The sequence below is a fragment of the Ornithodoros turicata genome, chromosome 7 (genome assembly GCF_037126465.1).
Source record: "Ornithodoros turicata isolate Travis chromosome 7, ASM3712646v1, whole genome shotgun sequence".
Classification (NCBI taxonomy): Eukaryota; Metazoa; Arthropoda; class Arachnida; order Ixodida; family Argasidae; genus Ornithodoros; species Ornithodoros turicata.
The window spans coordinates 11,490,903-11,635,081 of NC_088207.1; the positions used below are offsets into that span (position 1 = coordinate 11,490,903).

Here is a 144,179-nt window from a genome sequence, read left to right on the forward strand (position 1 = left end):
AAGCTATTAAAGCTGATTACCCGTCCCTTACCGCTTCCATCACAAAGTTGGAATCTACAACCTTAACTCTCGTGGAGGCTTTGGACATCGTTTGGGACGTGCAGGATTCTTTACAGAGGGCTCAAGGTGCATGTGCACCTACGATCTATTGTGGTCATGTAAAGTAGCACAGAAGCCTGGGCGTGCTGAGAGGGGGAAGGGGGCCGTACGCCCCCCCCCCCCCACCGCCGTCCTGGAGCTCCAAGGTTGCTTGTGAAAAAGTGCGTTCATTAGTCATAGGTCGTCATGATTGTTCTCAGATGTCATAATAGGGACGTCTAAACACCCAAACAGTACGCAACGTCCGTCTCCAGAAAAAGAGGTAGTGGTGGTGGCGTGTGTATGGGGGGGGGGGGTGCTTGCCCCCTTGGAAAAAATCCTGGAAACGTTCATGCACAGAAGTCATTTTTAACGCTGTTTTCTTTCTATAAAACTGTTCAGTAGGCCAGTAAAATGAACCAGGAGAAGCCGTTCACCCCACCAGGTCTGATAATTATCGCAGAAATTGAATTTCAAATACGCCGCAAAAAGCACCCGTGCGCAAGGGGGGTGGAGAGCAGTACCAGCCTGTGACCTTGCGTTGACGCTACACCGTTCGCGCTCGCTGATTGGTTCAGAGTATCGTCTGCTAGTCATCTGTTCAGGGATCTGAGGAAGCATTGCACATAGCAAGACTCCAGCGGGACAATGAAATCCTCCTAATCCAGTTCAGAAATGCTGAATGTTGCAGAAAATATTTGCACTCACTGTTCGATAAATTTTTCAGATATGATTCTGATAAGACCGAGTGCAAATGCGCAAAAGTCGTACCCATACCAGAAACAGGTTCCAAATGGGGGAGGTTATACAAACTAACGCCCCGTATCTTTACTTTGTTCCCGCTCCTGGAACACATATTTCAAACACACCTAGTCACCTATGGACCTGTTGCTCTAGGCCAGGTGGCGCGAGTGAGCAGCAACGTCAGGGTCTCAAATTATGCAACACGCGGTAGCTTAGCAGACGACGCGGCACTTTCAAATACACGGTCTCGAGTTGTTCGCACTTTTGAAGAAGCACCGCTTTTTCTGTGGATTTCCTACAGGTTTTGTTGCTTTCCTTGGCACCATATCGTTCGAAACACCATGCAAAATCCGCTGATGAAACTACCTACTGTTGGGATCCATGGCCGTTTGGGCCCGAAATGGCGCTGTGCAAACTTCACTGCGACAGCCTGATATAGAAGAGCACAACTTACTGTATGAAAATCAGCCAGCGGCTTTTGTGAAAGGTTGTCAATGACAACCCAATACTTTGCTGAAGTACCTAACAGGAGAGGGCAAATTGATGCTATATTTCTTGATTTCGCCAGGCCATTTGATAGGGTTTCACATGCCAACTGAGTTGAGGTTGAGAAAATTGCTCAATGTACGAGGGGTGTTGAAGTCAAACCGGGACTTCCTGTCTCCTGAGTGTACAAATGGCTCGCGCTACTTCTTTTTCGCCATTTTCACACGTGACAGGCCTCCACGTTCACCACGTGGTGGTCCAAGGTTTTTGCAAAACAGAAGACACGTGCTGGACAAGATGGCCGACAACGAGGTGACCGCGCACATCGAACAGCGAATTGTCATGAAGTTTCCCGTGAATGAAGGCGTAAAGTCATCTGAAATTCTCAGAAGACTTCAGGCTCAGTATATGGCCACGATACACTTAGCCGCAGCAAAGCGTTTGAATGGTGCAAATGGTTCCGAGACGGCCGTACATCAGTGCAGGGCTAACCCCGCCCAGCTCAGCCCAGCTAGAACCCAGAGCCCAGTGTCAGAGTTCCTGAGAACATCCAACTAGTGGAGCGCCTGATCCTCAAGGACAGACGGATAACATGTCTCGAACTGGCTTGAAAGACGGACCTTTCTGTGGGAACGTTGAACACTATCATTCATGAACACCTCCAGTTTGGGAAAGTTAGTGCCCGTCGGCAGGGCCTCATCACCAAGGGATTCCTCCTCCTACAGGACAATGCACGTCCGCATACCGCGCATCTCACGACACCCACCTTACAGGAACTTGGCTGGGAGTTGCTGCCACGTCCCCCTTACAGTCCAGAGGTCGCCCCCAGTGATTTCCATCTCTTCGGGCCACTGAAGGTGTTCCTTGGGGGCCGCCACTTCAGCTGCGACGATGAGGTCAAGTATGCGGTCCGATCATGGCTTCTACGCGCCGGTAAGGATTTCTACGCTGCTGGCATCCAAGCCCTCGTGAAACGCTGGGATAAGTGGATTAGTGCAGGTGGAGAATACGTTGAGAAATAAAACTAATTTCTCGCCTGTATGTTCATTTTACTTTTGCGAAAAATGAAAAGTCCCGGTTTGACCTGAACACCCCTCGTATTTAAAGGTACTGTAAAGTAGCACCGATCAAATGTCATTCAGTGTGGCTATTCGATAGTCCAAGCCACCAGGACAAAAACTGCGCAAGTTTCATTCCAATCGACGGTGCAATTAATTAGAAAATTACAATTTAAGATTACGGGCAACACTGTACTAGGTATTCGAAATGAATCCGTACTCCTGACACATACGGCGGCAACCACATTGCATGCGTATAACACTGGGCCCGACATAACAATCCACCACAATCCACCATAAACTCCGCTCCTGCAATCCACACAACGATCCACATCTGAGGATAAACGAACTGAAATGAAATGCTGAGCCGTTGAAAAAAATGTGTCAGACGTTCAAGAAGCCAGACAGCTTCGGGACTTGTTTGTTCACAGAGGTTCACAGTGAGCGTTTGTTCGTTCGAAAGAGGCCGCGAACAGAGCGAGCGCGCAGGCGCAGCAGAGAAGTAGGTTGAGCCTCCATCGAACAGCGGCGAGCGCTGGGATACTTCGCAAAAAACACTGTTAACAGGGGTTTCAGAATGCATAGGTAAACAGGAAAACTAATAATATGGTTACTAAAATAAGGAAGTTCCGATGGAATAGTGTGTAATACCAATTTTCAGTGTTGCCCGCTGTACAGGGGGTTGTTTGACACCAGGCGTCGCACCGCTCCACTACGCCGCATCTTTCATTGCAAATTAAAAATATTTGTAGCGCGTTGTCGGTCGTATGGTTCCGCATATGGTATTTAGAAGCAACAAAGTCTCTAGTCACATCACCGGCATATCATTCTTGTCTACTGCTTTACAGTAGCTTTAAAGGACAAATACATGCCAATGTATTGGGCCATGAAGCCAACGCGGCTGCAGAAAGTCTCCTAGGTAGTCTAGCCGGTGCCGGCTGTGCTGTCTGGGGTTTTTCCTGGGTTTTCCTCAGACGCTTTCAGACATATGTCGGCACAGTTCCCTTAGAAGTCGGCCCAGGACGCACATTCCCCCAGGGCGTGAGTCGTGACGTTGCCCACATACGTGAGGCCGACAACGGCAAGTCCTATCACCACCACCACCACCACCACCACCACTCCTAGGTAAGAAACTGTGACTGTCTTGCACTTCCATTCCGCATGTGGACAATCGAAAAAACGGGGGGAAAGACGATTCCGTGCCACTACGTCCAACGCGCCGTTTCGTCCATCGTGCTCTTACATCCAAAAACGAGTCGTTACATCCACCCTGCTGTTACATACAAAGGACCATTACATCCAACGAGACTTTACGTCCATTTCTGGCCGATACATCCATAAGTCCGTACATACAACGAGCCGTCACATCCAACGGAAAACCATACACAACGAGCTGTTAGGCCCATTGCGCCATTACATCCACAGAAATAGGAAAGTGTGGAACAGTGGTTCCAGTGCTAGGGCAAAGAACACAGGTGCCGCTGAATATAGACGCCTACTTCAAACCTAGATGCTAACGCTGTATCTCACAGGTATTTCTTTGAATAGGAAAAAACTAAATAAAAAGAAGTGACCTGTAATACGGATTGACATTGATTGGTTCATAGACAGCTGCTGATCTTAAGCAACGGACATTTGTGGCGCAACGCGCATATCAATAAAATGTTAGGTGTACAGCAGATGGCTTTTTGTATTGTTAACGGGAGGCAATTTGAAAATACAGAAAATTGCAATGCTGCGCTGCATTCTAGGAAGTCATCTTCGTCGCTGGTTTGTTGTTACTTTTATCTTTCGCTGCCTTCGCGCCATTCGTTGTCGTAAAGCCATGTTGGTGCTTGCTTACCCGGGTACCCGGGTTCGAATCCCGGTGCCGGCTGTGCTGTCTGGGGTTTTTCCTGGGTTTTCCTCAGACGCTTTCAGACATATGTCGGCACAGTTCCCCTAAAAGTTCCCCTACGTCGGCCCGTCACGAGTTCCCCTAGAAGTCGGCCCAGGACGCACATTTCCCCAGGGCGTCAGTTGTGACGTTGCCCACATACGTGAGGCCGACAACGGCAAGCCCTTTCACCATCACCACCACCACCACCACCGCTTACTTCATGCACAGTCCGTCCGTGCTGCCAGGATGTTTTGCCTGGGTTACCCCCACGATAGCACATGCCGGTACGGCTTCCTTGGAAGTCGGCCTAGGACGCGCGCTGCCCACTCCCATTAAATGACGCGTTGCGTTGGTCGTGACGAGCGGTCCGCCCTCAGCGAGGCCAACTACGGCAAGCAGAATATGATACACACCGCCAGCAGGATTTTTGGCCTAATGGGTATATTATTTCGTGAATATTTTGAGATTTGGGGATTTCAACTTGTGCACCGGTGGTTATGAGGTTGGCCAACCTCATAATTTAGAACCTGACCCAATTTATTATCTCACGACAGCAACTCTGTCCGTTACTTGTGAACATATCAAATCATAAAACAGCGCACCATGCAATCTACACTGATGGGACCAAAGTAAGCAATGGTGTGGCGGCCGTTGCCCTTGAAGGTGATTCTATTATGACGGCACGCCTGAACACGAACGCCACAGTTTTCACCGCAGAGCTTTACGCGATTCTCCTGGCTCTGCGGCACATTCAACAAAACGACCTTCAAAATTCAGTAATTTATTCCGATTCGCTAAGCTCTGTGCGTGCGCTGCTTTCATTCTATGACAGCAAGAATCACCTCGTCAAGCGAGTACGAGCGCTTGCGACCCAACTTTGTTCCCGAGGCTTTTCAATCTGTCTCTGCTGGGTCCCCAGCCACACTGGGATCCCGGGGAATGAACGAGCCGACCGTGAGGCTCGGCGAGCGTTGGCACAAGAGGAGTCAGCTCTAGGACTACCCTACCAAGACATCCTGCCAGTGTTAAAGAGAGCTGTCTGCACACAGTGGCAGCAGGAGTGGGACATGGAAGAAAATAACAAGCTACACCTCACACAGCCACACGTTTCCCCCCCGCATCGGACTGAACACATCAACAGATCATCCGAAGTTCTTTACGCGAGATTGAGGATTGGACACACATGGCTTACGCATCACCACCTACTCAGAGGTCAGGATCCGCCAGCTTGTGCGCACTGCGGTGACAGCTTGACTGTCTTGCACGTACTGGCATCCTGCCCTCACTTCGAACACCAACGCCAACAGTATTTCACCGCATTCTACAGATACCATGTCCCACTCCACCCAGCCCTTCTACTGGGTGACACTCCTCTTGTGCCGTTTGATAACGTCATTAAATTTCTGACCACATGTGGGTTTCTTAGTCAGATGTAGATGATAAGCATTGCTCCGCTTTTATCCAATATCACTGAACTCATGTAAATATCTCATTGTCACACTTTTGTCACACATTGTCACACTAGCTTGCTTGTTGTCGTCATCCTCTTCTCTCTCTTATCCTCGTCAATCTCATCGCTCATACCTGTAGATAGATTTTAACTACCACACACTCTCTCTCACATCATCTTTCCCATAATCATCTCCGACACGCTCACCATGGTTTTGGCGCTCTATGGCCTTTGTTGCCTTTGTGCCATTAAACACATCAATCAATCAATCAATCAAAAACAGCGCAATTTGACGGACTCTCACGAAAACGAACACACGAACAAACAACAAAAGCATTCTGAGGATACGCCGCGAAATATGTGTTACGGAGCGGCTGATTCCAAAACTGCATCGATGTCATATTAGTTTGGACACGACATATCCTGAAGCCGCTTGTCCAACAAGCAGTTACGAATGGACAGCGAAGCCTGTCCATTCATTTGACTGGGTACTGGGTATAGCAGGGCGTAACGTAACACAAGCTAACGCCAGCAAGTCGATCAGAGTACAAGTTAAGTCCTGTTAAATTACTAATCCTGTCAAAACAAGTTAAATTGTCACGATTCAACTTGTAACCTGTTGCGGACGTGGCGACGCTGTTTTAGCCAACGATGTTTTAGCCGCCTGCCGGTGAAGCAGTGGAGCGCCCCAACAAGTGAAGAAAGATCCGAGCGCAGCGCCGTTAGCTGCTCCCGAGCGGAGCTGTGAAACTGACCAAATCTAAGAAGGGTGGTTTTAGCATTGACTGGCGGATTTAAAGGAGAATGGTCTTGCTTCCGTGTTCTCATAAAATTATCCTTCTCCCATCTTTACACAATACGTGTCATCAGCGAGTGAAATAATTAAGAGACTGGCACCATTGCATAACGTGAGTCGGCATTACATCAGTGTAGCGTTTACCACATTACTCATTAGACCCGATATGTCTCATGCGTGTAGGCAAGATATGGGAGCGGAAACTTGTGGCATTTACATATTTCCTATGAAGTATGGTACGATTTGATGTTGTTTATGTCCACGGTGAGCAGAGTTCGAGAGGACGAACCAGCGATCCGGGAGAGGCAAAATATATATAAAAAAAAAAAACTTTCTTCCCATTTGTGCGCGTGCCATTGTGAACCGAAGGCAGGGCTTTGTGTGTTAATACGCAAAAAAGGGAAAACATAGGGGCAGAGAGCGAACGCGACCCAAATGCAATATACCGTTTCCCTATCTATGCTAATGTCAATTCAAGGTTAATTTCTATGCCTCTCTGTAGGTTCTGGACTCTGAATGGCGGTGCTGCCTAGGAGCTCTTCACCGGCAGCAGAACGTGCTCTACTACCATCCAAATAACGTATGCACTGAAGGGCCAACTACTGGAGATGGACGGCATTAATCACTTCAGTGTACAGATGACCAGTTACCCGCTAAAAACAACTCGTTGCGAGTTAATTTAACGTGTAATGTAACGAAGTTAATAACGAAGTCCTTCAGCGTGAAATGTAACTCGCAGTTACGGAGCTACATAAAAAACAACTAGTTACTTCCTGGTTACTTCGGACACAAAATAGCACTACACAGGTGCAGCGCGCGTGAGCAGTTGAGTTAGACATTGAATTGCCTGCGGAGGAGCACGACTTCCCCATACGCTTGAGCTGATCACGAGGTACCCCTCGTCGCACGACCCCATCCCACATAAACCATTTGACGTGGGTCCTTCGCCATAGATTCCGTAAACGTACACGAGCTTTAGGTTTAGAAATAGTTACATCCAGATTTACGACGCATGAGCTGCTCTCTATGAGAACATTATCACCTCGTTTTTTGTTCAAGAAGCAGACATCTGTCTCGAAAGATCTGACCCAGGGTAAACAAGCATTTTTAGCACTGAAGACATACAGCGTGTTGCGTGAAATGGGACCGTTTATGTACAGACAAGATACACAAACCAGATAAAGAACAAGAAAAGGGCACAACGACGCGACAAGTCACATCTCGAACAATCGCCACCCAGCCTATCAGGATAGACACCACCACCAGAGCGGAACGGCGCCAAATGTTGATACGGCTTCGATGTTAGTGTAGGGCGCATTTGGCCAGTGGAATCCGGTCGAAGGGTCCCGTTATGCCACCGGATCCAACCGGTTCCTGTGTCGCCGAAACTTTTATACCAAGACAGCAGCGTCACGTCGAACACCATCTGGAGAATGCACAGTCGCAATCTTGATACAGCGGTCGGCCTGTTTCATTCGGGCGGAGGAACCACATCTTGAGCTGACTAGGCGAACGTGATATGACTGGGTACAATCGAAGCAGAAGAGGGAATGACGATAACGGCTTTTAATGCAGTTTGTGTAGAGGATTAGGCATCCCCGGCTTCTTTTCGTGCGAATTCCACTCCAATGATACGTGAATTTACAAACATGCTGGGTACGTCCTCGTAAGGTTATTGTAAAAAAAAAAAAAAAAAAAAGCCTCGCCTTTGTCGGTCCAGGATAAGCGAAAAATGACCCGTACAGCAAGCCAACCTTGCATATAATTTGCTCTCGAGTCTGTATTAGTTTGGATATGGGCATTAAAGGGTTAATTATTACAAACGCTCCATCGGTTTAGGGCAGAATTGATGCAAAATCCGGACATTAATCTTTTTATTTTTTAAAAAGATTGCGTGTTAGCGCCGCGAAGCAACTCTGGCTATGAGCGGCGTACAGACGTGGACAGATGGAGAGTGGATAGCAGGCAGGAGTGGGGCACAGGGGGGTTAGTATGCGACCTGGGCCGACTTCAGGGGCAACATTCATCTGGAAAGTCTTCGGAAAACCCAGGGAACACCTAAAACAGAACTGACGATGCCGGGATTTGAAGCTGTGTCACCTCCCCCAGTCACGGCGTGGAAAGCGACCATTCTAACCACTATGCTACGGGAGCTGGTCGTCACTGAGTTGTATAGGACGTATCTTGAGTTCCGCGCTAACGATACTTTATACACTTTTGTAGGTATTTTAGTATGTTAAACACTGTGATGGGGGGACGTGGGAGGGGGTGCTCTGAACCCGCCCTATTTGTCTGTAAGTTTTTTTGTTTTGTTTTTCCAGTCTTTTGAACGCAACGTTACAATATTGTTTTATGTTTTATGTTTTATGTACAATAATGTTTTATTTACCACCATGTTCAGTTTCACAATGTTTTTTCCACAGCGACCCTTTCCCACGCGTCCAATATCCTCGACTCTGAGCTACGTTGGTATGTTTATTTAGATTATGTATTAGGAAAGGCAACCAGGAGACTAAATTTTTTACAACGTAGACTTAATAAGGGTCCACAAAACTTGCGATTATTATGCTATAATATGCTAGTGCAATCCATTTTAGATTACGTATCAACAATATGGTTTCCGTACTCTAAATCTGGACAAGTACTCATTGAAAAGCTTCAAAGAAAAGCCCTTCGATTCGTATTTTGCTTTTACAATCGGATATCCTCACCTGGACCTTTATACAAAAAAAGCTGATCCATTTTGATAAAAGGGTGAAGTTGCATAAATTTGAAATGTTTTGGCTGATAATCAATGGCAAACTGATTATAGATCCATATGAATACGGAACATTTTCAGGGTCAGGCCTATAGAAAAATCACGTACCACTCATAGTAGAACTATAAGACTAAGTAAATGTCGTACAGAAACATATGAGCATTCGTTCTTTGCTTACATGTGCCAACAATGGCATTTACTAGGTTATAATATTGTGTGTTGTGAAAACTTGGAGACAACGAAGGGTATATAGTCACCTCACAATAACAACAACAAATAAATCGTGACTATGACCTGGGGTGATTAGACAAGGACAGAAAGAACCAGACGGGAAGCCTGCGCACTCACACCTAAAGGAACGTTTTATTGTTGACACACTTAAATAGCAAAATTCCATGGCGTAGGCATATCACAAACACGTGAACCCTAGAAATCATTATCGAGAAACATTATCTCAGCTTGTTTGAGATCGATAGATGGTGCGCTTACACATACTTATCACCTGCTTTTTGTATCAAGTACCCTATCTCCCTATCCACTTAGTTTTGAAAAGAGCCTGTTATTGTGGTTCTTTTTAAATAGTAGTTCGCATCCGCAGTTTTTTGCAGTGAACTGGCAGATGACCAGACGGGGTGTTACATTTTGGGGCAGCAGCATGTTCTCTCAACCTCGTGTTTCGCCTATATAGATTTTGTTGCATGATATAGGGATACTGTAGACAACGTCTTATTCGATGATGATGATGATGATGATGATTGAAGTTTTGTGTTGCAAAAGCAACAAGGGCCATAGAGCGCCATGACTGTGGTGGTGAATGTAACAAATTAGGTTAAAAACAATGAGGTTTTAAATGATTAGGTTAAAAAATAAACATGTAAAATGTAGCACGACCATGACTCTATAACTTAAGAGATTGAAAATTATAGTGCACCTAGAAACCCAATATCCCTAAAAAAAAGTTAAAAGTTTTTAAAGGAGGTATATAAGAGGTTTATCACCCAGCAAAAAGGGCCGGATGTAGTGGCATGTGATCTCGATAAAATTCATGAATTCGATCATTATGAAAATAATGACGACGATGAGGTTCGTGTGATGGACAGCTGATCAGGATGTGTAGAACAGAGAGTTGCACGCCACTGCTCAGCTCAGACACTATAGGGTGCATCCTTCCTGCGTAGCAGAAAACCATGCGTCAAAAGTGTGTGTCCTATCCTGAATCGGCTCAAATACTTCGTGTGAACGGTTTTTGAAAGAGAAAGTGGATCTTCCTATATTACCTTTAATGCGATGTAGCTTGTTCATTTCCAGAGAATCCCCAAGAGCTCTAAATAGAACTCCGACCTGTCGTGGCTTCACTCTCACCATAATTCATCCTCTCATATTACCCACTGTGAAGTGAGGTATATAGGGTCCTGTGGCTAGCACGGGGAAACATCCCATGTCTTCATCACTTCTTCATTTATTGTTGTTGTTGTCCAGAGAATCCCAGTCTCGTTGCCATGCTGCGTTGATTTTCTTTTTGAGGCTCGATCTAAGGTCTGGATAAGGAACATCAAAAGGATTTGAAGTCTCCGTATTCGAACCTTTTAATTTCTTTAGCATTGTTTCGGCTACCTCTGATAACAAGGTTTCTTGGTACCCGCTCCTTCTCATTCTATCTAACTGCATGCGGAAGCTTTCATTGAGGGTACGCGTACATGATTTATCAAAGGCTGCCGTAAGTGCGGACATGATGATGGCCCTTTTCCTGAATCCTTGAGTGGCCTGAGTCGTGTGGAAGTGCAAAGTTGAAACTTGCTGTGACAGAATGGCGTAAATGCAGGCTAGCTGGTGGATAAATTCCATGATAGGCAAGTCTTCGTGTTTGTGGTTGTTTACGTGTTCTTGCCCATCGCTCAGGCTTGCCTATCATGAAACCTGCTGTGCTACGGAAATGGCGGGCTTCTTTATATTTTTACTTCTATGTATCCCCGAGGTTTCACAGAACACGGCCGGGCACTTTGAAGATTCCACCCTCGTTCTTGCAGGACGAATTCTGGATGCGACTCCTAGAGGTTGGCGCAGAAACACGGGAGATCGGGCTACCGGGAGGAGTTCTCCCAATTGTTCTGTGTAGCAAACAGATATAGCAAACAGATATAGAAAAGAAACTATATAGAAATATAGCAAATAGAAATTTCGAGGTTCGAGGATGTTTCGTCAGCCGTGCTAACCTTTGTACGGGGGATATTGTCTTTTTTTTTTTTTTTTCTGTCAAGCGTGTAACATAGGCCGTGCGAAGGTAAGGGCATCATTGGGGACCAAAAAAACAACGTCATGCTCGGAAAAGTGGGAACAAAGAAGGAGACTTGACTAACGGACTCCGAGGCGAACGGACGTCTCAGGACGAACGTCCTGACTGTACTTTGTAATTATCATCGTGTAAATAAACCTGTCGTGCAGTGACCAAGACGTTGCCCAATTCCATCGTCGAACACCACAACTGGCAGCGGCAGTGGGATCAACAGAAATAACAAAATAGCGAACCAACATCTCACCACCGTTTTACTGGAAGGGTACCTATTTTTTTAGCTTGGGTGAAAGGTCCAGCACAGGCGATCAGTCTCCCGGATGATCAGTTGTGAGTATACGCAGCCTTCCCGTCTGGTTCTTTCTGTCCTTGTCTCTCTGCTGCGTAAAACTTTGACTTACCAACTACCCTGTTTCGGTGTTGGTGGTGGTGGTGCCAAGGAAAGAGCTCGCCGTTGTCGACCTCACAGAGGTGGGCAACGCCACGACTAACGCTCTGCTGGAACGTGCGTCCTGGGCCGACTTCTAAGGGAACTGACTACCCCATTTATCTGCCTTTCTGTATCTGACTACCTTTCTAACTAACTGACTACCGTTTCTGTACCTCAATGACCATTGGTGCTTCTTTCATGTGTGTGTTTTTTTTCTTCGTTTTCGTTTTGAGCGATGTCGCGCACCCAGTGGGGGAGAGCTCAGTTGTTGTGCTTGTACATAACTACCCGGTTTCTCTATCTTAGTCATGTGCAAGCACAACAACTGAGCTGTCTTCCACTGGCTGCGCGACGCCGCTCAAAAGGAAGATGAAGAAAAAAAATACACATGAAATAGGCACCAATGATCATTGAGATACAGAGTATGACTCTATGACTCCGTACAGCGTCTGGAGCAAACCGGTAGACAAGAGGAACTCCAAGAACGTCAGAAGACATCGACGGCGTTGTACGTGGCTCTGACATATGGGCCAAGAATTGCAGCCAGGTTGTTTGTCTGTCTGCTACCAATACTCAACTGAGCACGTAGTTGCCGCCTCTCCGTTCCGTAGAGCCCACATTCTGTTAGGACGTGCTCAATGTTCGCCAGGACGCCACATTTGAAGCATAGGCTCCTGTCACAGTATCCGATCCGGTACTTGAATTGGAGAGTGAAGGTGACATTGAGACGAAGCCTGTGCAAGAGGGACGTAAAATAGAGTGGTAAACGGTCTGGAATGAAGAAAGACAAATATCACATAAGCCGCCTGTGTTGCGTCGCTTTTTCATGTGCCCACGCTCCGGTTAAAGGGGTCCAGCGGCATGGCCGAGTGAATAAGCCCATCCATCCACTTCAAGGCTGTGCTGTAGATTGAGACGTGCTGAGTTCGATTCCTAACGCCCACTATGTTGTCTGAGGTTTTGCCTGGATTTTCCGGCAGACTTTACAGACGGCTGTCGGCACAGTTCAACCTGAGGTCGGCCTGAGACGCATACAACCCTCTGTCACTCTTTCCTTTCTGCTGTCCTCGTCCTCTTCGCGTTTATCCGTCATGTTTGTCCTTTGTCCATCTATCCACATCAAGACGCTGTTCATAACCACAGTTGCTTCACAGCGCTAATACACTCTCTTCAGCCCTGTCGGAGACGCTTCTCAAAGAGAAGAAGGTCTGAGTAGGTGCATGGAAAAGTTATATCTTATTATATGCTGTAACAACAGCGCACTTTTAATTATGTACCCGGTACCTAGTACGACTTTTTTGTTTTTCTTTATTCCTTCATTATTTAGAGGAGAGTCTCTTCAGCCTTGCTGGCGACGCCTTTCAAAATGAGAAAGACCTGTCCAGGGACATCGAAATGCTATATCGTATAGTAATAATAATAATAATAATAACAATAATAATAATAATAATAATTTTTGTTAGTGCCCAAGAACGGCCGCTGAGGCCATGGTGTTGGCGCACACAGTACACATAACACACAGTGGATACAATACAGATATAAACGCACAAATAATTATGTACAGACATATATAATACATATACAGTGGGATACTAACAGAGGTACGTTACAAACATAACAGGCATACGTACTTACATATTTAGAGACAAATATACCACGCAGTACACGCGATGAAACATCAGCAACAAAACTACATAACATGCATACGTACTTACATATTTACAGACAAATATACCACGCAGTACACGCAATGAAACATCAGCAAAAAAAGAAACTACAATACATAGATTACGCGCAGCACATAAGTTGCGCAGCACATATATGCGGTAACAACAGCCCACTTAAGCTCTCACCCAACTCGCGGCCACTGGCCATTCTGTGACGCTTCAGTGGATCCCGGGACACGAAGGCCTTCTTGGTAACACCAGTGCAGACAGAATGGCGAGACTCGATCGCAACATCTACCACAGCTCTCCGTGCTACCCCTCTACCACTAACGACCTCTGCCTGTTCCCTGGACATTTGCCGTTGGCGCTGGGTCCGTACTCGGCAGTTCCAAGCGGACCCTTCCTCATATGATCATTTCGTACGTCTCATTGACCCCCCCTCCCCCTTGGAGGACTTTACTATTGCCTGTCGTTGCGATAGAGCCGAAGAGTCACTCCATCATCGTCGAATGAATGTTGTTGAAGGGTGCACGCACACCCTCACTCCTGTATAAAACGCGCCAGACGAACTCCCCCAATTGCACAACTTGTTGCGTGGAAGCCGACATTGAGCACCACCTATTATACTGCAACCTGTATGTCTCTCAATGACTCGTCCTCCAACGCCACTTGTGACAACTTAATTACCCCAACGTCCCTTTGGCCACTCTGCTCGACCCAGTCCTGCACAACCAGGGGGCGGTTACGACTACCCTCTTGAACTTTCTTCATGCCTCCGGCCTCTCTACCAGCCTTTAAGGGCCCCTTGTGCGTGCGCGCGTTTTTATCTCTTCCTTTTTGAAAGGAATAGCAAGTCGGCTTCCGCCTGACTAATCTTTCCTTTCCTCCCTTTTTTTTCCAATCAACATATCCCCCACCTTCTTATAACGACGTAAGCAGCTTTGTTCCCGATGATCAGCTGAACCTGACAGCTTCAGTCGCATGACTCCTTGACCGGGAGAGGGATGTTCCTTGTGGACCTAACAGCTTCGATGACTCAATTTCCTGTGCCTCCTCAGGGGCACGACTTGCAATAGACAGCCTCAAAACATCTGGCTTCCTGATGGTCGGTTCAAGGCTGAACTTTGGGCCTTTTCCCAAAACTTCCTTAGTGCCATCCGGAATAGGGGTGCTCCCCAGGTTGACAATCTGCTGCACTGCACCCTGCCATGTCTTGTGCCTCCTATAACATTTTCTGAGATAGGATAGCCAAGACTTTCACACCACGTCAGTGAATAAAGCTTGCCTAGCTTGACATAAAGTTGAAATCTTCCCGCGGCGACTACCGAGGGTTCTTTGGGTAAGGCGCAGGAGACACGAAGGCACTCCTGAACGAATCTGACATGCCTCCAACACTCTCGACGGATGATCTTACTCATGCGTCTGGTGACGGTGATATGAAGTCGAAGATTGGCTGAATTAACTTCTTCAGGCACACAATGGTAATCCAAAGCCAAGGCAATGAACGAGCCTTGCAAATGGCCATAGAAGACAGAAATTAGTAGTTCACAATGTTGTGTGGTGATCCACACGATGAAGGTTAGAAAGAAGAGGAAGCCACTTCACGAGTGTATAGCTTAGTTGGTACATGATCTACAAGGTGCGAAAGCAGCCAAACACAGAAGACAGACAGAGTGACGGGACGTCTGCTGACATTCAACTGGAAGTTTATTACGGTGGTATCGAATTTAAAAGGACAAAGCAAACACGCGAGAAACCAGAACCTTGCTCAGAAGGTAAGAGTGTCATGTTTCCAGATAACACATGTCATCCGTGAGGAAGGTTTACGTTTTTCGAGGTTCTGGTTTTTCACGTTTGTGTTGCGCAACCCAAAGGTGTGCGCGTTACGTGTAAATCTACTCCCAGTTCCCCATCTCATCATCGTATCTTTATGTGTGTGTGTATACTCCCAATTAGCATTCTTACAAAGCTGTCCGACCGAGATAAAGGTGACTGACCGACTGAGGATGGGTTTTGATATAGTATTATAAAACGTAATAATCGAGTTTGGTGGCTAATAAAGGGTGACTTGATTCCTTCAACGCTGTCAAGTGACCGTCACGTGGGCGAAAGCGCTGTCTTCGATCATAAATGATTGTCTACGAATCCAGTTGCGATATTTTTCACAGTGTCTCTGAACATATCATAACAAAACATGTGACAGCGTTATGCGAGCCTCGGTTTGGGTTCAGACCTTGTTGTTCGGGCGTGAATCGCTACTGTAGGTTGCAATCATTTACTTGGTTGTTTGACAACTGTTCAGGTTGCGAACAAGAAGCGCTTTCACTAAATCACAATTATTCAAGATTTGCTCTCTAGAGAACGCAAACTGCATACATTGTCAGCAAATTGAAACTATCGAACACATCCTACTGCATTGCTGTGCACATGCCGCGGTGCGGGAGAATTATCTTGGCTATTGCAGGAACTGTACGGTGGATGATGTCTTACATCCCAGAGGCTCTTTCACGGAAAGACACTCCAAAATTCGCAGTCTCGTCTGCTTTCTCCAGGAATCTGGCCTCTCTCAAAGACTATATGAGTAGTGCTCGGACTTCTCGCCAACTCTGCAGCGACTGTCCTAGATCTGAACTTTCGGCTGTCATCATTCCTTCACCTGTTATCACACCATCTCATCTCATCCTGGCATCAGTCGTGAAGCAGTTCACATACGTGAGGCCAACAACGGCAAGCCGGTTTTCGTCACCACCACCACAACTACACTCTTAAAAATGAACTTCACCGCACAGCACGCTGCAAGCCAACCATCATCTCGAATGATATCGTTATCTGCCCTGATTTGTTGAAAACTGGAGGTGAACGCCTTTTTTGCGACAATTATGAACAGCATAAGTGTCACAAAAAAAGGCGTGCGCCTCCCGTTTTCAACAAATCAGGGCAGATAACGATATAATTCGAGATGATTGTTGGCTAGGGGCGTGCCATGCGGTGAAGTTCATTTTTAAGAGTGTACTTACTAGTTTTTCTTTTTCAAGCTTCATACTTAGTGGTCCTTTTCAGAGAAACTCCACGAAATAAACTGACTAACCGCCGTACTCTCACTCAGCCCTGAGGGATCCCTGCGCTTCAAGAGACCCTTTCAGTCGCTCTGCCAAAGCTTTACACCCAGCTTCCCGGAGATGGGGGCTCGCCGTGACGTCACAACCGTTATCACTCCGCCCATTACGCCGGAATGAAAGTCGAGCCATCGCGGCAGGCACGAGGCGCTTAAGGCTCACCACTGCCCCGGAAGGCGGAATGAAAAGCTCGGGGAGATTACAAGGCGGTAGTGCAGGTCACACTGGCGGTAGTTCCGCTCCAAAATGGGGGGGGGGGGGCACTCGCCTTGGCGCCAGTACCCGTCGCCCGTACATGCCCGTCGTGAGACGTTAAATGATAAATGAGCGATTTAACGCTGGTTCCACCCAATGACAAAACTTCGCCATAATGTGGGCGTCTAATGGGAGACCGGGAAAAAATGTCCCTGTGGTGACACAACCAGGAGTGATCCAGCGGGATATCAATTAGGGTTTGACTGAGCCGTGCTAAACATACATGTTTAGCACTGCTTTTACACCCTTTTTGTAAGAGTGTATACACTTTTTATTATATATACACTCGCTTATAACACTCCCCTTTGGAGTGTACAATTACTCTGCAGTGGGGAGTTAAAGGGTTTCCTCACTCCCTGAAGGGAGTGGGGTGACTCTTTTTTTTTTTTGTGTGTGTGTGTAATTGTACTCTCCAAAAGGGAGTGATATTGTGGCAAGGAAAATGAGTTAAATACACCCTTCTTTTGGGCGCGTGGCGCGTGCTAAAAAAATGTTCACTCACTCGGGGTGTAAAGGTTGGATACAACATTCCATTACAGCCCTCTGCATCAAACATGTATGGGACAAAAGGTGGTCGTACCAGGTGCATCCAAAGGGGGGAAAAAAACGTCGGCAAAATGCCGGGCCGACGTGTGCGTCTGACTTAAAAGTCGTTGGGCCGTCCTTGCAAAAAAAGCTTGCGCCAAACTCGAGGATTGACATTGGCCTTACTCGGCCCGACTTAATACTGCCAACCGTGGGCCAATGTGGCAGACCGACCTATAAGACATGGGGCCAACACAGGACCAGTGTAAAACCAAGTCTCTGGGCAGTAGCAGGCCCTTTGTCGGCTAGATGGCGGCCCACCGATTAGCAGCAACGATGGGCCAACTATGCCCCAGCAAAAACAAATAAGGTTTGGGCCAAGTTTGGCAATAGCTAGGCCGGCCTACCTGGCATTGGTTAGTGCGTTATCGGCCAGCAAACTTGTTTCTTGATACGGATCTGTACCGTAGCGAATGACTTCCCAAGTGAAAAAACGTGCTTGGCCCAAGGTCGGCTGAGAGGAGTTGGCCAACTAAGCCAAACTTGGCCCAAGCTAAGACAACATGGTTGGGTCGAGCTTGGGGATTGATAGTGGCCTGAGACTGGCCATCCATTGGTCACCAACATAGGGCGAACCTTTCTGGCCAACCTGGCCAACGCTGACCCATATATGGCCCTATCACGGCCCAGTAAGAAATTTTGCGTGACAACGCTACCTCCCAGCGGGAAAAGCAATATTGGCGAGACACTGGGCCGACGTCTGCTTCCAACCTAAAAGTTGTCGGGCTAAGCTTGCAAAAAAAGCTTGGGCCAAGGTTGGGGATTAACAATGGCCTCACTCGGGCCGAGTTAGCCGGCACAAGCTCGGGCCAATGTAGAGGGCCGACCTGACAGATGTAGGGCCGATGTCTGGCCAATAAGGAACCAAGCTTGGGTACTGATTGGGTAAACGTGGGCCCTATAATGGCCCATGGAACAACACCTGTGCATGGGCCAACCACGGCCCGTTGCAAAACAATGCATGACCCAACTATTAAGCAGCGCGCCGCAACATGCAAGTTTGGCTGCCGGCCAAGAAGAAAAACAACGTCGGCAAAATGCCGTGCCGACGTGTGCTTCCCACCTAAAAGTCGTTGGGCCGTCCTTGTAAAAAAGGTTGGGCCAAGCTTGGCAACAGCTAGGCTGGCCTACTCGGCCTTGGTCGGTGCATGATCGGATAACAAGCTTGTCTGTCGACACGGATCTGTACCTTGGCCAATGACTTGCCAAGCATTGGCCAGCCTGCATTGTGTCAAGTTAGGCCAAAGCAGTCCTGTGGCGTCGCTCGTATTCATACTCAATTGTCTCGCGGCGTAGCGTAACGGCGTAGGGGGAGAATCGTAAAAGCTCGCAATATGCATGAGATCACTAGATCAAACAGGTCAGTATAAAGAAAAGAAATTGCATTTCTTTCCTGAGGAAGAACAGCAGATACTATACATAGGTTTGTCTCGCGAGCTTCCACAAATTCGAGAGTCCTGCTCGCGTGTGAGTCAAAATGAAGGGTGAGGTGTCTAAGTTTAATTTGATGCGTACACAAACAACACTGAAATGAGGAATTGCTTGTCGTATTAGCTCACCATGAAGATAATGTCTCTGTTTCTTACTGCTTTTGGTTTGAGACAATTACTTTCCAATCGAATGAGCCAATCGAAAGTTGAACTTGTGCAGTGCTACACCATTTCGCGTTTTCCTCTCCCTGAGGCAACATATACTGAGGCTGAACCAAGCTTGGCAAGAGCTTGGCTGGCCAACCGAGCCGTGCTTGGCAAGTGCTTGGCCAATGAGCTCTTTTCTTTGTACATATCTGCCCCCTGGCCGACGGCTTGCCAAACCTCGCTCTGCCTATCACCACTATGCAACATTGCGCCAACGTTGGCTGGCCGAAAGAGTCGTTGGCCAACTGTCATCCGACTTTTTGCCAATGGTCAAATCGTATTTTCTTTCTTTTTGTTTCGAGTAGTAGCTGCATTGTTTTCGGGTTTGTTTGCAGCCTAGGGCCGACATTGGCCCGTCTTTATTATGCCGAACTCTCAATAGCATGCCCGCAACACGTCGCACAACGTTCTCAGCCCAACGTCGTTCACCAACCACCACAGTGAGCGACATCAGACCGATGTTGGTCCAAGTTGCAGTGGCCGACTTAGTCGCTTGCCGACCAAAACCGACCACTGGCCGATGGTTGGCAGTCGTCAATTTCCACTTGGGCTGTACTTCATTATTTGTACATTAAATATACATGTCACAGCATGCCATATGGCACGATGTGGCATTCAGCTGATGCTGAATGCTGAATAAAGCCCCAATCCATTTTTGCAAGGGAAGTATTGTTTTATAACGTATAGATCGTACCATACCGTACCATCGACCCCTATCTTTCTCTGCGACGCTTGACGCCAAAAACAACGTGAGGAGCCCTCTGTGAGCACGTGATATTTTTCTGCGTGTAGTTTTTGTTCTGTGTTGGCGCCGCGAAGCAACTGTGGCTATGTGCGGCGTACAGACAGACGTGCACAGATAGAGACAAGACAGCAAGGAAGGAGTGGGGGACAGGGGGTTAGTATATGTCCTGGGACGACATCAGGGAGAACTGTGCCGACACTCGTCTCTGCATGTAGTGTAATATTCGTGCTTATCGTGTGTCGCCCTGAATGGAAAGGGATCCATATCAATGGGCGGGGGTGGGGTGACGCAAAGGGATCCCTCACTGGGTGACGCGGCGTCCCCTAGTGACGCGCACCGTATACCGTTGTAGTACACTGGAATGATAAAGTCGAAAGCCAATTTCAGGCGGGGTTAAAATCCGAGAGGGTTGGTGATACATCCCGAAATCGTTAAAACCCCAGTTCAGGGGAAGACAATAAAGGACAAACACGAGACGGCACACGCATTGACTGCCACACCAAAGATTTTGCTCGTGGAAACAATGAGCGCTTATAAAACACTCACCCCATCCTCCTGTCGGACAATTTGGAACTTTCAAAAGCTCCCGGCAAGGGAAATTTTGAAAGTTCCACGTTGTTCCGCAGGAGGAGGGGGTGAGAGAGTCGAGTGGTGGTGGTGATGGTGATGGTGAAAGGGATCGAGTCGAATGTTTATAGGTGGGCATTGTTTCCACGAATAAAATCTTTGGTTGGCAGTCAATGCGTGTGTTGTCTCGTGTTTGTCCTTTATTGTCTTCCCCCGCACTGGGGCTTTAACGAGTTTAGAAATAATTTGAGGGATTTCACGGGACCCAGAGCAAGTTTGTTTGGCAGTGTTTAGGTGTTGGATAAAATCGGGTTTTAGCCGAAAAAGCTGACTCTATGCGAAAATAGGTCCGCCGTTTGACGTGTATAGCGTTTACTGGGTAGGTGAGCCAGTAATATTAAACTAACAAATATAAAGAAAACAATAAAATACTAAATACGAAACCAAACGAAATACGAAATTGTTTTATGGTCACTCAGAACAAAGACACATTTGGCAACGTGGAACCGTCCTGTGACATCATCCGTGCGTAAACTTATTCAATATTTAATTTTAACGTTTAGAATCAGCTGTTGTGTCTGCAACAATATTTTTTTTTCATATACATGGGTAAAAGTGGAGGTTGTACACCGTCAAGCAAGGCAAGTAAACTCAATGTGGAATATGCTGGCCACAAGAAGACAACGCAGCAGGTTTGACGACGGTTGGCTGCACAGTAGTGTTTTAACATTTAACGGAAAAAGTGTGAACGCAAATAAAGGAAAAAGAAAAGTGTCTCGTGTAAACTATAGGATTTTTGTGCTTTATTTCGTTTCATCAGGATCGATGCCCATATTTGTCTTCTGCAAAAATAAAATCGAGTATTACAAAAATGCAATAAGGCAGTATAGTATTAAAGGGAGGTCGCATCCGTTTCAGTCGATTTCGAAACTACAGAGTGTCATTTTATTCTTCTTGTACCATTGACCACGGTTTCAAAACCCCCACGCGAAATCTGCTTAGTCTGACTGTTATTCGATGGAATACATGACAAGAGCAGACGCCGGATGTTGAGAGTAACCCGGAATTCCCTCTCTGGGAAAACGAGAAAACGTCACTCCCTAAGAACCAATGATGGCTCGACGTTGAGAAAAGGAATGCCGCCTTGACAAGCTGCGTGACTATTTTTTTTTTTTTTTTGCCTGGTACAGTCTGCTAGCTGCGTGTGAGGAGAAGCCCGAGCAAGTACGCAGAATGACCATGTTTCAGCACTTTCAGGACTTTCATAACAGAATCCTTACGGTTCACTGTGACAGCTGAACCAATTTTTTCGGGTATACAATGGCGTGACTCGGCAACAAATATGTGATGATGATGATGATGATGAGTGTTTCTCCAAAGTTTAGGTGCCTTGCCCCGTCACATGTGAGTGAGATGTGAATCAAAGTGACGAATCACACAAACACATTACGCACGACAAGTGAGGCATACACTGTATTGGCATATACGCCGCTGATACAAAAGACGCTATGTGTGCCCAATGGCTGCAAAAAACTACAATTCAGTTTAGAAGATAAGTCCACAAGTTTTTTTTTAAATTCCGTGTCAGCACCGCGAAGCAACTGTGGCTATGAGCGGCGTACAGATGGAGAAAGAGGACACAAGGAGGGAGTGGGGGAAAGAGGGGGTTAATATGCGTCCTGGGCCGACTTCCAGGGGAACTGTGCCGACATTCGTCTGGAAAGTCTTCGGAAAACCCAGTGTTTACCTCAGACAGCACAGCCGGTGATAGGATTCGAACCCGTGTCACCTCCCAGTCTAAGGCGTGGAAAGCGATCATCCTTAACCACTGTGCCATGGGAGATGGTAAGTCCACAAGTGATAACCATGTCCCTACAGTGTAAGCTGTAACTTAATGAAATGCTCCCAGTTAGCTATAAAAGAAAAAAGAAAAAAGCCCAAAATGCAATATCATAACAAAAATATAAGAATATAGAAAGGCATGTAACAGCACGGACCACGATTACTGCGGGACATATCTGGGACATGCTGGTGATTGATTATGAGAAGAGTCTGAAGAATAGTCTGACAATTCTGACAATCAGAATAGTCTGACAATTCAGCGAAGCTTCATGACGCTTCGAATTTTTTACCTTTAAACTTGAAAATCGTAACGCTAAGCTTTGCTCGGCAACCGGAAACTGCTGAGACGAGCGTAACATGCCGAGCGATGTTTATCGTTCAATAGGCCTCCGTAAACAAGTCTGCAACAGAACAAGAGGCGAGTCCCAAGCGGCGACGCTTTCAGCTGTATCACTTGTTTGGTCCGGCAACATCATCTCGTGACGATAGCGCACAAACAGGACATTATCGATATGCTCTGAAGCGAACAAAGCAAGCCGATCGAGACGATTGTACCAGGGAAGATAAGGCGTCTAACCGGGGATCGAGTACGTTTTTTTACCTCAGTTTCAACCAGGCGTCGTTTGCCCGCGTGTGCGTTTTGCTGCCGAATCAGTGTGTTGGATACTTTACCCTGCTATGTAAGTTTCTGTTTTCGTCTCCTGCTCTGCTGAGTGACGACGAGGGTTGTAACACAGTTCTTCTTGCGCCATCTAATGAGATCCAGCATAGTACGTTGCTCCTTGTGTTAGCTGAAGCGTAATCTACTTATATTGTATGAATTACAAGTCAGATCTTTCGTATTCTCCACTCAGAAATGCTCCGAAAAACTACGGGTGATACGTCACATTATGTGTTCTTGCTTGACCTTGCTTGGTTTATGCGTGCATCATGATGATGATGATGATATTGGAGAGGAGGGGGATGTAGTGGTTCGAGCGATCTGCCTGCTTTTGCGAGGGTCCTCCCTGGTAGCGTGGTTTGGACCCGAAGAGATAACCAGCGAGCCGAAACAGGGTTAAAACAAAACAGATACCTGTTTAATTGCGAGAATAGATGGGTGAACCGCCAGAGTCCAGTCAGAGGGAAGGAAGACCCCATTTTCTCCAATGTCCTCCCCTTTTGTTGACATCGAACCCGAGCCCAGCATTCTGACGACCTCCGTCTTGGACGGACACGTGTGAGTCCCATTGGCAGTTTGAACACCACAGGAGGGCTCAATTTCAGGAACTCACCTTCGCAACTTGACACCAAGGTCCTGGCATGGTAGCGGGAACGAACAAAGAAGGCTGAAACAACTCCCACGCAGTTGTCTCACGTAACACTGCCTAGATGATGGAAGGCGCACTTATTTAACGACGTGAACAAACATGTCTGTCATTCGCACATTTTTTATATAGAGAAGACCGTGCTACACGTGCGAATAGGCTACTTGTAAACGTACGTTTCTGCAAACTGGGAACCATATGCGGAGAGTTTTCAATCTGCCGGAGGGGGCCGGGGCAGAATGCCCCCCCCCCCCCCCTTAATGCACAGAGGTCGGGCAGGGTGTCGGAAATTCCGTGTTGTGACGTTGAGAGGCAAAAGTTTTACAGGATTTCCATGATCACTCGCATGAAACACGCAATTCTTAGCATATCCCTCGAAAGCTCCATCTTGAGTGTCAGCTGGGTACACTTCCCGGAGGAGGCCTAGCCCCCCCCCCCTGAGAAAGTTCCGGGGGAGCTCAGGCCCCCAGCCCCCCCCCCCCTGATGATGGGGGTCCGCCCATTTGATCGAACGCCGTTTGATGGAAGGCGTTGGATCAAACGCCGCTTAGTCGAAAGCCGTTTGATCGAATGCCGGTGGATCGACGCCGTTTGTTCGAAAGACGTTTGTTCGAAGGGAGTTCAAAGATCGCAGCGTGCCCTTAGCGCCTCTTTTTCTGTAACTTTTGACTCGAGCATACGGAGCAGGTAATCAGTGTCCTGCGCTTTTTTGTTTGTTTCTTTGTTTGTTTCTCGCTTGTTTTATTTTTTTCTTGCTTGTTTTCTCTTTGTTTTTTTCTTCTTTGTTTTCAGCTAGAGAGGGGAGACCACTCGTTATTTGCAGACCTTTGTCATTCACGAACAGCACAGCCTTCTGGATTTTTACTCTCTCCCATCCGAAAGGAAAATAGAATAGAATTGAATTAAAGTGAATAGAACAATGCGGAAGTATCCGGCGAACCAATAGGACACATATTGAAGAAGATGGCCTCAGGTTGGGAGCAGCCAATAGTCTGTGCTTCTTCTGGGCACCCTTTTCATTGCCTGCGACAAATTTAAAGGGAACGATCCGGAATCTGGTAGTCATATATGCGCGAAAGGCACTCGAAGTCTGTGGATGCTAAGAAGGAAATTTCGCCGTGGTATAAAATAAATATATTAAATTTACAGCCATATAAAACCTTAGTTCAACCTTGTTTAGAGTATGCATCTGCAGTCTGAGATACCTACACATCCACGCTATAAAGAAAAATAATAATAAGAAAAGACAAAGTACAAAGATCTGCTCTCCGGCTTTTATTGTCTGGGTTTCGAAGGACTTTTTCGGTTACATGTATGTTGGAAGAACCAAATTTAGATTCACTTGCACATAGGCGCAAAGTAAATAAACTAAACAACAATAAATAAGCAATGGTCAGTTAACTACAAACATTAATAATACATTGTTAAAATTTGTCCAAGTTCGACGCGAATAAACAATTCAAAAATATCATTTATTTATTTGATTGATTTATTTGTCAAAAATGTTTATTATTTGACGATTAACATCAATTATTATTTGACAAAGTGTTGGGGGACTATGGGTGAAAGGCATGTATTCCATATTTAGTCACTCTCTGTCAGAGAGGAAAAAGCTATCAAGTTGTCGAACGGGATAGGGTGAACAACCCAGGCCCTCGGATCGCCTTCTGGATGTGGAAAAGTGGCATAGGATGAGGAATGTGCTTATGGGCAAGCGGATTACACAGAGCTAAATATTCCTCGGGATAACAGCATTTAGAACTGAAGCTTTCTTTCGTTGTTTTCCTCTTTTTTTTTTTTTCATCAATGCTTCAAGTGAACCAATAAAAAAATCGATCAAACGGTGTTCGATCAAATGGCTTTCGACCAAATGTCCCGCTTTCGATCAAACGGCTTTCGACCAAACGACGTTCGATCAAATGTCCCGGAACCCGAATGATGATCATGAGACTGGAGTATTTTTTGCATCTTTCTATGCAGATTGTCGATAATCTCTGAGAGGTGCGAGCCACGATAAGATACGCTAGAAGATAAGGTCTCTCTTTTTCGGTGCTGCTATGGGCACCGTGCGCTAGAGTTTTCTATCGACGGCAGCGGCCCCTTGAGGGGAAACGCGGCGTAATATATCTTGGACGCCTCAGTCACCTACCAGAGACCAACTACGCCAAACGTATCTTCCACCACGTGCGATACAAAGGAACAAAAACAGAATGGATTAAAAAAATGAACCGTATCGACTCAAAATATAGCCAGGGCACCAATCGGCATAAATCCAATACCATCATATCGTGGCATAGACAAGTAAATGAAGAAATGCGGAAAACAAAAAAACGAACATTGGAAAAGACAAACCCAGAAAAAGCAAAGTATGGATCTATACAACAAGTACAAGGATGAACCAGCCCCATATAACCAGTATAGAGGCGATCATCAAAGTGGCCTCCTGTTTCAGGCACGAACAGGCGCTCTCCTAACCCGCTCAAGGCTATCAAAATTATTCGACCACCAAGACGACACTTGTATCTTATGCGGGGAGGAGCGCGAGGACCTCGAGCACGTAATGCAACGATGCCCAGCGACACTGTCAACCCGTCTAGACCAAGAGACACCAACGGCACTTGGACTTAAAGCCCCACCAAATACAGAAGAAGCCAGCGACATCGCTGAAAGATGCAAGCGCCACCTGGCAAACTGGGAAAGGCGAACAAGGAGCGCCCTGCGCAATCGAATCGACCCCAGGCAACAAGCACTGCAAGCCTCCCCTTCGGATGGACGAACGGAAGCGGACCCGACGGATTCCAAAACCCGGAGAGCCCCGAAACATCCCAGAGGCAGCCCTGACTCCAGTCTGGACCGTTCCTGACGGCCCTGACCCAGCCTGTGGTATCCTAAGATACCTGCCCTGACTCAAAAGGGAATAGGCAACCCTAAACCTAAACCGTAATGCCCTGGTACCAGCCAGCAGCGTCTAGCAGTGCTGTGCTAGTTTCGCCGTTCGAAAAGAGCGATTTGAAGCTGCCTGCATAGAAAGTCAAAGGAGAAGACAAAATGGAAACTAATTCTATGTGGTAATCTGCCACGACAACCAAGTTACTGTGAAAGAGAGGCAACTTGCCGTAAAGTTTTCGTCCTTCTCGCTGTATCGTCCCGCCGATCACGTATTTGAGAGAGTGCTTTCACGGCAATCCACCCAACGTGCCGCTCAAATCCGTTGTTTCAAACTTAGAACTCATTCCTTGCATTTAGTATATTTGTCAATGACCAGTTGAGCATCACGATGCGGACTTATAGCACAGCAACTGACGTGAAAAAGTTGCGAAATACACCAACGAATGACCAATGAACATCGTGGAGCTTGGCTAAAATTAGTGTCTGCCATATGTCGTATAGTATTTATCTCTTTTACTCGGATCCTAATTTTGCGGCGTGTCGGCGAAGACTGGATTTGGACCTCGTCTTCCTTCAATATAAAGCTTGCATGCGAACACAGGGAGTTATTTGTCCTCCCCGAGCTGCGTTTCGCAAGCCGTCATCATTTTATGTAGGTGCATTCTGTCCCTATGATCTTATTATCGTTGCCAAATCTTGTGATCTCGGTTTACAAGTGGTTCCTTGCTCCTTCCTATTCGTCCGCGCACACACACGCAAACACACACAAAAGTAATCATGCGTTTGTCGAACACCAATTTCACTGTTTCTTCTTAATTATTGACATTTTTTTAATTTTTTAGCATAGTTTATGTTTTGTGTTTCTTTTGCGTGATATTTCTGGCTTCTTCTATGTTGCAATTTGCGACAATGTGTCTCATGCGCTATGTTCACCTATACTAAGGCCGCTGTGGTCGTTGTTTAGCACTAATAAAACATTATTATCATTACATATCCAGTTTCAAAGAAAACACGCCTTATTTCCCAGGTGAAAATCTGAACTGGAATCTGAAGTGGATCCATTTGCATGCCAAAGTGGTTTAAAGTGGAACAAATTGTTTCCGGTTTAGAGTGAAGTGGTTCCACTTGATTGCCAAGTGGTTTCCAACTGGCTTTACCCAGTCTCCAGTTGAACTGGATCTGCCTGCCATCTGGTTCGACTTGACTGCCAAATGGTTTCCAACTGGTATCATTCAGGCTCCAGCTGAACTGGATGTGCTTCCATCTGGTTCCACTTGACTGCCAAGTGGTTTCCGACTTGCCTGCCATCTAGTTCTAGAGTGCGAAGTGGATGTTGTATTCCACTTCGCTGGCAAGTGAACTTATCCCTGCTGGTCCACTGTAATTTTGACACCTGCCGTAGAAATATTTGCAAACCTTCATCGGGGTGAATTGAAAACGCTCTGCATTCCTTTCAGGTGCATACAGCAGATACGTGCACCGGGTCCATCGGGCGTTTTTGCAACATAAATGATAATCTCCATTTACATTCTATAATATATCAATTGTTTATGGCCCTACCGCAATTCGCCCGAGTTACTTTTTGTCGGTAAATATACCAGAAACATTCTCGCAGAGTACTGAAATCGAACTTTGGCGTAATTTTCACTTTAGTTTGAAACCGAAACTTTAACGGCCTCGTTGTCGACAAGTGGAGCAGACTGAGCGCCATCTGCATCAGTACGTGTTTTGAAATGCCGCGAGCGGTAGATGGGTGGTAGCAGTTCCCGTCTTTCAACTCTTCAAGACGGGCAAAAAACGTGAATGTCTTTGAATCTCTACAGTCAAGTGCTGCATTTTGCATAGTTTCTTTGTCTCTACAAATTCTGCACCAGCTAAATCACGAAAAACTACGAGCGACGCATGTGACTGCAATTACGATGGTGAGTAGTTTATGATTTGATATTTATGCACGTTTATCTGAATGTGTAGATCTACTCCATGATCTACTCACTGTTATATTTATACTGTTATTTAAAATAGCGCAAGTGCACGCTAGCTAGTGGGGGAACTCCAAGAGCCCCTGCGCATGCTTGTAACTGACTTTGTTATGTGTCTTGTCTTTTAGCTGGCAGTTCGTCATAAAAATGGAGGACGCTTGCAAGATATTATGAATCGTGCGGAATAAGGGCCAGCGCGACTGAAGTGAGAAACGCTGCGTGAGTGTTGCAGCAAAACATTTAGAATTTTATGCATGGCATTAGGTGTACTTTTGCAACATGTTTTTCTACGGGTTTTTTCAATGAAACTGAATTGTTATTATTATTGTTGTTGTTGTCTTTATTTATACTCATGCAGAAATACATGAATACTGGGGGCCTGGCAAAAATCAGCAAAGCTGCTACACAGTTCCCACAGAATTCCCAGTTCACTCTCAATTGGGTATGGACAGAAGCACTTTTTACTGGCTATCAGGCGGGTATAATGTTGTGAAGTGCACAAAATAGGATTGTAGATACTAAAGTAGGAATGTGGGGAACTTGGAGTTGACTATTCATCTCGAAGCAGTAACAGAGGACACGGACGACAAGTGAAAAAGCAGCAGTCCTATTCACTCATTGTTTCTGTCTTGTGTTGCAGCTTTGGGATGGACAGGATTGCTGACAGTTGGTGAGTCTAAGTCATCTTCAGGTGAAGTAGCATTGATGTTTATTAGTACCAATTCGTGACATGTATTTCTTTGAGATGCCAAAAAATCGGTTCAGTGCAGTCTACAGAATGCAAAAAAGAACGCCGCCGAAGCCCATGGGGCACCAAGAACTGATGTAAATTCGTCCATATTTTATATGCTCACGGTATATTTACGTTTGTTCATTTTGCATCTAGGTGGGAAGAAAAAAACACCACGACAGCGAAGACTTCTCCGAGTCAGACGTTTCGGACTCTGAATGTATTGTGTCAGCTGCTGAAGTAAAGAAGGCTAATGAACAGGCCACATACTGGCAGCAGCTTTGTGGAAAGAAAGAGGAGGAAATATCACATCTTCCTTCCTGGCTTCTGTACATATTCCAGGCTAGCAGCACAGGCTGGCTCTCCTGCAGAGCCGCAACAGCAGTTCAGAATAGAAACTGATGCTGAAACCTGGCTCGGCTTCAATAAACTACTTGCAAGTGGGTTCCGAAGGAACCTCGGAATCGACTCCTAGCTCTGAATCGATTCCTGGTTCCATAACCGCCTTGCAAGTGGATCCATTTGAAAATGGAAACGTGTTTCCAGCTGGAAAGCATTTCCTAGCTGGAATTCATTCCTAGCTGGAAATACATTCCAAGCTAGCAATCAATTCCTGGTTCCATAACCGACTTGCAAGCGGATCCACTTAGGGAATTTTTTCACCTGGGTTATATCCTGAAACAATCTTGATTGACTGATTGATTTTTATTACTATGACTGTGCATCAAATGCAGGCACAAAGGGCTAAAAGGGAATCCCCCGACTTGAGCGATGCAAGATTGGGAATAATTTGACTAAGGAACTTATCCTCACAGTGCATCATCACGTTAACGGATTATGCATAAGAAAGAAACGAAAACGTTTTTTTTTTTCGCTATCTTCGTAATGTATATTCCAATTTGTTGTTGACTGTATTATTGTGAATTCTTCAGTGCGAGATTTCCGTCCTCATAGCGCAGGTACTGGACGTAGCTAGTCTCTGATGTGTAGTCTATAGTTGATAGTCCCTTGCGGATAAATATGCACTTAACTTCACGTAAATACGGGCCACGAATACTACACGCTTGTCTGCGCTACACACTGTGTCACACATTGTGCATAGACACATAATGTTCCACGTGCAAAAGGCTTCCCCATCGCATACATTTTACGTGACAAACCACTTCCACACAAGTAGTCTCACGGGTTAATGAGTCCAAAGCCGATATATAAAATTCGGGAAAACACCCGTACGCACCAAAGCTACATACGCGAAAGCGCCGATACGGCGTCAGTACCAGACCGTTACGCGCGAAGTCGCCACGGGTGGCGCTGTCGATCAAGCTACCGCAGCGTCCTCTCGCTAGTGCACGGTGCCCATAGACGCTGGGACACCGCGGCCCAGATAAGATACGCTAGAAGATAAGGTCTCTCTTTTTCGGTGCTGCTATAGACGCTGGGACAACGCGGCCCACTCCAGGGCGGCCTTACGTCATGTGGTTGGCTTCTTTCAGGCGACAGGCCTAAAGGACTCATTATGACCCTAGCAGCTCTCTCGGACATTCCCACCATCACGATCACGTTCAGCATCGCCAACGCCGCTCCGATCATTCCCGTCATCTCTCATCGTCATCACTCATCATTGTCACCACTCATATTAGAGCCCCTAGCTATGGGGTAGCGTTCCATTCCTAGAGTGGAACACCTCCCCACTTCATCATCACAATATATATGTTATTGTTGTTTAGTTGCGATTTCCTAATAGGGTTTATTCACTGACGTCACCTCGCCGCCATACTGTAGGTCCCTCGAAGTTATGTTCCTGCATTCGTTCGCTGCCATATGCGTTTTGGATGACTATTAACGTCGGAAACATGGAAATTGCTTGGATATGCTACAAATCACACAGCACAATAACTTTTAAACACCAAATATACGAGTATGATATGGGAAAGGCCTCCGACTTTTCGGATTTATCCGATAGACTCCGATAAACTCCCTCCGATGTTTTTTTCCAAAACATTGGATTTATTCGATAAACTCCGATTTTTCCATCGCCCACGGTGCGGCCTTAAGGTTTTTCCCGTTTCCTTCTTCCTTTGTCCCCTTTCTTCCACACCTAGTTTTCGACTTCAAACTGATCCACAACCAAAAAAATGGGTCAGAAGTGGTAGCCTGCTTCATGGTCGCTGGATGCATGAATGGCCCAAAAGGAGGATGCTGCACACACTTGTCCTATCTGTTCTATGTATCCTCGACCCTAGTGACTGTACTTGACCCAGGGTACTGGGCTAGTTTGGCACAGAACAGTTCTGTGTTCGTCACAGCTGCTACTCATTTTGAGTCTGGGCACCATTCACAATTTGTGCAAATACGCTTGTTTGTACTTCAATAGCTCTGGGTATTAACACATCCGTGCGTTACATCGTGTGGTTCCAGTCACTTTTGCACACATTTCCTTGTATTGTCTCTGCGTTGATTGCTCCGCAATACTCCGAAATCGGCGCCGTTCATGTTTCAGACTTTTTAATCCTCCGAGAAACTCCGAATTTCCGAAAAGTTGAAAACTCCGATAAACACCCTCCGAATTTTCCAAAATGAAAACTCCGAAAACTCTGAACCCTAGATATGGGTAACGGCTTGGATGGGACCTACAATATGGCGGCCGAATGCAGCACATATGCCTGCTAGCGACAGTGGCGGTCTCCTGCGGATGACATCGTGTGAATAAACCCTATAGTGTACTAGTTTTGTTGCTGTAGTTTCTGCAATTTTGTTTCGCTAGTTATCACGGGACTAAAATGTTGCGACAAAAACTTCGATATTCTTCGTTCACCTCATCAAAAAATTATTCTTCCCTCTTCTGTAACAGTGTCATACTCCTCCGTAAGTTCTATCAATGCTTAAGTGTCACTGCAGAATCAAGTATCCCGCCTAAGGTCATTCCGCAAACACACACACAAAGACACGTGCCGTGCGCATAACACGTGAACACGTTGCAAACTCATGTTGTCAAGGGCCGTTCGCAATCTTCCTTCTTCTAGAAACCCCTCTTGACAAAGAGCGAGTGACGTCACAGCCCGATAATATCTAGGGTGCCGTCTGGGCTGTTCGTCTCGCCCTTCCCGCAAAGAAACCCGCACCAGTGCGACCTACGTTTCCATTTTTTATTTCTATTTCTATTCTATTCTATTCTACCACAGAATAACATTTTTTGCTAATGTATCAGAAGAGCCAGGAATATGGAAAATTCGCACTGCGGTTCTACGGGACCTCTTGCAAGAACTAACGCATACCATCTTATCGAGATTCTCAAGCAGCACAATGTACTGAAAGTCGAGTGCAATAGTTGTGAAATGACACGTGTCTTATCAATGTTATTTAGTGTCACACCTATTGCACTCGGCTTTCAGTACATCGTGCTGCTTGGACTGTTGCATCAGAACTTTCGCCGCAAATTGTTCTCTCCGTGGCACCGCGCAGGTCTTGACGGTCCTTTTTTTAATTTTTGCACGATGCCTCCTGAGATTCTGAAGTCTGTCTCGTAGCCCCATGAAAAAGAAATAAGAACGGCATACCAGTTGCTGCATAGCACAGATGAGAGTGGTTTCGCAATGCAATTGCTGTGGCCGCTTCCTGAATACGCCAGGAAGGCTACTGCAGACAAAGTAAACCGCTCGGCGATAACGACGAAATGACAGCACCGTCACTTCTTAGGAATAAAGTTACGCAGATATAAAGGAACCTTAGCAATATTGGAAGCAGATTCGTACTGCTGTTAGTACACTGGGCAGAGACTCGCGGCATAGCCGAGGAGGTTCAGGCGTCCCGCCCGTTGGTGGTATAGCCAAGGTCGTGCTCAAGACTGGGAGTTTGTGGGTTCGAATCGCCTACCACCCGCTGTGCTGTCTGAGGTTTCCCATGAGTGTTCCGAAGACTTTCTATACGAATGTCGGCACAGTTCCCCCTGAAGTCGGCCCAGGACGCACCCCCCCAATCCTCCACTCCTTCCTGCTGTCCTCTCTCCATCTACCCACATCTACACGCCGCTCATAGTGTCACGACTGTGTCGCTACCGTCGGCCCCGCACTACTGCCATCATCACCGTCGTCATCGTCGGGCACGTGATCCGGCTCGTGCACGAATGCGAACAAAAGTGGGGAGCACGGGAGCTGATGGTGCTCCTGGCTGACGTTCATTAAAATCCAGTTTCTGGACCTCTCTGTGTCTTCGATTTGGGGGAAGGTCAAGCACCAATAGCCACAGTTGCTTCGTGGTGCTAACGCGGAATAAAAAAAAACTCTGGGCAGACCTTTTTCACAAGTGCTTATGCGCATGCGCTGCGGCGCCGACAAGTTTGGGTACGCCGGAGAAGGTTATCTCCGTGTTCAGTACATGGCGTGTGATGGGGACGACTGGAATGGGGACTAGTGGGAACACCACGGCGAACTCCTGGGTCCCACTGCAAAACCGGTTTTGAATCGTCATGCTACCCACGTGGATTTGTTTGGCGCGCGCCGAGGGCTGTTCCCTTGGAGAACCGCAAGGAAACGACGAGAATGTGAAAAAGGTCCATCGAGAACGGCTCTCCTTCGCTTAAGAACCCTGTTATAGCGATCCCTGTTTGGACCTCCGTTGGTCCAAGTTCCATTTGGGTCATTATGAACGTCCAAAGGATTATACCAACGCTATTCGCCGGCGCTGTCTGATCCTCGTCCTGTTGCGCAGCGTTCACTTTCCAAGAAATATGCTCCCGTTGCGAAATGTCATCGTAGTCTCCATCAGACTGTCGCGTGTCGTCTCCATCAGATTGCAGCTATCTGGCGCCTCCTCCAGCATTTATCGCGCCGGGTAGTATAGTTGGCCCAAATATTCGTAGTAGAGGCTACGTGAATGAACAGTGACGCAGGTGACGCTTCTGCAGCCTCGTAAGTGTCTGGAAACACACCATGCATACGCTCTCGCTCAAAGCGAGAAATACACGTCTTTCTTGGAGGGAAGTCTGCAATCCTGTCTACTGTGTCCTCTGGATTGCTCCAGACGCTTTAGTTCTCTCTTGTACTTTCATTCTTCCTCCCTCATCTTCACATCATGTTCCACGTGCAGTGGGGTAGGGTACCGCACTACCGCGGTGAAACACCCCATCTCATCGTCATCATTTATTGTTGTTCTTGTAACTTGTTGTTGTTGCCTGTCTCCTGTGTAAAGTCGTCCAACTGATTTAAATAGCGCTCGACACACAGGTGGAGCTGGGAGAGGCGCCTTCGAATAGTGTGGATCCAAATGCAATTGATCTGTTGCCGGATATTTGTCCCCTATATATGAAGCGCAAGATCGATAAAATTGAAGAGTTTGCAAATTTTGACACTTTCGTGCGATTTTCTTTCGTTCATTTTATCGCAGGGCTTGCACTTTCAAAGCTTTATTTTATGCAAGTGGATCGCACGGTTCTCTGGGGCAGGCAGGATTCACGCATCACTGCTAGCGCTATGGGCTCAAAACATGGTTATTTTGTTTCGTATTAGAAACTAACTTCGCTGAAAGATTACAGTACAAGCAAATATGAATGCCGACAGAAAACGATACACGCTTCCAGGAATTTTCGAATTCTCCACGTGTAAGTGGCCTCATCGGGAGATCTGTCGTCTGTCTCCTAACAACAGCATTCGTCTCCGCTCGCCGCTCCACGTTGGAAGACTGCCAGCAGCTGTGGTGAGAGGGGAGTCGAACTTCCAGGAGAAACGTCCCCAGTCGTATGACAGATCGCGCCGCATTTTGACGTCACAGTTCTCAAAACTACAAATTGACTTTGTGACATTTCCGCGACACGTAGAAAAGTAATATTTTGCGGGAGAATGCAGTGTGCGGATTGCAACGCTATAAGTTCGTATTTCGTATATAAGTTCAGTTATTTTTGAAGACGCACCACGTATAGAGGTGACATACGTATAGTGGCACTTTAAAGAAACCACGATGACTGAGACGCGTGTTATAGATTGTAGAGGAGATGGTGTACATCTACATGTGTCCAGGATCCGCTTGCAGAGACGTTGAGGATATTCCTCAATGACGTCCTCGGTAGCTTAATCGAGCACGTGCTACTGTCCTCAAAACTGCTCGTGCGTAAAACACTGCCAAAGCTACTGAGGACACCACTCAGGAATCTCCTCACCGTCCGTGCCAGCCGTCCCTGATGAACAGTCTGAACGAACGACTGCGTCTCGCTGTGTTGGTGTCGTCCTTCTGTTTGTGCCCAGACTCCGACTTTTGAACCGTGGAGTTTGTCCACCAGATAGCCTGCATCTACGCCATGCTGTCTGATGAACGGTGATGGAATGTTCTGGGAAGCTTCTCAAACCGTGGTCTTACTCCAGTAGTCAGTGCATAGAACTGAGTAGCTGGTGCGGTGGTTTGTGACGGTCGTCGCCGCCCACGGATCGTTACAAGTAGTCAACATGAAGTTGTCCAGGAGCGTTATTCGGCACCGCGATATTCGTGTCTTGCAAAGAGAGCAGGTTCTTTGCGTTCCGTTTCCCCGACACCCACCTTGCACTGGCGTTTGGAAATCTTCAGACACCCACTCTAAAGAAAGGCGGATACCGACATCTTTAGCAGCGTGGAATCTTCGTCACTGGGATCCCTATTCAACGAAGAACTCTTTGAAGATGTCGTGACACATCGGTGTGGCATCATACACTATTTGTATACTGCAAGCTAGACTCTCGAGGAAATAACAACTATTTTGCCATATAGTCGTGTTCAACAGGAAAGGAAGTCTAGTCCGTCGAGTCTCAAAATATTACTGCGCGGGATGGACACAGAGAGGCCACCCTCCCTGCACGCGCCAGATGATATAATACATCATACTCACTCGTCTGAAGTATTGGCTGTTAAAGGAGTACAGAGGGTCATTCAAAATATTTTCAATTTAAGACATCTGACGGAAGTATATGCGTCAATTTGCAGCACAGAAGCTTTTGATGCATGTAGTCTTTCCTCAAAAAAAAAAAAAAAAAAGACGTACACAAACACAACCGCGATCGTTCACTCTCGTCTCGCCACGCGAGGTGTAACAAGGAGGAGAGGGAAAACCTTTGACGTCATAACATGGGCGCGGAAAGTCGAGGTCGGCGCCTTTTTTTTTTTTTTTGTGTGTGAGGGTTTTCTTCTTTTGTAGTCTGTAAACCTGTTCCCTCGGGGGGGGGGGGGGGGGTTAGGTATTGAACGGATGACCGTGGGCATGGTACGCGGGTTCGAATCCCCGCACCGGCTGCGCTGTATGAGGTTTTCCTTGGGCTTCCCGGCAGACTTTCTACCCAAATGTCGGCACACTTGCCCTGAAGTCGGCCCAGGACGCATAATAACCAACTGTCCCCTACTCCTTCCTGACTGTCCTTTCTCCCTCCGTCCACATCTGTACGCCGCTCATAGCCAAAGTTGCTTCGCGGCGCTAACGAGGGATTTAAAAAGAATACAAAAGGTCTATATCCTAGTTACAGACCTTATTAGCGTTCCAGAAACCCCACTCTTTGGAAAATAAAAGAACCTTGTTTTTTTTTTTTTTTTTGTATCATTGGAATGTTTACGCACGTAACGTCAAGCACCTGTCTGGGTCACCTTCCATGTCAACCTGGATGAGTCAGTTTGGGACAATACACGTGCTGACACACTGGCCAGTCACCTATTTGTGCACCATGGAAATCACTCATTATCCACAACTGTTGTCTGTAGGGACAGGAAAAAAAACAATGTCCAGCAGAGCCGTACCTGCGAGCGGGGGGGGGGGGGGGGGGGCGCCTAACGGCACGTCCTGTGAGGTGTGTCGGACTGTGTAAAGGAGGCGTCAAGCGAAGTAGAATTTACGATCTCGGCAGTGCAGACCAGCGTTTTCTGTTCTTTGCTTACAGAGCTTCTGACGGGCGGTGAAAGAGGGACTTTTTCCGTGCCCTAGACGGAAACTCACATTGGGAGGGCGCTGATGTCTAGTCTAGACATATTTCAGGCAATCGTAGAACCCCAAAACTTGGACTAATTTCCGTTCCAGACCAGAGGTGGGTGACGTCACGACTAACGCATTCGGGGAATGTGCTGTCCTGGGCCGACTTCTAAGGGAACTGTGCCGACACATGTTTGACAGCAACACAGAAAAAAAAAAAAAAACGTTTCCAGACAGCACAGCCGGCACTGGGATTCGAACCCGGGTCCTAGTCTCGACGTGACATTACCAGCACGCTAAACACAGCTATAACACAGCCACGCGAGCTAGTGTTTCTTTTTCTTTTTTTCACATGTTTATTATGGTTCATGGCGCTACGTACTAGAATGACACGAGTGAATGAATAACGATATTTGCATTATGTATGACTCATTAAAAACTGCTGCACATTAACAGAATACGGCGACAAAATGAGAGTAATGCGCGTTACAAAAGCGAACTCCACAACAACCCAAACGTCGCGAAACGTTACAAACACAAAACCCCACATGAACAAGGAAAAGCAAGCTTAGAATAATATAAGGACCCGCACTGCACAAGAAGTAGGAGCATGAAGACATCAGCAGGACTGACCGATAAGAAATCTACGGGGCCCGTTCGTGAGAGAGATTGATGACGTTCAGCCACGTGTGCGCAGTTTCATCAGAGGATGTAAACACTAAAAAGTGCGCTAACGGAAACACCATGCGACGGAATATGGGCCAGGAGCCGACCGGCGGCCCATTTGCGTCATATGTACGTCGCGCGACCCACAGTGCGTATAACCCCAACAGGAGCAGGATGTCCAAAGGCAAATCGCATCCTGGCCTGACAGGAAGGAAGCGTATAGTACGGGAATTTAAGTAGATGTCCTTTTTGAAGGCGCGCTGGAAAACGTCCCAAAAGAAGATGGCGTCTCGACAATTCAGAAAAGCGTGCTCAATGTTTTCCTCTTCCGGACAAAGACGACAGTTGAAATTATTCCGTGGCACCCACAACCTTCTGTCGCGCAGCCACGCACGAAGCGGTAGCGTTCCAGTGTGTAACCGATAGAAGAAAGTCTTCACCTTTGGACGCACCGGCATGCGCCGTATACACGCAAGAGAACATCACCACCAGGCTGGGGTGCAAACATCGTACGGTACATTGGGGGCGGAAAAAGCGAATCCAGAAGCGCGTGATAGAGGCGTTTCCGAGTCGGAACGAGGCTGCCACCTCTTTGTGGAAGCCCCAAACAACCAAAGGTTTCAGTTTTGGCTCTTGAGAACGAAAATAATAATGCACAGATATAGAGATAACATATAATTGAGTGCTTTCAATGTTACTAGGCCTTGATGTAAACAAATCAGTTGGGCCAGATGTGATTCCCTTGGTGTTCTTCAGAGGGCATGCGGAGTCATTGGCTAAATATTTAACTGTCATTTTTAGGCAGCCTCCTTCGACATGCAATATTCCAGACAAATGGCGCGTTGCACGTGTGGTTCCAATTTTCGAACAGGGAGATCGATCACTTATCAGTAATTACCGCCCCATATCGCTTACTTGTATCCCTTGTAAACTGTTGGAACACATATCCCAAGCAGCAAAATGTACTGAAAGTCGGGTGCAATAGGGGTGGACGGGTAGGTGGAAGGCCTTGAACAGACTCGTGAAGCTAAGGAACATCGATAAGACACATACCGTCCACCCCTATTGCACTCGACTTTCAGTACATTGTGCTGCTTCGGATAATATCAAACTATCTCTCATGCTTTCTTGAACAAAACAACATTCTTAGTCATTGTCCACACGGGTTCCGGCGGGGCTTATCTACAGTTGCACAGTGAGTATCAATAGTACACGAGTTTTCTATGGTTCTAGACAAGTCAGGACAGGTTGACGTCATCTTTTTAGATTATTCTAAAGCGTTCGACAAGGTACCACACGGAAAACTACTTGTTAAACTAAACAACCTCGGAGTGCCTTCTAACTTATTAAGGTGGATCCAATCATATTTAAGGCAGCGCGAGCAATATGTAGTAATTGGAAGCAATCGATCTAGACACTTGAATGTCACGTCCGGGATTCCACAGGGGTCGGTATTAGTTCCGCTCCTGTTTTTAGTCTATATAAACGACTTAGCGGAGTCCTTGGGTACCGATGTGTCAGTTCGTATGTTTGCAGACGATTGTGTAGTGTATTCCCCAGTATCTTCAAGTCACGATCAAAAACTCTTAAACTGTGCGTTATCTAAATTGAAAATTTGGTGTGATACATGGGACATGGTTATTAATTTGGAGAAAACTGTCTTTATGACTATTACAACCAAAAAACAACCCCTAAGGTATGAGTACACTATTAACAACAGTATTGTCTCCCAAGTGAATTATTACAGGTATCTTGGTGTTACAATAACAAGTGACTTGGAATGGACAAAGCACATAGAAGACTTATGTTCGTCAGCTCGTTGAAAACTGGGTGTCCTTAGAAGACTTCTCAAAAACACGAACGTGACTGTGAAACTAATGGCATTTAAAACGGTGATCCTTCCCACCCTTGACTACGCTAGTATTGTATGGGATCCCCATACGAAAGTTGACATTGAGAAAATTGAGAAAATCCAGAAATTAGGGTTGCGCTTTATTTATAACCGGTATGATAGGCTTGGTTCGATGACCGAGCTGATGACTAAGGCAAACCCTATACCGCTACAGCAACGTCGTAGACAAACTCGGTTGAGGGTTATGTAATCTCTTTATTTTCATCGCACAGGTTTAAATCGGAGCAATTACATATCGGAACTAAATACCAGAACAGGTAGACATTCTCATGGACATGCCATAACACCCATATTTGCGCGTACTAACAGATTCAAGTATTCTTTCTTTCCTCGGACCATTGAAGAGTGGAACCGATTACCATCTGAAGCCTTTTGTTCCGACAATGCCTTCTCATTAGCAGTGGAATGCTAGTGCACCTAATTAGAGCAAGTTATAGATATAGCATGTGAGTATCGCAGGAATGTCGCTTTTGTACGCCCTGGTCTCTGTCCTGTATTCACATCCTGCATGGGCCCTTCGGGTCTGCAATATCGTCGAAATAAATAAATAAATAAATAAAAAGTCGATGGTAACAGCTCGGTGTTTCATTTTGTACGTCTGCTAACTGGGCTTTTATCGATTTTATAGTGCACTACAAAACAGCTCGTACGCTTTTAACCTTGTCGTTTATTTTGCTTTTAGTTTTTGCATTGTTATTGCGGTTACGCAAGTAAATACTGGCGATCACGTGGCAGCAGCACCTGACAGTGCCACGTGACGCCGTGTGTGTAATTTCAAAGCAATATTGCATTATACGACCAACCACAGTGTAGGTCCGCGTGTCCTGTCACGTGACACTGTCAGGTGCCGCTGCCACGTGACCGCCAGAATTCACTCGCGTAACCACGGGAATAGCAATGCAAAAATAAAAGTGAAATAAACGAAAAGGTTAAAAAGCGTGACAAGCCGAGCTGTTTTGTAGCGCATAATAGTGTGTTTTAGGGCATCGTACCTTTGCGTATACGTGAGCGATAGCGTTGGTGGTTCTGCGCAATGCGCGAGGCTCTCTTTTTTGTTTTGCGCATGCGCAGAACCACCAACGCAACGTACGCTAAGGCGATAGCGGACGATGCACTAAAACTCTCTAACAAAAGTGATAAAAACCCCAGTGCAGGGGAATATAAGAATTAAGAGACGACGCAACACAGCACTAAACTGCAAAACAATAAAATTTAAGCCGAAACAAGATACCCCCAACTCCCCCATACAAACCACCACCAGACTCATTGCCTCATTTAGGCTTGTGCACCTGACGTCACGCCCAGCCTTTGAGCGCCTTGGAGTCACGTGACATGGGAAAACATGGGGATGCGTCAGAGGCGCGTGTTTTTAAAATCTCCCCTCATAATTGCACGCATACCGCTACAACTCACGACCAGCTCCCGTGGCATAGTGGTTAAAATGATCGCTTTCCACGCCGAGACTGGGAGGTGACACGGGTTCGAATCCTGTCACCGGCTGTGCTGTCTCAGGTTTTCCCTGTGCTTTCCGAAGACTTTCCAAACGAATGTCGGCACAGTTCCCCCTGAAGTCGGCCCAGGACATATACTAACCCCCTGTCCTCCACTCCATCCTGCTGTCCTCTCTCCATCTGTCAACGTCTGTACGCCGCTCATAGCCACAGCTGCTTCGCGACGCTAACACCGAATTAAAAAAAAAAAACTCACGGCATAGCCTCCCTACTGTTCCTCCCGTGTGGCAATGTCTTCTAATCTCACGTGACCACACGTGACGTCACTGCACAGGCCTCACGCACGCCAAGTAACAACGCCATATTCACTTACCGAAAAAAAAATTATCACATCCACTACCTCGCGGCCCCCCTCCCTTTCTTTCCACACAGGAATTCTTCAATACTATTCGATAGACACACAGACGCCACACTAATGCATTTTTCTCCCGCCCTTTTGATGAACAAAGCTTCCCGGTACAAGAGCACCTCAACTTTAATACATTCTAAAATGAATTCGTATTCTTGAAAAGAGGTTTACAAGAACCAGCACAACTTCTTAAATGTTCCACCATTGACTCATACCCCTTTTTCATGCGAACCCTTATGATACCCTTATGATATGAACCCTTATTAATACACCAATGGCCTGACCAATATGTTCGCCACCACATGACATATCGGGATGAGATACACAACCCCAAGCTTACAATCTACAAACGTCTCGCGATGTTTAACCAAACAACACCCAGCCCTATATCCCGATTTAGTTTTCCAATCAAGGACCTCAACCACAAACCCCCTCTTGAATGCCACCTCCACCCCCAACTGACCCGCCACCTTCCTCAGACGGTGCGAAGCCTTGTGAACATAAGTGACAACCCCGACGTTTCTCCTCACCCCCTCCTCTCCGGAGGTTTCTCACATCGCTGATGATATTCCCAACAACATCCCCCGAATGAGCCTCTAGATCCAAATACTGAATTCTACCAAACTGCTCACATTCCAGCGTGAAATCCAACCCCAAACCCCCTCCTCACGAAACACCAACAAAACACCCGCCTCATGAACCTCTAACTCCCCACAACCCAAAAACGTTATCAACGTATCGCGCGAAAAATTCAACCTCGAACCCCCCCTCACAGCAACCTACTCTGCACTGTGCACGACCCACCTTCGCTAAGACTACCCCCGCTGACGATACAACCGCACCCCCGAAACCTCCACCACAGTTGACTCTAAATACAATTCTAGCAACTTCAAAAATCCGCTATTGACATACCAACTGTGTTTTGAAAGCCCAACTAACTCTCAGAAACAGCTTCTTGAACACATTCACGAATAACGCTCCGAGGCAAATTATAAAATAAATCTGCAACATCCGATGAAAAAAAGAAGATAATAAAAAAAGAACCCCCCTCCTCCCCTTCCTTTCCACCAGTTTCAACTCTTCCAAGGAATTCGAAACTCTGTACGTGTTCACACAAAGTTGCACAACACCTTGCCAAGAATTTCGTTCTGTTGTATTGTGTCATCTCTTTTTATGTTCTCCTGCACAGGGTTTTTCTCGCTTTTATAAAATAAACGACTTCATAAACATGGTGTTTAAAAATGTTTAATGTTGGTTTTCAATACAAATTTAATAGCTTTTGAAACAGAATTTTGCCAAAAAATTACCTCCAACAATGGTCACCTAAATCTGCCGCATTTAAACGCGTTTCACAATGAGCCGATTCTTATTAGTTTTCTGAACCGACAATATGATCCCGTCCTTGAGACCTCATGCAGTTACTGTTCAGGTCTTCACTTGGACTTGGAGCCAGATAAAAAATCGCAAATTTGCCTCATTTATAAAATATGGTACATTTTGGGAACCTCGCTAGTCGTCTCCCAGTTCAGATACACGAAAGTAGTCTACATCACTGTGTTCGTCTCGAAATGCCCTTTCTTCGCATACCAAGTACATCGTATTGTGATTTGGGGACGCACCCAACAGTCTTTTTGTGAGGGGTGTCTAGCGAAAATGCGTAAATTCGACACCGCGAACCCCATATATTCCCAATCGTGACATCGTACATTTCACTCACAAACGTTCTTCATGACGACTCACCACAGCACATAAAAAAAAAAAAAAAAGAATGAAAGAACTGCTTCAAAGGTGGTCGAAGTTACGTTGGTAACGCAACGTCGTTAGCAACGTAACTTCGACCATCTCTGAAGCAATTTTTTTTTTATGTGCTGCTGGGGTCGTTGGATGTAGTTCCCAACTCAACCTAGATGCTAACATTTTCCTTTTGTTGTTCAGGTGCAAGTCTTACAGGTGTGCTCCCATACTTTTAGTTCGAAGAACCGTATCTTCAGCCGAAGCAAAGACAATGAATGAGACGGGGTAACAGCTCTTATTGTCCATAAACATCGACGCTGAAAAGATGCAGGGGACAACTGCAAAAATTGGCCATATGTCTAAACAACAATAGAAAAATACCAGCATCCAGGTTCAGTGCAGCGAATGATATCGCTTTTATGTTACTCGTTGAATGGCCTGCAGATCCTCCATTACCAATTTCTCCAATTTCAATATGTTTTGAAACAGCAATTTTAACAATTTTTAAATTCTCCAATTTCGACATAACGGAAGGGCGAATGATAGCACTCGGTCGGCTATGATGCGTTTCATCGGCTATCCGCAAGCGTGCCCCCGCATTTTTGGCCGCGCCTAAGGATGCGGGACCATTTTTTGCACCCACGCAACCAGGGACCATTTTTTTCCTACACGTCTGATTTGTACATTTGGAGAATGTTATGCGCGAATAATATTGCGTTTCGAGACTTCTTTCGAGAGAATGGCCTTTGTTGTGAAACGTTCTGGAACGTCATTCGTCTTTGGTGCGAGTTATTTAATCAGTGTTCCTCTTCGTTTTCTTTTTTTTTTCTTCATATCTCTGATTTTTATCAAAAACACCTAGTATGATCCAATAGTACTCCGACCACCACCCTTTCAGGTCTCTGCACTTCACCCCGTCCTCGTTATCTTATATTTGTCTTTGTTTCATCTTTGTATTATATATATATATATATATATTTAGAAATAGCAAGCCAACCTTTGTTCAGGCTGGCCTTTCCGAAATAAACGTATATCCCCCTCCCCGGGCCATCGGAGCGTTCAGTTATTTTCCACTCATGGCAGTTTGTTTTGTTATAGCCCCTGGGAAAGAAATGCAAACGAACTACAAAAAATACACCATACATTCGCTGGCGCCGCGACAGTCGTCACTCATTCACTGCAGCGGCCACTCTTTCTCGCCAGGAAAAAAGCAATTTCCTTATTCCACATACGGTGAGGTTCCAAGGTTGAAATGGACAGCGCAGGTCATCACACTCAAAAGCCTTATTCTTTTATTAACTGCCATTAGTCACGTCTTATCATCAGTCCGCGCTTGACACATCGCACAGAGTGAAGTGATAACAAATTTGTCCAGGGGCGAACTTATGAGGACAGAAAAGAAATGCTGGGGGGGGGGGGGGGTCCTATGAGTCATGAACAGGTCCACACCCTCACTTTACAACAAGAATAGAGAACGGATTGTGAATCATAAGGCACCAAAGCGCGTGTGCACCAAAAATATGAATACGATGATCTGGAACAAAGCCTACGAGTATATCGGCATCATTCTAAGTCGCAGACAAAGCAACAAATCCTTTTGTACAAACTATTACACGGCTAACACGGCCAAGAGCGGGTACACGAGACCTCTTCGACGCATGACGATTCGCGGGCGCTGTGATATCTGAGTACGAGTGACACGAGTTTCGGTTACTCACGTGGCCTCACAAGAAGTGACGTAGCGGAAGTGGCGGAAGTTAGGCTTATCGTCAGCTGTTTGCGATAGAAGCTGAAATTGTTCGTGCGGTGTTTTCCTGTCTTCCAGCTCAAATGAAGAGATCTGGGCGAAAGAAGAAGATGACCGGGACCTTGCCGAGCGAGTTCGCGAGGTTCAGCAGAAACAGCAGGCAGTTGCGGAGGATATGGGCCGATACCAATGCCTCCTTGGATGACATCGCCAAGTGTGGCTACTTCGATGAAAGTAAGCGGCATATTATTTACGCTCGTTTCACAGATTGAATTTGCATTGAACGCTGTCTTGTGTGTTAATTTAGTGTGCCTTCTTTGTGGTCCCACTCATTCTGTGGGGTGACACAGCGCTCAGAGCCAACAAAGTGTGGTACGGTAATACATTCCGTGTAGTCGAAGTGGATTCCAGATTGCACATGTTCAGCGTAATTTTACTTCGCAAAGGGATTGCTGGTCATGTGTGGTCGAATCATACGTTTGTAATGCTCAGCTGTACAGCGTACAATTTTGTTTACAGGAAGCGCTGTATCAGTGCCCGCTAAATTACGGAACGGTTTTACGTTATCATCGTGGAGCAAAATATGGAACCCGTTTCCTAGCTGTTTTTCGTATGTCTGCTTTCACAGCGATGTGGCTGTCATTGCCACTCCGTACCACTAGGAGTGTGTTGCCGCGTTATGCCTCAAACGAAATGTTTCTGGGCTCCCTTCTTACACAGCCCTGGGCCGGTGTGCAGTTTCAAGTGACCGCAAAGCTCTCACAATGACTGTTGTGGCTGCGCTCCTTGTTTATGAATGAAGCGAAGCTAGAATGGATGTAGTTAGTGCTTCGTGTGTCGTTTATTACTGATATAACAATGCTGGACAGTGTCCACAGCGCTTCATCAGTAAGCAAAGCACGCATTAGAGCGATGTTTTGATCCTTGCCTACGAATATTTCTAAAAGATGACATGATGAAATTTTAAACGAAATTTCCTCGTGTTGCATTTTGAGCAGAAACGTGCCTGCAGTGACACTTATATTTTGAAGCGCGCAATTAGGCACTGCCATAACTTCGAAAATGTATTGCTGCCTCAATTTCCTGGGTAGGTTACACGCGGCGGTCCTGTGATGCAAGTTTTTGTATGGTATTTTCTTGTTTACGTGGGCCTCAATTACCTAGGCGGGTGTTAGTCAAGTTTCTGGCCACAAAAAGTGGGCGAAGTACCTCTACACTGACAAAAAGGAAGGTCGTACGAGGTTCGATACATTGCACTCTGGTTGTTACTACCTTGCAAGGAAACTGCATGCTGCATTCGCTGTGTGTATAGTTTGGTTTGTATTTGGTTCAAAATTTGGTTTGTATCAATTGTTAGCTCCTTTGCAATGGGAAAGTGAAACCATAGACCACCATACTGTTGGTTCCATCTCCAAACAGTCTTGCAACACAACCAAAACTCTACAGCGTGTAAATTTGTCAGTTCTGTCGCTGTTGTATTTTACACGTTGATGCACCTCACTCTTTCGTGCGTAGTCTTTATCGGGGTAACTGCAACATATTGCGATACCTACTTTGTTGCCCCTTTCAATCACTTCTCGACGGGAGATTATTCTTAGCAACCAATAAAAAGTGCTCTGCCGACCCGACGTTACCACACGTGGGGACTAGCTGGGCAAGATCGCTGCCGCTGCACGCATTCTTGTGACCTAATTTTGTCAGCAAATTTCTGCTTAGCAAAGGAAATGTCTTGCGTAACAGTTCCTGAAGGTAGTGTGTTCTTATCACGCGGTACAAAGACCATACGTTCGAAGTGCCTTCATTACTTATTTAATGTGTAGGTTGTGGCGGTGCAGCAATGCACTGTCAAATGTGCTAACATTGTATGTGCAGCCTAAGGTTGGATTTTTCACTGAAAGTGTGTGTCACACTTTGATAGATGTGGTTAATTGCATCATGCAGGTGCATCTTTTGCAATCTGTCATTCGACATAGTTTGATTGATAGCTCCTATGACCGGGTGGTGAAGGTGTGGGATGTTCTTGTGCCTGCTGTTGGGGGCTATTCTGGGTGAACAGGTCAGAATGAATCGCGTATTATTAAGGGCTCATCTCATTCCTTCAAAACTGACCCAAATGTTGCAGCACTTGGTATTTTTCACACCTCGTGCTGACCTGCGCAATTCAGGCAACTGTAGACTGTCGCTATACTTAATCACCCGAGCTTGTTACCTCCCGTGACTAATTAAAAATGGGCTTCCAAGTGCCCTTGTTATCGGTTTTGCTTTATACTCACTTTGTTCAGTCTAGATTATGCCAAAATATTTTTTCTGCATTGTGTAGCCAGGCTATGTTTGTTATTTGATTAACTTGGTCCAACAAAAAAAAAAAAGAAGAGAGAAACATGTGAAGGAAGACCCACTTTTTTAACATGCTTGCATTGTCCACGTCACTCCATGGGAGACATTGTTGCTCTCACGTGTTGGACTAGACAGAACCAGTCTGATCCAAGCTGTCCACCATGTGGTATATCATATCTGCCCAACTCCCGAGCGAACCAGATGCTGAGTGCTGATAGCCATAACATGTGGTCCCTTAACTGACAGATTGGCTTATCCAGTGTGAATATGCTAATGGTGTGTTCCCAAATGCTCCAAACAGTGATTGGCAATGGCAGAGAATGTTTAGTCATCCAAACAATTACGTCCGAGATAAATGTCCTTCAATGAGGGCTGCTCAGTGTAGTGGTAGAGTGCCGCATGAAGTTTGAAATCTCATCCCCGCTGATTGATTGATTATCTTTTAGTATGACACTTAAAAGGGACTTTAACATCAGTCTTAAACTTATGGTAACTGTATGCTCTCTGGAATGCTTGAACTTTGTGGTTTCGGGCATGTAATCACTCTAATCTCCATAAAAGAAAGAGATGATCAAAGTGCTCATGATCCTGGGACCTCCGACGGTTTCAGGATCATGTGCACTTTGATCATCTCTTTCTTTTATGTAGATTAGAGTGATTACATGCCTGAAACCACGAAGTCCAAGCATTCAAGAGAGCATACAGTTACCATACGTCCATCTAAACTACTAAATCCATCAAAAGTTATTGTCATTCATAACAAAAAAGTGTAACTGTAGTTAGCAATGTGGTTCAAATGCATAGCACAATACTTTCCTATCACGTGGGGAACTTGCCTTCCAATTGGGTGCTGTATCCCTCTGCTTCTCTCTGCAGACATGTATTGTCCCTGTGCACAGTTGGAGCATGCAAAATATTGGCATTGTTTTGTGAAATATGGTTGATCCAGGATTGTGGTTGCAAAAAAAAGGAAAGGTTTCTCACAAAACCTAATCTAATTTTCAGTTGAGTCATTTCATTTTGACCTGTTGACATATACAGGGTCTTTGTTTTTATTTGAGACAGATATCTCGCTAAAAAGCTACGAGAGCAGAACAGACTGTTTACAGGCAAGGTGAAAGGAAACTGCCAGACGACTAACTAAAATTTATTAATGAACTCTGTAATGAGTGGTTTTGATGGAAATGTGAGATGGCAGAATAGGAACCAGTGATTGCTTAACGCCAACTTCATTTTTAAAAATCCCGATACTTGCTTTGAGATATCACTTGCCAAATTTTGCTATGCAGCTGGGTCAAAACCAAACCCAAGCTCATCAGGAGCACAGGAGGGGCATGACCTTTCGCATTGTTGGCTTATCTGTGCAACAAAGTGGGTTTATCTGGCCTGCAGATCTGCTCCATCGTTGCGTGTGACCCACTGATTCCAAATGGGTGTTTGCTCTGTGCTCACGACATGCTTGTCTCAGTTTAGGCTCAGTTACTGATGATTACCTCAAAGTATGTACTCATTTCAGGATTTTCAAATAGAGTATGGCTTTAAGTAATGACTTGCTCCGATTCTGCCATCTCGCATTTGTCCGAAAACCCCAAATAAAAAAAAATAAGAAATGCGTTCTAGGTATTTAGTCATCCAATTGGTACATACCATGTTTTTTTTTTTTAATTTCTTTATTTATTGATACTGCTGGCCTCCTCCTGGTGGCCCAAGTAGGAGTGGAAAGAAGAAAAAGTACACACGTGAAGCAATGAAGATAATTATTGGAACATAGCAGGTGACCGCAGTACCTACAAATGGCAAATGAAGAGATTGCAGTAAATATTTACAATGATGACAAAGGACACACTGCACACGTGTAGCAAGCAAGATAATAGTGATATATGCAATGATATAATGACTTACAATGATGCTAAGTGGTCATGATCCATCTTTGACAGGATGGTTACGTTGCTGTACAACCCTCTTGCAAAAACATCCGTGCTGCACTTCTAACCTTTTAAGCGCGGAAACGTTTCGAAATTGCTGACAGCTGGAACAGCTTTCGACTACTGCGGTCTTTAATCCTGCCATCTCAGTTTTCCGTAAAACTCGTTAGTAAGTCAATCATTTTTTTTAGTTAATTAGTCATCGAACACTGATGCGACAGGCTAGGAAATATGTCCGCCAGGCCAGGTATGTTAGACACCCAAATGGCATATCTGAGGCTCTCATAGATTTTGAATAAAAAAATTTGTGGCACCTAAAAGTAGATGCCCTGTATACGTGACTTGATGCAAAATATTTATTAAATAGAGGTAGTTTGTGAAAAGCCACCAGCACTGGGACTTGGAACACGCACCTTTAAATTTTTTATGGATAGGTCATATTCCCTTTAAAGTGTGTGATTCCAGCAGTGGTACCGAAGTCCTGGAGAGCAATGGTCTTGTGACTATTTTGTGTGTTTCCACCATTGTAGGATTGAGTGTTCATATATTTATATGTCTTCAATATTTCCTTTACAGCCCAGTTGCAGCATCTGAGACTAAGCATTGAGGATGAGCACCTCATTGCCGGTGCCGTAAGCTGCCCCATTGCCTTGATTGTGTTGGGTCAGAGTTGCTATGCCAAGGCATGCGTCATCAATGAGCTGTTTGGACAGACTGTGCTCCCAGTTACATCACCTCTGAGCGACGATGGACGCATGTCATGGAGAATGGTAAGCCACTGCAGAACACACCATTGTTCCATAGCAGGGGTAAGGTTATTGGATCATCTCTCATAAATTGCATTGTCACACTGGAATCATCATCATCATCATCATGGCACATCTATGGTCTGTTCCCAGGAGTTTGTGTTCAAGTAGTCTGTTAAATTATGGCTTTATGAAGCTCTGTCTAATACGATGATTTAACCCGATGTAACATTGAGATGTACTCTGCCTTTGATGTTTGTTTTTTGCTATCATGGCTGCATGCGACTTTAATACATTAAGCTGATGCGTTGTGTACCGTGTAAAATCAGCACTCCGTGGTTTATCTCAAATCTCCAAGTGTTGCGAAACTATTTCTTTGGAGGAATAAACAGGCGCAGCACATGGTCTTTCTTTAAATACAGTATTGACGACACTTTCAAGCGTAACGGAGGTAATGTGGGATGGTGAAGTACTGACAGGCGATTTTGGCTAACCATGTCCCCAAAAGTACACTACAAACATAGTCTTGTTCTAAATCAATACTAAATTTTTTGATTGGAGTATGTCAGCAACAAGGGATTATGGTTCTAGAGGAGTCAAAATGATCCCACGATCCCAATGTGAAATTTGGATCAGAGTTCAATGTCTCGGGAATCGTGCTGGCTGCAGGTGTGGCCACCTGTTGCTTCTGCTAATGTAGCTGGCTACTACAGAGCATAGTAGCTTCACATTGCTTGGAGAAACTACTCTTAAGGCGGACTCATGCGATCTAGTTAAACGTTTTCTTCCGGAGAGAGTTGGCTGCAATGTCGCAAAATTGTTTTCTTCGGTTCGCTTTCCTCGTGCACATTAAGGAAGAAACGTAATCGGCGCCAGCGTGCAGAACGTGTTAGCAAACCACAAAGCCATCATTTTCATTCGCAGGGATCTGGAAAACTGTAGTAAGCTTGTCGAATTTGTTGATCGCAATCAACTCCTGGACCGTTGCTGTAGGGAATTAAATCATTTTGGCACAAATATCGCGGGCGGGCAGGCGGGCCGAGAGAAGCGATTTTGTTGCGCATCTCCCATAGACTCCCATGTATTGAAAATTTGACAAACTTTAATTCACCAAAAATCAGTGGATCGCGTCAGGCCTTCAAGAATATGTCATTCCTTAGATAAACTAGAGGGTAACACGCCTGTACCTAACAATGAACCTGTATGAACACCTGTATGATGAACGCCTGTACCTGTTCCGTGTAGAAATTTGGCGAGGTTTACGAGAACCCTGCGAACAAAAATCCCCGATGGACTTTCTGAAGAAGCGAGTCTGCCTTAATCCACTTAAAATGGCTCTACATACCTTTTTTTTCCTATTTTGGGAAGTCATTTGCAGTGCAATATGCATCAACATTCGTAACGAAGGGTGCAAATGCCAGTCATCAAAATCTGCTAATGACTATTCAGTCCTCATTTGGTAGTTTGTCTCGAGAAACCTGGTCACTGTTCCTCAATCCATGCTCAAGGTCTTTATATACCTCTGGTTAGTCTTTGTATGTGTTCCAAGGTCAGCTTCGTGTAAGGTATGGAAATTGGCCTGCTAAGACCATGTGGAGTCATACTGCCTTTGTCAGAATGTGTTTAAAGCACATAAAAATGACAATACAGTCAAACTCCTTTATAGCAAACACCTTTTTAACGAAAATACCACTACAGAAGATTTTTTTGCGGTCCCGTCGGAGCCTTATAGGTCCAATAATGGACATCCTTTTTAACGGAAATACCTTTACTGCAAATTTTTTTTGCTGTTCCCTGAGTTTTGTTGTAAAGGGGTTTGACTGTATTGGGAAAGCGTTGAGAGTTTTGCTACGACTGTTTGAAATTGGACAACGTAGACACCCGTGAGGTGACTCATTATTTAATTTTGCACACTGCCGCCAGCAATGAAGTAGTGATCGCCCCCGGCGATCAAACTCCCCTCTCATCAATATCGGGAAAGCATTGAGAGTTTTGCTAAAACTATTTGACGAAATTGGACATCGTAGACACCTGTGAGGTGACTCATTATTTCATTTCGCACATTACCGCCAGCAACGATGATTGAAGCTGACGTCTTTGTAGGTTCGCTTCTGTTACGGCTTCCAAACCGAGATCAGCTTGGCTCTACCTAACAGCTTTGAACTGGTGGAACACCTAGCAGCCTATGACCAGCCCTGGCGAACAATCCCCAGAGCAGATCTAGAACTTGAGGTGAGTCCCTCTCTACCTTCAGTGGGACATTTCAACTTCGCTAATGATCTGTGCTATTCATAGTGAAGTTAAAAAACGTAAGCTACAGTTAGAGGCAGCTTGTGAATATAGTAACTAAATAACGGTGTTTAGTTGGGATAGTTGGTACATAAATAAACTTTACCATGCAGTGATGAAACATCAGACAGAGGAGAAAAAATTTTAAAAGTCAGGACTAACTGAGAACTCTCAGTTCGTCTTTTCCTTGCCAGTTTTCTCCTTTGTCTGGTGTTTCATCACTGCATGGTTTAGTTTATTTGTTTATAGTAACAATTAGTTATTTGTTGCGTGTACGGAATCCCACCTTCTATTGCTTGGAGAGCAAATGTACTTAGCAAGAGGGAACGGTAACTGAAACAATAGCAGTATTCGCCTCGAGAGGTTTTGGTGTCGCCCGTGACATCACTTGTTAGATGCAGACGACGCATAGCTCTACGAATGCTTGTTTCGTGTGTGTGTTGGGGGGGGGGGGTGTATATAATTGTGTTGGTACGTCTGTGATGCTACGTAGCGTGGAGGACCAATATGACGTATACACATTATCAAGAGACATAACTGCATTTATGAAGCGAGAACTGGTGTGACAGGGCAAAAATGTATCCGTATGGTATACGAGCCGCTATTTTCCCCAAATTCAAACGCAGATAAGAGTAACAAAAGTTCAGTCAGCAGACCTTTTTGTGTATGAGAAAGAAGGCAAGTTCCTTAGCTTTAGTGTGATCTTTGACGGAGGCCACCTTGTTGAATTAGTTGCAAGGTGTTTATCTTTTTTCTTTTTTTAACATATATCGTGCAGCATGTGTTCACATAGGATGTAAGTTCATTGTACATAGGAAAGTGCCGAATATGACAGAGACTGGGTTGAGAAGCATTTAGGAGTTTCTTTTAACTGTATATTATAACATACATGTGGTTTTCTAATATCTGTTTACTTAACCAAAACTGCACTTGGGTAAAAACACACAGTCACAAAAAGGCATCTGATACTCTGTGCGACACCACACTTGTAACATAACACTTTTTTTTTTATTATTATAAATGTTTGTTAAGGCCAAAGGCCTGCACGTGTACACATCCCAAGCATATATAAGCAAGATTTCAAAGAAAAAGTCAGATGTTTCATTTTTCAGGTAAATAAACTTGTTCTCAGAAGAGGTGGTTTTACTGATGTTTGCAAACCCAGCAGTAATTGTGACAATGTCATGCTGCAAAATCTTAAAAGCTTCATTCGCTGGACAGCCCACTCATTGTGGAGTTGAGCACTGGCTATCGACTGGTTCTTCTGTGACCCATTTGTGGCAAACTGCTTCCTTTTCTTCGGAGATGAGGGTCTGGATTCTGGGGTTCGGGTTCTGGATCTTGAGGTCAGCTGTTGTGGCCTTCCTGGTGGCTGATTAACAGCATAAACATGCACTCCTACCTCCCTAGAAAACTCGTCAAGTCCAGCGGCTACAGCTCAAAAGATGAACGACATGAAATACCTAAAACGAATGCAGTCATTCGAAGCAATAAGTAAACGTACTTAACGGGCAGGTAAAAGATAAGCACACAAGAGTCCCTCACATAACGGCAGTGAGTCTTACACTGCTGTACTGTCTCATTCCACAAATCGGACACTTCGAGATAAATGTGCTTACCACTCACCTGCTGCTTTTCTAGACTGTTCGCACTATCCGACGTTGCCACCACGTGATTCTCACGCTGTTCGAGTGGCAGATTTCTGCTTGGTACCGTTGCCTCTAGCAAGTTTTCTGCTCTTACATCCTTTAAAAAGACACCCAACAAGCACTAGCGGGATTAGGTGTACCTGCCGGCTTTCGTAAGATACTCCTATTGCCAAGTGATATTATCTTCTGCAAAGTGTTTGCTGCACACGCGACCGTAACAGGAATTTGCTTTTCCCGTTTTGAATCTTGTAGCCCATTAACCTGTATTTGTTCTGCTCTAATGTTCTGATGCAGCAAATGTTTTTGCAGGGTGAGGCACGAAATGATCCAGCCCTAAATAATGCGGTACTAGAAATTCGTATGAAGCACGTACTGCTCAAAGACGATGTACAAGTGGTCATGACACCCTGTGATGGCGAAAACAGTCTCTGCTTTGAGCAAATCTACCTGCGAGCCACTGAATCAACAACACCCATCCTCATCTATGCCATCGCTGATGAAGTCCTCTCGGAAAAGGTAAATGTTTGCTTCCTTCTTTTTCCTTTTTGGGGTTCCTTCTTACAGACCTCAGAACTTATAGATCAAACCAAATGTGTGGAAACGCATGCAGAAGGAATATATCAGTGAAATCCTACCACATGCATGGTATGATGAATAGTTTAGTGTTGCACGAGTTACTATGGTCATGTTGTGCCAGACAAGGATAAAGAAGTACATTATGTTAAACTAAGAACATGATGGCAAGCAATGATGTGGTTAGTTAAGAACTAGTGTGAATAAATTCATAAATCTTTTAGGTATCTGATATCCACATGTGATAGGCGTGTTTAAGGATACCCTCCCACACGCTCGCACACGCACACATGCGCAGGGACAGTGTTCATCTGCATTCAGTGCTGTTTATGTGTGGCTTGCCCTTGCCTGTCGATGTGTTTTTTTAGCATGTCTCCGTAAAGCAAACGTATGTGCTATTCTAGTCCTAGTGCTGTCACTTCATCTAGTACACAGTTTTACGTTATGATTAGGGCCTGACTTTTTCGGGTTATATTTTCCAGCAAAATCGAGGGGGTAAATATCGGGTCATATTTTGTTTCAATAATTCGGGTGTAATCGGGTTGAACTGAACCTGATTCAACCTGATTCTGGTTGAATCGGGTTGAATCTCTGGTTTGACGGTTTGTGTGGGAAATACCGGGTTAAACCCTGTTTTCTGTGATTTGAATCGGGAGGGTAAATATCGGGCATAATCGGGTATAACCCTTAAAAGTCAGGCCCTAGTTATAATGCAAAAGCACCTTAATCGTGCCCCACTTTTGCAGGAAATAGATGAACTGCAGGCATTGAAGAAGCTGGCACCCGACTCACCCATATTATTTGTTCGTACCAATGCTCCAGCGACTTCAGAGTTGACTGAGTCTGAGCAACATGCCCGTAGCCTCAGAACAGAGTTTCATATCTCGTCTGGCTGCAAAGCGGATGATGAAGCGTCAACAGCAATGTCACCCGCTTGCCAACAACTGTGCTCACTGGGGTTCCTGGATCCCTGTTATACAGAGAAGAGGATAAACAGCAAACACCGATGGACTTTTGGAGAGAAAGTTCGATCAGAGTTGGTTCAGAACTTCGAACAATTTTTGAGGTATGTGCCCTTGATACTCCTGAATGTAAAACATGTTACCGCAGCATTTCAAAGCAATTACATTTCTTTTATTCTTTTATTGTTTTGTAAAGAAATTCAATGCAGAAGTCTGCATTGCTTCCGTATTGTAATCTGTTTGTACTTTTCACTGAATATACGTTTTTTGGGTGATTTTACGTACTCTGATAATTTAGACTGTTCGATCTATCGTCACAGTAACTGGCACCATGAAATGCCAATTGAGGCTGTTCCGTTTTCAGTGATTTGGGTCCATGCCATAAAGAAGCAACTCAATCGAAGCGACAAATTATTTCAGTCCTCGACCAACAAAAAGAAAAAGAAAAGTGCGGCAGCTGTACTAGTGTAAGCTTTGGGATTGCCCTAACGCATAGCACTTTGATCCGTTCAACAAGATGGAGTTAGCTTAATGTTTTTTACACATATTGCAATACAGTCAAGCCTGTCTACTACGATCTTTGACGTAACGATAACTCCGATATTACGATCAAATTTCTGGTTCTCATCAGCTCGCCCATTGAAGTACAGTGAAACCTTCCTATGTGGGACACCCGCGGTGCAGCCGAAGGGTGTCCTACTTAAGAGGTGTCCAAGTTACAGAATATGAGGGAAACAAAAAATGGAAAAGATCACAGCTGCGTTGCCTGAAATGTCCCCCTTCTTCAATTTATGGTACTTTGTGGTACCTGGTTGTAGTGGTACCTCTACCCACTCTTGACTGATAATTATTACTGATTTTAGTAGCTTCAATTCCGTTCACTCCACTTAATGGCATTACCTGTGCAGCTTTTCGAGCAGCTAGGACTTGTCTCTGAAGCGTCAGCCCGCTTTTCATTGCTTTGGTGCAGTACGTGTTCAAAGCCTCTAGACAAACCGAAGACTAGTGCTTACACAAAGAATTACAATGTAGACTGACAGCACTTGTTTTTGGACTCTGAAAACTAAAGCAACAAAATGCTGAGACCAGTATAGGGGAAAAAAGGGGCGAAAGTCAAGGCCACTGGCTCATTTTGGGTCTTTTTGGTGCAAAGATGGGCTCATATTGAGGTAATTTGGCCAAGGTTTTGTCCGACTAGCAGGGAAAACCCTGTCCTACTTTCGTGATAGGGAGGTGTCCGACATAGAGAATTTCGTCCCCATGTAGTTTCAATGGGAGCCTGCCCGTGCAATGCAATCTTGTCCGGCATGGGGAGTTGTCCGAGGTAGGGAGGTGTCCGACTTTGGAGGTTTTACTGTACATGTAAACAAGACATCGATACAACGGTCGCCGTGAAAACATTTGCTCGCGCATAGAAATCGGAATGCTCGTGGCAGCCGGTAAAAAGTGTGAAAATAGAAAGGCAAGATTGCACCCTTGCACAGAAAACAAATTATGGTGGCATTTTCAAGAGCCTTAGCCACCGTGAGGATTAAAGTGAGAACAGAGAGCGTTTATCCGTGCACGGCTGCCTGGGATTAGATACCGTGTTGCAAGGCACTCAACTTCGAAAGGGCGGAAGGGGCTAGCGAGAAGTAGAGGTGGTTGTTCCCTCTCCACATCATTCTCTCGCCCTCCAGCTTCTTTTTTTTTTTTTTCTGGTGTGCTGTATACTATGATGGCATCTGCGGTTCCGAGACACGTTTTTACTAGGAAAGACTCATAGCTCAACCCGTAGTTGCATGTGCTTGGCGGATTTTGCACTGGTGCAAAACCTTGTTGCGAAGTACCGTGGTTTCCAAAACGTGTGTTGGCAGGTAGACAGTTACGTGCACACGTTGACGAATTACACACGGGGGGGGGGGGGGGTGCGTTCTGATGGACAACGCAGTTCCGACTGTGATAATGACGACTACAGCGCTGGATGACGAGCAATGCACGAATACGTCGATCTCAAAAGGTGTGGCGCCTCACAGAAAGTGGGAGGTCCACCGCTTGTACGAAAATACTAAGGCAAGCTGAAGTAGAAAGTAGTGTAGAAATCGAGGGAGCAATAACTGGGCCGATGAGTAGTGCCACAGGTAGCCTCCAAATGCGTCGCTGGGAAGAAGTGCCTGCTGACTGCTGTAATCTAGTAGGTCGTGGAGCATACTCTGGTGACGAGGCTTCGCCTTTAGCCGTCTAAAGGCCGTTAATGAGCTCCGTTAGCCGAAATTGTCAGTTATTACTAAAGGCCATTTTCGCTGCCGTGTGACACGGACAGAAAGGTTCTTTGTTCTAAATTACAGTTACTAAATCGATATTTAGTGCGTTGTCAGACAGGGGTATTAGTTATAAATAGAGCCTGAAGTTTTCGGGAAATATTTTTTTCTAAACTTGGAGGGTAAAAATCTGGTAAATAAACGTGTGCTCTAAATTCACGTGAATTCGGGTGGAAAAACTTCCAGTATGCTAAATTCGGTGAGAAAACTGGCTCAGTTACTCAAGTTAATTGTACTGGTTTGGTACAAACGGTGATGCAACTGCATTTGCTGCCAAGCAAGTTACTGTGTATTCCTACGGACGTATCAGTGTGGACAATTTGCTGGGTAAGAATCGGGTTTCACCCTAAAGAGTCAACCTTCAATTTGGGGTGCAAATTCGAGGAAAAATCGGGTTTCACCCTAAAGAGTCAACCTTCAATTTGGGGTGCAAATTCGGGGAAGAATCTGGTTAAACCCTAAAACTTCAGGCTCTAGTTATGAACATGCACTCTGTACAAAACCTGCTTGAGTTCCGGTTCCTGTATGCTGCGACTGAAAGACATCTTTCCAGTTAACGTTGCCTCTTTCTCATAGCGCTTTTCTCGCCCCCCAACAGTAGCGCACATCCATTCGTGCGAAGCGTGCTACAAGCCTGTCTCGTTGAAGCAGCAATGCGTCTCAACATAATACACCAGCGCTGCTTGAGGTCCTTCATCTTGACAGCATTTGACATGACACGAGACATGCTGATCACGCCGAAGCGCTTGGCGTACGCGCGACAACAGGAGAATGGCCTCTACCACAATCTGATGGAGGTGGCTAGCCACAAGCAGGAAGAGATTCGACAGCTGATCGTCGGGGCCGTCGATGCGTTGCGTCCAGAAATTCTGGAAAGAGCCGCAGCCTACGAGTTTACTGGTGCGTGTTTTCCTTTTTGTTGCTCGTTGTTGTTGGACTGCTGTAGCTCAGCCAGTGTGCCACTCTGGTTATAGGGAATACAGTCGCCGACCGATTTTTCGGACATGCTCGATTATTCTGACTCGTTCGCGGAACGGCCGCGGGTCCCATAGAGTTGATGTATAAGAAGTCCAAAATTCAGGACGCCGTGCAGCTCCGTCACTCGATATTTCGGACTCTGTTTGCCCAACCAGCGAATTTCTCTCTTGGGGTGACAGAAAATATTGGTATCGTCTGAAATTTGTATCGAAAGAAATCAACAGACTGAAATATTGAGGCAACAAAATAGGCAGTGATGATTGTTGACTTTCCATTCCTCTGAGTAGAAGAGGTCTGTCGTAGAGTCTTAGTTTTTGGCCAACGGCCCAGCATGTGCTGTCCGCCCGTGAGTCGCGCGACAGCGCTGTAAAGCGAGCTACACCTAAAGCACGCATGCGTTAGGTGAAGCCGACTTGCAGACTTGATGACGGTGGTGCCTCTGACAGTGTACGTTGACGAAATGTCGCTTCGGGAAATAGAAGCTGATGTTATCGGGCAGAGCTGGAAGTGCGTTAGGAAAGCATCGACAAATTTTTCCAGCCTACTAGGGCTTAGTAAAGGTTATTTTGAAACGAAATTCGTTTTTTCGGACTTTTGCGCGATCCCCGCCGAGTCCGAAAAATTGGACGGCGACTGTATCAGATATTAAGTAACATGCATGTATGCTGTGGCTGCAGATATTTCTGGCCGATTTCACGTCTGATCAGGCAGACAGGTTCCATCGACCTCCTGGATTTTTATCTTTTATTTTTTATATTTAGAAGCTAGTTGTATATGACCATAAACAGCGGTAAAACGAATGACTTCTACTAAATAGTTTTTGTGGAAAACAAAATCGAAAAATTCCGGCCCTGAATTTGAGCGTTTCACTTTTGCCGTTTTTGCACGCACATATCTCCTGAGTTTTAAAAGATATTCATACGATTCCTTTTATGCTTTAGTATGCATCTATGCCAGCAGGCAAAGTGCAAATATGGCACCCAGGTGGAAGGCTCTGTGATATAAAAAATGGCGAACATTCTCTCTCTCTCTCAATTTTGTTCCAAGTTCGACGCATGATTTTTCCTGCTGTAGGTGTCTCTCATTGGTATACTTTGCATAATTTTACTCAGATTTTAATGATCTTTCATTTGATATATATATCATGTGTGTGTGTGTTTTTTTTATATCGCAGAGCGCTCTACCTCGGCGCCCAAATTTGTGCTGGCCTGGATGCCTACTAAAGCATAAAAAAAATTCCCAAGAATATCTTTTAAAATTCAGGAGATATGTGTGTGCAAAAAAGGCAAAAGTAAAACACTGAAATTCAGAACCCAATTTTCTGGGTTTTCTTTCTTTTTTTTTTCACACAAAAACTATGCGATACAAATCATTAGTTTTACCACAGTTTATCATCATTAAGGCCCTTCTTTTTCTGCTGCGGCAAATCCTGAATTCCGCAGCAGGGAACTATGAGTTCTGCATTTTTCCGTGGTAGAAGGCAAATTGCCCTAGTTCAGACAGAAAATACTCTCTGTTAGCACTTAGTGTGGAGGGACATGGTTACAACTCCAAAAACTGTTGTGACTTAGCATAACAAGATACATTGTGCTTTCTTCTGAGAGGGAGTGACGTTTGTCACTGACTATCAAATTGTACTTGCTAAGTGGCCTCTCTGCATGTACAGAGTTTACTGTTGCACAGAGGTACTTGACAGCTATGGACACCAAAGCAGGGGTCAGTGTTTGCATTCCACTCCAGAATCCCAGAGAGTTGAGGGTTAGAGAGAGAAGTTAGAGGGTTTTTCCAGCACACAGATGGGGCCATATCACGGCCTGGTGGCCTTATCCGGTTGGCACATCTACACTGTAATGCGAGCCGACCCGGTGCGAGCAAAGTCCGTTCATCTCGCGCATAAACTGAGTTAAGCACGCGGTTTCTGCAAAATTCTGCGCAAAACCTCATATTCCGCGGCAGACCTACAATTCTGCAAATTTTTGCAGAATCGCGGAATCGCAGAAAAAGAAGGGCCTTAATCATCATATACGATGAGCTTCTAAATATATTTTTTTTAAAATCAAAATCCAGGATATTTAATAATTTTCTTCCGGAAATTGTGGGATTGCATTGGCAGTGTACAGAGTAGATCATGCAAGATGAAAAACCCACAACAAACATTAACTAGAGGCCTAAGCTGTCTATGAGCTCGGCAGTGACCAAAAAAACATCCGAATGCCCTTGGCCATTTTAAAAAAACTGCAATGTTTCATATCTGATGGTATGTTGAAATAGCTGCATTTCATCTAGGGGCATTTTAACGGCATTGCATCTAAAAATCCAGAAACCCTTTAGGCCCCACTTTATTTTGATATATGTAAAGGCAATTATGCGTTAGAATTCTCGATGAAATTGTTGCTTTTCCTCACCAGGCATTGTGCTGGAAGAAGGGCAAGAACTGCAGCCCAACACAAGCACGTTGCAGATGTGTACTGCGCACATACAAGACCTCGTCTTAGGAATGTTGAACTCTGCTGTTGCAGAAAAGCTCGTGGGCTCTATTGACTGTCTTAGGGAAAGCTTTGTAGGTACGTCATTATTTCTTCCATTTATTATTGTTACTGCATTTGTACGATTCTAATGTGCACCTTTTTGGTCCAAATTGCACACTCAATATCACGCGCAAGCTGCAATCATGCCCAAAAATCTGAAATTCAGATAAAAAGATTACAAACTCTGTGAAATGTGGCTAGATGCATTGCTGTGGGCACAACCCAGCTTGTTCAGCATCAGCGTCTGCTGCGCTTTAGTAATTGCCAGAAAAGCGCTATCGCTACAAAGCATGTTTTGAGTGGAAGGCAATTGTGCTGGTAGAACAAGATGGAATTGAATTGTGTCACATGCTTTCAGTGTCCTGTAAATGTGTCTGCATGATTGGAGAAGGCAAAGGGAAAAACCTATAGTGCCAGCTGACCTATAGTACTATCACTATAACTTTGTTCTGTGTGTATGACTGAGCAGTGCATAAAATGTCTCTTTTGAGGTATTTGATGCTGTGCCCTCAATTTTCCTTCTACCCACGAGGTACGGTCGGCATAAAGTTAAATTTTGGATTTGCGGGAGATATGTGTGCGCACAGACCTACATTCGGGAGTGCGTTGGTACCGCAAGTACTTTTTATTTCTTGTGTGTACGCGTGCGTTACCACACACATTCAGAGATAGACTCGAAAGTTGCGGAATTATTTACGTCTCAGTTTTGTGGGTGCCCCCACCTCGAAAGCACTTCAGCCTAAAATTTTGTTGCCCCGAACGACCATCGAATATCGCCACCCCATGGTCTCTTCCGGGGCCATTGGTGTGTGCTATGTCCAGGTTGGCTTCAGTAAGGATAGTAGCAGGCTGGGGTAGTTGGTTCATTGTACTTGATTGGCTGACCATCAACGCATCAGACAGAGAGCGCACAGGGCTACCGCTGAACGTTGTCCGCCATAGTCAGAATGTAGCTGTCGTTGAATCTCATGATAACTAGAAACCAAGCCAGCGAAGGGGAGCATCTCAACATGTGAGCCGCCATGATCGATACTTTAAGGCCTAGCATGTTATGAATAGAGCCTGAAGTTTTCGGGAAATATTTTTTTCTAAATTCGGGAGGTAAAAATCGGGTAAATAAATATGTGCACTAAATGCATGCGAATTCGGGTGAAAAAACTCCCAGTGTGCTAAATTCGAGGATAAATCGGGCTCAGTTAAGTGTAGTGGTTTGGTACAAACGGTGATGGAACTGCATTTGCTGGCCAAATAAGTAAGTTAGTGCATTCCTACAGAGATCCCAGTGAGAGCAACTTGCCGGGTAAAAATCGGGTTTCACCCTAAAGCGGCAACCTTCAGTTCGGGGAAGAATCGGGAAAAACCCTAAAACTTCAGGCTCTAGGTATGAACGGTGGCTCCTACGAGTTCCGTGTGCCGTTCTTTCATGTCGCAGCACGTGGTTAAGCCATACGATACTCGTTCCCTACGGAGTCCAAGCACACAGGTGATGGCAGACAAAACAAACACACTTCGCACACGGCATGGCACACGGAGCCCAGCGGAAGCAGAAGTGACTTGGATTGGATTGGATACCATAGTACCGAACGCGCATGGTCTTCACACGTGGAAAGGTTGTAGCCGAATCCAGAATATCGGTCATGGCGCCTTCCGGACTTGGGAGAGGGTCTAGCCTCTGTACCAACTCCTTTGCTCTCCCCCCATCACTCTCTCTCCCAGCTATTCTTCTAGCCGTTCTTGTGCGAGCGTTCTTCTGGGTCCTCGTGGTAGTGGAATTTGATGGAACTAATTGAATTAGCTGTCACAGGCTGTTAATTAAACTTCAGAATCCAATGTCCATATTTCCAGGAACTCTAGAACGATGCTTAGCCAGCTTAGAAGGTGTCTGCAAAGAGGAAGGATCCACGCAAGCCAGCAATGCCTTGAAGCAAATATTGAATGCTGCTTATCAGGTATGACAAAAGTCATATTCAGCGTGATTGTCTCAGATATATTCGTACCAGCAAATATGTTGGCTTCTATTGTGATATAGAAAATTTTGAAGATTTTCATCTCTGTTTCAGGTTGAAGTTACAGTAAAAACAAGCTCATCAATTCTGTGGGTCCTTTGGGAAAAAATGAAGCAGGTAAGGAACCTCCCTGGAGTGTAGAGCCAATCAACTATCTCAGCCAGTAAATGCAGACATCAGAAATGAGACATCCAGGCCCAATACATTGTGCCCATCTTTACTAACGATGGGTTGAATGACTGATGGGCCGTGGTTGGAACAGCAGTCATTTTTCCTCTCATAACAGATGGGTGTTCTCTGCCTTATCTCTGTGATTATTTCATTGAGGTGAAGAGTATAGTTGTGGTCTAACGGCTTGATTGGCATTTTGCAACAATATGTTCCAAAGTCTTTCATTTATCCTTGTGGAAGGCCCTATCTCAACGAAGCAGCAAACAAAGCGCTGACCAAGGAACGCACAAACTGCTATGTGTGTTCCTTGGTCCACATTTTGTTTGCTGCTTCATTGATATGACCTGACTTTTTTGGGTTATATTTTCCATCGAAATCGGGGAGGCAAATATCAGGTTATATTTTGCTTCAATAATTTGGTGTAATCTGGTTGAACTGAACCTGATTCAACCTAATTTTGGTTGAATTGGGTTGGATCAAGCGTAAATCTTTGCTTTACTCGGCATTATACACGACACACCAGTAGGCAGAGAGTATCAATATTTAGTCAATATCTAAGAGGCAGCAGGGTATCTGTTTTGACAGTTTGTATCAGCACATTTATACATTTACAACACAGTTTCCAAAGTCCTGTGTTAGTTGTGATGACTTTTTTTTTATGACTAGTTTTTGGGGAAATACTGGGTTCAATCTGTTTTTTTTTTTTTTTCGTTTTTCTGATTTGAATTGGGAGGTAAATATCAGGCATAATTAAGATGATTTCTGTTTTAAGGTGATCCAGAGGCACTTCCTGCTGTCTACATATCCAACAAACTGGTGTGGATGTCTGCGAAATATCTTTGTCTCGCGCAGAAAAAGGGCTAGCTGGCAAATTCCGGGCACTCTGAAAGTGCCTCACGAACACGCGAGATTGCTTCGCTTTGACCAAGCGAACATGACTGCTTGGAATCTGGCAAGAGAAGTTGCCATGAAATGACCACACGAATTCGCCCCATTACTAGCATCTTCAAGCAGTAGTTTTTCCAACGTATTGCATGGTCATTGGCAAACACATTCTGCACGCTTTTCTGTTGCTCCCGTACGACCGCAGCTGGTCACTATGTCTGACAAGGATATTGGCTATGATGAATTAAGTATTGACTCTCCTGTGTGCTGTACGTGCATGGCAGTGATTGATTTTATTTCTGTCAGCTTGTGCAAACGTTGCCAGGAAGGACACCACCCCAGATTGATGCAGACTGGAAGCAGCGTGTAGCCTCTGATATGCTGGACTCCCTGAGTGAATGGCGCTTGGCTCGTTGTATCTCAACACAGTTCCGAGACCGCTTGAGGGCATCCCATGAGCAGTTTCAGGCATCCCTCAGACACCTGGAAGCAGTTCACTCTGGTCGACTAGAACGAACAGAAGGCCAACGACTTAAGGTAAGTGTCACTCTTCTAATAAGCCATTCAATCACTTTGAAAAGTCACATCAGAATTGCTAGTTCAGACTTATTTCTGTGCTGTGCATGCTGAACTCACTTTCTGGAATAAGATACATGGTACATTGCAATAGCAGTGAAGGCAGTACATTTAACAGATAGGAGGGTTGGGTGTCTGGGTATTATCCGAAAAAATCCGGCCCCATATATAGTCTACTTCTTTTACTTTTCCGTGTTCATGAGAAGCATTTCAATTGATGTGGGTACCTCGGAGGTATAATTTCTTCAAGTGTACGCAGGGTGTTCCATGATCGAGTGACCCCTAATTATTTTAAAAAATGTGTGTGAGATAAAAATGGGAAACCTAATGCATGACACTTGTGAAGGTTTTTGCCACCCAAACAGGTGGTTTACATGAGTGTACCTCATCACTTAGGCTAATTATCTTAATTGAACTCATAATTTTCCCAAGGAGAGAACATTTTTTGCGTTACAAATAGAAAGTCCGTGGCCACAACATATGCTATTCCAATCGTAATTTACAGTTTCTTCAACTATTCCCCAATTATTTGACACCCGAAAACTTGACATCTCTGCAAGCGTGCTTTCGGATTTTGCAGTGTCTTCACTCTCTGCACAGTAGGGCTGTGTGAATAGCAATTTTTGGGTTCGAATTGAATACGAATCGAATAGTAAAATCCGAATAGTAGCGAATCGAATAATCTCGAATACCACACAAAAATGTGTGCTTATTGCTGAATAGTAAGCAAAAGCTTGTATTGAAACCTGGTGCTCATTTGTAGTTTGTGGGACAGACTGCGAACTATATACACATATTTCATTGATGAATACGTTTGTGCTAGAATTGTCCTGAAAATTGTAATTCAAGACATAAAGTAGCTGGCTGTGTGATTAAATCCCTCTTTCTATGGCGTCATAGCTGGTCCAGCCAAAGCTCAAAATAATTAAGCTAACTTAAACATCCCTGCCAACATTTGCTAAAATATTTCTCAAAAGTGGCAATTTTCAGTGATCCCTCAAATCGCACTTTTAAACCATGCCTGCAACCCCTCAGCACTGGCAGAAGTGTAAACTAGGCCTCGCCTGATGCTCGGAGACATGAGGTGAAGCCAACTTGCAGGATATCGTCAAGTCCGCACGCGCAAGACTGTAAAGTAAGCTTCACCTAACACTCAGAAGCATGAGGTGAAGCCACCTTGCAGGATATATTTGAGGCGCAGAATTGTAAAGTAGGCTTCGCCAAACGCTCAGAGGCATGAGTTGAAGCCAGCTTGTGGAATTTCGAATATATTCGAGTATTCGATGAAATGTTATTCGGTTCGAATACGCATAGCGCGGTACCGTTATTTGGTACGAATATCGAATATTTCAAATATTCGCACACCCCTACCGCACAGCCCAAAGACACTCTCACTGCACATGGAAACAGCATGAGAAAAACAGGGAAAAAAGGGAGGGCGTGGACCGGGTGCAATCACGTATCTTGCCTTCACAAGCTTATCTGTTTGCAGCCACCAGTCACTGATAAGTACTGACATCTGATGTTCTGTTCTGTTTTCTGTATTGTGTGAAAGATCCTGTATTTCTGCGTGAAGAGGTGTACTGTGGCCATGGGCTTTCCAATTTTTGTGCAAAAAGTTGCCTTTTCTTGGCAAATTTTTTAATTAAGCTAATTAGACTAATGAATGAGGTACACTCATAGAAGACACCTGTTTGGGTAGCAGAAACCTTCGCAAGTGTTGTGCGGAAGGTTTTCAACTATCTCGCGTAGATTTTTAAAAACACAATTTTGGGTCACTCTCTCGTGCAACGCCCTGTATGTGGATTCATTTTCGTTCGTAACTGATTGCAAAAATAATTTTTCGTCTTATCAGGTGAGAAAGCTTCACGCCCCACGATTGGCTCGCTATGCGCTGGAGAGCATATCTCTGTGCGATGTGATAGTCAGCGGCATGCCTCAGCTGGGACGTGAACTGGGCCGAGGACAGTATGGCGTCGTGTATGCCAGCGAGGCCTGGGGTGGAATTTCGCCCTGTGCGGTGAAATCTGTGGTGCCACCCGATGATAAGCACTGGAATGATCTAGCCATGGAGTTCTTTTATACCAGGTCAGTGCAGAATTTGCCATTTATTGAGTGTTTGGATTGCTGACAGTGTTTAGTACAACAGCTACGTAGTTTAGACTGTTTGTTGAAATGAGAATAATTTTTAGCCCAGCCGGTTATATCTATACAAAATGGAGTGCAAAGTGGAATTATTCATTGGAAAGAAATTCAGAGCTGTGCTGTAACTGCATTTGTGTGCCATTACCAAATGGGCTTGAGATAATGTATGACTGAGGCAGACGACAGTTCTTCCAAATGTGATAGCTGGGCCATTCCAGCCGAAAACCAACCAGAGGAGTAGCTCGACCCTATTAGATTTCGCTGAAAGAAAAAAAGTTATGTTATGGGTGTGTATGTAAGATATAAACTTTTTTTTTCCTCAAGATTTTGTTTTCTTGAGCATTGGGGGCACCTCAAACTCTGCCCAAACATGAAAAAGTTGTTCGTTCTGCATGTCCTTCTGACACATGGTGATGGCATTTCTGCAATGGGGGGAAGGGTCCATCTAGCTTTCCGAAGAGCACATAGAACGAGAACAAATCTGGTGACGTCATAGGAGATTAAGAACGAAGGACATTTTGGGCAAAGTTTAAGATCGATTTTCGGCAAGTTAGCATTCTCTCAGGAGCCCAAGATTATTTATGCTCATAAACCACTGTATGGAGATTCGCTTCGCTTAAAAATACGAAGCTGATCTGTATTCATCGTTTAACTAAGCGACCGAGAATATCGACCATTCGTAAAAAATGACCCTTTTCAGATAGAATTTCAGATAGACTGAGGTCGTGATGAATATAGATCGGCTTCATATTTTTACATGAAGCGAATCTCCATGCAGTAGTTTACGGGCATAAATAGGCTCCGTGCGCTAACCAGAGGGCGCGGCGAAAATTTGACACGCGCGCCACTTGTGCAGAAGATCGGAATGACTCAACTGAGCACTGACTGCTATCGTGTGTTGCGCAATGGGGAACGCAGCAGCTAGCATCAAACTCAAATGCAGCTTGCGACCTCCTAAAGAAGCAGGGATTTTCTTTTTTTTTTTTTTTTTGTCATACAACGGTACAAACTGTAGGCTTTGAGTCCGAACACGTTTCTGAAGTGGAAGATGTCTTCGAACACCCGGTAGGGCAACTAGTCTCAACTAGTCTTCCCATTTCAGCTTCATGCATATCTAGAGCCTGAAGTTTTCGGGGAATATTTTTTTCTAAACTCGGGGAGTAGAAATTGGGTAAATAATCATGTGCTCTAAATTCATGCGAATTCGGGTGGAAAAACTTCCAGTATGCTAAATTTGGGGAGAAATTGGGCTCAGTTACTCAAACTAACTGTAGTGGTTTGGTACAAACTGTGATGTAACTGCATTTACTGCCAAACAAGTAAGTTAGTGCATTCCTACAGACATCCCAGTGAGGGGAATTTGCCGGGTAAAAATCGGGTTTCGCCCTAAAGAGTGAGCCTTCAATTCGGGGTGCAAATTCGGGGAAGAATTGGGTAAAACCCTAAAACTTCAGGCTCTATGCATATCTCAGACTTAGGTTTTGTGGTCTTGGTCATTTTCCAAAGAATCTAGGAAAACACTCCCCGAATTCTTATTTTTTTGTAAATTCCGCACCATTACTCTGTGAGACGCTCGTACGGCCCCCATATTCCTCTCAAGTCAAGGTCGTTCCCCCGTTGTTTTTTTAGGTTGTGACATTTTCTTGTTTTTCCAGAGAGGAAATTCCGGCATACTCGCAATATTCAGCGTCTGCTCTCATCATGTATATTTAGAGGCTGAAGCTTTTTGGGGATATTTTCTAAACTCGGGGAGTAGAAATTGGGTAATCATGTGCTCTAAATTCACGCAAATTTGGGTGGAACAACTTCCAGTATGCTAAATTCGGGGAGAAATCGGGCTCATTTACTCAAAACTAACTGAACTGGTTCAGTACAAATGGTGATGTAACTGCGTTTGCTGCCAAACAAGTAAGTTAGTGCATTCCTGCAGACATCCAAGTGAGGGCAATTTGCCAGGTAAAAATCAGGTTTGACCCTAAAGAGGCAACCTTCCAATTTGGGGAAGAATTGGGTTAAACCCTAAAACTTCAGGCTCTATGTATATTCCATCAAATAACAGTCAAACTACACCACTCTTTCGTGTGGGGTATTCGATACCGCGGTCAGTTGTCCACGAGGAATAAAATGACACTATATGTAGTTTCAAAATTGACAGGAATGGATGCAACAGTCTCTGTTTCCTTACCACTGCAAAAATGGCCACTTTTGGGTGGTGTGACGAATAAATTTTTTGTGGCTGACAGTATCACTTCAAAATATGTTGCTGTATAGGGAAACGTAGCCAAATGAATGCTCTATCGAATGGCGTAAGTTTCAGAAACAAAGCTATCCATGTATTTCCAAAATTAATTCTGGAACACAAAAAAATCTGTGCATACAGCAGAAACCTCATGAAGAGATGTCTGTATACTGAACAAAAATATCAATCTACATGTTCCAAAATATACAGAATATGGCAAATTTTGTCAGAAATAATACCTGCAAATATCAACACTCTGGATCAAGAAGTTCATGGGTTGTGGAAATAACGTCAACACTCATGTTTTAAATGTAACTGAGTAACCATGTTTATTGAAGGAGTAAAACAGGAATGGACACCATAATTTCTGCAGAAAACATTAGTTTCATGCTCAACTTCCTGTTCTTATGTCATATTTTGCTATTTCACCCATTTTCTATTCCTCCTGGTTAGTTTTGAGACAGGAAGAACAATGATAGTGCAAGTTATGCATATCCACACATTCAAGACACAAATCTGATTATCTAACACCTTCAGTGTTATTACTTGTGTTCTAATAAACAAAATCGGACCCAAACATGCTTCAAATGAGAGTATTGCGCATTTACGAAAGAGGGGCAGCTCGGGAACGCGATGCCACGACCAAAATAAAATCTCCACACTTCCTCCTTGTCGCAGAACCAGCTTCATAAATCACTGAGGAAAAGTTAAAAGTGGATACAAAACTCATTCTGTAGTGTTTATAATATAAACCAAATGGCCCCCACTTGTTCATATCTGCTTTGGAGGCAGAGTTGCACGGTTCTCAAACTGTCGATCACCGGTGATCGATGCTATACGGGTGCGGTAGGGAAAGAGTTAGAGAGGAAAAGGTAGAGAGAGTGAAAATCTTGGTAAGTCTCTGACGAGCAGTTGTTGTGTACCTAGAGAGCAATGGTACGATACGGTACAGTATGATACAGTACGGTACGGTACGGTACAGTATGGTACGGTACGGTACGATATGATACAATGCGGTACGGTACGGTACAGTATGACACGGTACGGTACGGTACGATATGATACAATGCGATACGATACAATATACTTTGAATTAACATTAGCACGACATAGGCGTAATACATTGCTTGTGCTGTGTGAACATTAGTTTGATTGTCGTTCTAAACAGGAGTGTTCCAGACCATGACAGGATAGTCCAGATCCGGGGCTCAGTCATTGACCACAACTATGGAGGAGGCACCACACCAGCAGTGCTGCTCATCATGGATAGACTACAAAGGGATCTCTATACAGCTCTGAGAATGGGCTTGAATTGGCCATCACGGCTACAGGTTTGTTACCACCACTCAACTATTGTGTTGATTGAACCAGTCTGCACAATAAAGGGAGGAGCCAGGTTGACCATCATTGTTGCAGCAGTGACTTCTCCGACACGCTCACCATGGTTTTGGCGCTCTATGGCCTTTGTTGCCTTTGTGCCATTAAACACATCAATCAATCAATCCTGGGTGACATCTGTACACTTGTTACTGACGAGTAACAGGTCTCTTACTCATCAGTAGCAAGCATGTAAATTTTGCCCAGGTGTTGATACTCGCGTAACTACAGACATGTGTCTACTATGCATCTATCAATCAGTAAGAAAGCGCAATCTCGTTTATTGAAACCCAAAGGGGACCAAAGATAAAGTGGAGTTGGAACCAAAGGCAGCTGCCCTGAAGCTGGGCTTGGTGCATTGGCAGCGCATGCTCGCTGCGTTGGAGGTGCATCATGGCTCGCTAGGCCTCGCCTAATGTTTCCACTGACGCTGTGGCAAAAAATATAAGAGGCTCCTTCTTTACAAAATATTTTTTTTCCATTGTCCAGGGAAAGCATCAAAACATCTCCGGGAAGAAAATAATCTGTTACGTGTAGGGGTGTGCGAATATTCGAAATATTCGATATTCGTACCGAATAACGGTACTGCGCTGTTCGTATTCGAGCCGAATAACATTTCATCGAATACTCGAATATATTCGAAATTCCGCAAGCTGGCTTCAACTCATGCCTCTGGTCGTTTGGCGAAGCCTACTTTACAATCCTGCACCTCAAATATATCCTGCAAGGTTGCTTCACCTCATGCTTCTACATGTTAGGTGAAGCTTACTTTACAGATTTGCGTGTGCGGATTTGACGATATCCTGCAAGTTGGCTTCGCCTCATGTCTCTGAGCATCAGGCGAAGTTTAGTTTACACTTCTGTCAGTGCCACGGGGTTGCAGGCATGGTTTAAAAGTGCGACTTGAGAAAATTGAAAAACACTGAAAATTGCCACTTGAGAAATATTTTAGCAAATGTTGGCGGGAATGTTAAAGTTAGTTTAATTATTTTTAGCTTTGGCTGGACCAGCTATGACGCCATAGAAAGAGGGATTTAATCACACTGCCAGCTACGTTATGTCTGGAATTACAATTTTGAGAACAATTCTAGCACAAATGTATTCATCAATGAAATATGTGTGTATAATTCGCAGTCAGCCTCACAAACTACAACTGAGCACCAGGTTTCAATGCAAGCTTTTGCTTACTATTCAGCAACAAGCACACATTTTTGTGTGGTATTCGACATTATTCGATTCGCTACTATTCGAAGATTTTGCTATTCGACTCGTATTCGATTCGAACCCAAAAATCATTATTCGCACAGCCCTAGTTACGTGCACTTTCGTTTCTTCAGCCGCGCCTCTGTCAGCATCATTTGCAAAGTAGAACCTAACTCAATCTCTAATGCAAATATCGCCTCGCCAACCAAATTTGGGAAAAGAGCGACAGTCATTGATGCCTTTTTGTTGGCTGTGTAGTCGACAGGATCGGTCTTGACCCCACTAAAGCGCCGAGGCTTACTTGATTTGCTGACCGTGTTTAAGCGGCATTGTTCCCTGCCGGTCGTGTTTATACAGACCATTACGGTGATTTGTTCCTTGGTCCTCCCCAGACTTGTACACGTTACTAAAAAAAAGTAATTGATTACCGTTACCGTTACCTTGTACGAAAAAGTAATTTTTTACCGTTACAAATTACTTGCCGGAAAAAGTAATGAAGTAACGCCTTGAAAAGTAACGCGTTACTTTGCCAATTACTTTAGATATCTGAGAAAACGATATAAAAACAGATAGAAAAAAAGATATAGAAAAAAAGATATAAAAGAAAGGGTTATCGGGGTCGAGAGTTCTGTGAAAAATGTGTCGAGAGGGTGAGAGTTTTGAGAGTTCTGTGAAAAGAGTCCCAACTGGAACTCCCACAAATGACTCATCAGGTTCACGGTACAACCTACAGTCCAACTTACTGCATACAGGCCGGGTTAGGATAGATAGTACACATGAATGGGGAGAGGACAGTGGACTCAAAAATACACTACAGGTGCGGAACACTGTGGCAATTGACCTCGGGGTTCTCGAGTAAGTAATTGTTGCGGGAAAAGTCCTAGTGTTAAGACAGCTGCCTTGCACCGAACTTGCAGAGGGCAGTTGGTTTTGTCTTCTTGCGGCGGTGAATCGTCCCATATATGTGTGTGTGCGTCGTCCCGAACAATGTGGATTCTTTAGTTTCCAAGTATTCGATTACTTGGTAATTGATTACTGAAAATTGTAATTGAATTACTCAAAAAATTACTGGGCCCCAAAAGTAATCGATTACGTTACAAATTACTCAAAAAAGTAATTGATTACCAGTAACGCAATTACCCGTTACCTGTTACGTACAAGTCTGGTCCTCCCTTATCTTGCAAGTACCACTTTTATGAGAAATGGTCTGATAAGTGATAAGCGACCATAAGGTTTAGATGCAGCCAATAGACACAGACAGAGACTAGACAAGTAACGTAGAGGACAGAACTTGTGCAGAACTTGTCTAATCTCTGTTCGTGTCTTTTGGCTGCACCTCAACGTTATGATCCATCACCAACAACTGACGCACCAATTAATTCTAAGTGAAGGCTTTGCAATTCTCTTTTGACCAAGAATTCTGAATCCTAAGTAACAGTCTGAAGAGATAACACTGGCAGATGCTGGTACATGCATGTCCACTATGCATTTTTTTTAAACCTTTTTGAGTTTTCTTGCACATTTCATTATCGTTAGAGCCTGAAGTTTTAGAGTTTTACCCGATTCTTCCCCGAATTTGCACCCCGAATTGAAGGTTCACCCTTTATGGTGAAACCCGATTTTTACCCGGCAAATTCCCCCCACTGGGATGTCTGTAGGAATGCATGAACTTACTTGTTTAGCAGAAAAATACAGTTACATCACCGTTTGTACCAGACCATTACAGTTAGTTTGAGCAACTGAGCCCGATTTCTCCCCAAATTTAAGATGCCGGGAGTTTTTCCCACCCGAATTCGCATGAATTCAGTGCACATGTTTATTTACCCGATTTTTACCCCCCGAATTTAGAAAAAAATATTTCCCGAAGACTTAAGGCTCTAATTATTGTACAGTGTGGTTAGGTTATACAGGTGTAATGCATAACATAATTTGAGCCATTTTCTGTTGTTAATAATATTGCTGTTTTTGTACAGGTTGCACTTGATGTGGCTCAGGGTATCCGGTACCTACACAGTCAAGGCCTTGTTCACAGAGACATCAAATTGAAGAACGTGTTGGTATGGCTGATTTCATTTTAATTTTATACATATATGTATTGTATATGTTTGTAAGTGATCAAACGTCGCCATGCCAGTACTGGACACCAAACTAGCAGAGTGGGCCTGTTTGTACACGACTGAATTAAAACTGGAGCACGAAACACGAACGAAGAAACACACGAGACGACACTTGCTACCACTATCAGTAAAATAATTGAGAAATAAAATCAATAAAGTCAGTTGATAGTGGAGCAAGTGTCATCTCGTGTGTTTCTTCGTCCATGTTTCGTGCTCCAGTTTTAATTCAGTACTGGGCAGCTGTTTCGGCCTTATTGAGCCATCGTCAGCAGTATGCCGGCAGGCAACGTTTGAGCGGGCGTCTTCGGAAGGTCACGTGGCACGTGATTCCTCCCGTACAGGGTATGCGACTCACCACTGAAAGCCCAGTGCAAAGCCAGTGAAGTATGTAAGGAAGTATATATATATATATATAGAGAGAGAGAGAAATTCAAAAAAAGATGCGGAAACAGATTTTAGGGAAGTTACAAACACTAGTTTATTACATAGGGAGACGTTAAAAAGTAAAATGGGCAAGGGGTCGACGTTTCGACAGTGGCACTGTCTTCGTCAGGACAAAAAGGTCCTGTTTTGACAAAAAAAGTTTTGTCCTGACGAAGACAGTGCCACTGTCGAAACGTCGACCCCTTGCCCATTTTACTTTTTAACGTCTCCCTATGTAATAAACTAGTGTTTGTAACGTCCCTAAAATCTGTTTCCACGTCATTTTTTGAACTTCTGTAAAACTTCATGGCCGTTTGATAATCCTTTTACCTAACCCTATATATATATATAAGTGTGTGAATATTCGAAATTTCGAATATGAATCGAATAACAAACCTGAATTATTCGTATTCGATTCGAGAAATAGGTATTTAATAATTTTCGAATATTCGAAACCGTTTTCGGACGTGTTGGGTGGGGGAAAAACACTGGACCAAATAGTCCACAGTTTTGGTTTCCGCATAGTTTCGTTTTTGTTTCAAGTGAATTGCCATCAACATTTCGGCATGGCTGCCTTTCCCCTCTCGCTCGTGGCGAACTTGTCTTGTTTGGTCTTGTTCGTCATAGCGTCGTAAACACTGTTTCGCTTGCCGTTCAAGACATGTCATGTCGACACCTGAAGACAACATTGAGGATGACGTTGAGCCCTTAGTAGCGTGACGGGACGCTTACGAAACTCAAAGAACACAGCAGCATTTGGCGGTACTTTCGGAGATCTCATCTCGGTCATCGGCAGAGTGTGATGCATGCAAGTTCATGTTGCAAGCGCCGACAGGCACGATGTCTTCTCCCGTGAACCACCTTAACCCTTTAACTGGCGCAAATAGAACGCACGGTCAAATAATTTTTTAATGCGTTTATGAAGCTTCAACGAGTCATAAAAGTGTAAAACTGCAAGCGCCAGGTCGCTGTAACACTCTGTTCAGAAATTTCCACAATTTTGTGGAAATTGTGAAAATTTATACAAATCGGATGTCAATGAGCTCAACCGGTCCCATGTACGCTGATAGACTGGTAATCAATGCCACCAACCCTTAGAAACAGCTAATAACAACATGGAGCATCCACCGAAGCTACGTAATTCTCACTCACTGCGTTACCCCTGAACGGGCACCTCGACAATTTTGTAGAGTTTGGAAATACGTGTTAGCAGAGAGCCCAATAAAACGAGAGAGGATTTTTTTTCTGTACGTGCTACAAGGGCCATATTATTACCAAAAAAAGTTTGGATGCATTGCCTGATCTCTGTCTGCGGAAATGTCCTGCACGAAGACGCTCGTTCTCCAAAGCGCCGTAACTTTTGGCGCGCGATCGTCGTCTTTCTTTTTAGATGCCACCCGGGACACCTATCGTCACGATACTTAGTCAAACAACAGAACATTATTTCAGAAGTAAAATGTATGTGTCGGCACTCTTCAATCGCTCTCCTCCTCAGAGAACGCCGGTTTTGAACATGCTCAACAAAATTGTTGAGCAACCGGTTAAAGGGTAAGTGTCACCCTGCCCTTCTGATCGCGTACCAATGCCAACACACCCAAGAAAGATGAGCCCACGTTCAAACACTTACTGTGTGCGTCAGAGCCTCTGCCGGTGAAGAAACGCGCTCTCAATGACAAGCTTACAGAGATTGTGGCCCTTGACCTTCAAACATACAGTATCGTGGAAGACTGTAGATTCAGGGAACTAATGTCTGAAGCTGTCCCGAATTACCGCTTGCCGTGCAGATCTACTTTGTCTCGAGATAGGGGTCCGCGGCTCTCTGATGCCACCCGAGACAAGGTAAAGTCAGAGCTCAAGAAAGCCTTCGAGGGTGCATATGTGGTGCAAAGGTGCAGTGACTCCAAGCAAGGTGCAAACAATGTGGCAGCCACCTCATCACAGGTGTGGAACGCATCTGACAACCTGTCAAGTCAGCTGTGGATGAAATGATTACTAAAGCAGAGAAAGAAATTGAAGCATGCGCAAATGATGTGCTGCTAAAATGGGGCCTTGTCACTGGTGGCAGACGAGTGGTTGATACGGGCATCCCAACCTTGCAAAACTTTGCTTCCGTTACCCGGCAATCCCGTCTGCCTCATTGCGCAGTGAGAGGGCATTCTATGCTGCCGGAGCTGTGATGTGCGCGCAAAGGGAACATGTGTTACCTGACCACGCAGGACAACTCTTCTTCTTGCATAATAACTTGCAAACCTTCAAGTTTGAGCCCTAAAACAGGGCTTCTGTCACTTACTAGTCACTGCATACATTACTCATTCCATTCTTTTATTATGTTATGGCAGTCTTTCAGGTCAGGAAGATGAAATTGTTCACAAATGCTCTCGTCTACTGTACCGTGTGCATATCCACGTACTGTATGCTGACGATTCGATACTCTATTCGTATTCAGCCCCTATTATTCGTGTTTGATTCGTATTTGAAAAAGCTATTACTCATACATCCCTAATAGTACACAGGGTGGTCCACCAACCATGATAGAAATTCACAGTAAAAAACGTAGGCTGCGGAGAGACATGCGGTCAAGGGTTTTCTTTCTGCCAATAACTTTTGCCACATGTTGGTAACATTTTTATTTCATTTCAGTTGACAGAAAGTTAATCTCTTGAATTGAACTCCGAAATTTCCCAGGGCAACCTGACGCTTTCTTTGTGGAAATGGGTTCCCCATGGTCATTTTACTCAGTAGAGCACATAATCCCACTCGTAACGCAACAGCAATTGCCAAAATAAATTTGCCGAAAATCCGTGAAAATGACCCCTTGGCTCCGCCTCTGTTTTGACGACTCGTAGTTTGAGCATAAAGCTGCAAAGGGTTACATTGACACTCCACACGAGGGGGGAAAGGTTCTCTCCGGGGCCTACAGTTTTTTACTATGAATTTCTATCATGGTTGGTGGACCACTCTGTATATAAACAGAAAAAATCGGAAGACTACAAAGAGCTTCCAGGAAAACACAAAGGGGAGTTTATTAACACTTAGGGACGGGGGTCGACGTTTTGGCAGTCAGCGCTGCCTTTGACGGGTCTGGGACATGGTGACGATAACAAGCATTAAATACGAAACGGGTTATGTACGAGGGAAAGAGTGGAGTGCATGCGCTTTTGTCATTATACTAACCTAGGTTGGTGACTATGTGAAAGGGGAATGACCGGGACTGTGTAGCAGGACCTTGAGGGAATACCCGTGAGGGAACACCCGTGCATAAAATCTGCCAAACTCTCAAATGCAACAGTCAAGAGGTGGTCACCCAAAAATGGTGTTCATGGTGATGCAGCTAACCACCAATATTCTAATCTTTTCCTCCGAATTTCAGCTTTTGGGCATGATTCTGATGTGCACGTGATTTTGAGTGGAAAAAGTGCACGTTAGAATCGCGTAAAGTTGGTATATTAGCCTTAAGATGTTCAAATGAGTTAGCCTCAGCACATATAAGTGTAGTATGCTTTAGAAATATCGTTTTCAGCGAAGAAGGTGTGTATTACAATATGTGTATGACCTATGCTGATTTACCTAGCGTAGAATGAATACATTTTATTCTTCTCTAAATAGAATTAAAAATACTGTGTGTAAGATATCCATTTTCCTCTCTTTCTGCAGAGAAGGCATGTCTTATCAACTGAAAGCTTACTGGAAGGAACTTCTTTGCAGCTTATGTTAAGTGTTGCACAGAGACTGATTATCAGGCTTAAACTGCAATGTTGTTTCTTCTCTGTTCTGTTCACCAATAATAGCTGGACAAGCAAGACAGGGCCAAGTTGACAGACCTTGGTTTCTGTAAACCAGAGGCAATGATGTCCGGAAGCATAGTGGGGACACCAATTCACATGGCTCCTGAGCTCTTCTCTGGTCGCTACGACAACAGCGTGGACACCTATGCGTTTGGCATTCTCTTCTGGTACATCTGTGCTGGTCATGTGAAGCTACCCTACATATTTGAGCAATGCCAGACAAAAGACCAGCTCTGGTCCTGCGTCAGAAAAGGCAAGTGACACAGTTGAATTTGTGTACGCTGAGGAAAAATGTTCACAATTTTCTGTGCGTCAAGTCTATCGGGTGTTACGTCAGAGGCTGTCAAACAGTCTCAGGTGGGGCAAATGGGGGCAAGTGGGGCCAGTCACCCCCTGCTCTGAGGTCATGGGGGGCCTCCTCCCCAGTTTTCATACGTGGAGATCGAAAAAACAAAGGAAGGTGGCACTTTCAAGAGGAACATCAAAGTGAGAATGCGGCACATTTAAATGCGCATAATTGACGGGGATTAATGCACGTGTTGCAAAGTGCGTGCCTTCAAAGGTGCTCGCGAGAAGTGGAGGAGGTTTCTCTCTCTCCACATCATTCTCCTGCCCTCAAGTTTGTGCTGCATTAGGATAGTGTCTCTACGGCTCCGGGAAGAATTTTAATTAGGAAAGGCACATAACTGGACTTGACATTGCGCGTGCATGACAGATTTCGTACTGGTGCAAGACAGGGTGTCTACCAACCTGGAAAACAGGGAATAGTCAGGAAATTTTGATGTGACTGGAAAAGTCAGGGAATTTGGCTAAAAAGCAGCTGAAGTCAGGGAAAATCGCAGACAAGTGCCGTGATGATGCGCGGCGAATCGCGAGTGCCGACCGGTGGTTGAGAGGCGATGCCGCAGCAACGTTACTGCGAGTAGCAGTTCACCAGTATGACAAGCTCTGACGCAGAAAAGTAGGGTAGCCTCACTAATACTTAATAAATGGTCTGTTTTATGTTGGATCTGGTATCAAAACGTATGAGCAGGCACTAAGTTCCCTTTTGTTTTTGTCAGGGAATTCGCTTGAAATAGTCAGTGAAAACCTGGAAAAGTCAGGGAATTTGAAGGCTGCAGTTTGGTAGACACCCTGCAAGACCTTGTTGAGAAGTACGATACCTTCCAGAATGTGAAATTGCAAACAGTTGCGCTTCGCCACTGAAGCGTGAATTACCCGTGGATGATTACCCGTCCTAAAGGATAATAGTTCCATTGGTGGTAACGCCCTGATGTCTTCAACACTGGGTGACAAGCAGTGGATGAAGTTGTAGATCTTAAGTGCGTAGACTCGCATGGGTATCGTCAGTTATGTTGTCCTTGGAAACACTTTCGACATAAAGCTGCATCAATCTGGAGGTAGATAAAAGGCTTTCGACAAACGTGCATGCAAGTGCACATTCAGTGCATGTTCTACTTTGTTGATATCATCCTGACTAGCGATTTCATGAAAGTTCAGGAATAATGATACTCTAATGTAATGATGGGATTTTGCATTCCTGTCAATGGCATCATAAGTAGGCTTGACTGTATTTAATGCTCGTTTATGCCAGTATCAGTCTGCACTTTGATGGGTTTGGTTTTTGGTTTTCTTTTGTGACTGTGGTGCACATAGAGAGTAAAAACTGGCTTTAACTGGTTTAAATCCGAAACGCATGGCTGACACAGTGCTGAGAGATCAGTGCTGTGAGTGCTTAGTATTTTTCTTGCTGGTATAGCGCTGGATGTACCTTTCGTCTCTATATTCTTTGCAGATTTTGCCCTCAAATATAGCACTCCCTTTCCATTACAAAACGCTATTGCTGTCATACAGATGAGAAATTGCAACGCGTAGGAGTTTTCAAACGAGCTTTCCCTTCCTCTCTGTGCAGGAGCCCGTCCCGAACGCCTGCCCCACTTTGATGATGACTGTTGGAGTCTGATGGAGAAGTGCTGGTCCAGTGACCCTCACAGGCGACCACTACTGGGAGAAGTGGAAACTACCCTCACTCACATTATCGAAGCGCAGAAATGCAGTGGGAACTCTGAGCAGCAGGCCACCGTTGTTTCGGCACAAATTCCTCAGAACACGTCGCCTGGCAGTCCCTTACCCAGGAGGACAATGCCTCGCCTCATTCAGAGACAAGAAAAGTATGAAATGACAATACCCGGTTCAGAGCTGACGTCTCAGTGACAGTCTATCTCGCCTGTGTCTCTGTTACCTCGTTTAGAATGTGCCTTCTTCCTGACGGTGTGCGCTTTCTGGATGCTCTGGTTTCCTATGGCCTGCTTCTGTAAAGGTGTTCGGAGTTCTAACCTACAGTCCTCGGTACGAAAGAACTTGCTCGGAACAAAACATGCAATGTGACTACTGGTCTTGTGTCTGCGGTGACTGTCTTCCAAACCCCCCCCCCCCCCAGCTGGACATGGCCTTAGAATTGGCCCACAGCGTGTGTACTTTGAATGTCAATCCTTTCCCCAAAGTTTGTATTGTCCCAAGACTAATGTGGAGCGAAAACATATGGGGCTGAGAGGCACCAAAGGGGGAGTTCTGCTGCGCACCTCGAAATGCGCGGGGTGTCTGAAGATGCTGACTAGTTCAGCTTTCAAGATTCATGATGTATGTGATAAACTCAATGAAGTGGCTTTCTAGGGAGCACTGACTAGTTGCATGTGCCACATTTTAATGATATTTGTAAGAAGAAAGTTTTTCTAACATTGCTGGATTTTTTGTTGCGTGCTCGTTGTCCTAACCTCTGTCCACAAGCTGTTTTCCTTCTTTGAATGTTAAATTTTTTACTTGCTGCTGATGCCCTTTGTGCTGACTCTGTGTCTGCTGCTAAATTTCCTCATTTTGTGATCTCTGTTTTCTGGAAGTTTTTTGTCATACTGGATTATGCGCAGATTTCATAGTATTGCTTATCAAGAGTGATGCTGGTTTACCTTGAAAAGGCAACTAGCGTGATACTGTATGCAGATGTGGCATGTCCAATATCGTGCCTACATAGCATCTTTTTAAGAGCCAGTCTTCCGTTACTGGCAGTCTTGTCTCTGCAAAGGGCTTGCTTTTAACTAATGTTCCATATTTTAATGAATGAATGCTCAGTCTTAGAAGTTCCAATGGGAACCCTCACCCAGTACCCTTTCCTCTTTCCAGAAATGCAATCACAGATCCAGTGATGAGATCTATGGAGTTGTTTACAGAAATCTATGGAAAGCACATGTATTGAAGTTTTTAGGCATAGTTTATTTAACAGTTGGTTTCAGTGATCTTTCGTTGTCCTGCATCTTCATGCCGTTGAGTGTGACAGGGTATGCTCATACATTACCCAAAGTGCAATGTTACGGAACGTTTTATATTGTGTAAGCAATAAGTGAGAGGACCAGAGATGGAAACGTTGTCGGGGGCATTTTGTACATAATTGTACATGACAAACATAGCTGTACATAGTGTGTAATAAAGCAGGTTTTCTACCATGAGTGAGTATCCAGCCTCACTTTTTGTTCAGTATACCGGGTAATGTATTGCCAGTGTAAACAAGACTTACTATGTTGAGTGACACTCATTCTTTGGTACATCTGAAACTTTCAGTGAGATAGCAGATTTGTGAAAGGTTGTTTTAGATTTGTCAATATGACAGCAGGACAGCAGTACTGCTTGGTTCACTTTAAACCTTTTCCTCACTACGACCCTACGATCACAAATGAACATGGGTGAAGTGTTTATTTTAGGCGATAGAATCTGAATTTGGCTGGCATTAGGCATTCACTTCACCTATGTGAACCTCCCAATCAGCCTCCTCAAACGCACTTCAAATAGGTTGAAATAGTATACTCAAAATATGAGCATACTGTACTGTGAATATTATTTGACAGCCTTACCTTATAGGCAGGTGATATTCAGCGTAATATTTTTTTTCTTCAAACACAGTAATGTCTGTTACCTGCAACTTAGTTATCCTATCTGCATGATCACAAATGGACTAACTAGCATGGATTCTGTTCATTTGTAATCGATATCCTGACGTGAAGTATTGGAAACTGCGTTCCAGAACCAGTGCTGTTCAGATTTCCTTATACAGAAACGTTTAAGCGACCTTCATCCTTGGAAATTGCTGGCATTGGCATTGTCCCCGATGAATGCCCCCTCCTGCGAAAGCCTTCTGTTCTGTTCGAACTCTTCTTGGTCAGAGGGCAGTCACTGGAGATTAGCATGGACAGACAGAAATTGGCTCCCGGAAAGCACAAGAGATGTTCGATTTTCGATTGGTCAATAAAATATCCGTCAATATGCGGGTGTCTGCCATCCAAGCCTTGTGATCATATTTCTAGAATTCAAGCCCAGAAAGCTAAAGAGGCACTTGGTGTTGATGTCGGAAAGTCTATGACGTTCTGCGGAGTAAATCTAAAAGTCTCCAAATCTTGCTAGATCTCTCTAAAAAAAATTCCAAAACAAAGTGTGCTAGTAGTCTGTATTTTCTTTTTGTGGAGTAACAAACCAGTTAATGAAACCGCACCTATTAAGTCTCTTTATTGAGTCTTAAAGTTTCAGTACTTGGGATCAGGGATCAGAACCGGAACTGAACTCTTACCGAAAACCGCTAAAAATAAGTATTTTTTTGCGGTAACAGAACTGAACCGGACCATAATTTTTTTTCTCACATTGAACCGAACCAGACCTGAACCGAAATGAATGTAGGCGGTTATTGGTTCGCGAAACGGTTCAGAGGTAATGTGCATTGTGAGGGAGCTGAACTACGATTTACATAGCGGATTGAGCCACGTTGCCAAATGAATTTGAAGCCGAAAATCAACAAAACTTGCAACCCAAGTGTGTGAGGTACCATGATAATTAGTAAGTGCTGCTGTTGATTGAAATATAATTACCAGTTCTAACAAATGGGACTTACTTGAAGTTTGAGCCGGAATTATGTTAAGTATACGGAAGCACTTACTATCATATGGAACAGTCCCACCCTTTCCTGTATTTTAGACGGTATGTTTCTTTCCTCGTCTCTGCTATTGCGTTCACTCAGTTGTGTCAGTTTTGAGGTCGTCCTTTTAGCAGTTGTAGGCTTCCTTGAACGCAATTCTTGTCGTCCAGCAACCCCACGCTTTGATTTTGGGCTGTGAAAATAACGGCCAGTCTCTGAGCGGGATGTAACAGGGTGTATGCAGGGTGTCCCACCGAAAGAGGGCCAGGGGCTAAAAAAAAAAAACAAATGCAACCAACTGTACGTGCTTGGCAGTTGTGTGGTCTATCAAAAAAAAATATTTTTCATCGTCCCTTGTCAATTAATTAGCGGTAATTAATTTTCCAACTTTTTAATCATCGGTTTTAGCTCTCAGATGTCAATGAGGAGGTTGTAGTAGATGTCAAAAGAGACACAACTGAAGTGGTTTGAGGTCGCTATGGCTTGTGGTTTCATTTTTTCCCCCGAGCTTAAAAGTCCGGCAATCCGGCACCCGCGCGCGACGATTCCAGCGCCCTCCGGCGTACATTGTCCTTGATATTAGCACTTGGAGACCATCCTTGGGCCACGTCACACAAGAGGAAGATATTTCACCTGTTTCACGGCACACCTATCAGAGTGCACTGCAATCGTCGCACGCGGGCGCCGAATTATGGGAAGCGCTCTGTGGTGCGCGCGGCTTCAGAAACCAATTTTTAAACCCGGGAAAAAACTAAACCACAAGCCATAGCAACCTCGAACCACTTCAGTTGCGTCTTTTTCGACATGTACTACAACTTCCTCATTGACATCTGAGAGCTAAAACCGATAATTAAAAAGTTTGAAAATTAATTACCGCTAATTAATTGACAAGGGGCGATGAAAAATATATTTTTGGATAGACCACACAACAGCCAAGCACGTACAGTTGGTTCCATTTGTGTAGATCACTCTGTTTTTTCATTAGCCCCTGGCCCTTTTTCGGTGGGGGACACACCCTGTATGATGACTGAACATAGAGAGTACAGTATGCTACAGTAACATTGCACCTGAAATGCAGATCTGTAACATACAGTGTTGCTGTGAGCCACTGCTGTGTCAGCAACAACAACAAAGGTACATTTGTGTTATCCGTGAAGCGTAAGGATTTGCTTTCTTTTAGCAAAGATAAAGTACCCCAGTACAGGGGACGAACACAGGGTTGACTGACAAACCACAGTTTCTCCCATGAACTGTATTAGTAGACAAGGTTTCCACAAATTTTACACCAGACGAGAGTTTCACAAGGTCCCTTTTTGTTTGTCCCCTGCTCTGGGGTATTTTATCGCGTTTATCATGGACTGCCAAACAGCCCAGTTTTTTTACTTTTTTAATTTGCTTTTAACCCATGGCAATCCACTCGAAATTCACTTTCATGTACCAGTTTAATCCAGTTCCAACCAATTTTTTGCACTGCTGCAGAGCTGAACCCCAACCGAACCGTAAAAAATAGCGGTTCCGATCCCTGCTTGGGATAATGGTAACACCTACTTGGGAAAAAGGAATGGAAAAGAAAAGGCTTGAACGGAAACAGGAAATAGTGGATCATGTCTGATGGCATGGACCAGGTGATGGACAGCAATATTACAAGAATATTTACAGTCATGTCTCGCTTAAGATCTGGAATTCAGGCATCCGGAAAAATCGTTATCCGTACTACACTACGGGGAAACGGAACTGTTACCATTGGCTTTTGTCTCGGTTATCCGGAGTTCGTTATCGGTATCCGGACAGCAAGTATGGGGACCAGTGCTCCAGAACCTACGTCATTCAGATTCGCTTATCAGGAAATGTGTCAACGGTCTCTGTCCCCGGCATGCAGAAAGTCGAACCGATAGCGTTATTGGTTTGGTTCAGGTTTGGATTCAGCTCCAGAACGTTCAAACCTGTTAATTCTAAACGGTGCGGTTCACGAACCGTTTCAAAAACATGAATTGCCTCCATCCGAATGTCGCTATGGGTGAAATCAGCTGCGGTACGTGTACTGCTCTGCAACGTTCTTGTCGTTATATTAACTTTCTGTGACGGACTGGGACAGGAGATTGCAATGCTCATGGCAGATTTTTGCAGATGGTTTAACACGGAGGACTATTAAATAAGACCTCCTCCTCCTACAGCACGATTGGAGTTAACTGACATCAGAATTTCATCCGAGAAGTTGAGAACGGGGACCGTACCATTATTTGACACTCTGCACAAAAAGGGTGTTTCGGCTAACGAGATAAAGAATTGTATTAAAAATCCAGTTTTCCGAACATTATGGGGTCGGCGCTATTTATCTCGGAGGAGATTTTGCTATTACTTCCGAGCACTTTTATCAATTTAATTTGCGAGAATTGAATTTTTGCAATTGATCTCTAAAATTTGGTCAGTCAATCTTACGATTTTGTACGATATTTCATCATGTTAGGTGGAACATCTTGTAATTTAATAGAGGGTGAACTAATTACCCTGAATAAGTTGCCCTGTTTTCACAGCAAATTGCACACATAGCTTTCATCCCTTCAAATTCAGCCCCATAACATGTGCCTTCCACCAACGTAGTGATTGATCCTGTGGTGTACTACTAAATGGTGAAGCTGCGCTTAAGGAACCAACTAATGGCAAAGACTACCACCATCCGCTCAAAATCAGCACCACCCCTGAATTCAGTGAATGAAAAAAAGAGAGAACTACGAAAAAAAAAAGAAGTTAACTCGGGAGTAATGAACCTTTTCCGAATAAGTATATGCGCATGCTCAGCCACGGCTGCCATGTTTTGGGGTAGGTAATCGGTGTCAACGTTGCGCAAACGTTCGAGGCTGACACTCGACAACGCTTTGTACTCGCAATCAGTACAATACGCTTTCGCTCTTTCCACATTCGTTTTGCAATCTTCTCTCGCTACTTTACCGTGCAACGTGCCAGTCGGAAAAGTGCCCCTCGCCCATTTGGGTTTAAAATATGAGGTTTTGCATTCCAACGCCAGGGGCGACACATATATGAAAAAGGCAGAAAAAGGTCCATTGCAGCTTCTAGTTCTTTAGATAGCAATTACTCCTCTTTGTAGCCTCCTGACCCTGAAATTTACTCTCTAAATAGTTGCTAATGCTTCGCAAATGGTCCTCAACCATCTACGTAAATCTTTGTGAATTTAATGCAATGAGGCTATATAATCATGCAATTTTTTGCCCACAGACTGGGAATTGTGGTTCTTCCTTGGCAAATTGTGTCTTATGCATGTCACAAGATTTTATCTTACTCCATGTAATGCAGTTCAAGGTTTAATTTGAACCACATTCATGCACATGGATTTTGTACGTAAGGACAGTGAGGACAAAGCGTGAAATGCAGTACCCACTCTGTGACATTCATTTTGGAATTTTGGAACTTACAACATTCGATAGAACATTCATTTGGCTACATATACCTATATAGCAACATATTTTGGAGTAGTACAGTCAGCCACATACACACACAAAGAAAGAAAATCTGCCAAACCATCTCAAAATAACCATTTTTGTGACAGTAAGGAAAGAAATGCAGTCAAGAAATGGATGGCTCTAAGGCATCATGTCTCTCCTTTACATATCTGCCCTAGGGTCCCAAACCCTGCTGAATGTGGGGCAGATGATTTTCATTTTCCTCAATGTATTACGGTTTCTTTTAATATATGTATGAGATCTGCCTAACATTTTACGTTTGCTTTCTATGGCTATCAAGGCATGTCCTGCTAGGCTCAATGTTCTCAGCACACATACTGTGACTTGTCAATCACACCAAAGGACGCTGACACTGTCGCGTTTGCTTGCCGTGTTTCAAGTAAGTCAACATACTTCGCACACGCTTACAGAATGACTTGCATGCTTGCCACAGGTACTGTAGATTGACAATTTTTGTAAATCCGTGTTTCAAACCCATGCATTTTCTGGGATTTTCTTTATTACGCTACCTAAACGCTGTTATGTACACATCCACGTTTCACACCAGGCATCACTGTTTTCCCTACGGCCAAGAGATGGCATCTACTTCTTTGTTGGAGGAACCCACGAATGAATTTTGGGAGGAACTGTGCTGTACGGCATATAAGCTCCACTAGTGCCGGTCAGGTTCTCAGTATGTGGAGCCAACCACTTGTGAGGCACTGGGGGAACCTTTGTTGGTGGGTCGTCTGTCATGTAGTGCAGCCAGCGGTGCCTAACATCAGGGAGAAAACAAACAAAGGAGTGGCCAGTTAAGGAAAGATGCTGATGTACCTGGCACTGGGGTGTTCGTGGATTTTAGTGTGCTGATGTATTGTCATATCTTACCACTCAGCTGGAACCTGGCTCCCGTCGTAGTCCAAGAAGACGTGGTCAGCATACTCTACGTACCGATTGCGCCCTGCGGATCAACGAGGGACAATATCGTCTGTATAAATCGTTGGCCAAGAGCCATGATAGGTGATGAGGTTATACCATAAAAGAATCTGTTATCTTCGTAGTACTTGTTGCCGAGTTTGTCCGTTCCGACGAGCGAACCCATTCTCAAGTCATCCATTCTGCAATAGAAAAACGCTGACATTCGATGTAATCTTGAAATTTTGGGCGAATTTTTTTTTCTCCGCACTTTAAAGTGTTCAGGTAAATGCATAACGTAAAATGTTGTCAAATTTTCAGATATGTAGCGGAGGTACCTTGCGATTTCGTTTCAAGGCAGTAGCGATCGTAAAATCTCACCTAAACAGCTTCACGACCGACTTCACTACGCCTCCATTGTGCTTTATAATCTGGAATAATCTTTGCACCTTATCAACACCAACAAACGACATAGTAAATCGGAATCTTTTCAATACTTCGTACGACCTTCCACCGAAAACAAAAAAAAATTGCAGAATATAGCTAGCCCAGCGCCCCCACTAGCTTTCTGAAATTTATTTCTGTGTTGCATTAGAAGAAAATGGCATACTTCTGAAAAGCAATTCAGTTTCACGGCTATTTGCTAGGATTTGATTTGGGATTGATTTGATTGCTCGGTTTTACTGTTTTACTTGTTGGCTTTGTAGATTGATGGTTGGTTTTGTTACTTTCTAGCTTCTAGCCAAGGGGCCAAGGCGAGACCCTAGCCAGAGCGCATGCGCAGATGGCGCAGGTCAACAGATTCTTCTTCCACTCTCTCCGCAGATGCATGCAACCGGTGCGGTGCGTAGGTGCGTATGTGATGGTTGTAATGGCTTCATGCCTCGTGGCTGTGTGTTTTTAACCAGTGACATAACTAACATGTCTCGTTCGACAAATGCAGTGGAACTAATTAGGGACAGCACAGCCATTCCACCATGTTGTGAGCATGGTCCTGCGTTGCTCTTTAGACGTATTGGAACAGAAAGCAAAAATGACGGCCGTTCCTTTTATGCATGTTCTGCGAGCAGGGACAGGAAGAAATGCCGCATGTTTCTGTGGGAAGATGAAGCGTCTCGTTCCCTGAACTCGAAAACGTGGGAAACCGTAAGTAGACGCGTCCTTCCGGAGGCGTCCCATCCCAAACTCTACAAACGATATCTTGCTCTATCGCGCTACCCAGCATCCCAGCGCATTTTTTGTTGTCAGAAGCTAATTCTACAGTCGGAAATGAAGCAGCACAAGTCTCACAGTGCACGAGTACAGATCACAGACGCTGCACTGCGCAGGCCGAGCCACATAATCAACGTGGATACCTCAAACACTACCAAAGCGCAGTACTTTTTCAGGCACGACTGTGTGAGGTTCGTCACAGACTTGCTGAGGAGCCGCAAATACAGGCATGTTGTCTGCATCGGAACTCCAACGATCCACGAGCACCTCCGCGAGCACTGCGACGATGTCGACAGCCTGCTTCTCGATATCGAACAGGCGTACGAATGTTTTTACAGTGAGGACGAATTTTGTTGGTATAATATGTTCAACCACTTCTTTTTCCGCGGAAGTCGCGCAGAGACTGCACTGAACAGACGACTTCAAGAAGCAACTTCGTGCGCCGTTCTTGTCGACCCACCGTTTGGTGGTCGTATTGATGCCATAGCGTTTACGTTAGAGAAAATACGTGCGACCGCTCGCGACCCGTCAGCTTTAAATATTTTCTTATTTTTTCCTTATTTTAACGAAAAGCAGATATGCGAGAACATGCCTACGCTTCGCATGCTAGATTACAAGGTCGATTACGAGAACCACGCAGATTTCAACGAGACCAGAGCAAAGGGGTCGCCTGTGCGAATTTTCACGGATGTGCCTCTGAGCTGTATACCGCTGCCGTCCGAGAGCTACAGATATTGCGAGAAGTGCACACGCTGGGTCGCAATGTGCAATAGGCACTGTGACATTTGTGGTGATTGCACCGCGAAGGATGGGGGACAATACAAGCACTGCAACAGTTGTGGATCCTGCGTAAAACAATCTCACAAACACTGCGACACATGTGGTAGCTGCCGCCCTGAGCAACATAACTGCACTGCGAGTGTTCTAGAATGTTTTCGGTGCAAGAAACGTGGACACAAAAGCAAGCAGTGTCCAGAGAAGTCGGAAGGAACTCCTGAGATGAAGAAAAAGAAGAAGCAATGAAGTAGTGAAAGTGATCTTGTCAAGATCAAATTCGTACAACTTGGGGGGGGGGTACTACGGTACGTGCTACGCACCCGAGCCAGCTTACATAAACCGGTTGCAAAGGCTACACGGAGATCAGAAAGCTAATGCACTGAGCAATCGTGCTTGCGCAGCTTTTACTTCTCTAGTCAGGTTGATGTGATGGAACCTTGTGAAGTGAAAGTAGCAGATCTTGCGCATGGAAGCTTGGGTTGTAGAAGTGTGTTATGAGTAACAATCAAAATACTATGCATTTGTATTTTTGCTATTTGAATTTGCTGCATAAGGTATTTTTTTTAGTGCCATTCCCATTCATATGGACCCAGAGACAATCTGGATCCAAACCCAAGCTACCAAATTGCAGTCACGAGCTTTGTTGTGATGCTCACAGTCACCGTACGAATCATCGACATATTTCAATTAAACTGTTTATACTGTCCCTTTAGTGTTACATAGAAGTTACTAGCTTGTATTTCACAACCATGCCAGTGTGAATGCATCTGCAGTACTGGTTTCTTTCTGAAAATCCTGGGAATATCCTTGGGACGAGGCACAGGCACTCTTACAGCACTTCACCTTTTCCTGTGTTTGGTCTGGTACTTCTGTTCTTTCTTTCACTTATTCCCCCAAGGACTCTTTATCCATACGATACGAACCTTTATTTTCGCTGAAACATGTGTCGAGGTTTGCTGACACGTCTACTGCCTGAGCTTTTAATTCCCCTGGCTTCTTGATACACCAGACCAGCGACACGGCCGAGCAGGTTAAGGCGTCCCGCTCTTTGGTGGTACCAGAGGTAGTGTTGAAGACTGGGAGATGGAGGATTCGAATCCTACCACCGGCTGAGCTCTCTGAGGTTTTCCCTGGGGTTTCGAAGACTTTCCAGATGAACGTCTGCACAGTTCCCACTGAAGTCTGCCCAGGACGCATACTGACCCCCTGTCCCCCACTCCTTCCTGCTGTCCTCCCACATCTGTACAACCCTCATAGCCACAGTTGCTTTGCTGTGCAAACACAATTAAAAACAAAAGATACAATAGTAATCCTTACTTCGCACTTCTGTGTGCAGTTTTTCTATATTTGGAACCGGTTTGTATCTGGTGCACTGCCTATAGTGCTCCGCTTATGGTCCAGGGTTAGTTTTTGAATTTATGCATCTCACTCTCTGACCTAATAATCGTTACCACATTTTAAAATTGGCTTTTAAAGTGTCTCACTAAGCCACTGAAGATTTCAAGCTATTCTACATTGGTTAGTATCTATGAACTGGGTACCAGCAATCCCACAAAGTACAGTCACAGACTCAGAGATACACTGAAGATGATGGCAATTGATGTTCTGAGGCTGGAACACGCAGAAAGTACAAATACATACAAAGCCTCAAGTGCATAAGAAATTAATGATTGAAAGAAGGAAGTCACCGAAAAGGTTACCCTTTTCCAGAAGATGTGGGTTCGAGTCCTACAGCTGGCTAACCTTTTCAGTGACTTCCTTCTTTCATCAAACTGAATATATTTATTACGGCAGCACATGTACAACAGAACATGACAAGAGCACATGTTCACAGGATTTGTTTGGTAGAAGCAAATAAAACCTTATTTAGAAACAGTGTAGATAAATAACACGCAAATATGCACACACACACAAAAGGTTCTCAACAACGTAAACGTGTCGTTTTAAAGAGCCATTCCCATTTTCAGTGGTGGGTGCGGATCATAGCCGATCAATTCAAAGTCTTCGGCACGAAAGTCGAAGATGTCTTCAACAGTGCGCTTGATTGACAGTTTGGGGAAGGGTCTTGGTTCCCTTTGCAACTGCAAGCAAACAAAGGATGCACACACATGACACAATGAAGTGTTTTGAGACTGTGACACAAATACAACATATGCGAAGTTAGAGAAATTAGGATAACTTTGGCCCTTTGCCGCTACTGAAGTCAGTTTTTTGAAGCTTTCAACAAGTGACAGAGGTCCCAAAAAGCCTGAGCTAGGGTGACACGCAGGACTAGAAACACCACCTCAAGCTCAAACCAGCAACAGCCATTTACCAAAGGCATCGAAATTGTTTTTTTACAGTACAACGTATTGGTTCGTCAATTGCTCCAGTATTGTCAGGAATAACTTGAATGCACGTGATGCATCTGTAATATATTTTGGAAGACTTTATGCCAAGGCTATGCTATTGTATGCACTAGATATGTTGATGACATTATTAACTTTTTCCCTACCGCGCACATAATGTGTGGATCACTGGTGACAGATGGTTTGAGAGCCGCGCTACACGACCTCCTGCGTCGTCTTCCCGTGGCGCACGAAATTTGAAGCGTTGCCGACTGCACAGGGGGCTTTGGGGCGTGCCCCCCCCCCCCCAAAAAAAAAGTTTTCTGGGGGATCCCCCCTTGAGGGGTCAGGTTCCCAAACTCTATCGCACAAAAAGGAAAGCACACTTTGTGAAAGCAAACAGCAACCTAGTTCAACACAACAAAACCTTTGTCATTTTTTGAAAAACAAATGCATGTTTGTTTACAACTGCCTGTGACTGTTGCATTCCCTTGTGTGTAACCGTGAGGCATTGTTTCGGCGGTGCTTTCAGGCAGTATATCATGGTCACTGTACACTCTAGGGTTGAACTTCAAGTGTCACGGAAAGACTTTATACCGCGGCACTTTGTTATTATTTCGTGGAAAGTCTCAGTTGAAATCTTTCGTTATTAACTCGCTAGCATACTCGTGTCATATAGAGAGCGGTTGCACTGGGTTCTTAAAGGGTTGCATGAGTTGCAGTTTCAAATCAAGGAAATGTGGCACAGTGATATGACGAGGGGTCGGACGCTTCCGCATACCAGTCGGCGGAAGACCAGTTCATCACCGCTACTGACATCTTCCTCTAAGTAGGTGAAGGACCGAGCGCATTTTCGGAGTGTGAATCACCCATCGCAAATAACGCGAGTGAGGGTTGACCACCCCAGTGCCGTGTATGCCAAAGGGAGTCTGGCCATTAATGGGACCTGCCTATACCTGGAGCTCCACCCACTTTTTGAGCTCTCTGGCCAACAGAGGTGGGCACTCTCACGAGGGCGTGCGAGGGTTTCCTCACCCTCACCTCACGATATTTGAGGTGAGGTGAGGGCCAATTTTTCTGGTGATGTTTGAGGTGAGGTGAGGAAAATTTTCAAAAAGTTTTTGGTCCATGTCTAGTTTAGCGGCGCCACTCGATTTCAAACTTCTAATCTACATACCTGGATAGAATTTTGCATGGTGCATCGTAATCCGAAATAATCAAGCGGCGGTCGGTTCCACGAATTCCTCCAGAGATCAGTTTCCCCTGGAAACTTTCGGCAGCGGCGACCATGTCATCTCCATGCGCCCATTGTTTACGTATGACAGCTTACGCACACCTCGCACTCTTCCCAGCATGCCTTTCGCCTGTTCGTTGCTAAGACGCACAGCAACTCCGCTATCGGACGACAGTCGGCCTCCTCCTCACGCAATTGCTCCGCGCCAAAATTGGCACTGTCTTCTGTCAGCACAGTCTCGAACAACTGCGGGGGGGCTACGGCCCCCCCCGGACCCCCCCCCCCCCCCCCCCGCGTGTAATATGTACTGACCTGGCCTAACCCAACCTCACTATACTTCGTTTAGTGAGGGAAACCAAGCTCTATGGCTGATGCGTAGGAGTACCACAAATGATACCCGTCGAGATCTAGTGCTTTCATTGTGCATTCTTGGCAACGAGCGAGAGGGAACAGGCGAAAGGCATGCTGGGAAGAGTGCGAGGTGTGCGTAAGCTGTCATGCGTAAACAATGGGCGCATGGAGATGACATGGTCGCCGCTGCCGAAAGTTTTCAGGGGAAACTGATCTCTGGAGGAATTCGTGGAACCGACCGCCGCTTGATTATTTCGGATTACGATGCACCATGCAAAATTCTATCCAGGTATGTAGATTAGAAGTTTGAAATCGAGTGGCGCCGCTAAACTAGACATGGACCAAGTTTTTGAGGTGAGGAAAAATTTCAAAAACATTTTGAGGTGAGGAAAACTATGGGAAATTTTTTTGAGGTGAGACGAAAAATTTATGAACACGCACTTTATGAAAACTTTTCCCGCGCGTACACGGGATATCTTTCTTTCCGCAGCTTCTGTCTCGTGGGCGGGGACTGCCCTCCTCTCTCACCACTGATCTGACGCCCGACTTTGCGCGCCATTCGCATACCCGCAATTGAACCTCAATTTCCGCGCAACTTTTACGGGTATAACAATCGTACCACGAAGCGTTTTCTGTGACTGACTAGGCCAAATCCTCCAGCAAAAAAAAAAAAGAATGAATGTCACATTAACAAGCAATTTCATGAGTTCAATTTCGAAAATGTATTTCAATGGCAAATTGATGAAACTATTTGTATTTGGTGACAAACTAAATGTCCAGAAGAAATTTGTTTACCCCATATTTTTCCGTTAAGCCGTTTTCTTATAATGGTCAAATGACACGTTTCGTGCTGCACCCTGTATGCACTCACGCTTGAGATATATGCATTTACACTGGTAGTCACTCAAAGCCAACGCGTATCGAATACACAAATAGCTTTAAAAAATTGAGGTGAGGTGAGGAAAAGTCTCAAAAATTCCTTTCAGGTGAGGTGAGGAAAATTTTTCAATAAAAAATTGAGAGGTGAGGAAACATTTTCAAAAAATGTTTGAGGTGAGGTGAGGAAAATTTCGAAAAACATTTTTGAGGTGAGGAAAAATTTTCAATACAAAATTGAGGTGAGGTGATGTGAGGAAAATTTTTCAAAAATGTTTTGAGGTGAGGTAAGGAAAATTTTTCTCCCAGAAAATTAAGGTGAGGGCGACGCTATTGAGGACAAACGCCCACCTCTGCTGGCCAATCACAAGGCAAAATACAGTTCGCTATTAATCCTAGGCTACCCAAGCTATAAATTGTCTGTATGCATTGGGTGCTGACATTTTCGGGAAACTGGATTGGATTGGATTGAATAGGATATTCCCTGACTACCAAGCAACATAATGGATTTTGCGTCCACTTTTAAAGGCGCCATCTGGATGGAGAGGGGCATGTCGGGAAGTCGCAGAGTAGCAGAAGGGCAGAAATAGCAGAAACAGAAGTGCATTCTAGCAGAACTGATTGGCCGATAGAACCGCTAGTTGGAACAGACTGCAGGTATTATACGTATTTTAACTATAAAACATAACATGATTGAATCGAGAATGGGCAAAGGTGTGTACGTGAATAAAAGTATGTCATAAAATGCAAATTTTCGGCAATCCGTAGCGTTTTTCTCGCTATTTGCCTGTGATTGCTGTCGTTACTAGGCCTAACAAGGACGACTAAACATGTTATTTTCAGGTAAACGTTGACACTGGAGCGAAATTTAAAGGGATTTGCAAGATAATTGCAACAAAATGTACACTTACGGAATAAAATTGATGTAATTTGTGAAAAAAATTGGTCATGAAATCTTCGCTTCGCCGTTCCAAGCTACGCCGCCATTTTCGGGAAAAGTTTGGGGTCATGGCAGCCCGCATAGAAAACAGCAGCCAATGAAAAACGCTCAATTTGATTGTCAGGTCGAGCCTCGTTTTTAGGCTCCTCCTAATGGCCAGACTCCCTTTGGCATACACGGCACTGGGCCACCCGGGAAAGCTTCCAATGTCTTTTTGAATTACGCCACTTGTCTTAATGATGCCACCTGCGACATGATCAACGCACACGACTCGTGGAGCGATCTTGTAGAGAACGGCAGTTTCTTCAGCGGACACTTTTGACAAACACCGACGTCTGCGTCTGCAAGCTAACAGCCCGCGATGAAGCGACAGTGCAAACCGTCCAGGACCGCGAGGCGTGCGTGCAGGAAAACGACTCTGAAGATGATCGGGACTTTATGGCAGCGGAGATGTCCAGCAAACAGGCGATAGAGTGTGTGTGCACGAACTGAGGGACTTCGGTACTCAAAACGGACTGAGCGACAGGGCATGTAGTTGCCGCGCCGTTGTTGAGGGCGCCGTAGTGCAAGACATGGTCAGGAAACTCTGCCAAACAAAAATCACTGCGTTTTTCTAGGCTCCCTGAGAATGTTGAATGATTTTTTTTTGTCTGCAAGGAATCTCTGCGCTGTGCGGTTTGGTTCACAACATGGTATAACAGAAAGGTGGGCACTAAATCCCGGGCATGTATTGGCCTAAAAATGTGATATTTGGTTATAGTGCAGATTTTCAGCGGTCTCCGCTGTACTTCGCTTGCAGTTGGTCAGTTTCACGCTGCTTTAGGAAATCAGAGGTGAACAGGACTCACACCATAAAGAAAGGTATATTACCTGTTTCTTTAAAACATCAACGTGTGTCAAGTAGACGTGGGCATCTCCTAAAGTGTGGACAAAGTCTCCCGGGCGTGTTCCAGTTACGTGGGCCATCATATGCGTCAACAAGGCATAGCTGGCGATGTTGAAAGGCACACCAAGTCCCTGATGAGCAAAATTTTGTACTATAGCATTAGCTTATCTTTTTGTTTTAACCACTACATGTGATGAAAGTGAAGAGGAGGCTGGGCGAGAGGGAAGGCCAGCACAAGCTCATGCCACGCACATGAATTGCGCAGTTAATAAAATATTCTTCACCCACAGAACTCAAGATGTTGCTTTTAGGCTAAGCAGAGCTGCAAAAATATTGAAATTTTGAGTATTGATTGTAACGTTCCTTCTCGAAGGAACCCAATAGTCCAAAAAACTGTCTCCTCTTCTTTCTTCCTCGTGACCCCACCCTCTCGTCCTCCTCGTTGGCACCTTACATTGATATCATTCATATTACCCATTGATATATTGAATTATATGCATTATTGATCATATATTGATATTGATTGATGGAACTTCATCATTTGGTATCCTTTTTAAGCATTGTGACATCGACATTGTTTCGTCTCTACTACAGAAACTTCACACACAAACACACACACACACACAAAACAAACAAACAAACACGATGAAAATCAAGTACAGGGGACTCCCATTAAACGAAACTCGGCTAAATGGAAATTACGGATAGACAGAACAATATGGTCACCTTTGGTTGGTTTCCTATGCACGCAATGATAAAGAGCTTCGGAACACTTAGCTTAAACGGAAACTGCTGAGACAGTTGCGAGACACGACTGTTGATCACCATGTAAGATGGGCTTCTAAATATACAAAAATAATGAAAATCCAGGAGGTCGACGGGACCTTCCCGCCTGTTCGGACATGAAACCCGCCTGTAGTAGATGGATTTAAGTCTGTCAGGCTGGAGTTTCTCCCACCACATGCACCTGCAGTGATTCAGCCCATGGATCAGGGGGTCATCCAAAACTTAAAGGTGTTTTACTGGCAGCATACTGATGCATCGAATGCTGTTGTGCGCAGAAAAGGAGTACAGTCAAACCTCGCTTTACGAACACCCTTCGTTTCTCAGAAAATCGTTCGTAAATCGAGGTATTCGTAAATCGAGATCCGAGGTCTGCAGTGCACAAATACCTTACAAAACCACGGGAAATTGATTTAAATAAGTTTTATTTTGGAAAATACTGCGTAATTGTGCTTTGCACCATACTTTCTGCAGGGTCTATCCTGTTTAAAAGAGATGACAGAAGTCTGACACTTGACTCATGCACCCGGTCCTCAAAGTACCGTATCGCGCGCGGATGAGACTGTTTCCAACAGCAAATATTACGCTTGTCACTGGCTGTCAGGACTGAACGCTTTCTTGGAACGGCAAGATGTTTCCATCTCGGAGACCTGGTCCAAACTCACAACCATTCGGCTGTAAACGCCCGAATTATTGTTTCAGGAAATGGTGAATCATGTTTGTGGAACGTAGTGGTGTTGGGACATTGTATGTTTGACCTTGGCAGCATGTACTGAGGAACTTTCATTATCCTCCGGTCCATTGGCCTGTCCTCTGTACGTTCATAACGCCCGTTCATATATCGAGGTCAGAATGGCTTGGCTACTTTGGGTCCGTCCCCTCATAATCCGTTCATAGTTCGGATATCGAGGGTTTGTAAAACGAGGTCAAAATACATGGAAAAACTTTGGTTCCCTGTGGAGCCGTTCGTAAGTTGAGGGAATTCGTATATCGAGGGTTCATAAAACGAGGTCCGACTGTACAGCGTTGACCTCAGTCAGTCCTTCACATCCTCACAAATGCATGGACCGAGTTGAAGGCAATAAGAGATGCCTTCACCATGCGGGGTTCACAACACAGGGTTACCCGACTCAGCAGAAGTCACTGTAGAACCTGATGACGATGAGGACGCTGACATCATCTGCAGTCAGATTGTGCCCTCATCATCTTTCACACGGAAGGATTATGAATAGAGCCTGAAGTTTTCGGGAAATATTTTTTTCTAAATTCGGGGGGTAAAATCGGGTAAATAAACATGTGCACTAAATCCATGCAAATTCAGGGTGAGAGAACTCCTGGTATGCTAAATTCGGGGAGAAATCGGGCTCAGTTACTCAAACTAGCTGTAATGGTTTGGTACAAATGGTGATGTAACTGCATTTGCTGCCAAACAAGTAAGTTAGTGCCTTCCTACATACATCCCAGTGAGGGGAATTTGCCGGGTAAAAATCGGGGAACCTTCAATTCGGGGAAGAATCGCGTAAAACCCTGAAACTTCAGGCTCTAATTATGAAGCACTCGACACGGACGTTGCAATATGTGGTGAAGAGAGCCTTGAAGAACTTATAGCTGAGGTTGAGACAGAAGAAAGTTCTAGCAGTGATGATGATGATGATGATGAGGGTAATCATCCTGTGGCCCCTGCAGTGCCAGAGCAGGTCGCAAGGGATGCTGTTGTGAAACTGCAACATTACTTTGAGCAAGAAGTGCTGTTGGAGTTTATACCGAGCTTGTCTAGGAGCAATGGCTATTTTGTCGGACAACTCCAAAATGCAAAGTAGACACCAATACGCTCATTTTTTGCGAGGCAGCCACAGAAGCTGGACTGAAATAGAGTTGAATTTGTCAAAACTTGCGTATGCTGCTTATATATAGAGCCTGAAGTTTTGGGGTTTTACCCGATTCTTCCCCGAATTTGCACCCCGAATTGAAGGCCAACTCTTTAGGGCGAAACCCGACTTTTACCTGGCAAATTCCCCTCACTGGGATGTCTGTAGGAATGCACTAACTTAATTGTTTGGCAGCAAATGCAGTTACATCACCATTTGTACCAAACCAGTTCAGTTAGTTTGAGTAACTGAGTCCAACTTCTCCCCGAATTTAGCATACTGGAAGTTTTTCCACATGAATTTAGTGCACATGTTTGTTTACCTGATTTTTACCCCCCGAATTTAGAAGAAAAATATTTCCCGAAAACTTCAGGCTCTACTTATATAGAACTTTCTGATAAACGGAACGATTTTTTTTTTGTTCCCTACGATTTCCGTTTAAGAGGAGCCCACTGTATCGTCCATTGGCAAAACTTGTGTATGTTGTTTATATGGAACTTCTGATAAACGGAACAATTTTTTCGTTCCCTACTTACCATATCAGCTGATCGCTGGTACAACTGACACGAGAGCTCTCCATCCTGAACATAAAACTGTGCAAGGCAGTGGCAGGGTGGAAGTGCCATCTGAGGAAGATCTACAGAAGGAGGCTTACATTAGTAGCAGTATTACTGCAGCTGAATCGTGAAAGAAAGGAAGGAATACAAGTGCAAGGCAACAAAACAGGAGAATGCTCAAAGTGCAAGTGCCAATTCTGAAGAGTTTTACAACTCTCATGCCTCTATATAACAGCTCTAAATGTGCATAGTGTCGCAATGTTCAAAGTAAGACTGAAAAGAAATAGCCTATGTTGCAAATACAAATTTAAATATACAATCATCAGAAGAATGTGCGTAAGAGCCACCACACACATCACATTTCACAAGCAAACATTTGTTTGAAAGGATGTGTCATGTTTCAACTAGTCCAACAGCTCTGGTGACCCATTTTCATCAGGAAAAATAGAAAGTTTCAACTACCATTAGGAAGATCCATGTTCTATAATTTTGAAAGGGGTAAAGCAGTGGAAGATTGAGGTTGTCTTTTAACTGTCAGCATGCAGTCAAGCAAAAGTTGTTTACCAGGGAGCTAATGGTAGCATTCTGCCACTGAAGGGCAAAAGAGAGCCCTGTTATGCCTGCATGCTTAACATACACAAGTTCACTCATGAAACCTGGAATGTGCATCACAGGGCAAAAAGGGACAGGTAAAGGGCTGTTACTTTCCATCATGGCCAGGTTACGCTTGAATCCTTAGCGTACGCAAGTTTATGAAGTTTGGAAAGCAACAGAACTGGAAACAGTTCCAAGGCATGGACACTGTTAAAAAAACAGATGATCCCACCATTGGTACTATGGAAGACGTCAGGCTCTACCAAGGATTCCAGTGGTTCTTCCAAACGTCTGCCTGTGTTGTTGAAACTTGGCATCTACATTCTAAAGCTACCTCAAACTTTGCAAGAAAATAGACTGCAGGGTTACCCAAATGCCATTATTGGGGGGAATTATGACTAAGGCCCCCACATTTTCCACAATTCAGTGAAATCTGGAGTTCGTTGCGGAATGTTTCGTTTGGCACGGAATCTCGCGGAATCTCATATTCACTGTTCCGCGGAATCCCGGCATTCACTGTCAGAGGAGAACGCAAGATATCCTGCAATGCTGAGCCACAACAGTGTTTTGAATCTGTAAGATTATAATTTTTTTTTTTTTTTGTCGCCACATTATCCAAGAATATAAAGTGCTTCCCCTGTCAAGCAGCCACTCATTCTTTGCTGCGGATAATCGTTGAAAATTTACAAGTTGGTGCCACAGAATTTTGAATTTGCCGCAGCAGAAAACCCAGTGCCCTAATTATGGCACTACATAATATTTAAGGCAGAACACACACAAATGAAAGGCAATAAATATTGGCATCATTTCCAAACTAGAAAAGTGGGTAAGGACACAGCACAAAGGGACACAAAAGTCAGAGATCAATTCTCAGAGGAGCCTAGTCCATGCTCCCCAACTCCAAGACTCACCTGCGACATTCCAGGAACACAAAATCATTCGGCGATCATCTGGGTTGGTGCGAATGGTGTGCACGAGGTTCTTGATTTGATCAATTCCTTCACCCGTGTAGTCTGTTCGCATATCACGATACTTTGCTCCAAAGTGTCTCCACTGAAAGCCATACACGGGCCCCAAATCACCTGCGCCAGAAGCAAGATATTAAAGTTTTTGAAGTAAACTCTTTGAAAGGTACCGGGTTAAGTAGTAAATTTTAGTTTATTCAAATTACTACAAATTTTAAGAAGAAATGGCATGACTCTACATAAAATATGCAATCAAAACTGAAATTTCTAAACTGAACCTTTTAATATACGTGCACAGAAGACAACACAAAAGATTTTTTTTCTATGCTTGTACTGTCAACCCTCGATTTACGAACCTTCGATTTATGAGTTCCCTCGTTTTATGAACACTAGCACGAGGAACCAAACTTTTTACATGCATTTTTCCCTCGTTTTATGAACCTCGATATTCGAATAATGAATGGAATTTCTGGGAACCAACTAGGAGTTGCCCAGCGTTTTTGCCCTCAATTTATGAACGGATCATTCCGAGGCCAACAAAAACCTTCAAAGGGATTATTCGTGGTCTTATGAATGACGCCTGAACAGACAAAACGTTTTTCGAGGTATTGCACCCTCGGTTCTTAACCCCTCGAAATCCGAACAACAAACGTGTTTTTGCAGAAGTGTTCCTGACCTCAATTGACACAGCGGAAGGCATGGTCCAAAGCAAAATTAAACTATTTAGTATTGCATAATAAACAGAGTGTGAATGCGCTAACATCTGTGTTTTGTGAGACTGATACAGCAGAAGGCATGGTCCAAAGCAAAATTACACAATATATTGCATTATAAACACAATATCAACTCGGAAATACTGTTCCATTTGCTCGATAGTACTCACTTAACATAATTTTCGATTTATGAACGATTTTTCGGGGAACCGAGGGTGTTGATAAATCGAGGGTTGACTGTATATTACTGTGTCATAAACGTGTCAGCTTTGTTTCTTGAATCTCAATGCAGAAAGCTGTTGACAAGTACGGTGAGGATGCAATACCTTCTTCTCTATCTGTGAAGCCAAGGCTGTCCAAAAACTGCCTGGAACCGTTTCCATCCCAAATGTGAACTCCTTTATCTGACAACTCCTTAGCGCTGGTCGAGCCTCTGAGGAACCACAGCAGCTCCTCCAGCACGCCCTTCCAGAATACTGTCTTGGTGGTGATCAACGGTATGGTCCCTGGGTAAAGGTTTTTGGGATTAGAAGCGGTGTGGGGGTATGCACGTTATGTAATTTGGGATTGGAGTGCATGCTCTTGAAATCACGATAGGCCACAATTTTTTTCGACAATTCAAGGACAACATTTAATATCCCACGGCACATTTCCCTAGTAAATTAAACTCCCAGTAAATGGAACAGATGTTCGTGGTCCCCTCAGGTTCCATTTAAAGAGATAGCACTGTATTTAGCACTACACCCAGTTACTTTTTTTGTCTGGTACTCAGTAAGTTAATCTAAATACTTCTTTTGAATATTTTTGACAAGCCTGTGTAACTGGCAGCGTCTCTGACTGGAAACCAGGGGTTTGGTTTCGAATCCCACTGCTCGTGCCCTTTGGTCAAGTTCCATTCTTCACGGGATTCGGTGCCCTTCTCGTCCTTCTATGTTTCGGTGCCTCATCTACTGCAACACTGATTCAGTTAATTTCTGCGATTTCATATGTTGCACGTACTGCTATGTATTGGTGAATGGTTGACGCTAATATTTTGCTCTGTCAGCCAAGGCTACATTATAACTGGTTAATTTTCAGTACAGACACTTTCAGCCTAACAACCGCCCTCCTTGTGCTGTAAAGACGTGTACCAATAAATCTCTTGCAACATGTGCACAACAGTTTTACTGCACCCCGATCATACTGTAAAAGTGGTTAACTTCGCTGTCTTAATAATTTACGAATTCACGTGGGAATTTCATTCATTGCGATATGGTATTTAGGAGATAATTAATGCTGAAAATTGCGGGGGTATCCCACAAATAATATGACAGCCTAAAAACATTAAACTAGATGGACAAATGCAATGAGTGTGAGGTTCACGACTGTAAGGATTTACACTATGGCTCTTCCCTGTGAGTAACATCATGTGGATAAGCCAAAGGCACTGCCAGCGATGCACTTTTTAAATTGAATACAGCTATAGGAACAGGACTACAGAGCTCCATCAAATGTCATCATATGCTGAGATGCAACAGCAAATGGAACAAGCGATATCCCTGTTATGTCACAACTATCTTGATAGGACCACTGTGCAATAAAAAGATGACAAGGTTAGAAGATCATCAGTTCTATTCCTGCATGAGTTCGTGCAGGATGAAAGTCCAAGGATGTTTTTGGTGCATTCGTTTGTACAGCGTGCATTTAATATGCTTTAGTATTTAGCCGAGTTCGAGGTAACTCGTTGCTGTAACTAAGTTCCTTTTTTGGTAACTTTTTACTTAGAACTCGGTACTTTTGCACCGAGGTAACTTTCAGAGGAACTCGTTCCTTTTTCAGGTAACTTTGCCAAAGTGAGTTAAGTTCCAAGTTACTTTTGATTCGCTCTTCACTCACGTCCACATATTTTCTTGCTTTCTCTCCGGTTCCTCCATGGCATTTTTTTGACATAAGACGTGATATTCAATCAATGACAGTATTTTATTCAGGATGTAAGAACCGCTGCCATTGAAATGAAGCTGAAGCATTGTACGCTCACAGTGAGTAAGATGCAAAGCGTTCAAATAGACCTCTACCAGAGAAACGTCATTGTGACATTGGTAGATAGACTGAAACAAATCGGAGGGAGAGGGCTGGGTTCCACGAACGGGCACTTGTTTGCACCCTCCCATTGAAAGAAAAGTAGGACTGAAGGACGCGTCCCTTTCAGGTACCATCGTAATCCCCTGAAGACCATGGCTCTCAGGCGCGACCTTCTTCGCCTCTAGCTTCAAGTGTAGTTAATCTCTACCAAATTTGTGGAGCTGTCTAACATTACGGCGTCATTTATTTACAAACAGGGAGAGGTCTACTGTTGGACATAAACGAAAACGATCTAAGTGTGCTGCATTCCTCCGTAGGCAACTCAAAGTCTAACTCAACTGCTCACGCGCGCGGCCCCTGCGTAATGCTATTCTATGTCCGAAGTAACTTGGAAGTAACTCGTTCTTTTTTTTAAGTAACTCAATAACTTCGTTATTAACTTTGTTACATTTTCACATGGTAACTTAACTCCTAACTAGTTATTTTTGACGGGTAACTTCTCAATCTATTGTAGTTAGTGCGCTGAGCGTATTGATGACGTTAATGCACATTATAGTTCCTCTCGTAAATAAACAATAACAGAGTTTAATGTTGTAGCAAAAAAGTGAAATGGAAATCACAACATCTCTCACCGTTTCGTAAGGAGTAGCGGCTTTGAGTTCCAAAGAGGGAGATGGTCCCAGTTCCAGTACGGTCAGATTTAACTTTTCCCGAATCGAGGATGCGGGACACGAGGGATAAGTACTGATACTCATCGTGGCTTTCACTGCGCAGGACGGAAAAATTATGCTCACAGCTACAAGACTCCCGATACCTTCTTGGCAGGTGTTAACCAAACAAACTACAGTATCCACAGGTGCATAATGCTTTTGTTATGTAGTTATTTTAGGAACACTACATCAACACTCAACAAGACTCTAGTAGAGCGAGCGAGCAAGAAATAAATAAAACAAGTATATAAAGGTGCGTGTAGGGAAGAAATCACATGAAACAACGAATATACTGATCCAAAAAATCAGTGAGCATACACTGCAAAATATCAGCTATCCGGTCAACAATAAGAAGAAAGCCCCACGTAATCGGAGAGTTTATTTCATTACCTGACAAAAAAGAAGAAATAACGCGTTTGTAGTTCGTACCCCGCTTCCCGTAAGCGCACAGAATTCTACGTTTAATCTGTTTAATTACACCAGGTCGCACAACAACTACACTACCACCTCGCCCAGGCAAAGGATACCGCCGCGGTCTCCTTGGTTCACATTAACAGTCAAATGTTTTTGCAAACCCCATAAGTTTGTGCATTGTACGTTTGAAGATACGGCAAGTAGCGAAACCTAACCCGCTACAAATTTGGTTGTCGTTCTGTGGTAGCTGTTTTGGCGTTGTTTTACTGGCAGGACCTATACTAATAATATAGGTAAAATACCTGGTCGATGATCCGTTTTCCGCTTTCACTGCTAATAACTCATCGCCACCACGTTGACCCATCATCCGTGCACAAGAATTCTCCGAGTCTTCTTTCAGTTTTCACGTCGCGCGCTAAACTTACGTGTACGAAACTACCTCCCCTGCATTACTGGCGGCTGACTCAGCTACAAAAGAACCACAAAAGGACTAAAAATTGTGCAGGAAAAACAAACAAACAACCGCTAGCACTAAAAAAAAATAATTTTACTGGCAACTTATTGTTTCTCAAAGATTTTTTTTTTTGTCCCATGCATTTATTTCGAAAAGAGTCGTGATATTCACACTCCGCAGTAAAGTCGACTAAAAATACAGAAAAGCCGACTCGAACTCTCTAGTGCACACATTAGAGAAATATAGGAAACAATATTTTTCGTGTTGTTATTTCCTATGAGTTGTGATTTAAGAAGTTTTAAACAGAAAAAGACGGAATAAGCCATGTGAATCCGTGAAGCTCGCGCGCTCGCTGAAATAATTTCCCGGCATGCCTTACGATTCGCTGTCCCATTTCGCGCGCAGGTGACGGCGTTCGGCGGTTGGTTTGGTCTTCTGCGTCGCACAACGCGTTCTTCGAAGTCACACGATATCAGGTAGGAAGGTGTTTCGAGTGAGTAGTTTACGACTGTGAAAGGCTTCACTGCTTCCATATTTAGTTATCACCGTTTTGCAAAGTTGTCCTTTGTTCTAGGTTTGAAACAACGTGTAGCACGTGAGCGTGTTCTCGACGATTCTTCGGCGCAAATGGAAGACTGTGCTAAGAACCTGATGGCACCAAGCGTAAGGTGAATATTATAGTTAGAAAGGTGTGTTTCCAAATCTGTTTGACCATCTTTTAGTACCCGTTGGTGCTTTTGCGCTCACCTCAAGGTAAGAACGTCGCACCTTTCGCTATCATCTGAGCGGGAGGCATGCTGGTTTTTCAAGGACTCCGTCGTTGATCGCTCAAGATACTTGCGATATTGCAGCACCCATCACTTTGTACTTGGTCGAGTTCAGACGCCTGTAAACAGGATGCGCCGTGTGTTATAGAATCGCCTTTCTGTGCATGCTACACGAGAAATTGGCTTGAGGAGACATCGTTTCGAGTTTGTTGATCGGGTGCGCGCCTTTTTCTCCCCTCCGATGTCGGTGACCTAGGTAAGGATTAGGGTAGGAGGCGCGCTCGTTACCAACGAAGGAACAAATGCGCGGTGTTGTAAAACCGTGGCTTCCCTCAACCGTAAGTATTTGGATGGGTTGTCTCTTGGCTCTCTCTCGCAAACTTAGTGCAGGCATGAAACGCTCTAGGGAAATTGAACAGACTTGATCGTAGCTCAACTACTCAACCTCTCATATTTTTCGGCGTGTCGTGTTGGCGAATGTTGAAGGTTTGTAGAAGAGGCAAGGGCGGCGCTGCTGCAGATGTTTTAATAGTTGGACGGAAGGGTCGTTTAAAACAATAGATGCAGTTTCAGGTGGCTTGCCAGCTCACATTAATTTCATGTGGCTCATCCTCCGAGATCGGCGTCTGGTATCCGCGCGAGCGACATTATCTTCGAAGATAGAGATACCGCGCAAAACAGAAATATCCGAAAGACCCTCCGCATTTATCTTCGCTCCGTTTTGTGCTTGTGTCTCGAAAGTAACGAGTTACTTTTATGAGTATTTAATATTCTCGACAAGTACTTTGGAAGGCCGAGTATTTAGTGTCTATACTAAGCTACTTTTTGTCTGGTACTCAGTAGCGTCCGACGTCGCAGTATATTTCTTCCTTTGGACTATTCGCAAAGCGCCGCTGAATCGAAGGGTGCTGTCGTCTGCTATCTTTGGATGACATGTCACAGTTCTGCGTCCTGTACAAGAAGCCTTTGCCAGACGTCGAGCGGCATTTTCGAAACTGCTGATGGGCAGTGGAAAGAGGAACAGGAAGCCCGTTATCTTTTGAGGAGTCGTTTTCAAGCGCAGTTTCCGTTATCAAGAATTTGGGCTGCGACTGCCGGCTGCGATTATGGCGAACCTGAAGCCAATTATCGTTTGAGGATTTTCTGTTTCGGAGAATTCCGATTGGTATCGGCGATAACGTGATGGTAAGGGGAGATGCGTATGGCGGGATCCAGTTCGTTGTATCCTCGAGGGAAGAACAATCGTGGTTTTGCGTCGCACGTTTGAGTGGTCGGTCCGGGGATCGGAACATGAGACTTCTGTGACATGTAGCACCTTCCTCTGGAATGCGATTGACTTGCTGAGCGTTACTCCGCGTAAATATGGCGTCGGGAATAATTGAACTGTCACAAGCAACATAATTGATGTCTGTATCAGGCGCTATACACGAAATATTTCAAGAGGGGTGTTGTGCTCTGCCATTTAGGACGCATGAATGGACCATTTCTGAGTAAGCGCATGCGCAGCCATCTGCGGACGGCCGCCATGTTAGTTTGCGCGGAAGTCGTTTCCTTCAAGGTTACGTGGACGCTCTGCTTGAGGAAGAGACGTGGCGATGCCTTGTGGCTCGAAATAACTGAGACGCGCTTCCACTCTCTCTGTGTGTGTCTTTTGTTACGTGTAACGCGATACTTTGGGTAGTTGGTACATCGCTGAAAAGTTTTTGCGGCGCAAGAACGTCACAAAGGTATGGGAGAGGACACACACCACGGCGCCGAACTTTCAACTGATTTAATGAAAGGAAATATACCAACTCGTCCTCTTGTGGGACACATGGCAAGTTATAAAACTAGAAATTGCAGATAAGCAATTTCTTCCTCTGTAAGCAGGGGCGGATCCAGGATATTTCAGAGGGTGTACAGACATGGGAGCACGATAGATACGCGGTCTAGGGTCGATTAAACACTACGTGAATACAGAAACTCAGGTGGAAGTCAGAATATCCGGACCCCCTCTTCCCCCTCTAGATCCGCCCCTGGCTGTAAGGGCAATGGAGTTATCTCGTTTATCAGACCCCGTGTAGAAGATACGAAACGTTTCTAGTATCTCCCTCTTGGTACGTTCCTTGTAGATCCGAATATCGAGTCGATGTCTGCTCAGATTTCGATTTTTTTTTTTTGGGGGGGGGGTGTTGATAGTTGGGGCAGTTGGTAACGTGACACTGTAGATCGTGTTGTCTTCCTCTATGTGTGTCCCTGTCTTTTTTGCTGCATAATATCTACAGTGCCAGAGGCAGATACTAGGAACGTTTCATATCTTCTACACGGGTTCTGATAAGTGAGTTAGCTCCCCCTCCATTGCCTGTACAGTGGAAGAGATTGCTTATCAGCAATTTCTAGGTCTCTAACTTTCCATGTGGCCCACAAGAGGGCAAGTTGGTACATGTAGAGTGTGTGCGCAGATAAATCTAGCCTGCACTTATCTTGCTGTCTACTAAACTGACGAACTTCCGGTGACGCATTTACGCGTGCGAAATCTACAGAAAAATCGCGGAAGCCATACTCAGCTTAAAAAATTACGGAAACGTCGGCCTCCGTTCTTCAAAATAGGGCAACATGGCTGACGCAGTAGAGTTGTGTTCAAGTACCGCTAGGGGAGCTATCGGTGCAGAAATCGAAACTATGTCCCACAGGGATGCTCAACGGTAGTGCCCCTAGCGGTACCTGTACAACAGCTCTCCTGAGACCGCCATGCACTACAATGCACTGCCATGGCCGCCTTATTCTAATGCAGAGAAGCAGAAGTTTTCGTCGCTCTGTTTATTTTTACGCTGAGTACACGATTTTTCTGTAGATTTCGCACGCGTAAATGCGCCATCGTGCGCCGCTGGCAGTTTGTCAGTTAAGTAGACAACAAGATAAGTGCACCAATGCCGGTTAGGTATATCGGCACACACCCTGTATATATTCTTTCATTAAATCAGTTGGAAGTTTGGGGTCGTGGTGTGTCTCTCTCTCAACCTTTACCGTGTATTCACACGAGCGACATACCCCCAGAGGAAAAGCGTCACAGCTTTCTATTGTCACATGAGCGCGAGCGCTCAACGTCGTGTCTTCACGTACACTGCTAACCGTGGGCACGACCTACTAGATTATAACGACCATGTCAGGCGCACCCCTTCTATGCGCCGCATTTTTGGAAGGTAGCGGTGGCGCTTCTGATCGTCCCAGTTATTGCTTCCTCAACTTCTACAATACTTTGTACTTCAGCTTACCTTAGTATTTCTGTACAAGCGGTGGACGTTCCACAGATGTTTCATTCTGAGGTTGACTATCATCATCATTCTACGCGTTTTCATAGGGGCTATCGCTGTCGTCTGCTACGGTAGTCGTACATACGCTTCTGCGCGTTCAGAATTCAAATTTCCATCGTCCAATCGTGTTGTGCCGATCAGTAGCGCCCCTGGCGGATCGTGCGGACAGGCTCCTCATAGGGTTTTCTGATTGTGACATGGTCGTTATAATCTAGTAGGTCGTGACCGTGGGTAACATCCTGCTACACAGCCTCAAGATATTCCGTAGCAGACGACAGGAAAACACGCTGACGGTGTCGTCTGCTAAGTGTCGTCTGCTAAATACGCAGTACGCCACTCCCGATATTCCGCACCGTGTGAATGCTCAACATAGCACGGGACGGAACTTCGGCTCTGTGAGAAGTGTTTTTGCTTTTTCTTCCACGTAGAATATTCCGTGAGGATGTCGCTCGTGTGAATACACGGTTATGTTCTTGTGCCACAAAGCTTTTCAGTCATAGCTGTGTCCAACTTCAGAAGGAAAGAAATCGAGTCCGTCAGATCAAAATAATGCTGCGCCATGGATAGGATGGCTGGACACAGTTGTCACGGGCCCAGATAACGTAATCCATCATACTCACTCTGCGTCCGTATCGGCTGTGGAGACTGGCCGAACGACACTACGCTACGGCAGAAAGTGCGCTCCACCACTGATGGCACATGGTGACGCTACAGTATTTCTCCTGGCAGTGCCGTGTATGTCAAAGGGAGTCTTGCAATTAGGAAGAGCCTAAAAAAAGAGGCTCGACCTGTCAATCAAACTTAGGCGCATTTCATTGGTTACCGTTTTCCATGGGAGCTGCCATGACACCAGATTTTCTCCAAGATGGAGGATGGTGCTTGGAACGATGAAGCGGAGATTTCGTGACGAAAAATTTCCACAGACTACTTTAATTTCATGCTGTGAGTATATATCCTCATGTACGCATCTGCAGAATCAGCTTCAACTTTGGCTCCGCCATCATCATTTACGCGAAAATGGGATATTTCGTCGCTAACGTTAGGCCTAGTTAAGACCGTGATACCAAGAAAATAGCAAGAGGGACTACTCTTATACGTAGGAGTTTGCATTATATAAAATCATTTTATTTAGACATACATCTTTGCTAATTTTTGATTCGATCTACTTACATTACGTGATTTAAAACTTAAAATCGCCAGTCGTCTGCTACGAAGAAGCGGTTGTACCGCTCTCCTGGCCAATCACTTCTGCCAGCAACCGTTTCTGCAATTCTGAGCCTTCCCAACATGCCTCTCTCCATGCAGATCGCAGAATCCGTCGTTTTGGTCTGTCACCAGTGATATCCGAATCAATCGAGTTTCTCCTAAATGGTGGCACCCAGTAAATAAGGGTGAGGTATAAGTACTGGATGGATGTAATAATAGACAACTGTATTTCGACCTGTGATTGGCTTGATACCTCAAAAAGTGGGTGGAGCCTCAGGTATAGGCAGGTCCCATTAATGGTCAGACTCCCTTTGGCATACACGGCACTGTCACCTGGCACGCAATGGCTGGTCGGTCAGAAACTAGCTCTGTATGCTGGGAACCGGTAGTCGTCCATGAGCTGTGGAGAGGATTCCCGGTGCGACTACTATGTATTATTCCGAGGAGGAAAAAAAAACGTATCTGTCGCTCCCCGATTTGCTGCCTATGGGATCTAAAGACCGGTTCCAGAAGACCTTGTGAAACCGTTTGGTGGAACGCGCTTTATCTGTGGGTGTTTTGTCTGTCCCTCCATCTTCTGTGCCTATCTGTTTATAGCGCAGTAAAACCCGTGTCGAGGTTTTATTGTGCTATGGAACTCCACCAGCAAGCCGCGATTCTTTCAGTTCCCTCTCGTTTTCGTCTACTATGCGTGATTACCAGCTTGCCTGTCACACTTTCCCTCCCTTATCTCAATCTCGATATCTTATCTCACCTCCCATCTCCCTTATCTGTTGTGCCGGTTGGTACGTGCTCCCAAAGTGCGTGTTCAGGGGGTTCAGGTTCAGGGGTTCGAGAAGATAAGCGATGCTGTTAAATGCAAGCTCGGGAAGACGACGTCAGCCACTTGGAAGGATTATCGCGATGAACCTTTTCACATTCGCGTCGTATCCAAACGTTGCGCGCGCGCGCCAAAACAAACCCATGTGAGTATAGCATAGTGAATAAACACCGGTCTTGGAGTGGGGCCGACGAGGCCGCAAGGTGCCCAGAGCAGTTTATACAGGGTGTCCATTCCAGCCTAACGTGCACCGGGGTCTAAAAAATACGGTGCGTCATAGGCGAACGTGCGGAATCGCCTGTTCTAATATCCGGATGTTTTTTTTCACGGTGACCGATTAATTGATTAGGCCCAGTGAATTAACTTTTTAATTAGTCGTCCTAGGGTTGGGATGTGAATTCCAAAGTTGTAGAGCGTGTCGAGACATACTCATCGCAAATGTTTCCTACAGCGTACGGCTTGCGTGTGTTTTCCCTGGCCCCGCGAAACCCGAAAGTGTACCACGTGACATGAGGCGAGCGCAACAACGCGCCCGCCTCGATTTCGGAGCGATTTCAGAGACAATCCTTATCTGCAGTGGAGCGACCTTCAGGTGAGCTCTGACCTGAAGGTCACTTCTCGGCTGATAACAAATGCACGCTTGAGAGCTCTGAAATGGAGGCGCGCGCGTGGTGACTGCCTCTTTCTTCCTCCCTAGAGTCACTAAATAGGGGTACAGAGTATCGCATTCCTTTTCCGCGCCAGAGCCGACGTTCGGTGTCCTTCATTGGTCCCACCGTGTCACATGGTTTGTCCTTCCAAGAATGCGCCGTTCATGTTGAGTCCTCTCCATCCAAAACCGGTTTCCGCGGTTGCGAGCTGGGTCGACAGCGCGCAGTTCTCCGGCGGAGAAGGTGGGGTTGGCGTCCCATTGCTAGGCGACGCAGCCGCGCAGGACCCAATATGGTGGTCTCACTGGCGTGGCTCAGTGTCGCTACTCTGCTCCGTATTTGGTGACTCTATTCCTCCCCATCGGAACGGTTCTGGATGAGCGACATAGATAACTTTTTTCTGTTTTTTTTTTAGACTATGCTCACGTCGCCTCTGAACACTGCCTCTCAAAAGACGTATTTCTTTTTTAAGACTTGCTTTACTCGTTGGCGTCATTAGTGGTGCAGAGGACACGAGCGATACTGCAGCTATGATGTAGGTTCGACGAAGTTTGCCTTTGGGGATATGGTTGACATAACAATTCGCACAGTAGCAGAGCCATTTAGAGGGAGAGTTCGGCCATTCTCTTTTGCCGCCTCGTAGGTGGAGCATGTTTTGACGTCAGAGTAGTTGTTGCACCGCCCAAAAAGCCGGAATCCAAGCGGAATCCGCTTATCAGCCTTCTGGTGCGCGCCATTTTGATGGTGTCCTCCAGCTTTGTGGTCGCACTGAATGTAATCCACGGGAATAACCAGAAGGGCTTTCGAAGGACGATGTACGCACGTGTCTTCCCTCCTTCCATGGTAAATAACGATCACCATCAATATGACGTCGCCGACCGGCTGACAACGGGACAATCGAGCGCGGCAAGGGAGTTCGTTTAGCCGTGACGTCGCATGACGCGCTTCAAGTTGGGCTCCTCCTAATGGCCAAGCTCTCTCTATAAACGGCCCTGCACAGTAGAAGAACTTCGCAGCACCAGGTGAGCTGGTGTGAACGTTTGTGCTCAGTCTCTGGATGGTCAGGGCCTACACGACGGCTGCAGACTTGGAGGCGCTTCCCTGCTGTTGTCGCGTTCTGACTAACTGTAACGTTAACGATGCCGCACCGCAAAGTTTTTCACGTCCGAGAACGTCGTTTTTTTTGTTTGTTTTCTTTTTCGGAAAGGTCCCCAGATTTTGGGACACGAGGGTAATGTTGCAATCTTATCTTCTGCGTGGTTCTGACGCGGAAATATGAGGTCCATTCGATTAGACTTGCACTCCCTGAACCAGTTCCGGGCGGTGCAGGGGTAGTTCTGAACTAGCGCTGCACTAGGCCAGCTCCAGTTCGACGGTGCAACACTAGTGCCGCAGCGAAACGAATATCGAAGTGCAGCGCTAGTGCAGGCCTTCCGCTCTCCGCGAGTCCTAACACCGCTACGGATTGTAAGAAAGCGTGTGACATTTCAATCACATGTGCATTGCTGCTTTTTAATTTCGGACACAATGAACTGTTCAACAATTGTGCAAACAGCCATGGAACTTGTGGATTCTGACAGCGAGGACGAAGAATTCGACGACCTGGTAACCGTGACAGCCTTGAATCTTCTGCGAACTGACAGGAACCGTGTACCAATGTACACCGAAGCTGTAGTGAATCGTTATTTCGAGTTCAAGTTCAAACGTCTCTTCCGGCTTTCTCGGGATACGTTCGAGAACTATTATTATACATATTTATATATAAGAAATTATTAAATTATATAAAACTATTATTTGCCTTGTGTCGCCTGCTGCCACTGCCGCCATTACTCTACACTACCGTTGAACTGAGCCCTGTGGGAGTGCAGAGTTTCCTTACACTAGGGCTACACTTGGCGTGCACTGGTTTGAGGCGAACGAGACGGTGCAGGGGACGCTCGGGCTGCACTGGCGAAACGAACGGGCGAGTGCAGCACCACCGGAACTGGTTCAGGCAGTGCAGGCCTAATCGAACGTACCCTATGGAATTAGGAACTGTTTAATGACTAGGGCTGTTCGAATATCTGCATTCCTTTGTTCTTAGCTACCTCACAGGCGTCCTAATAGCGTACGCATGTTTCCTTGCGCTGTTCCGGCGAGCCGGCTGTGCTTCAAAGGTAGATGACTTTGATGCATGCGCCGGAGCACAGTGCATCGCTTTACCCTTTCGAGGGATGTCGTCGACGTCGTAACGTCTAGCTCTGCGTTTACACGGATGAATATGTCGAGTGACCGCTATCGCGTATTCACACGAGCGATATAACCCCCAAGCAGAAAATGCGAAAAGCATCATATCTTTCTGCTGTCACGTGAGCGCGAGCGCTCAACGTCGTGCCTTCACGTGCACTGCTAACCGTGGGGAATATCCTGCTACACAGCCTCAAGATATTCGGTAGCAGACGACAGGAAAACATGCTGACGGGGTCGTCTGCTAAGTATCGTCTGCTAATGTCGTCTGCTAAATGCGAAGTACGCCACTCCCGATATTCCGCATCGTGTGACCGCTCAACATAACACTGGACGGAACTTCTGCTCTGTGAGCAGTGTTTTCGCTTTTTCTTCCACTAGAATATTCCGTGAGGATGTCGCTCGTGTGAATACACGGTTAAGGTCGCCTGGCGACGCTTTACAACGACTCACTGTCTACTACGGTGCCATAGAGCTCTGCAGGATTGTCCTCGACTGAAGCGCCAATCTCATCTTTCAACTGGAACATTGAAATTTGCGCGCAACTTTGTAATCGCGTGGATTATTTTACTCCTAAAGTACCTTCGCAGCCTTTTGGCACGCCATAATTTTGAAAACCAGACAGCAGTCTGTATTCCCTTTGGACGCACTGCGCTATTCTTCTTTATCGGCAGTCCCGCACTGCACGTGCAGCATGGCCACACAAATAGGCTTACACATCTTACGTCACGTGTACTCCGATTGTTACTTCTTCCTCCGTCTCTGGCCGTCATCCCACCTGATATTACGTTGCTGATATCTGATTGACAGCAATGCAGTGTCGGAATCGGAGGGCTCTTAAGGCTAAACCACATAGAGCGATTATTCAGAGCGACCGTCGCGACGAGGTGGTTTGTCGCGTCCCAAACCACGCGGCGCGACGACAAAGCGATGTCGCGCACGCGGCACCCAGCCGTGCGAGTCGTATGCCTACTAGCTGGACATTGATAAAAACAGCACAAAACAATTAATTATGATGACATGTGGCGCAACCCGCATTATTAAAGCGCACCTTATAGGTGGCGTGCATATTACGCCACACCATAGCTTTACCCGTGGTTTTTTCCCTCTTTCTGCCTATACGCGTGCTTCTTTTCACTCTTTCTGGTGAACCGGAACTGCGGTACCCGCAGTTACCCGCACATCGTCACAATTTGCGGGTAGGAATACGCGATCGTTGCGGGTACCGGGTAAAATGCGGGTGTACCCGCAATGCGACAGCAGGTAATGCGGGTATGCCCGTATTACCCGCACTCCATGGCCAACAAATCCCTCTCTGTCACACGTGATCTCTGTCTGTGATCCCTCTCTGTCACACGCGAGCTCAGCAGTGCTCTATGTCGTTGGCTGTATAAATCCATGTGCCAGACTGCAGCAGGCAAGTGCTGGCGGGCGAGTTCGATTATTAATGCAGACATATATGGCTCTCTGTTGAATTGCAGTTTTGTCGGCATACGATTGGAGCCGTCCGTGACACGTAGCCAACACTCAGAATTTCCATTGTTTTAAAATAGAAACAGCGGTAAACTGGACGAGGAACACTTCCCCCTGCGAGTCTCAATGCGTGTATGCGGGTATACAGACAGCACTGCGGGTGCGGGTCACACACGCGCGGGTACTGTGCGGGTGCCGGTCCAAGTTTGCTTACCCGCACTCACCTCTAGCTATGCGATCCCACCTTTGCGGAAGAACCGCGTTCGTGACGTCACTGGCGATATGCTTGATTGGTGCGCTGCGCTCTGGTGTCTTTCTCGTGTCGCGTCGACACAAATGACAGGGACCTGCCGGCCACTATTTTCTATTCGGAGAATTCGGTTCTTTTCTTCTGCTACTCTTCGCTTATGCTAGGAGTCAACTGTGTAGCTAGTTCTAAAGGCAAGCTTTCTCATGCCTAGGTGAGAAGATCTTGAAACAGATACTTGCAGCAGCCACGGGAAACAATGACGCACTTCACACGTAAGTATTATCACTGTGTTGTTTTCTTGCTGAGTAACGTATGCCTTCTAGGCAGGCTTTTATGTGAGGGGCATTGCGCGCCCTGGGCTGACTTCGTAAGGAACTGTGCCCACATAGACTCTCCGGCAAGCCCAGGGAAAACGCCTGGACAGCGCAGTCGGTTCTGGGACTTCAACCCGGGTCCCTTTCCAGTCCGGGCGATGAAGCTGAGAGGTGACCAGGTTCGAATCCCGGCACAGGCTGTGCTGTCTGGATGGTGAACTAGGTCTGGTTAATTTCCAGCTAATTACCGCGAGCGATTAAAAAAACAAAAAACGAAGCGTGTGGCTGCACAAGCGGCCAATGAGGAGTCGTTTCCACTGTTACGGCCGCTGAAAGCTTTGCTCTGATTGTCGGGACCTATAATGACTATGTCACATCGATTACGGAGTTGGTCTTGCTTGGTCTACACTCTTAAGAAAAAAATAGAGAGTAATTTTACTCCTTTTGGGGACTAAATGCATTGCCACAAAAAAATAGTCCCTTTCGGGAGTAAATGCACGGGAGTAAATGAATGTCACAGAGTGGAGACTGCATTTCACGCGCTGTTGTAAGAGTCCCAGGTACATAATTCGTGTGCATGCATGAAAATACTTTGAAGCAAACCGTCAACCGTGATATATCGAGTGATACAAAACCTTGCGCCATACATAGGGCACAATTTCCGAAGAAAGAAGCGCTAACTGTTTCTTACTCTGTGTGGCTGGAAAATTGCTACGTTTGCTGAGTTACGCAGCATTATGCCAGCAAATTGAACATAGGGCACATATTTACGTAGACTGTCGCATTCAGGAGACCATTCGCGAAGTTCAGTGACAATTTGCAGTCCTGGGGAGTAAATGTCGGATTAGGGGACTAAAATGGGGAGTAGAAGCTGCAGTTACTCCCCGTTTTACTCCTTTCTTTCTTAGAGTGTAGATGCCATTGGATGAAAGCCCACTCGACGCTCAAAAAGCGGCTAAGAACTTTATGATTCGCAAAGGTACGGAAACGATTTCCTTCACAGAATAAATGTGTGTGTGTGTGGGGGGGGGGGGGTACCTGTACACTTTCTAAACCTGTCTAGGATAGGAGGTTACTTTGGACGCAACGTGTGTAGTTTATAGTCTCACAGCGTTTCTACTTTGTCGCTGCATTATGCGTGTTAGTGTGTGAACTTAACAATAATTACGGCGCTCGCAATGAGTGCATGTGTACGGCTCAACCGGCCCTGCGAACATAGTCTACAGCGCTACGCAAGTGCAGAATTTGTAATGAAACTAAAATGAATAAAAACGCTTCGGGAGTGTACGTTCGATGGCGTAATATGCAACAGACAACGAAAAACGAAAAGGTTCATTTCATTTTCGGTATATCGTGAAAATTCGATAGTGCTAAGGCTCGGGTGTATGCAGTTTTAATTTTTTTTCGCAGTGTACGCCTTTTAAGTGAGGGATTCCCTGACAGCTCAAGCACATTAAAAGCAAATAAATAAAATAAATAAATAAATGTTAAATTTGTCTTAGTCTGCAGGAGCAAATGCGGAACCTGAAGGATTTTAGACACGATTCTTGTCCGCATGTTACGTCTTTAACGAAAATGTGGAGGCTGCCATACCAGTGGTCTTTTTTTAAGTGTTATAGAAATGGAGAAATCTTGGAAAGACCCGCATTTACACGTGTTTGTAAGTCAAACGTGGCCATGCCAGTATTGGACAGCTGTTTCGGCCTTCTTGGGCCTCATCAGCAGTACACAGGCAGGCAACGTTTGAGTGGACGGCGTCAGAAGGTCACGTGGTACGTGATGCCTCCCGTCAGGGTGTCCTAAGACACCATTTACAGCATTTACACGAGGTCCGTAACGGGAGGTCAACTTTGGTCAGTCAGGTTCTATTCCTGTGAAGCAGGCACTAGAGTCACTAGCAGGCACTATTGAGGGATTAAAATACCAAGGCCGCAATACAAAAACCGCGTTTGAGGCCATGCGGGATGGCAGAGGAAAAAAAGCACTTTGAGGGGAGACAGATACAAAAGGAACAGGGTTCGGAGGGAAGCCCATTTACTGCTTTGGGAACAAATCTGGCTACTCTTGACACCAGTGGGCAGGCTTGCACGGATGTTGCTGAAATTCTTCGGTGCCATACCATCCTCTGTAGCTTTGCCAGCGCCTCACGGACGAGCCGCGTTGAGAACGGTATCACGTGTCCAAAGTACCGCCGCAGTTACCGAAGACGTCACCGAGGAATTTTCTCAACATTCGTGCAAGCGTCGGCGATGAAACGAGAAAACGTGAGAAAAAAGGTTCGTATTTGGTTTCACGTCTATCTTTTTCTTTTCTTTTTTTTCCCCATAGTTTACGTACTAACATTCATGAGCGTACTCTGCGGTTCAGTATTTTCTTCCGTGCCTTCTAGTCATACCTGGGTAAATTACTTCTAAAATGTAATTAAATTACATTACTCATTGCTCCAGCTAGAATGTAATTAAATTACATTACTCGTTACTGCAATTGAAATGTAATGAAATTACGTTACAATTACTACTAAAAAGTAATGACATTACAAAGTCACTACTGCGAGCTTAATCGGTAACGATGTTGAGAATGTGGAAATTCATTGTGGGCGTTGGAATTCTTTTCACTCGCCAGTTGCCAACCCTGTTTCTGCCAAGTGCTAACACAGAACGCGGACTCGATTCTTTTGTAAAAAAGTAATGAGTAATGTCATTAACATTACTGCTCAAATCTAATTAAATTACGTGACAAATTACATAATGTCAAAAGTAATGCATTACATTACAAATTACCAGAAAAAGTAATTCATTACTGTAATTTCGTTACAGTAATGCCATTATTACCCATGTATGCTTCTTGTACGCTTACACTCTGTCTTTGCCACTGAAATTACGGCTGTGCTCTGGCAACCATGTGTGCGCGAAGGTCTTGTTTGAAGACCTAAGGCCGTAACAATGACCGTCTATAGGATAGGATATTAATCTCGTTAAAGGGCTCCGTGATAAGTTCCATAGAACGTGCTCCACCTGCGTGACATCTTTAGTGCAGCGGAAATTGCTGTCAGAGCGTACTATTTGCGATATACGCCGTATCTCGAGCCCCAGTCTTGGATGACGCCGTCGAGCAAGTTCATATCGGAGTGCACGTGTCCGCCGCGCTAAGCCCAACACCCGCTACTTTCGCCCATGTGGAATTGTTCACAAGTTTCGCCTGGATAATGCAGTTTGCGAAGTCCGCGTCGAAGCCAATGACGACCGCCATGCAAAGCCTAACATATGACATCCCGGCCACACTTTACATACTTTCCTTTCCTAACGCAATATGACGACGGTTGATGAAATTTGGTGAGCTTTGCGTCGTATGCACATTTCGTGTACGGGCCATTGTCAAAGGAGCAACGAAATCGTGACTCATTTGTGAAGCTGTCCATCGGGGGCCACCATGGGAAATATTTTAAGTTTTTATATTTTCATTCAATTTTTCAGTATTTTACATTCAATTCAGCCACGGATTCGGGATAGAACTAGTGGATCACTGGAATCGTACAACTCAGGAAAAAGGTGCTGACGCCAAGCCTAGACCCTCCTGATTTCCCTACAGGAATGCTACTGTTACATCACGCCAGCATCTCTAGCTAGCAACATCCGGAAATTAGGAGGGTCAAGAGGTAGAGCCCTGCACCATCCGCGGATAGAAGCGGATATTTCGCAAGGTACTTGCGGATTCGGATAAAAATTCAGCACCTTCTGCGGTGTGCGGTTCGGATGCGGATGGCTCGAGGTCGGATGCGGATGCGAAAGCAGCGGATTGGTAGCAGATCGGATGCGGATGTACCGCGTGCTGTAATTTTTCCACCAGCAATTTATTTGATGTGTGATAGGCGTATGCCGGCACAGTTCCCCTGAAGTCGGCCCATGGACGCAGCTATCCTCCCCCCGAGCGGATTCCGCTCGGTCTTCCACTTCACCCTCTCCTCTCCACCACCTTTCCCTTTCCGAGAAACATGCCGCCTATTCAGGCAGGCAGACCTCTCGGTTCCTCCCAACGACACTCCTCCTCCTCGGTGCCGGAAACGGTCTCACGGGATCGGCGCGGCATCGCGACGATCGTAGCGGCCGATCTCGCACTGCGCGGACTATAACTATATACTATTTATGCCTCAATAAAAAAAAAAACGTTATCGCATAGATAGTTGTGTGTATAGTGGGCTAAGATGAAGATCAGTTCCGTACGAGATCAGTTCCAAATTGGCACCTGCCCAGTAAAGATCTTTTGTTTTACACACTCGGTCTTTGCTAACTATTACAAGGTGTACTATGATAGTTATGGATATGTGCAACATGCACAGAAGAAACAGCCATATGTGGCGTGATGAGCATTGACATGAGGCTCTTCTTTTACTTACCTTCTCCAGTCTGCGTTGTTTGCTGCTGGCTTTTATGTTTTTCTGGGATTTCTTTTTGTTTTTTGATCCGGAGTATTCGCGTCTCAGAACGGAAACACGACGAGAGTTGCTTCTCTTAAAGGAACAGTGAGGCGACATTTAACATTGCTCGGAACCCTGTCTGATCAGTCGAGCTGTCCATCAGAAGCCACCATGCAAAATATTTTTTGCTATTGTCACTACACAATCAAATTTACAGAAACAGTCCGAGAAAGCAAACGCTGACACGATGCTCGCGCGGCGTGCTTTTCTTCTACGTTGTTTTCTTATCAGCTGATGTTGTTGCGGAAAAAAAAACATCAAACATCACGCGCTGCTTATACCTGCTTCAACCGTACCGGTCTGTGTTACGGGTCACCTGCCAGGGGAATATTCCACCTCACGACAATCTCTCATTCTCCGATACGCTCTTCTCAAGAGGAGGATTTTTTGAAGATGTGCGGAACAGAGGCCCGTTGTTTGTTGAACACACTGCAGCCAAAACCAAAAACCTGACCTCATTGTTGTTTTATGAAGCTACTAGTGTGCTACTACTAGCGTGCTGCTAGGTAAACAGACCACATTGCTGGATACCATGCCAGACAATCATGACTGGCCACTCGTCTTTGACAAGAGGCGTCACTTTTGGTGTGCCTTCATTGGTGCTTCATATTCACAATTTCGGCATCGCTACGGAGAACCGGGACAAAAATATAGCCCAGGAAGTTGCGGCAGAAACAAAGGGAGTGGGGCCGCTTGCTCAACAAAAGACGTGTCGCGCGACGCGGAAGTCATGCAAGTTGTATTCCATATGGTTAGGCCGTGATTGAGCCGAGCAAGGACAGGTTTGACGTCAGGGCGAGTCTCGATCTCGGGATGGCAAAAGCTAAAAGAATGACGGGACAACCCCGTTACATATGATCCTTGTTATGGCAGCCGTGGCTCTCCGGTGAATGAGTTTTGTTGAGCGCCTAAACACTGGCCATGTGTATTGTACTCAGCCATAAAACCTGTCCTGGAACACACTAAAAGGGGGCGCTGAAGACTGGGAGGTGGCAGAGCCGTATATTAAAAGGGAGTCTGGCCATTAATGGGTCATGCCTATACCTGAAGCTCCACCCACTTTTTCAGCTTTCCGACCAATGAAGTCTTGAAATATGGGGCGCTATCAATCAGCCTATCCTCAGTATTTGCCCCCCTATCCAACATGGGCAGCGCCATTTTGGGTGGCAAGTGGATTGGATGGGATTGAAATGGATACCTCTCGCAATCTGCAAAAGTAGTGGATTTTTGGTGCAAATTTGATAAGCGCCACCTAGGGAGCGTAAGACACGTCGGGAATTGTCGTCTGCTTCCGTCGTTGTACCGCTGCCGTGAGAACCACCTGCTGGGACACATTCTGTTGTCGGTATGATTTTTAAACAAATCTACATGAATAGTTGGAATATAAGAGGCAAGAATGTTTATATCCATGAAATCCAGCTGTTAAAAATAAGCTTGTACAGCACAGCGCCGTTTTTGTTATGATTTCGTTGTGATCGCCGTGTTCACTAGGCCTAACACCGGCGACAAAACGTATTATTTTCAGTTAGATATCGATGGATGAGCATAAGTTGAAACTGATTTCCGAGGAATTTATATTAGGATGTACATTTGCAGCGTAAAGTCAGGTTAGTCTGTGAAAATTTTTGGTCACGAAATCCCCGCTTCACTGTGTTTGTTTTCGTCGCCATTTTGGGTGGCAGTATGGTGCCATGGCGACACCCTTGGTAAAAAGCAAGCAAATCAGAGGAGCGAAACTGTGATTGACAGGTCGAGCCTCTTTTTGTGACTCCTCCCAATGGCCAGACTCCCTTTTAATATACGGCTCTGGGAGGTGGTGGGTTCGAATCCAACCACAGGCTGTGCTGTCTGAGGTTTTCCTGGGGTTTTCCGAATACTTTCCAGACGAGCGTCGGCACAGTTCCCCCTGAAATCGGCCCTGGACACATACTAACTCCTTGCCCCCCACTCCTCCATCTGTCCATGTCTGTACGCCGCTCATCACCACAGCTTCCTCCCGGCGCTAACACTGAATAAGAAATTAAAAAAAAAAAAAGCGGGAGAATTCTCAATACATGAGCACCAGTCCTCCTGTTGATTTCTTTCAGTAGGTACAGAAGGGAAAAGATTCCAAAAGCTGGGACACATAATGCACAAAAAGAGTAATTCCAGTGTAACATAATAGAGAAAACAATTTACTATACACGTATCATCTGGTTTGTAGCTCTCCTAATTCCGCCTTGCACTGATTTTGTTCCGTATGGGATACGAAATGTCTGTTAAATTGTTGTCTGTGTCAAGTTGGAGTTATTCATTTTGTTTTGTATATCAGTATACGTATATATGTATTTGTATATCAGTATATATCAGTAGGTATGTAGAACATGTTCAGTTCTTGGGGAAAGCTTGGAGGAATAACAGTAGGGTGAAGCTGCCATTGTTACACTTTAAACGAACGGTAAAGTGAGCGGCAAACCTCTAGAAACCGCCTTGTTTTTTGAAACCGTGTAATTTGGACGCTTCAGATATGTAATAGCTCTGCTGTATATTGAGCACCTTTTCAGCAATTGAATTTCAAAGATTGCTGCGCAAAGCAAGCTAGCGGACTCTAGAAGCGCCCCTACCCTGAGGCGACTCGCGCACCATGTATTGAGAACGCAAGCAACTAGGCGATACGTCATGCAAGATTGTGCTTTTCTCACTAGTGCAGTACACATTTTATTGCGATGGTGCACGGTTTGTGTATTCGAGAACATGAGAACACAAACCGGACATTCGTTTAAACCACTTGAATGCGAGGTTTTGCAAACAGCAGCAATTTAGCGATCAGATGTCACAGACACGGAGAGAGAGAGGCTAACAGATGGTGCAGATAGTCTCACGGCAAGGAACTCGCATGTTGCAACAGTTAACGGCTTAAATTGAACCTCTCAAGAGTTGCTGTTGTTCTTCAGAAGCGTATAATGGTATAATGGTATAAAAAGTACAAGTAGCTTTTCTCAATGCGTTACATTGTGCTTCAATATCCCGTAATGTCTGTCTGCCAATTCGGAGCTGAATTCAACATTGTTCTATGCGAACGTTGAGGGTCGCATAGAACAATGTTGAACATAGAACAATGAACAATGGTCACATTGAGGGTCCTTTCAGTCTCTAAACGTGTTCAAAATCAATTAGTGCGAAAAGTATGAAGAACTGAGAGGTGATGATTCTTGTGTGTGATCGCACAACCAAGTTCTACGTGAAGGTACCTTGAGGTATTTCACTTCACAGTTCGTTTAAATGAAACATGCGTATGATGATAACAATATGAGTGAAAAGCAACTGAATGGGTCTTAGATGGCTCATTCTGCATACAGCAGAGCAGCGGCAAAAATGCCCTAGTTGTGAATTGAATAGGTATCCCCGACAAAATAAACATGAACTTTTGTGAAAACAGTGAGACTGGTAGCACTGTATTACCAAGTTATGCGTTACATTATGTTGTGTGCATACGGCTGCTTATATGCAGATGAATCAGTACTGAAAAGTGTACTTTTCTTTTCAGAGAGCGAGATGAATGAACAGTACCAGGCTCATTGGAATCCGTACATTTTTAATGTACAGCCAGGTTACTTTTCATGGTATAACTGCACTCCTGGGTACTGCTACAATCAGGGAGATTCAGGGGTATGGTACCCCACACCGCTGTGTCCATATCCTCCTCCTGACAAGGGAACTGCAGTTACTGGCAAAGACTATGACCTGTGCACCAGCATTTCAGTTGTGGAAAAGGTTGGCCATGAACCTGATGTGGTGCTCAGTGAGAACTGCAATGCCTTCCAATATGCACCTTCTGACAAGGGAACTGCAGTTACTGGCAAAGGCTATGACCTTCACACGAGCGTTCCAGCTCTGGAAAAGGTTTACCGTGAACCTGATGTGGTGCTCAGTAAGAAAAGCAATGCCCTCCATGCTTTAAAACAAGATGCAGGCTCAAGAAGTCCAGAAGCGAAAGACAACTTCACCGTTGTACCCATGGACATATCGCCAAAGCGTAGCCCATCCGTCAAACGCAGTTTGGTGATGACCGGAGATTCATCGGAGGAAAAAATGTGCAAGAAACCTAAACTGGTCTGCATTCCTCTGGAGCCTCCCGAAGTAAGCGACCTGTCTGGCAAACTCACTGAACTAAGACACGTCATCGCAATGCATGGTTGTCGTCGTGACTTGGCAGATCGTTTAGACTATCCGAAGGACCCAAGAAAGCCACCGCTCATAGGGAAACGGCTACCCCGTGTACTGAAGACCGTTAGTTATGATACTGAATGCCGTGTTTCTAAGTCGTTGGTGCTGACGAAGTTGAAACAAGAATGCAGCAGTGTCTTAAGTGATTGTGCATCATCATCCAGCGTGCGCTCAAGTGTGGAAAGATACAGCCAGTCGACTTCTCTACCACATAGTGCAAGGAGTAACCCAGCAGGAGATGCAACACCTTCCCACCACTGCATAGAAAGTGCTTTGGAGTGTTCTAATCTAACCGATAACGCTACTGCTAAGAGTTGTGGTGGCACAACAGGGGTGTCCTCAGACTGTCTTCATGGTGCATATACACCACACAGCACAAAGGTGAACTTCACAGGCATCTTTGACATACAGAGAGATCTGCATGGCTTCGCCTTACAGGGTCCCGTGAGTCTCTTCAGCCGTTTAGAGAATGTAAATGATGCTCTCATTGCCTGCTTCGACGAATTGACTTCTTGATAATGAGCGCTCCAACAAGTCCCCCAGGCATAAAGACGTGCGCAGTACAGGGCAGTACATCCTGTACGAAACTTCGCCTCATAATATGTAAATTCATTGGTTGTGCAAAAGCTTGTTTTACACTGTGAAGCGTTGCCTTTCATTTACTTTCTGGCTGTCAAAACAAGGTAAGTTGAACACAGAGAACGTAGTGTAAACTGAGATTCCTGGGACCTTTCAAAAACAGAACCACCAAATTTACAAGGAAATGAGGTAGGTGCGGTTAGGTGGAGCATCATCAATCAATGGAGCTTCCCATGGTTCCCAAGAGGAGCAATGGGAATAAGCAACAAAGAAACAAAAACTGCAAAAGGCTGTCAAGAGTTTCGAGCTTGGTGTTTACTGATGCTATGCAGAAGGAAAACTGTAGACCACGTGTATAGGTGCTTGTTATTGCCAAGTTTAAAACTTCCAAACTGGAACAGTGGGCATGGCAACAAGGGAACCAAGCGTGATGGACGGTTCTTCTCAAGCAGCTCCGCATAGAATACATGCGCTACCAAAGGCTATCTAGGGGGTAGCTTATAAACGATGAGCGTGAATGCCTATGTCATTTTTTTATCACTGTTTCTGTCTTTGCATTCGTCATTGACTTACCATTTGATTATCATTGCATGTTCTGGCAAAATGATTATTGGATTGGATGCACAGCTTGTTTGCATGAAGGAAACCCAGCTGCAGGTTATGCGTTATAACAATGAGCGAGACCAACAAGAAGTGTTAATATATCCTTGTTGGTAGACAACAGTGGATCCACTGGGAGGTAGCATGCTGTTTCGTCCAGACTGAAATGGAGTACATTCTCGTGAAGGATACATGTGCAGGGATCTTCTTGAAAGTCTCTGTGGCTCGCCACAACCAGCCACCTGTTCACACCCACCGGTGTACTAAAACTCTCAATTATCTCGAGCAATACGCTACAGAAGTTTGTTTCTGCGCAGGATAGTGCGCAATGTTTGGAGAAACCACATGATGAGGTGTCTGTCTACCTAGAAGGCGGCCTCTCACAAACAGCAACGAAGGGTTGAAGGAGTCTGGCAAATTCAACCTTCATGTCGAATTGCTGTCGCTGATCCCTGGCTCTGTGTGCACCCGGTAGTGCTGGATGCACCACATTAACCCCCACTACACAGCACTTGAAGCAGGTGGGTGAATGGCCTTGAGTAAGGCATCCCAGTGAACTTGGGAGGAGGAAAATAGCCCTGACAGGGGGTTGTTGAAGAGGACAAAAGAATGGGGAGAGGCCCTGGTATCATGGACGACTCTATGTACGCCGACTTGACGAGATCGATGGAAAGTGGTGGTGCTTCCTGCTGATAGTGGCCAGCGGCACGCTTCAGTGTGCTGCTGACGAGGTAGGGGCCGTTGTATGATGGTTGAAGAGGATTCCAGACTTTGCAGACTCGAGCAAACATACGTGTAGGAGTGGAGGACTTTGTGCTCGAACGGCTTGACCGGTGACCTGTGTCGAGGCTGAATCTTGTTTGAAGATAGTTGTCTGAAGATAAATTTCAGGCAGTGGCATAGCCCGTGGCATTCGGTGTCCGAGGTCTTCCTGTGGGAAAGGAAGCCCCCTGGAAGTCAGAATGTTCTCATACACGAGCTTAGACAAGGTGAACCTTGGTCAAGCTTAAAGACTAAGTGCTGGCCAAGAAGGATGACTGGAAGGGCCTGTGTCCAAAATGACAGGTGGTGATGCGCCTTTGTGCGGTCTTGAGGTGCTGGTGGAATACGATGGAATGCGTGCACAAGATCCACTTTGGAGAAGAGTCTTGCTCCGCGGAGATGGCTCGGGAAATCTTGACAGTGGGGTGATCAGGTAAGGATCTGGGACGGTGGCAGAATTTAGAGCCACATGGACACCTGTCCCCAGTCGTCTCTGGGACTATGTGAAGTGCTGATGACCGGTTGCTCGAGGAAGGTCTTATATGGCCAGGTGGAGCATGTGGGCAAATTCATCTCGTGCCACTTTCAACTTCTCTGGAGCAAAGCAGTGTGGGTCAACGTGAGTTGGAGGTCCAGTGGTGGTGATATGGTGGATGACGTCATGCTGTACTAAGTGCTTCCAACTCTGAGGTCGTACGGGAAGCGGGAACTCCTGAAGGATGGCCTCGTAGTCTGTCTAGCTGCAGAATGCAGAAGGTTGGTCCAAGCTGGTGTTGAGGTCTGCGCTCCTTGGACAGTCAAGTTCGTGATGGTGGCTATCTGTCTTCTCAAACTGGTGTCGGCTTGGAGTCGGAAATGGGCCAAGAAGTCCGCTCTGATAGTGGCATGCAGTACCTTAGTGATGGCAAAAATCTACTAAAGCTCGCGGGAGAGCCTCAAGTTGAGTGTTACGAGCTTGTCACCGTATATAGAAAGAGGCGTACTGTTGGCTGCCTGGAGGGAGATGGTGGGCTGACACCGCAGGGATGATGGACGCTTGCATACTGGAGCAGCAGTTCATCAGAAAAGGTGAAGAGCACTGGAAATTTTGTCAACAAGGCTGCCCCTCAAAAGTTGCTGACATTGCGGTTTCCTTGCTGAGAACACGGAGGCTGGCACTTGTGAGCTCGGTCGCCAAAGGTTTGGTGGTGCGTGACGTTGTGGTTAGCTAACTTGGGCTGGGGGAGATGGGAAGCGACGGCGATTATGGCGATGAGGTTTGCAGAGCCTTGGACTTGGTGATCAGTGGCCATAGATATTCGAAATCAGCAATGTGGAAGGTCTGGCCACTTCGTCTAGCAAGGCTTGCATTTTCGATGATGGGCGAGGACAGTTTTCAGGCAAGACTCCTGAACAATGAAATGGGTTCTGAGCCATCAAGAGGGTGTGGGGAACGTTCTGGGGTAACGCCCCTGGAGAGAAAGAGCTTCCGACGACTCATTATCTCGAAGGTCGTAGCAGATAATCCCACAATACACAACACTCCTCCCCCCTGAAATATAGTGAGTCGGGTCTTGAGTCTGTCGAGTAGAACTCTTCAGACAGGACTCACGGTTTCCTTGTGAAGGTTCTTGATCTTGTAGAGACACTGTTGGTGCAGATTCTCCATCCGTGGTTTGGGGGTTGGACGGCGCTGTAACTGTAGGCTGCTCGGAACTGAGGTCATCCCAGTCGAGGGCACAAGGATTATAGGTACCCATGCCGGGAGATGACGTAGAAACTGGTGCATCCGGAAGATCAGAAAAGCGCTTCCAAATGTGGTCAACATGACACTTCCACAGAGACCCATCACCCAACAGTACTTCATAGGATACTGGCCCAGTGCATGACCTGACGACGCCCAACCTCCAATGTTATCCTGCATTTGAGAAATTCCTAGTGAAAACAGTATCTCCTGGACTGAAGATTCGGGCCTGACGATTATCCTGATCCAACTGCTCTTGCTTGTACTGCCGCTCAAGATCCAAATTATCAGGGGGCACACAATCTAGTGCAGTTTTGAGCTGCTGCGAAAACGAGTTCGACCGGGCTTCTTCCGGTAGACGGACAGGGAAGAAAAGCCTTGGAGAAAGGGAAGCCTTGTGAGGCTCACATCTATACCCTAGTCCGACAGACGTTTCAGAGCGCTCTTCGTTTCCTGGACCATCCGCTCTGCTTGTCCGTTTGAAGCTAGGTGGGGAGCAATCTGCGCCTGCCGAATGTAGAAAGTCCTGAACTCCTCAGAGGCAAATCCAGGCCTATTGTCAGAGGCTACGACGTGAGGTAGACCATGCATAGCGAACAGGCGCCAGAGCTCCCTCACAGCTATAGATTCTGAAGTGGAGTGAACAATTCGTACTTCCAGCCACTTTGAAAAAGAGTGGACGACCAGTAGGAATGACTTGCCCTTGAAGGAATCCGCAAAATCTACATGGAGACGTGACCAGGGTTTAGTAGCATACTCCCAAGCATGGACTGGAGCTTGAGGTGGGTTGTTCCTTGTTTGCTGACACGTTGAGCCGGTCAACGTTACCCGTTCAATATCGTTGTCCAGATCGGGCCACCACACATAGGTGCGTGCTAGACCCTTCATGCGCACTATACCAGGGTGTGCTGAATGCAACAGTACCAACACTCCTGATCTTAGCTTGGGAGGGATGATCACCCTGTTACCCCATAGTATGCAGCCCCGATACACTGAAAGTTTGGTCCTTCGGTAATGAAAAGGCACAAGTTGGGTGACTGCTCTCCGTCAGGCCACGCGCGCTGTATCCAGCACATAACACGCCAAAGTAAAGGATCCGTCCTCGTTAACTTCGCTAATGTCCACTGCGACTTCTGGTGCTGATTCAATCAGGAAAACATTGAATAATGTCAAATCTGCATTCTCTTGTGCTTGAAGCGGCAGTCGATTGAACACGTCGACGTTACCCATTTGTTTCCCGGATCTGTAAACCAGCTCGTAGGTGTACTGGCCCAGTAGCAGACTCCACCGCAAAATTCGCGGGGACGATACAGCAGGCATTGGGTTACTGTGATGCAATAGTCCCAGAAGTGGTTTGTGGTCCGCATAAATCTTGAAGGGACGGCCATATGGGTATATGTGAAATTTTTTCACTCCTGCGATAGCAGACTGTGCTTCTCTGTCTGTCTGGGCGTAGTCGCGTTCAGCCGAAGACATCGTTTTTCACCCAAAAAGCACTGGAACCTCTGGTCCTGTTTCGTCCACGTGACTTAAGACGAAACCCAGACCATAAACGGGGCATAGCAACCAAGTACTAGCGGCTTGTGTACGTCGTACCCAGTAAACCATTTACGTCCAGTCAATATCTATGTGATATCTCATTCTGGATATTTGTAGGGGATTCGTGAGGATCGAACTTACATCTACAGGACGTTCGTGATATATGCAATTAACCCTCCTTTGTCATCCCAGATATGTCCCCGCAAGGTATTTTCATGGATATCTAGACACAGATTGGACGTCACAAATAGTTCTGACTTACTTTGTTTATTACATATCTGAGATGACGACGACACGCTGATATAAAGTAGTGATTGAATTCCACTGTTGCTTGACGAGCGTTACGCATAGGTAAATACTTTCACTGCTAGCAGCACGCCAACGATAAAAATATATAACGATTTTACTTGTTCCCTCACATTCAGGTAGCGTTTCCAGAAGCTTTTGCTTGCTTTCAGCACAACAAAAATGTGGCTGTCGGAACAAGATGTCATAAACTTCAGATTTATCCGTATATCTCCAGGCGACGTCTTGACGACGTTCCTGTGACGTTCAACCAGTGCTAAAAATCTCATGTACTGGATCTTCCATGGATATCCCAGGTATCTCCAGGCTGCTTCCTCCAGTCAAATATCCAAAGCACGATATCCTGCAGATGTACATAGGACATCTGTTATTTACTGAGTAAAAGCGAAATGGGAAAGTCGTTCTGAGACATCGCATGGTTGCAGATATTTCGGACGTTCGCGACCTTATAGGGATGTCCTATTGATATGAATGGTTTACTGGGTAGTGTGTCAAGAACTGAGAAGACTTGAGAAGGTCCTTAGCCCATTTGAATGCTGTCGCTTCCCTTGGTCCTCGCCACTGAACACCTTTATCCAGTAAATGATGTAGAGGCCCAAGGATGTGGGCTGCCCCCGGAAGGAAGCGGTGATCAAAGTTGAGTAGTCCTAAGAAGGACTGCAACTGTTGTCTGTCCTGTGCCAGCCCTCCAATGTAGGGAGGGGGGGGGGCGCTCAATATGAAAACACGCACCCCCCTCCCCCGCTGATCCTGGGTGCGACACACTGCAAGATGCGTATGAAAAAAAAAAGGACGAAAATAATTGATTTGGACGTTCACAATACGGTTACATGTATAGGCTGTCATAGGCAATGAGGTGGTGTCACGAGATTGGGAGTATTTTGAAAAGCTCGTACTTTGAAAACCATTCAAGAGTGCTGCTTAGATAGACGCCATGAACTGCAAGAACTTTCCCGGTCGTCACACTGGTCCCCCCCCCCCATATGTTCTCCTGGGAATTGGTCTGCGTGGGTCGGTCCGTGGCAGGTAGGGGGGCCTTGGAGCCCCCTAGCCCCCCCCCCCCTCTTGTTCGTTGTGTCCTCCCATTAGAATATCATCCAAGTACACGTGTACGCCATCCAAGCCAGCCAACGACATTTCCGTATGGCTGTGTTAAATATCCCCATTGAAAAGAAAACAAAAAACAAAACAAAACAAAACATATCGAATATATACGGGACACAATACATACGGCATTATTGAACATGGGGCATATGTCTCATATATATGGACATATGGGTTATATAGACCATACGGGGTGCTCGTATTGCCCGTATGACCCATACGAAAATCTCCATATCCAGCAGTCCCGTATAAACGTGTCCCATACAATTCCTATGTGGCCCATATATCCACATGAGTGTGTGAACGACAACGGAATTATGAGACCGCTTATACAGGGCCCAGAGAGCATAAGGTTATGTACCACGTTGAAGTAGCCGCTACTGGGGTAGCTGTCGTATGACGATGCGGAGTAAAGATTATACAGGGTGCATACAGTGACACATTGTGGGGAACCAAAATCCACCTACACGCAAAGCAACACATTGTGAAAGCAGTACACATCTTTGAAAAATGTAGGTATGTCAAGCGAATATCTTTATGCGACCATAGTGGCGAAAAACCAGGAAAGTTTTCTCTGTTATCCAATTTATTTGGCTTGTTACATTCAAGGGCACGGTTGTAAGAGCTTGCACTGCCATGAAGCAGATGTTGGAGTTGCATGGGTGAAGTGCACACCCTACTTGTTTTGCAGTAAACACAACTCAGTAAAGAACTTCGGAATGACCTGTAGCTTAATTTACTTTATGTCTTTCAAGATCTCAGCGATATATGTGTTCATTTTCGCACGTCAGGTGTGTGATAGCCCATTTGTCTTGTGCACGGAAACGAATCTGTCAAAAGCGTCTCAAATTCATAGATTCCACATTAGTAACATGCCACTGGAGCATCACATGTGACATGTTCACCCGATGTTAAGTGACGATATCGGTTAACCACTACGGCAACAAGCACACTGAGTTGAGAGATAAGGTAAAAGGAATCAAAAGGGTAGCCATCACACTGAGTGCATAAAGTAATATAAACCCACATGCTAGGAATGATACCAAGCAAAAAGTGCATGAATCATAGCACTACAGCCTCACAACTAATCTTCCATTCACGAAATCCAACGGCTTCTGGACGGTATCTGGAATCTTCCAAGGTGTACACACACAGAAACAGGTCCAGACATCACTAGCGAGGCACAAACGCAGTCACAACCGCCCGAGCCACCCACGCCACAAAGAAACGGCGAAACACCCGAAACAGGAACCACGACAACAGGCGACCACTCACCTCCGGTGCTCCAACGTCGACAGGAGTGGTACGTCAATAGGAGTAGGTTAAAAAAAAACGCGAGCTTCCTTCCGAGAAAGGACCCCAACGTGGGCAAAAACAGCGCTGCGAACGCGTCTTCGCGCACAATTTCCGAACCGCTAAGGACCGGGCCTCGATGTGATTTGGCCGATCATAGAACTATTCGAGACCTACTTGACGAAAAATTTTGGTGTTAATCCGACAAACGCTGCGGGAGTGACGGCGCTCCGAACGTGTCGTATGTGCTGATGGAGGCCAAAAATTCCCACATTTGTCGGCTACCGTTAGGATTTTTCACAAACCTTGGGCGTGCTCGTAAAGGGGGTTGGAATGTGGAATCCGTCACAATAAACAGCGTCTCGATAGGACCATTTTAGGCTTCTACAGGGTGTCCCAGAAAACGTGTCATTGAATTATAATAAAAAAAACTACGCCACCTAGAATCATGCGGTCAACGGCATTTGCTCTTATTAGATTTTTGCCACCTTGTAAAGTTAATGCCATGTACCCCAAGTTTAATTATGCAAATATTTGCGAACTGAACTCAGAAATTCGCCAAGGGAAGGTCACTTTTTTACCCCACCAATATGAAGAGCGTGCCGAATTCACTCAAATTCATGATAATTCACAGTGATATTCACGAGCTATCCCATCGGAAAAAATAGCCGAATATCATGCTTTTCGGAGCACCGGACCATAACGCGCGATGTCTTTTTGAGCGCAATCGCTCGCAGTCCGACGAAAGGAGGTTCCGAAGCCAGCCCACAGAGTGATAGTAGAAAAAGTAACAGTTCCTAAAATTGGGAGAGGGAAATCATTATCCCAGCGAAAGTCGGACGTGATAAGCCATGCCTGCGTTATCTCTTTCTGCGATGCCGGGGTGGGCTGGGTTTCCAACCTCCTTTCGTCGGACTGACAAAGATTGCGCTGAAAAATTCATCGTGCGCTATTCTGTGCGACCTCCGTAGAGCATGATGTTCGGCTATTTTTTCCGATGCGATAGCTCCTGAATATCCCTGTCAATTATCATTAATTTGAGTAAATTAGACACGCTCTTCACATTGGTGGGGTAAAAAAGTGACATTTACTAGGCAAGTTTCCGAGTTCAGTTCGCAAAAATTTACATAATTAAACTTACGTTACACGACATTCACATGAGGAGGTGGCAAAAACCCAGTAAGAACAAATGCCGTTGACCGTATGACTCTAGGTGGTGTAGTGTTATTATAATTCAATGACACGTTTTCTGGGACACCCTGTATATTAGACGCACAACCCCATCAAGCGACACCGCAGTGAATAGAAAGATACTTCTGCCGTGAACCACTAGGATCCCCAAGAGTCTTCCGTGTACTCCAGATAAATACCTGAAGAATCGGTACTTTGAGTACGGGAACAGGTTAGAAAGCAGGAGAAATGCATGTTAGGTTATAATTAATTGTATTCTCAGCAAAAAGCGACATCATCCAACCTGACCTAACTGATATTCATGTGTGTCACCTCACGTATCGTTCGGAGCGTGTATCTTATTTCTGCATCGTTTCCGTCCGTCCGTTACTCTTCAGTCCCTAACACAGGAACGTAGCAGTGAGTTTATTTATCTGCACATTCCTCCGGGGCAGTGACACGTATTTGGTTCCATTTTTATAAGGTAAGTGCGTGACGCAATTAAGTGGCCCATTTCAAAAATTAGTTTGGCATAATTATAATGATAGCTGTGGCAGAATCACCGTTTCGAATTATGTGACGTATGTGATTCCTATGTCCCCCATACTATCCTAATGTGTATCATACGGCCCTATATGTGTACTATTGCTGTCACATACGAAGTCGTATGGAACCCATATTGCTGCCATATCACTTCATACGGGTGAAAGACATGTGGTATACGGTCCCATATCACTTCATACGAGGCCAACATAAGTATAATATTGAATCCATATGGCTCCTTACGGTACCCATAAGAATGCCATATTGCTTACATACGACTTTATACGCGGTCCATATGTATTAATATAGGACGCATATGAATCTGTACGGGAACCATACAAACTGATATAGGAAACAATGAATCTCATGCGGGATTTTTCAATAGGGTAGCAACTGCTGTGGAGACTCCAAAAGGCAAACGAGTTGCCCGGAACAATCCACAATGCGTACTGACAGAGAGCACGTCAACTGTCTCGCTGTTTACCTGTAGCTGTTGATACGCTTGTTCAGACTGAAGCTGTGGGAAAACGGTACAACCTGCCAAACTGGAAAAGAGTTGTTCCGTGGTGGGCAATGGATACTGCTCTTGTACCAAAGACTGATTTACGGTAGACCTGTAGTCACCGCAGAGGTGTATCTTCCCGTTTTCCTTGACAACTGGAACGACTGGAGTAGCCCGGCGAGAGCTCTGAACAGGCTGAGAGACTCCTTGCTCTACCAATATGTCGATGGCTGTGTCTACCTTAGAACGCAGCGCCAGTGGAATCTGTCGAGTCTTGAAGAACTGAAGTCTGAAGAAGCGCTGCAGATGCCGAAATCTTAATGTGCACAGGCTTACTGTTGCCCTTGGCGAAGCCTTCCTGGAACACCTCGGGAAGGTCTCGAGCCACAGAAAGAAATTCCGCTCTCGCCGCTTGTACTGTCAATTGGTGAATGCCTTTATAACGTGATGCCCAGAGTCGCAAAGCAATCACGACCTAGAAGATTCGTTCCGTTGCCTCCAACCACTATTACCGGAAGAGGAGCTTTCTTGTACTTGAATACAAGGTCCAGTGTCACAGTTCCCGTGACATTAATGTAGTTTTGAGTATAAGACTTGAACTTCGAAGAACATGAACATAGTGGTTGCAGCGCAAAACACACAACAGTACAAGCAGATTCTGTATCACCTTCCTTTTTAACAGCGTGCCCGTTCAGCAAGAGTTGAATGACATTTGGCGGCGTAGTACTCGAGGAGTGCCACTTGCCACTTGGAAGTGGTGTGACGGAATTTATGTCGAATGCTGTAGAGGGAACGTTAATAATCCTGTTGCTGTTCGCCTCGGCCGACGATTGCGCCCTGCCTTTAACTTCCCTTATTTTCTTGTGGCTGCCTTCCTCTTGCAGGCTCTTGCAATGTGCCCCTTGTTGTTACAAGACAAGCGGACCGCGTTTGCAAAACGACACGTACAAAAATCTCGTTTACCGCTACAACGCCTAATCTGCTGATAATTCCTTGTGCTGCTCCTTATCACGGATGTTTCCAATCTTCTTCATTTCCGGGTTGGTTACGTTTCTTGACCTTTGAAGTTGTTCAGTCTTCACGTGCGATTCTTCGACTGCGCGGGCGAAGGATACGGCTTTGCCAAAGGTGAGATGACTTGTTGCTAATAGCTCGTCTTGAAGCGAAACATTCTAGATACTGCACACGAAACGGTCTAGCAGCATATTGTTCAAGGAAGTTGAAAATTGATGCACTGATAGTCCGGAATGTTCTCACCCGATAGTTGATCCCTCTTGTAAAAGTTAACGTTCGAACGGGACTGATGGGACTTCCCTATGAAACGGTTGTGAAACTCTGCCACGATGCCATCGAACTTGCTCGCCATACTCAGCTGATTCCTTCGGTACTGTCAGTGCTGTACCCGTTGCCACAGTGCGTCGTGAAAGTCCAATTTTGCCTTCGTCGCCCATGTTATGTCTTGAATGAGGCCGAGTACTAGGGAAGAACGTCTTTATTCCACACAGGAACATAACGGCTGCATGGCATACTCGGTACAGGCATCAACCTCCTAGCTGACGACCATGGAATAGAATGCATGTGGCCCGCACATGCTATACGCCTTTTGTGGTTGTCGGTAACGACCCCGGGAGAGAGTGAGAGAGAGCTTCCCGCGAAGCGCTCGTTATCTCGAAGATTATGGTAGATAATCCCACAATCTCCTAGACGAAGAGCGTTCACTGCAGTTTGTCAACGAAGCCAAGATGCGTTTGTAGGCGCGTATACATGAAGGCGACAAAGGTCGACCTAGCCAGATAGGTCGACCTCCCTTCTTCATGTAAACCGCTTACGTCGACTGGAAAGGGAGGTTGACGCAGAGAGGGAGGTCGCTACAAGGAGGTAGTTCAGTCGACAATGGTCGACTTCCCTTTGCCATGTAAACCGGCTCAGTCGACCTGGCGATCGGTGTCCGTTACGTCATCAGGGAGCCCTTCCCATATTGCCCGCGAAATTCCGGATTCTCGGAGGAAAGCAAGCATGGCGACGGAAGCAAGCGATGTTCCCGCTACCCCTTCGAACGCACCGCGATGCGTATGGACCGATGAAAGTGTGTCCATTATTCGGGAATTAGACATCGCATCGCAGTTGGATTCGAAGCGGCAGCGGAACCAAGCTATGTTTCAGACTGTAGAACGAAAAATGGCAGAGGTGACTCTGCGAAAAGCCCGTAAAATGCGTTATAAGACACTTCGTAAATAAATATACTGCGAAAATAAAATATATTTACTTCCGAGATAACATCTTAACGACGTGGCGGCACTGCTGCTGACGAGTAAGGTCGACTGAATTTCGGGAGCGCTAAGCCGCCTTATTAGTTGCCATGTAAACCGTGGACGGTCGACGCTCCCGATCAGTCGACTGGGGACTTCAGTCGACGTTCGCGCCCACGTAAACGCAGTTTGTGACTATACGGCCGGGAAAAAGCACTTACGCACTATAAACAACGGAAGCATGCCTCGTAATGCAATGTGCGATAATGACCCATGCCTCTGACGCAGAATTTACTTGCAAATTCAACAGAAGTGTCCAGTTCAGGCATCTGCGTGCCTGCTGTGTAGACGCGCTCGGCTTTCGCCAGAGACGGCGCCCGTGGCTCCCCTTCCAAGAGAAAAGATCACCCGAACGCCCCCTTTTGACGTGGTCGGGATCGACTTCGCGGGAACTCCTTACGCTCCTTACGTATCAAATGCCTGACGCAGCAAGCTAAAGGCATACATCGTTCTTTTCACTTGCGGCGTCACACGCGCGATACACTTGGAGTTGGTATCTGGAATGTCCACGCACCAATTTCTACCTGCGTTCCGACGACTCATCTGAAGGCGTGGTTCGCCATCTGTCGTGATGTCCGACAATGCCCGCACCTTCCACCATACCGCTCGCCTCCTATCCGTACTCTCTTCACCTGATATCCAGGGCTTCGCCGATAGCAACCGTATTCAGTGGAGATTCATAGTTGCGTTCACTGCAGTTTATCAACGAGGTCAAGATGCGTTTGCGACTGTATGGCTGGGAAAAAGATGCTCTAAAAGCTGGCGCAATATGCATGCAGTTATGCACTATAAACAACGGAAGCGTGCATTGTAATGTAATGTGCGATAATGAACCATGCCTCCGACGCATAATTTACTTGCAAATTCAACAGAAGTTGCATGATGTAAGACCCCGAGACTAGGGAACACGAAGGGACAGACACAAACACGAAGTCTCAAACACAGCTGAAAATTTTACTTCACACCGTTCAAACGTTCAAACCGTTCCCTAGTCTCGGGGTTTTACATAATGCATTATCTTCACCAGCTCGCTTGCTTCCTAGCCATTTTTTCATTCTCAACAGAAGTGTTCACTTGCATTTGCTATGGTCGGATTTGGCACACAAGCAAACTTGCGCCGTCAGTGTCGCTCGCAATATGTCTGAGCACGAACACCGTTGCGCGCACACTGAGTAACAGCAGCCTATAGTACAATTAAGGGACGACAACGCATCGCCAGGGGCCATACTCTACCCCATTGCTGGCGGTGATGCGGGGAATGAAATAATGAGCCCCTTAACAATACGGATCGAAGTCCTGTGCTATACAGAAAGGTGAAGAGAGCTTTGATGGCAGAGCGTTGGTGGACTGGATGTGGCCAGGGACCAACCTATTTTGTGAGAGAGGGAGGGGGGTGGCGAGAGTCTAGCTCGTTAAGGGATCCGGAGAGTACGGTTCGGGAACGTGGATAGTGTGGGCAATGGAGAAGAATGTGCTCTAGATCTTCTATAGCACCGCAGGCTGCTTCAGTCGAAGCAAATAATGGTTTAAAAAAAAGTCTTTGGCGCTGAGTGACGGCGATTCCCAGGCTTTTTTCTGCTGTTAGTGGGGTATGCAGGTATTGATGGCATGGTGTCGAACCGAACCAAAAACCGTACCCTAAGCGATATTTTTGCCGGAACCGTTCACTGTTGAACCCGAACTGGAGCAGATCGGTGAAAAATAATATCGGTAATCGGTAACCAAAAAACTGCTCTTGGAGCGAGCGAACTGCTCCGTATATAGTGCATCACCCAAACACGCGGCTCTCGCTCTGTCCGCGCCACCCGAGTCGCCATCATTCTCAGACCCGGCAGATATAGGGTTTCAAATTAGAATATGGGATTTTGTCATTGTGGATTTTAGACGCCGGAACATCGTGGCACCTCGCTGAACCTCGGGCCAAGGCTCACGGAACCTCGGTTGAGTACCGCTGGCCTTTTCCTTCTTCTTTTTCTCTTCTTTCCCCTTTTCTCATTCTCCTTCTCTTTTCTTCTTTTCTTTCTCTTCTCCTTTTCTTTTCTTTTCATTCCCCTTTTCCTTTTTTTTTTTGGAATAGCAAGCCGACCTCCGTCTGGCTAACGTTTCCTTTTTTTTTTCTTAATAAACATATTCCCCCCGTCCCCACGTCGCTGCTTGATGGAGATTTGAATGCGAGTATAGTTTATACGGGTCGAAATGACGGTTTTCGCAACTTCGCTTTTTTTTTCAACTATACCCATCGTATAGCATGGTGCACACTAGCATCACAATAAAGAACGCGTAAAATGACTGAATATTAGGCGGCATATTTATTATTTAGACGGGTAGAAATATTTATCGCTTGACGGCTGGCCCAGCAGTGAAAGAGAGGCGTAAAATATATTTGGCTTCATCGTCACCGTAATACACGACACCAATGATCATCGTCATCAGTCTCGCTCGTGATCATCATTCCTCGTACTATGACTCGTACTACAGTTTATAACACATGAAACGTATGTTGCGCTGATACGGAACGTTCCGGTCTTCCTTTTTTTACATGGTGCCGTGACCAGGATTCCTTCGCCTGTCATTACTAAATTCAGCGTTTATTGAGTCTCTCAGCGAAAACCGGCAACGACGATATAGAACCTGACCTCAACGAAGACATGGAGCGTCCGAAAGAACAGAGAATGCAGTATCGCACAGTTGCAACGAGGAGACGGAACGGGACGTCTACAGGAAATGGATGAAGCTTAACCGAATTATATTCGCCTCAAAAGTTTCTGCCGGGCACTGCAAAAAGGTAAAAGTGCGGGTGTAGTTCCGTATCAGTACCACCAGATTTTAAGTACAAGGGAAAAAAATGTTGCATGGAAGTGAAAGCACGTCATATACTGAATCGTACAATCACGGTCTTTCAATGGTACGTGGTGCAATGTAAGAATTAGAAAAGTTCATGCTTTAAAATTTTTTTCTTGGTGTGTTGGGCACTCTATGGGGCGTTTCCTCCACACAGCGAATGCCTTGCTAAGCCTAACAGATATGGAGGGCGCCATCTTGTAAAAGGACCTGGGGCCCTATAGATGACCGGTCAAATGAGACGGTAGTGACGTCAGACGCGGAGAACCCCCATGATGCTTTGCGGTTCCGGCTCTGATCTTAGCAGAATCCAACATAAGCGAACGCTTGCGTTCTGTGCCTCAATGGTTGAATTTTCTGTGTTTCGGTGTTTCAATTTCACAGAAAAGGGGTTTCACGCGTCTCTGGTACCTTGGAACCCAAGCAGACAGCTACAGTGAGCTGTGGCAACTAACCGAAATGACGAGAATGCTTTGGATGCCGCCCGTCGTGCAAGACGTGAGAAGAGTACTTTTGTTACGGGTAACGCCGCACTGTCTGCTGCTCGTTTGTGGAAATATACTACGAAGGGTCAAACCGGGACTTTCTGTCTCATGAGTGTACAAATGGCTCGCGCTACTTCTTTTTCGTCATTTTCACACGCGACAGGCCTCCTCGTTCACCACGTGGTGGTCCAAAGTTTGTGCAAAAGAGAAGACACGTGCTGGACAAGATGGCCGACAACGTGGTGAGCGCGCACGTCGAACAGCGAATTGTCATGAAGTTTCTCGTGAATGAAGGCGTAAAGTCATCTGAAATGCACAGAAGACTTCAGGCTCTGTATGGCCACGATACACTCAGCCGCAGCAAAGCGTTTGAGTGGTGCAAACGGTTCCGAGACGGCCGTACATCAGTGCAGGACGATCCCGGCAGGTGCGGCTCAGAGCCCAGTGTCAGAGCTCCTGAGAACATCCAACTTGTGGAGCGCCTGATCCTCAAGGACCGACGGATAACATGTCTCGAACTGGCTCGAAAGACGGACCTTTTGCGGGAACTTTAAACACTATCATTCATGAACACCTCCAGTTTCGGAAAGTTAGTACCCGCTAGGTCCCGAGGCAGCTCTCCGTGTTTGACCGGCAGAGAAGACTGGAATTCTCCCGAAAGCTAAGGTACCGTTTCGACACTGAAGGACAGCCGTTCCGTGATCGGATCATCACGTGCGATGAAACGTGGGTGCACCATTTCACTTCTGAGTCTAAACGCGCATCAAAACACTGGAAGCGTCTGGGCTCGCCAGCCCCCAAGAAGTTCCGAAGCACCCCGTCTGCGGGTAAGGTCATAGCTACGGCATTCTGGGACTAGGCTGGCGTTGTTCATGTGATTTTCTGCCCAGTATTACCACCATGAATAGTGCATATTACTGACAGGTTCTCAGGGATGTGCACAAGGCGTTGAAGCAAAAGCGGCCGGGCCTCATCACCAAAGGAGCCCTACTCCTACAGGACAATGCACGCCCGCATACCGCGCATCTCACGACACGCACCTTACAGGAACTTGGCTGGCTTAGCTGCCCCCCCCCCCCCCCTTACAGTCCAGACCTCGTCCCCAGCGATTTCCATCTCTTCGGGCCACTGAAGGCGTTCCTTGGGGGCCTCCACTTCAGCTACGACGACGAGGTCAAGAATGCGGTCAGATCATGGCTGCTACGCGCCGGTAAGGATTTCTACGCTGCTGGCATGTAAGCCCTCGTGAAACGCTGGGACGAGTGCATTAGTGCTGCTGGAGATTACGGTGAAAAATAAAACAAACTTCTCGCCTGTAAGTTCATTTTACTTTTGCGAAAAATGAAAAGTCCCGGTTTGACTTGACTTGTTTCACTAAACGATCACGAAACTAAGATGCTACATGCGTGCTACAGCTGAGAAGATTGTGTATTCCGAACAAGATTGCGAACAAGTGCTGCAGCTGCAGCTCATGCAGAGTCGTTCTGAAGTGGCACAGCAAGACAAGGCAATGCATGTGGTGTTCTCCAATTCTATATCATGGCATTTGAGTGGTGATAGGTGCTGCCCCATTCATAAGGATAAGAGGTGGTTTGCTGTGAGGGTGCTGTGGGAACTAATCTCCACTCTGTTGTGCAGAAACTGTGGCCTAGCCGCTCTCTATGTATGTATAAAGTTCAAGTCGTCACCCAGCTGATTCAATCGAAGCAAACGTCCGTCGAAAAAGCGGGGGAAGCATAGAAATTATGAGGCACGAATGCAGCAGTGTTACAGACCACCAGTGGGATAAAACGGGGAAGTTGGTTGTAGTTCATAGTTCATTTCAGCACTCAGATGGGCAGCATATAAAACCAGCAGCAGTAGACATGACATCTCTAAACGTTTTGCTTCACACCTGATTTGAATTTAGTCAGAACAATCTCCATGCAGTGCCAATTTCTCGACCCTGACCACTCGCAAAATTGGTTTCGTTTGTTTTTCTTTGCCTACCTGCTTCTTGGTATGAATTGCATATAGTCATGTCTGTTATCCCTTATGAAAATGGCTTATGGAATTTTTTATAGAATTCTATTCAAATCAGCTATAGTATTTGTATACACCTTGGTGTATTGACTTATGCATTTCTTATAGCTATTTTGGACTAATTGTATACACTTTGTATACACTCACCCTTATACAAATGTACACACAGTTCTCTATACAAAGTGTATACAGAACTGTATAGAAGAAGTGTACAAAGTGTATACTCTGACTTTAAGATTATCTATTGATAGTACATGTCTCTTTTTCTGTCTTCGTGCGTATCTTCGTGCGTATGTGTATCCAATTTCTGATTCAGATGAGCTGTGCCCGTAGAGTTCCCCCACAGGCAGTCGCGTTACACAAAAACATAATAATAATGATAATAATAATGATAACATAAAATAAAGAAAATGCACCACGGCCATCGAGCACGTAACACTAAATTTTATTGGCTTGCACATACCTTTAATCTGGCATCCAGTACATCATTCATTTGCTGAATAGAAATTATACACGGTTCACTTAACGCCAACGCACACATATGGAACACGTTGCACAGACACACAGAGTTGCACAGACACACGCAGTTGTTCGAGACTGTGCTCACTGCCGTCTAAGCCTCGTTCCCAGTGCTAAATCGGAGCGTGTCCAATGTGGGATATCTGTCTTACTCCCCATGTATCCGGTCTTCGTCTGCCGCCATTTGCAATGCGTCCACGAATGTCTGCAAATGAACGTACTTCATGCTCAAATACTAGTAAAACGTCTGTGTCGTACGATGCATCACAGCTAGGTTGACCTACCTCTCTTGTATTTAATCAAACATTAAACCCAGTGAAAAGCGCGGTTGTCATCCTTGTCAACGACGAAGTGCAACGCAGACAACGGGCGTGAAAGCAAGGAGAGCTCTGCGGAAGAATACGCGATGCCATGTCACTCCTCACCGGCGGGGCAATGTAGTGCGCTCCAACAAAGGGACACATATTCAGCGGGCACACAAAAACTGCTGAACAAGCACACGAGTACACATTTTATGAGACACACAAATTATTCAAAAGGCACGTGAGGACGACATTGTCAACCTACAGGCAGTTTCTGTGTACTGTTTTAGTTGACGTAGTGTTCCTTGCCCATGCGAGAATGTTGTGCTTGTGACAGAGTAGCGCATTCTGCCAATATTGAAAATGTGTTGTTCGGACGTGAACACATGGGAAGTGTGAAAAAGAGTCAAGACATGTCTCCGTGCAATCTTATGCCTATATCTTATCTTATCTTATGAATTATATATACAACTTTGTATTCAACATATGTATAGATTTCTGTACACAATTTTTATA

General features: G+C 45.4%; 6 protein-coding genes and 1 long non-coding RNA gene across 12 annotated transcripts; 4 read left to right on the forward strand and 3 right to left on the reverse strand.

Annotated features, from left to right (window-relative positions):
• Nucleotides 1-22,957: 22,957 nt before the first annotated feature.
• LOC135400205 (dual serine/threonine and tyrosine protein kinase-like) lies at nt 22,958-81,836 on the forward strand. Of its 3 annotated transcripts, none has more exons than XM_064631963.1 (17): nt 22,958-23,063; nt 45,201-45,356; nt 49,961-50,154; nt 52,234-52,362; nt 54,378-54,584; nt 55,388-55,707; nt 58,502-58,803; nt 61,290-61,445; nt 63,255-63,358; nt 63,470-63,532; nt 64,778-65,008; nt 66,903-67,135; nt 70,600-70,762; nt 73,985-74,068; nt 78,340-78,589; nt 80,249-80,507; nt 81,514-81,836. In XM_064631963.1, exons 2-17 carry the CDS (start codon nt 45,206-45,208, stop codon nt 81,584-81,586), a joined length of 2,919 nt encoding a protein of 972 aa, XP_064488033.1. In that variant the 5' UTR covers nt 22,958-23,063; nt 45,201-45,205; the 3' UTR covers nt 81,587-81,836. The 3 variants fall into 3 exon arrangements, with proteins under 3 accessions (XP_064488033.1, XP_064488035.1, XP_064488034.1); XM_064631965.1 differs by lacking the exon at nt 81,514-81,836 and adding an exon at nt 80,588-80,770; XM_064631964.1 differs by lacking the exon at nt 22,958-23,063 and adding an exon at nt 40,210-40,227.
• LOC135399528 (uncharacterized) lies at nt 29,198-29,551 on the forward strand. Of its 2 annotated transcripts, XR_010424324.1 has the most exons (3): nt 29,198-29,228; nt 29,304-29,383; nt 29,445-29,551. It is a non-coding gene; the product is annotated as an uncharacterized LOC135399528 (long non-coding RNA). The 2 variants fall into 2 exon arrangements; XR_010424323.1 differs by lacking the exon at nt 29,198-29,228 and having other exon boundaries at nt 29,283-29,383.
• A 5,393-nt stretch (nt 81,837-87,229) lies between the features above and the next one.
• Nucleotides 87,230-88,267, reverse strand: LOC135399529 (probable NADH dehydrogenase [ubiquinone] 1 alpha subcomplex subunit 12). The gene is made up of 4 exons (XM_064631271.1): nt 88,045-88,267; nt 87,784-87,866; nt 87,637-87,709; nt 87,230-87,523 (listed from the first exon to the last, which is right to left on the reverse strand). The coding sequence occupies exons 1-4, from the start codon at nt 88,134-88,136 to the stop codon at nt 87,352-87,354; spliced, it is 420 nt and encodes a 139-aa protein (XP_064487341.1). The 5' UTR covers nt 88,137-88,267; the 3' UTR covers nt 87,230-87,351.
• Nucleotides 88,268-88,537: 270 nt separating this feature from the next.
• Nucleotides 88,538-89,944, forward strand: LOC135399530 (rRNA N6-adenosine-methyltransferase ZCCHC4-like). The gene has a single exon (XM_064631272.1). The coding sequence runs from the start codon at nt 88,543-88,545 to the stop codon at nt 89,896-89,898; it is 1,356 nt and encodes a 451-aa protein (XP_064487342.1). The 5' UTR covers nt 88,538-88,542; the 3' UTR covers nt 89,899-89,944.
• Nucleotides 89,945-91,474: 1,530 nt separating this feature from the next.
• Nucleotides 91,475-105,388, reverse strand: LOC135399531 (thymidylate synthase-like). Its single transcript, XM_064631273.1, has 7 exons — nt 105,234-105,388; nt 104,440-104,573; nt 102,073-102,252; nt 100,980-101,150; nt 99,454-99,554; nt 96,251-96,397; nt 91,475-91,733 (listed from the first exon to the last, which is right to left on the reverse strand). Exons 1-7 carry the CDS (start codon nt 105,296-105,298, stop codon nt 91,596-91,598), a joined length of 936 nt encoding a protein of 311 aa, XP_064487343.1. The 5' UTR covers nt 105,299-105,388; the 3' UTR covers nt 91,475-91,595.
• A 298-nt stretch (nt 105,389-105,686) lies between these two features.
• LOC135399532 (uncharacterized) lies at nt 105,687-125,709 on the forward strand. 3 transcript variants are annotated; one of them, XM_064631276.1, is made up of 5 exons: nt 105,687-105,861; nt 105,960-106,053; nt 116,282-116,342; nt 116,394-116,607; nt 124,385-125,709. In XM_064631276.1, exon 5 carries the CDS (start codon nt 124,393-124,395, stop codon nt 125,578-125,580), a length of 1,188 nt encoding a protein of 395 aa, XP_064487346.1. In that variant the 5' UTR covers nt 105,687-105,861; nt 105,960-106,053; nt 116,282-116,342; nt 116,394-116,607; nt 124,385-124,392; the 3' UTR covers nt 125,581-125,709. The 3 variants fall into 3 exon arrangements, with proteins under 3 accessions (XP_064487346.1, XP_064487345.1, XP_064487344.1); XM_064631275.1 differs by lacking the exon at nt 116,394-116,607 and adding an exon at nt 118,459-118,660; XM_064631274.1 differs by lacking the exon at nt 116,394-116,607 and having other exon boundaries at nt 105,689-105,861.
• A 3,436-nt stretch (nt 125,710-129,145) lies between these two features.
• LOC135400458 (uncharacterized protein K02A2.6-like) lies at nt 129,146-129,616 on the reverse strand. Its single transcript, XM_064632290.1, has one exon. It carries the CDS (start codon nt 129,614-129,616, stop codon nt 129,146-129,148), a length of 471 nt encoding a protein of 156 aa, XP_064488360.1.
• Between the last annotated feature and the right edge of the window lie 14,563 nt (nt 129,617-144,179).

Excerpts from the sequence above, each read along its gene's own strand:
- LOC135399530 (XM_064631272.1), top strand. The coding sequence starts at position 88,543 with ATGCCTCGTGGCTGTGTGTTTTTAACCAGTGACATAACTAACATGTCT.
- LOC135399529 (XM_064631271.1), bottom strand. The coding sequence starts at position 88,136 with ATGTCGTTTGTTGGTGTTGATAAGGTGCAAAGATTATTCCAGATTATA. Across the intron at positions 87,710-87,783 it reads AGATAACAGATTCTTTTATG|GGCGCAATCGGTACGTAGAG; the intron begins GTATAACCTCAT and ends GTTGATCCGCAG. Across the intron at positions 87,524-87,636 it reads AGCCAGGTTCCAGCTGAGTG|GCACCGCTGGCTGCACTACA; the intron begins GTAAGATATGAC and ends CCCTGATGTTAG.
- LOC135400205 (XM_064631963.1), top strand. The coding sequence starts at position 45,206 with ATGAAGAGATCTGGGCGAAAGAAGAAGATGACCGGGACCTTGCCGAGC. Across the intron at positions 45,357-49,960 it reads GTGTGGCTACTTCGATGAAA|CCCAGTTGCAGCATCTGAGA; the intron begins GTAAGCGGCATA and ends TTTCCTTTACAG. Across the intron at positions 63,359-63,469 it reads TATTGAATGCTGCTTATCAG|GTTGAAGTTACAGTAAAAAC; the intron begins GTATGACAAAAG and ends TCTCTGTTTCAG.
- LOC135400458 (XM_064632290.1), bottom strand. The coding sequence starts at position 129,616 with ATGAAGGGTCTAGCACGCACCTATGTGTGGTGGCCCGATCTGGACAAC.
- LOC135399531 (XM_064631273.1), bottom strand. The coding sequence starts at position 105,298 with ATGATGGGTCAACGTGGTGGCGATGAGTTATTAGCAGTGAAAGCGGAA. Across the intron at positions 102,253-104,439 it reads CCGCTACTCCTTACGAAACG|GGACCATACCGTTGATCACC; the intron begins GTGAGAGATGTT and ends ACCTTTACCCAG. Across the intron at positions 91,734-96,250 it reads TTGATGTTTTAAAGAAACAG|TTGCAAAGGGAACCAAGACC; the intron begins GTAATATACCTT and ends GTTTGCTTGCAG.